Source organism: Myxocyprinus asiaticus, chromosome 23 (assembly GCF_019703515.2).
Source record: "Myxocyprinus asiaticus isolate MX2 ecotype Aquarium Trade chromosome 23, UBuf_Myxa_2, whole genome shotgun sequence".
Taxonomy (NCBI): Eukaryota; Metazoa; Chordata; class Actinopteri; order Cypriniformes; family Catostomidae; genus Myxocyprinus; species Myxocyprinus asiaticus.
The window spans coordinates 35,549,827-35,694,005 of record NC_059366.1 but is presented as its reverse complement, the minus strand read 5'-3'; the positions used below and the strand labels follow the sequence as shown (position 1 = coordinate 35,694,005).

The 144,179-nt window shown below is 39.0% G+C and overlaps 4 protein-coding genes across 16 annotated transcripts in view; all 4 read left to right on the top strand.

Moving 5' to 3' along the window:
• LOC127413891 (DDB1- and CUL4-associated factor 5-like) overlaps nucleotides 1–4,548 on the top strand; it is an 18,822-nt gene extending 14,274 nt beyond the window's left edge. Inside the window, exons 7-8 of the mRNA XM_051651452.1 lie at nucleotides 99–226; nucleotides 2,299–4,548. Of these exons, the coding sequence (XP_051507412.1) occupies nucleotides 99–226; nucleotides 2,299–3,630 (1,460 nt within the window). The 3' untranslated portion in view covers nucleotides 3,631–4,548. The remainder of the gene's footprint in view (nucleotides 1–98; nucleotides 227–2,298) is intronic.
• An 8,489-nt stretch (nucleotides 4,549–13,037) lies between these two features.
• actn1 (actinin, alpha 1) lies at nucleotides 13,038–53,480 on the top strand. Of its 5 annotated transcripts, XM_051651430.1 has the most exons (22): nucleotides 13,038–13,432; nucleotides 31,185–31,299; nucleotides 31,464–31,583; nucleotides 32,748–32,834; nucleotides 33,472–33,559; nucleotides 33,685–33,763; nucleotides 33,899–33,980; nucleotides 36,844–36,929; nucleotides 40,847–40,939; nucleotides 41,703–41,933; nucleotides 42,203–42,350; nucleotides 42,459–42,609; nucleotides 43,343–43,451; nucleotides 44,087–44,227; nucleotides 44,440–44,622; nucleotides 47,874–48,008; nucleotides 48,119–48,298; nucleotides 48,392–48,538; nucleotides 49,528–49,608; nucleotides 49,866–49,931; nucleotides 51,904–52,062; nucleotides 52,615–53,480. In XM_051651430.1, the coding sequence occupies exons 1-22, from the start codon at nucleotides 13,310–13,312 to the stop codon at nucleotides 52,771–52,773; spliced, it is 2,763 nt and encodes a 920-aa protein (XP_051507390.1). In that variant the 5' UTR covers nucleotides 13,038–13,309; the 3' UTR covers nucleotides 52,774–53,480. The 5 variants fall into 5 exon arrangements, with proteins under 5 accessions (XP_051507390.1, XP_051507394.1, XP_051507392.1 ...); XM_051651434.1 differs by lacking the exons at nucleotides 36,844–36,929; nucleotides 49,528–49,608 and adding an exon at nucleotides 38,487–38,572; XM_051651432.1 differs by lacking the exon at nucleotides 49,528–49,608 and having other exon boundaries at nucleotides 13,039–13,432.
• A 587-nt stretch (nucleotides 53,481–54,067) lies between these two features.
• LOC127413914 (cytochrome c oxidase assembly protein COX16 homolog, mitochondrial) lies at nucleotides 54,068–60,917 on the top strand. The gene is made up of 4 exons (XM_051651485.1): nucleotides 54,068–54,245; nucleotides 55,703–55,780; nucleotides 56,100–56,168; nucleotides 58,659–60,917. The coding sequence occupies exons 1-4, from the start codon at nucleotides 54,183–54,185 to the stop codon at nucleotides 58,770–58,772; spliced, it is 324 nt and encodes a 107-aa protein (XP_051507445.1). The 5' UTR covers nucleotides 54,068–54,182; the 3' UTR covers nucleotides 58,773–60,917.
• An 11,441-nt stretch (nucleotides 60,918–72,358) lies between these two features.
• On the top strand, nucleotides 72,359–142,861 carry LOC127413886 (sodium/calcium exchanger 3-like). 9 transcript variants are annotated; one of them, XM_051651435.1, is made up of 8 exons: nucleotides 72,359–72,715; nucleotides 95,018–96,874; nucleotides 128,718–128,824; nucleotides 135,007–135,024; nucleotides 135,592–135,716; nucleotides 135,848–135,947; nucleotides 136,704–136,976; nucleotides 138,154–142,861. In XM_051651435.1, the coding sequence occupies exons 2-8, from the start codon at nucleotides 95,103–95,105 to the stop codon at nucleotides 138,528–138,530; spliced, it is 2,772 nt and encodes a 923-aa protein (XP_051507395.1). In that variant the 5' UTR covers nucleotides 72,359–72,715; nucleotides 95,018–95,102; the 3' UTR covers nucleotides 138,531–142,861. The 9 variants fall into 9 exon arrangements, with proteins under 9 accessions (XP_051507395.1, XP_051507404.1, XP_051507401.1 ...); XM_051651444.1 differs by lacking the exon at nucleotides 72,359–72,715 and adding an exon at nucleotides 133,776–133,794 and having other exon boundaries at nucleotides 95,280–96,874; nucleotides 128,718–128,802; nucleotides 135,601–135,716; XM_051651441.1 differs by lacking the exon at nucleotides 72,359–72,715 and adding an exon at nucleotides 133,776–133,794 and having other exon boundaries at nucleotides 95,280–96,874; nucleotides 128,718–128,802.
• Nucleotides 142,862–144,179: the final 1,318 nt, after the last annotated feature.

Sequence of the window (144,179 nt, the reverse complement as noted above, 5' to 3'; positions counted from 1 at the left end):
ACCATGTCTAATATTGTTTGCTCATTGATATTTTGTGTTCAAATGTTATGCCAGCAGTAGCTATCCATTATTATTCAAGGCACATTTTGTCTCTGCAGGAGGCCCGGGTCGAGTGGTGAACGGGGCCTTTATGGTTCTGAAAGGTCATCGATCCATCGTGAATCAAGTCCGCTTTAACCCTCACACGTACATGATCTGCTCCTCCGGGGTGGAGAAGGTCATTAAGGTTAGTCTGTGTTTTCATAAGAACGGCATTATAAAAATATTACAATTGACAGTGTTAAAATATATTGAAGCATTTCAGCAGGTACTTTAAAGGGATCGTTCACCCAAACATTCAGAAAATTATGTCATCAATTACTCGCCCTCATGTCGTTCTGAATCAGAATTACCAACGGAGAAACACTAACAGAGATGTTAGAATGTTTATGCTGCTTTTTTCTATACAAATAGCTGAGAAAACTTGGAATATAGTACATGAGTCGTACTGGACTACTTTTATTATACTTTCATGGTCATTCTTTTGGGCTTGACAGTGTCCGTCCCCATTCATTTTCATGATGTAAATAAAAATAAATGTGGTAAATTAAGTAAATAAATTAAATGGAACAATTTACATAAAATGTACAAATTACAGTAATTGCCCATCGTATGTAAAGCAGAGTGAACATTCCCCTTTTGTGTTCCATGGAAGAAAGTCATATGTGTTTGGAATGACATGAGGGTATTATGAAATAAATGTAATTTCTGGGTGATTTCTGGTATTCCTGTAGTACAGCCTGATACAGACCTGCCACGCACACACACACACACACACACACACTCTCAGAGAAAAAGATTCTGGAAAGAGCTCATGCCTGAACTTGTGTCTCCCCTCCGTTTCGTCTTAAATTAATTTTTGATGTCGCTCATTCAGCCCCTCCTAAATCCCTGAAGGCACACAATCTAAGCATGACTTTACCTGTCTCACCCTTTATCCGTCTCGCTGTTTTGGCTCTGGTTATTTACCAGCTCCTGACATATCATTACATAGAAGATCGTTACAGCTTCATGAAAGAATCACTCTTATGAGCCGGTTTAATTTAATAAATCAGTCAAAAGGCCTCTCGTGAGTTATTGGTTTGAATCGGTTTAACAAATCACTCACTGAATAGGTCAAAGTTGTTGTTCACTGAACTGTAAATCATTACTTGCGTTGTGTTCAAATCAAACCGAAAATTGGTACTGTCTTATAGTACATTTGCTCAGTATATTGTTAGGACAAATTATTGAATGGGGAATGCAGTACTTAAGAGTACTGAAAGAATCGTTTATGGAATAGTTAAAGAACTAAGAGGAATCTGAATCAAAACCAGAATCGTTATATTTCTAATGACTCCCATACCTATTCACAACTGCAATTTCCTGAAAAATATAACAAAGGAATCAGAGCAGATGACATGATGAGCACAGAACGACAATTTTTCCTCCCATGTGTGGTTGTCACAGCTGGCATGTTTAATGCAAGTTTGTGTTGCTTTTATGTCATCATTCTGTCCACGAATTGTGTATGTGGGTCTTTTGCTATCTTTTGCTGTGGTTCTTGTGAAATCTTGTTTGGCAGGGAGAGGAGATGTTGAGTAACCCTAGCACATTGTGCCAGTTCTCTTGCTAAAATATTGAGATTTTGTAAGAGATCAGAATGGCTTGTTTAACTTGTAGCACTCAAACAGACATACTTTTACTCTCTGCTGTTTGTACTGACATAAACTCCGGCAGCTCCCTAAACAAGACAGTGGATCCAAAAGTATGAGACCAATAGTGTAAATGCTTCTATTTTGCATTTATCTAATCCAATAAATCATTTTCATTAAACATTGTTATCAGTCTAACAATTTGATTGAAGGTTGAATTGAAAAATGTACATGAATTTGAGAATGGCTTTAATGACAGCGTGCACTCAAGCTGGAATGGTATCCACATGTTTGTGCAAAACCCGATGATCAATGTAATCCCAGCATGATATGAGAATGTTCCAACTGGTAGCATCTTCAATAGTGTGCTTCAATGGAAGCAAAGAAATCTGATCTTTTGTACACAGTAGTTAACATGATCAATGTCACAAATTTGCTTAGATTTGATTAGTGACCTTCTAACAGTGCATAGTCTTAAATATTTCTTAATTTGTGTCACAAATTTTCTGTTTTCCCTCAAACTTTATTTCCAGGTTTATTTCGATTTTGTATTCAGGATTTTCAATGACCCCACTGTATGAGGGGTAATTCTGACACGTCTCACTCTCTCTGTCTCTTTCTATAGGTCTGGAGTCCCTATCAGCAGCCAGATAGTGTTGGAGATCTTGAAGGTCTAGTGGAGGACAAGTCTCGCTCTCTCTACACTCATGAGGAATACATCAGCCTGGTCCTCAACAGCGGAAGTGGCCTGTCACATGATTACGTCAGCCAATCGGTGCAGGAGGACCCACGGATGATGGCTTTCTTTGACTCGCTGGTTCGTCGTGAGATCGAGGGATGGAGCTCGGATTCAGACAGCGATTTGAGCGAGGGCGCCATTCTGCAGCTGCACGCAAGAGCGCGACGCGCTACGCAATCCACAGCACGGTCTCCTGCCAGTGCATCCGCTGCTCATCACAGCGACTCAGACCACTCCGCTTCATCCTCACTGGCCGGGCCAGACGCATTGGGGAGTGTGCGGACTGATCAGGATAGGGGCGGGTCGCAGAGGAGGCGGACGGAGCCACGTGCATCTGCATTTCTGCTGGACCTTGTGAATGAGGACACCGATTCCAGTGGGTTCTGGCTAGACCCAATGCCCCGTCCCAGATCTCCTAGTCCACGTGATAACTCGAGCCTCTCGAGCCATGCCTCCTCAGGGAGTGTGGTCTCTAGTTCTAGCTCCTCCCCAAGCTCTTCTTCTAGCTCCTCCTCCAGCAGTGACGGCATTGATGAGGAGCTGCGTAGAAGCAGGATGCGACAGCGCAATGCTGCCAGATGGAGGCGCCATATGGGTCACTCTGACAGAGACTCCACCCACAATCTTCATTCCGCAACAGATTCCTGCACTTACCCGAACATATCCGTTAATGATCAGTCATCACCGTCTTCGACCTCGGGTGAGGAAGGTCGCACTTTTAGGAATCGTGGGAAAGAAAAGAGGAGCGAACACATCTCAAGTCCCACAACCTTATCCGACAGACATGCTCAATCACAGTCCAGATTTAGAAGGTGCATCATTTCCTCCCAGCCAGGTGGTGATGCCCCTGTTGAGAGAGAAAGATTGCGAGTTGGCTGGTGTGAGGAGTTCACGGGGGAACTAGAAAGGGGGAGAACAAGCGGGGAAGACTTAAGTGCGACACACAGTGCTGGGGAGGAAGTAATTGCAACACTCAATAGTCACACCACAGCAGGCTCTGGGGTTAACGGACGTCCACATACAGATGTGGAGAGTGAGAGCCGTGCAGTCTCAATTCACCCAGAATGCTCTATGACAGACACTGATTTCGGTAAGAACTCTAGGACCCAGGGGGAGCCCTCTGGAAGGGAGTCAGCCAGTGTTGCTGGGAAACGAACTTGTTCAGACTCTGGAGACGAGGAGGATTCTCCTTTGGAGAAGAAGGCGAAAATATTGTGATGTCACAGCACAAACTGACTGGCTCGGAGTGAAACTTATTTTGACTAGTGAATCTTTGTATTCTTTCAACATCTTTTGGTTTCTAAGTTCTAAACCAACATCCCTCATTCTCTTTCTCCAGTGTCATGCATTTTGGGGTCACACCACAGTCATAACACTAAAAAATTATTATTGATATTAATATGGGATGGGAAAAATAATAACTGCAGTGTTTTTTGTTTTATAATATTGTAGTTTCATAGAACCTGTAACCTTTATGTTGGGGGTTCTAGTTTGTTTTGGGGTGGTGAAAAGAAGGGTTTTAAGAGTATTTCTACAAGAATGCCTTTTGTTGGGGGGGGGGCAGTTTCCATGGTAACCTCATTGAGCAGAAGCTGTTTGAGTTGTGCATTAAAGTTCTGTTCCAGTGTTTCCATAGAAACTACCATGTCTTTTCTTCATCACCATACACCATTATAATCATCAACAGACAGGAAGTGGCTTACTGGGATTTTTGGATGAGTGTTCTAGAATTTTACAGTAAGATATTCCGATGTGAGAAAATCACCATGGTGATGCATCAGTATAAGCTCTCCATCAGTCCAATGGAGAGGCTTTAGCTGTTGATGAACACTTAATAAAAGCGTGAATGATATCAGTGTGTAGATCAGATCTTAATCTTTTACTGTTCTCATCTGGTATTTCAATCGTCTGATTGATAACACCTGGTAAATTGAACTACACAGTGTTTTCAGACATCTGAAGTGAGATTCCAAACCTTAGGGAGTGTAGATGGTCAGTTCAAAGGACATTGCAAACAGAATTGGGAAGTGTACATTGATTTTTCACTTCATAGGATGTGGACAGGGAAATTTACACATCAGTCGTCAGCCAAAGTTTGGCCCTCTGGTTTGATTAAACTAAATGCTGTGAAAAGGAGTTGAGGGTTTGGCATTTTTATTCAGTGTAATTCACCTCAACAGTGGTTACTAGGCAAATGTGTATGAACACAATACCTTAATCTTGACCTTTAGTTATACAATCATTAAAGGTATAGTTCACCCAAAAATGAAAATTCCCTCATGATTTATTCACTCTCATGGCATCCCAGTTGTGTATGACTTTCTTCTGAAGAACATAAATTAAGATTTTTAGAAGAATATTTCAGCTCTGCAGGTCCTCACAATGCAAGTGAATGGGTGCCAAAATTTTAAAGCTCTAAAATCCACATAAAAGTAACCCAAATGACTCCAGTAAAAAAATCCATGTGTTCAGACATGATATAATAGTGAGACACAGATCAATATTTAAATCATTTTTATCATAAATGTCCTCCCTGCCCAGTAGGGGGTGATATACATGAAGAATGTGAATCACCAAAAACACAGGAAGAATGAGAAAGTGAAAGTGGAGATTACCTGAGCAGGGAGGAGAATTTAGTTAAAGCACTTAATATTGATCTGATTTTCACCCACACCTATCATATTGCTTCAGAAGATATGGATTTAACAACCAGAGTCGTCTGGAGTACTTTTATGTTGCCCTTATGTGGATTTTGGAGCTAAAAAAATTTGGCACCCATTCACTTGCATTGTATGGACCTACAGAGCTGAGAAATTCTTCTAAAAATCTTTGTGTTCAGCAGATGAAAGAAAGTCATACACATGTGGGATGGCATGAGGGTAAGAATGTTAACTTTTGGGGGAACTGTCCTTTTAAGAAGACACTGATGTTTGTAAGTTTACCAGATCACATTTATTTTCTTATTGTTAAACACTGCAATAGTCGGGTTTCACTAAATATAAAGGTGTTTAAAGCAAGCCAGTTTGTATTTTAAATTTATAATTAAAAATATCAAGTTGGAGAGAAATATTTGAAATTATAATATTATAGTAATTTATATTTATTTAAACAAGTACATGAAGTTGTCATTCTCAAAACCCCTAATTTATGTGACTCAAGTGTGGTCTGTGTTTGACAACCATACAAATGTATGAATTGTGTCAAGTGAAGTAAACTTCCAGATATACCCTGATCAGTGAACACTGTAGGAACACTTTGAATCACAAGGCAGCCATTTATGAAACTTCTCACTGCTGATGTTGAGCAAATTAAATTCATAGCCTTTATGGAACTCACAATACCAATGTATTTGTGTAATCAAAGCTCATGGGTAAGGAACAGGTCTCCTCTCAGGAAATGAGGAAACTACACACACACACACACACACACACACACACACACACACAGTCAGATATGTGCTTACTCCTATGAGCAGTTCAAGGCAGCCATAAATGGAATTTATTGTCTTGATAAGGAAACTCCACCCAGCAGTAAGAACACACCCTTACACTGTTTCTGCTCACACACAGGTTCCCAAGGAAATGGTGTCACCTGATTTTATCCTGCACGATGAGCAGAATCCTTACTCATTTAGAGGTGTGAAATGATCTTACATGAAACCTGTTCAGTTTTTTGCAGTGAATCATCCGTAGAATTGTGTTCTTGCCCTCTAAATCGTCAACTGCCAGTACAGTTTTACCTGTGTAATCATGTTTTCATGCACACAAGACTTTTAGTTGAGGTATTCTGCTTGACCAAGGTCAGAAATTAACCAGGGACTGGATAAAAAAATGCCCCATATATTTAAAATGTGTGTGCAAAAAATACCCCTGTAATTATTAGTATTAGCAGTATTTTACTTTATTGTTTTTCATTTTTAACGTGAAATTTGATCAATTTCATTCTATTCTAGGTTTGCATCTAAGGGTTCCTTAAATTCAGACACCATAGTGAATTAGGTGTCAGATGCTGTATTCACTGTCTCAGCGGAGAGTGTTGTTGAATTTTTAGCTGATATGAATAATATCCAGTACTTAGCACATAAGATGTTTCACAAAAACATTTGTCTTAAGATGGTTATTTATATCTTCTGCTTAGTGTGTCAATAGGAAATATAAATTTTAGATTCCAAACATTCCTTTTGCAAGTAGAGTAGAATACAATACAATAGAATAGAAGAACAGGGAGCAACAGATGTTATGGCACACACAGAGCCTTGATCTCAACATCATAACATGAAGAAACAGAAGCAATTAAGACAGCCTAAATAGATAGAAGAACTGTGGCAAGTTCTCCAAGATGCTTGAAACAACCTATCTGCCAACAACCTTAAAAAACTGCCGAGTGTAACTAGGAGAATTGGTGCTGTTTTGATAACAAGGGTGTATAAGAGCTGTATAATCTAACATGAGGATCTGCCAGTTATTTCAAATGTAATTTGTATTATGATATCTTTTGCATTATCTACATCTTTTATTTGATGTTGATTTGAGCCATAATTGTGCCGAATGAAAATGTATTGTTAACACTTTACAATAAATTTACATTTGTTAACATTAGTTAATGCATTAGGTATCATGAACTAACAATGAACAATATATTTTAACAGCATTCATTAATCTTAATGTTTTAAAATACAATTGTTCATTGTTAGTTCATGAGATCATCATGCATTAACTTATGCTAATATATACAACTTTCAATTTAAAAATGTATATGTTGAAATTAACCAAGATTAATAAATGTGCAAAAAGTATTGTTCATTGTTAGTTAATGTTAACTAACTAATGTTAACAAAGTAAAGCATTAGCAATTTATTTAAAATAATGAATTCAAGTATTTGACATAATTGGGTGGAAAACCCAATTTTTATATGGTTGGGGGAAAAAATGCAGGGGCAATTTCCAGGGGGCAAATATGGGCTCTTAAAAGGTAGATTTATTTATTTATTTTATTTTTATGGAATTTATTATATAATTTCAAAATGTATTGGATTGATTCAACACATGGGTCATTCGAAAGAGCTGCTGAAGTGAAAACCTTTTCTGTGTGGGAGGGTTGAGCTGAAAGAAGAATGCTAATGTTTCTGTTCAGCTCTCAGCATCTGATTGTGTTGCTTAGTTTTACTTTTGTCTCTTTCTCTTTATATCTTTAATCTTTTCAGTCTGTCTGAATCAGATGTAACACATTGTTATCAACAGGAAATGGATGAATATTGTGTTTTCTCACGCCTCCTTAAAAGTCCTTGTGATGATGAGTGGGAGGGCTGTTCCTCTACTTTTAAATTAAATAGACTACTAAAAAAATCTGAGATAATATTTCACAGAATTTGCCTTCATTCAGACAGGCAACCTCTTATCAGGAACATTGTGACAACAGCTCTAGATTCTGTTGAGTTTCACACATTTGGGGCTGTTAGTGCTATTGGGCCAGAATACACCCAGACTGTTTTTAAACTGGTCCACAGACCCATTAGACTCTGTTACAGCAGTCCATATGAACAAAGACACCTGTCTTGCTTCATTAATGTCACATGGGAAGGCAATGAGAATAGAGAACTAGAATGCAAAAAACCATAAAGTTTGAATAATGTGTTCAGCTGTGTGAGAGTGAATGAGTGATAAAACCGGTGTGATGCATGTAAATTAGGCATTCTGTTGTAAAATATCATCCAATGTGCATTGTGTCTGGATGTAGTGGATTATATGAAGTTTGTTTTTTTTATTAGATTTATTTACAGATGTCTTTTTCGCTCTCTGACTGTGAAATGTTTTAGTAAAACGTGAAATTAACCTGCATCACCTGCCTGTTTACACTGACAGAGAGAGAGAACCTTACAAAGACTTGAGAACTGTTTGAAGTTTTTATTATTGTTGTTACTGATACTGTCTGAGGTTATTAAGATATTTAGATGACATGATTCATCTGAATAATTTCTCAGTGGATAAATAACTGACAGTTGAGCTTGGCACGAATCCACAGATTCACTATATCAAGTGCAAAGGAATTGCAAAATTATATTCTCGAAGTGACATTCATAAGTGATTCTTATAATAATCCATTTCCATTCTTAAGTGTGTCTTGTATTTGTTTTAAACATTTTGCATGGAATTAATGCTGCTCAGTGTCTTTTGGGAAATATTTATGGTAAGAGCAGGAGTGCAGCTGCCCTAAGGTAGTTGGGCTTCAGTTCTTACTAAAGCCAAAACCACCACATCCCTTGACCAGCATCCCTTTATGTCAGCCTTAACCACTGCACCACTGCCTCCCAATACCAAGCCAGGTCCAAAAATTGACAAAAGTGTGAATTTCTCTCAAAGCATATGACAGTTTCATTCCCAAAAAATTTGGACATTTTTGTACAGAGTTTGGAAAATGGAATTATACACTGAGGGTTATATTGTTGACACACAACTCAGTGCCTGCCAACTCAAAAAAATTATCAGATTATTGCTTTTCTTAATGATCTGCTCCTTTAAACAGCTTCAAGAAGGCATGTGGTTCCTGTTTACATAATCTTTGGCCAAAGGATCCCAAGTTTGGTGGTCTAGATTTTGCAAATTGAAGTAGCAAGACTGATGCCATTTCAAGTTGTCTTTGCAAGTTTAAAGTGATAATTCACCCAAAAATGAAAATGCTGTCATCATTCACTCACCCTCATTCCATCCCAGATGTGTGACTTACTTTCTTCTGCAGAACACAAATTAAGCTTTTTAGAAGAATGCTCTGTAGCTCCATACAATGCAAGTCAATGGTTGTCAGAACTTTGAAGCTCCGAAAAGCACATAAAAGTAATCCATATGACTCCAGTTGTTAAATCCATGTTTTAGAAGTGATACAATTGATATGGGTGAGAAACAGATCAATATTTAAGTCCTTTTTTACTATAAATGTCCACTTTCACCAGCCCTCATAAGTGCTGTCAACTCTCCTATAAGATCTTCTTCTTCTGTTTTTGGTGGTTCTCATTCTTCATGAATATTGCCACCTACTGAGCAAGGAAGAGAATTTATAGTAAAAAAAAAAAAAAAAAAAAAAAAAAAAGGACTTAAATATTGATCTTTTTTCACCCACACCCTATCATATCGCTTTTGAAGACATGGATTTAACAACTGGAGTTGAATGGATTACTTTTATGCTGCCTTTATGTGCTTTTTGGAGCTTCAAAGTTCTTGCCACCATTCACTTGCATTGTATGAACCTACAGATCTGAGATATGCTTCTAAAAAGAAAGTCATTCACATCTGGGATGGCATGATGGTGAATAAATGATGAGAGAATTTTTATTTTTTGGTGAACTATTTCTTTAAGGCATAGTCCTGGAGAATTATCTACTTTGCCTCTTTATATTCATAAGCCTTGTGTCCAATTACAACACAGACCGAAAGGAAAATTTAACGTGTGAACGAAATGCAACCCACTGCTTGCAAACACAAACAAACGTTGGTATAATAACTTAGTTGGACAAAAGTTCTCTATGTTGGCGAGAGTGTTTTATCCTTGTGATTAAGTTGTGTTAAGAGTGAAATCTTTCTCTCACTGTCTGTGCTCTTAACCTGTGACGTCACTTTCCCCAAACATTCACCGCTTGGAAGTTTGTCCATATAAGGAAGAGCACTCAATTTCCAGCAATCCAGTGTGCACAGTGCCCTTGCGCGTGTTTCTCACCGATTTCTGGAGATAAAATTGCTGTGGGGAAAAATGTCCCCAGAAGCTAGGTAAATCTCACAAAAAACTCACTTTGCACGTCCTCAAATAATTAAAAAGTATATTAGTATTATTCTATTTATCTTTTTCTTATTATTATTCTAATAATGCCAATTTTGTCTTTGTACTAGAAAATAATATGGTCCGACGTCATTTACAGAACGCTATCTCAGTGTTAGGCCGGTGTACAGCCCCTTTAGCATCTGTAGAGGGTGACTTCTAACCCGGACCACCTCTATACCCTACATGGCAGAGGCATTCGGTCCCAAACACAACACGCTGCGCTTCATCACACGCAAATGCCCTTCTTCGGAGTTGCAGAATGGAGGCAGGAGGCGACTTTGAACCTATGCCATGTACAGGGAATGTTAAGCAACGGTGTGAAGTTTGGTAGCTCTGACAAACGTGAAACGTGACACCCGGTTTAACAGAGTCATACTTCATTTCGTAAAAGTAGGCTACAATGGAATTCCACAGGGGCCGTTCAGACCGAATGCGTTCAGCGAAGACGGACGTAAAAACGTGTTCGATCATGTGAACCGCGCCTTTAATTGCATGTACTAAAACAGCTGACACCGATAATTGTACATTATACAATAACATTACAATACAATAAATAGCTATAGGCTATTATAAAGACGGTATCAAACAAAATTCATTGAACCCTTGTTCAGTCACTATAGGGGTTTTCAAACTTTTTCTTTTTTTTTTTTTTTTTTTTTTTTTTTAAGAAAAAAATAAAATAAAAAAAAGAAATTACCGATTATTACCATTTCATTCAGCTTTGTAAAGACTGGTCGGAACATAAGCAATGAATTATTATTATTTATATATATATATATATATATATATATATATATATATATATATATATATATATATATATTATATAGGTGCATTATATTTTTCACAAAAACATTTGTCTTAAAATGGTTATTTTTATTCTGCTTTTATTGTTTCAGTAGGAAATATCAATTTTAGATTTCAACATTCCCTTTGCAAATAGAATGAGAATTGAATAAGAAGAATAAGGAGCCAAACAGATGGTATGTCCCCACAGAGCCCGGAACTCAACATCATTATTGAGTCAGTCTGGGATTACATGAAGAGACAGAAGCAATTGAGACAGCCTAAATAGATAGAAGAACTGTGGCAAGTTCTCCAAGAAACTTGGAACATCCTATCTGCCAACAACCAAGAAAAACTGTGTCCAGGTGTAGCTCCCTAGGAAAATTGGTGCTGTTTTGAAGGCAAAGGTTTACTAGACTTTGTATGACATTAATTGACAAATAAAATCTATGTATGGCATTTATTTTATTCATTTCTTATGTTGATTGATTTCATGATATCTGACCAGTCTTTACATAGCAAAATGAAATAGCAATGTAAAATTCGGTAATGTCTTTTTTAATTTTTTTTACACTTATTTCTAAAATAAATACATAAATAGCACCATGCACCTTTTGGCTCCCTGGGTGTCCCCAGACCCCAGTTTGAAAACCCCTGCTCTAGTGACTAAACAAGAGTTCTTTTTAAAACCTTAAACTGTCTCCTTTAGCTTGCTTGGTTGGTTGCAAGGCCATATTCTTTGTACATGTTTATATAGTAAAACGAACTGTACAAATAGGCCTACATTTGAATTTAATTGAAAATGTTTCTCTCCAGGTTTATCCATGTAAAATTAAGAGTGAAAATAAGCTAATATCTTAATTTCTTTTGGCTTTAGTACAATTACAATTACAATATAAAAGTCAATTATTTAATTTAGCTAACATGTTTTCTTTATAGACTAATATCACTTAGGCTTTTATTTTTCTCACATAATAAAAATGGGTCTTGATGCATGAAAATATAACACTGCATTTATATTCTAGGAAAGGGGGTCCTTTTGGAGGGCAGCATCATATTTGGGGGTCCTTGGTGTCAAAAAGTTTGAAAACCCCTGGACTATAGCATTAAAAACTCACAGTAATCACACATAACTTTATAAGGCGAGCATGTTTTATGTGTGCGTCAGAGCGTGTAATAGCTGTACAAACATGCCCTGAATAAGCAAAACTAATTATTTCAATCCTGCTCCTTCAATGGAGGAAATCTCACCATCTTAAACTTCACAGTCTTTCTTCCCCACAGTAGGATGTGATGGATATGAGGGATATCCTCTGCCAAGTCTAGGCAGACATTTTTTTTGGATAAGGTCTGACCACAGGTTGCCTCGATCTGTGAAACAGCTGACCCAGTGGCATCTTCCACTTTCGCTCCGTATTCATTCCCATCATGAATACCAGTGTTTTGTCGAAGTCTGTTCCCCCTGTTTCCCCTTAGTTTAGTGTTCCACGTAACGCCGTTATACATTAAACATAGAACAGACTTCGACACAACACCGGCATGGATATTTCACAGGCACATTAGTAATGAGACTATACTAATGCATGACTTGTATAACTAATGTATGACCATAACTTTTAATTTGATTATTTATGGATGTGGTATATTTCCTATTAATTTCCTCCTCCCTAAAGAGGAGTGCTGTTACCTGAGACGGTGAGATAAAGCAAGCGGAAGGGTGTGGTCACCTGGAGGGCAGGGAGCAAACCATAGATGAATTCATAATAGCCATAATTAGTGTACCACCTGCGCCATTATTAACATATCATTAAACAACTGAACACTAAAGAGTAAATCATCCTGTTATCAACTTCAGTGCCACAGTCCTACCTCAAAGCTTTTCAACCTACGTCCATGCAGACAACCTACACCAAATCTATTAATGCACAGCGAGATTAGCCAATCATCACCGAGCTTTTGCGAGTGGGCGGGCTCTAGGTGCTTGCGCATCAGCCAATCAGGCGCCCTACAACGGCTTTCTTTTTCTTTTTTTCTACAGCGAAGTTTTTGCTGCCGATGCTCGTGCTGGAGGTTCTGCCTACTCGCCACTCTGGATAGCGGCGGTGAAAAAACAGACAGAACGAGAAAGTACAAGGAAGCACGGACTTTGAAGTGAGGTAGCGACAGGCAGTGTGTTTTCCGGGCAGTTAATTTGGTGCACATCGTCTTAAGCGCGCACGAGAGTGTACTGCGCCGCGGCAGCGCTCTTTGGGAGAGAGAGAGAGAGAGAGAGAGACCGGAGGGACGGGAACGGTAGTTCAGTATGGATCACCATAATCAGCAACATCATCATCACTATGATGGAGAAAACGACTACATGCAGCCCGAAGATGATTGGGACCGGGATATGCTACTCGACCCCGCCTGGGAGAAACAGCAGCGAAAGGTGTAGTATAATCTAATCTCTCAGCCTCCGGTTTAACGGGTTAAGGGACCTTCTGCAAACCAGCCGAAAAAAATAGCGTGTCGAAACGTGGATACCGTGGGGATTTAAACGGGCTGTTGATAAAGAAGCAGGCTTTGTATTGCAATGCATGAATTAATGTGTTTATTTTGTGTGTATCAGATTTGTTTGTTCATCACTGCGCCACATTTCTTAAAGTATGTTTTTATAGATAGAAGACAATCAGAAGGAATATTATAGTTCAGTATATTGTACTGAACTATAAATTTACCATGCATTAGTCTTCATTGTAAGAAACTTGAGGGACATCTGTTGTGAAATTGCGCATATTGATATTCTCCCCTGCGTCTGTCCATTCATTCGAGCGTTAGAACTGGCCCGCCCCTAGTCAAACGATCCGGACCCTGATCGCCGTACACCGCGCGCAACAGATGTCAGCTACAGCAGCCTCGCGCTCTGAATGAAGCTCATAAGATCTGCAGCACGCGCGGAGAGCACGAGCTCCCTTTATTAACGGTCACGGTGCGGAGACGCAGTCTGGCTGGCACTTTAACGAATGTGTGGCCCATGACAGTTCCTTTAACGTAACTAATTGTTGTGGGGAGGGGTGAAGAAAGTCTCTCTGATGTCGGATGTGAATTTTTACACAGAAGTCTTAAAAGTATGTGAAATATGAGTGAAACGTTTGTCGATCCCACCGTCCCCCCCTCCCCTTTGGAAAACAGGGCGAGGAAAAAAAGCGAACGAGTACTGGAATCTGCTGCGGTTTGGGCTGGGCTTGTCGGGGAGCGAGTCTGCCCAAAAATGGTAATAACAGACCCCGTACACTGCTGCTGGAAAACTTTCCCCGTTCCTTTTTTTCCTTCCTCGAGAGCTTGTAGACTCCTGAATGATGTCATCAGCTACCGGCGGGAAAGACTCATGCTCAGGTATGCAGTGGAAGAGTCCTTCATGTAAACTCATGACAAAATCATGTGGCAAGAGTTTTACACCAGACCAGACATGATTAAACCTACATAATTGAGTGTCAAAGGAATAGTTCACCCAAAAATGAAAATTCTCGCATCATTTACTCACCCTCTTGCCATCCCAGATGTGCATTACATTCTTTCTTCTGCAGAACACAAACAAAGATTTTTAAAGGAATATTTCAGCTCTGTAGGTCCTCACAATACAAGTGAATGGTGACCAAAACTTTGAAGCTCCAAAAAGCAAATAAAGGCAGCATAAAAGTAATCCATACAACTCCAGTGGTTAAATCCATTAGTTTGGGGTGAGAACAGAACAAAATGTAACTCCTTTCACTGTACATTTTGCAATTGCAGTCTCTAGGCACCATCATGATGTCAAGCTTGATTACACGTCCTTAAAGCATTCAGAGCACTAGATGGCGCTAGGAAGTGTAATTGAGCTTGAAATCATGATCGAGACTGCTGATGTCAAGATTTATAGAGAAAAATGAGTTATATTTTAGTCTGTTCTTACCCAAGACCGACTGGATTGCTTCAGAAGACATCTGGAGTCACATGGATTACTTTTATGCTGCCTTTATATGCTTTTTGGAGCTTCAAAGTTTTGGTCACTATTCACTTGCATTGTGAGGACCTACAGAGCTGAAATATTCCTTTAAAAATCTTCGTTTGTGTTAAGCAGAAGAAAGGAAGTCATACACATCTGGGATGGCATGAGGGTGAGTAAATGATGAGAGAATTTGCATTTTTGGGTGAAATGAGAGATTTAAACCTCTAAAGAAGTGATGCATCTGTAGTTCAGGACAATCATATTTAAAATTTTATGACACAATAGCTATTATGTACAGTATGTAGTGGTGTGTTTGTGTGGTTGGTCAAATGGAAATGAGAGAGACACACATACACAACCATAAAACAGCCCTGAGGTGTTTTTTCACTGTCTCATGATGATAGAAGTACTACATTGTGTTTGACATGAGCATTGTTCATTAAGGACAACCACACAATTCAGCTCCATACTGCTTTAAACACAGGGAATGTGCTACCCATTAAACAACCTCTGTGACTTCAATGATGCGTGTGTGTGTGTGCGTGTGTGTGTGTGTGTGTGTGTGTGTGTGTGTCAGATAAATTGTTTATTGTTCTGCATTCTGATAGGGCTGAAAGGTCAGTATTGAAATGAGAAAGGTCTGTTCTGCAAACACACACATACACAATTCACACATAAAGTACACTACTCTGGCCTACAAGTAACCCATCTGACTGACTGCAGTTTGTGTTTATGCATTCAAGTACTGTATTTCAGCAAGTTCAGACTGGACCAATAGAATCATTAACACACATTTTCCAGCGCATCAACCTTTGTGTTAGTTTGTGAAAGTCTGTGTGTGCACTTCTTGAGCTGTGAGGTGATTAACTTTAAAACAGGAAGACTAAACAGAAGCAAGACCTCTTCTGAACTGTCTTTCACTCTTTTTCCACTGTCCCTATCTGAGAGGTCAGGTGTTCATTGTTTTGTTTAGGTGTCCCTTGCCAGTTTACTTGGCCAGTCAGAGAGTACTGGTAGTTTCAAATTGTTGTTTACCTCCACTGAGTGATTAAATGCCACCAGACAAAGTCATAACAGGTCTCACTGACAGTTCTGTGTATTGTTTTGTGATTCTGTTTACATTTATTTTAACTTCTGTTCTCACTCATACTTAAAGGAATGTCCTGGATTCAATAAATTTGAGCTCAGTCAACAGCATTTGTGTCATAATGTTGATTACCACAAAAAAATAATTTAGACTTGTCCCTCGTTTATTGAAAAAAATATTTATTTTAAATATTTTAAATACATAAGGGGCCTGGGTAGTTCAGCGAGTAAAGACACTGACAACCACCCATGGAGTCGTGAGTTCGAATCCAGGGCGTGCTGAGTGACTCCAGCCAGGTCTCCTAAGCAACCAAATTGGCCTGGTTGCTAGGGAGGGTAGAGTCACATGGGGTTACCTCCTCGTGGTCGCTATAATGTGGTTCGCTCTCGGTGGGGCGTGTGGTGAGTTGTGCGTGGATGCCGCTGAAAATAGCGTGAAGCCTCCACACGCGCTATGTCTCCACGGTAACGCGCTCAACAAGCCACGTGATAAGATGCGCGGGTTGACGGTTTCAGATGTGGAGGCAACTGGGATTCATCCTCCGCCACCCAGATTGAGGTGAGTCACTACGCCACCACGAGGACTTAGAGGGCATTGGGAATTGGGCATTCCAAATTGAGGAGAAAAAGGGGAGAAAAATGCAGTTACATTAAGTCACTGATAATGGGAGTGAATGGTGCCAGTCCATAAACCTTAAAATACACACTGTCTCAAAAGTATAGCCACAAGATGTCAACGTTATACAGGTTAATATGATTTCAGTGTAATAAAATCACATACTAACCTTGTCTGTGTAAATTCTATCAAATATTACAACTTCGTTGCCATGATGACATAATGCCAGTAAACCCTGTAATCCCAGTAAGCCATTGTGATAAGTTACATTCGTGGGCAATGGAGGAGTCAGGAGACAACGAAGCAGGTTCAAGGTCTGTCTCTTTTAATCATATGTTTTCAGCACACAATCGACGGTAACCGTAGATAACATAAAATAAGTTGTAAATAAATGAAAGCACTCTCAATTTATGACTCTCTTAGTCCAGGCTGTCATGCTTTCCAGTCACTCTCTCTCCCACACTAATGCTCTGGCGTGCCTATTCAGGTCTCCCTCCGCCATCACTATAATTAGAGACAGGTATTAGAGTACTCACAACCCAGGTGATGAGCCTTACTGCTCTCCCTCTCCCGTAGACCGACACATGACCATGCCCCCCCATGCCACAGCGATGATATGTTATCATACTACAATCATGTAGCACAAAAAACGTATCACACCAAAATCATGTTAACATGTACGTATATTGGAAATGTATTGCTGCCATACATTCAAAATATTTAAAGAGTGTATTATGTTTATGGGCTGGCCCCTTTCACTTCCATTGTTAATGCCTTAGTGTAACTGTGATTTTTCTTTTGTTTTTAAATATACCAGGGACAAGTCATAATTATTTTGTGTGGTAAAAATAAATGTTAGGTTGTCGATTGAGCTTAACTTGTACTGAACCAAGAACATTCCTTTTATTGGGGTTTGCCACAAAGGTTGTGGCAAATTTGTGCCATGTTCACCAGATATTTGCCTACCATTTTTTAACTACTGTTATTTTTTTATCATCACTATTTTAATGCATTCAAATTGTATAAAATTTTAACATTTGAACTGAAGTATATTGAGATTCTAAATATTGGTGCTTGAAGGCTTGCTACGTTTGTTCTAAACAACTAACCGTAAGTATTAAACTTTGGCAACTCATAACTCGCCCTACACTATTTGTCATCATTATGGACATTAATGATACCTCAAATTATTTGGCTTATTGAGGAGAGGTGTGCCATTACTTTTCTAAGCAATGATCAGACTTAAGATTTTGTCTGGTAGTTGATAAAACAGACTAAAAATTCTATAGATTTATAATACTGTACATTAAAGAAGGACACAAGTCATATATAGAAAGCAGAATATCAGAGAGACTTAAGGCCCCGGCACAATCACAGTGAAGTGAGTTATTTTTTTCTTCGCTCAGAGCCAAAAATAATTTAGAAACAGATGAACAATGACTTACTGTTTGCAAACATTCAGACACTGGCCACACCGCTTTGGGAGGCTTTTAGAGGAGCATTTAAATATAAGGACGCAAAAGACTACATGTCAAACCTTAACTAATATGACATTAAAGGGATAGTTTACCCAAAAATGAAAATTCTCTCATGATTTACTCACCCTCCTGGCATCCCAGATGTGTATGACTTCTTTCTTCTGCAGAACACAAATTAAGATTTTTAGAAGAATATTTCAGCTCTGTATGTCCTTACAATTCAAGTGAATGGGTGCCAAAATTTTGAAGTTACAAAATTCACATAAAGGGAGCATAATGTAATCCATATGACTCCAGTGGGTAAATCCATGTGTTCAGACATGATATTATAGGTTTGGGTGAGAAACAGATCAATATTCAAGTCATTTTTTATCATAAATTCTCTTCCCTGCCCAGTAGGGGGCGATATGTATGAAGAATGTGAATCACCAAAAATAAAAGGAGAATGTTAAAGTGAAGTGGAGATTGACTGAGAAGGGAGGAGAATTTATAGTACAAAAGGACTTAAATATTGATCAGTTTCTCACCCACACCTGTCATATTACTTCAGAAGACATGGATTTACTTTTATGTACTTTTATGTTGCCCTTATGCTGATTTTGGGGCTTCAACATTTTGGCACCCATTCACTTGCATTGTATGGACCTACAGAGCTGAGAAAATCATGAAATGGACCAGTAAGCAACTACCCAGTACAACCTAGCATCATAGCGGCAAATTTGACACAGACAAGCACCACTAACATTTTCTTCAGAAAATGCAAAAATCAAAATATTGATATTGAAATCCATTCTGCAGTGCCATGCAGTGTGCAGACAGTTTTATTTTGTTACTGGATGTTTCACCCCTGTAGTAATTTAGTCTCCTGGCCAGCCTTTATAAATGGTTCTGTTGACTGCTCTGATAAGGAAGCTGTTGGTCTTCAAAAACAGGAAACAGTTAAGCTCTACTGAATGTGAATCTTAGCCCTTTTCCACCAAAATTGCGATGGTTCTCATGCCGAGCCTATGATCCGCTGGTTCATGGTACCGTAATCAGGCCGTGCTTTTCCAATGACCTGAGAGCTGAACGGTGAAGTAACAGGTTACTGTCTACGTGACTACCTCAAACATAAACAAACATGGCGCATCACAGTGTGTTTGTATACAGCTTTTACTCTTGTTTTTGAGGACATATTTAAACATATGGATTAATGCAATCTGTAATCATTACATTGCTCAACAAGATTGTCAGAGACGGCATCTATGCTAAAGACAACAAGTAATATAATTACATTGTATTGTATGAACTATGGCTTAACTCGCTAAGTTCTGTAAACTGTTACAATGGAATCATTATTAAATTGGTGTAGCAGATGGTTGTATTTGGATTTTTGCCATAGAATATAATATTGATTGAGAATCCCACCATTTTACTTAACAGATAGCCGCGATCTTCCAAACTTAGTGAGTAACTAGTCAAAAATCCCCTTACAGAACAAAACAATGCACAAAATAAGATGACAACATTGTAAGAAAAGCTAACAATTTGGCAAATATAACAACTTACTGAGATCAGCTGCAGAGGACACTGGCGATTGATTCACTGTTTATCATGAGCGTTACTGGCTGAATTCAATGCCCCGGTTAGTTAGCAGGCTGGTTGGTGTCTGAGTCCAAAACATCGTTGCTCCGTCCACTGTCCTTCTTATGGTCCCTGTACTCCCTTAAGTGTTTTTCAATTTGTTTATGATTTGGTCAATTGTCCAATTGAAGATAGCGTGCATCATTTCGTGCTGTATCTTCATTCTCATAGAGTATTTTTTTCCTTTGCGATCTCTCTAGTTTATATCGGATCTTCGTAAATACCATATCGCAAGTAGAGCACTCGTTTCGTCGTGTTACCTGGATGCTTTTTATGTCTGATAATTTTGTGGGTTTTTTATTGTTGTTATAAAGCAAAGAAGTGCTCCTTGCTGCAGACGGTAGCTACTGTTGTTGTTTGGGAAAACTTTACCGTGGTGACGAAGCATTATCCTGTCCTCTATCCCCTGACGTAATCAGTTCCTGTGTAGAGACCAGAAAGCTTTTGGGGCCAGTGCGAAACCAGGTTTTCGGCCCCGGAGCAGCCTTTTCTGCGGTGGAAATCGAACCGGGAACCCGCACCCAAACACTGTTGCGTGCTGAGGTCTAGAAGTCTTCCCATGAATCTGGAGTCTTACTTTTTATCTAATCTGTCTGTACATACACAGTTGACAGTTGTGTGGTTGTGCACAATGTATTTTTCCAGTGTATGTGTGTGTGTTTAGGGTATAAAGGGTTAATGTAGGAGGAGCTAAACCTTCTTTTGTTTTTTGTTTTGTTTGTTTTTTTCATTCTAAAGGACTAAACAAGGTCTGCTGGTCCCAATCAATTCTCTCTTTCTCACTTGTTCTCTTTCTCTCTACCTCTTTTAGAGACTAGGGTAAGTAGAGTGTCTCATGGGGATACTTTGGCTGTTTTTTAGCTGATCTGGGGTGATCTGTCGCAGATCTCAGAGTTAAGAAGGGTCTCTCTGTGGACATGCTGACATGTACAGTGTATCTTCTTTACACATAACACATCTATAACCAAAGCAGATGTCTTAGACATTGCTTCTGCCTTTTCCTGCCCTGGAGATGCAGGACGTGATGAGGTACTTTATCCCTTACTGTGCTCTTTCAGCCAATAAAAGCACAGTCTGAATACATCTACATTAGTGTAGAAAATGCTGCCGCCTCATTTACTGAGACTCTGTGCTCGAGCCAGACCGAGATGCTGGGGGATGCAGTTTGTTGATGTGTGTGCATCTGTTTGTATGTTTGCATTTGATCATGGCATGGAAGAAGCTTTTTTTTTTTTTTTTTTTTTTACTAAACTGCACAAATAACTACCTCTTCTTTGATGTATTAACAGTCTAGTTTACAAGTATCAGCTCTTAAGGTGGTCGCACACCAGACGAGAAGTGCCACGTCGCGGCTAGAACACGGCACAGGTATCAAACACGGGTCGATGCGATTCAGGTTGCAGACAGTACACACAAAAGTTACCAAGGTTTTTCCCTTCTTCAGGAATGAAGAACACTCAAGTAAATAATCTGTGCCCTTTGATAATGATTTGGGTTGAATTTAATGTAAAATAAATATGCAAGTTGCGCTCCGTGGCACGGCAGAAATTTGAGCAACCTCCGGAGTCGTAGCTGGGTGCCGCCGTCAGACGCTGAGTGGCGGTGGCGGTGTGCGTACCTTCATTGAAAACAGTTGTTTTGAATTTTAGAACGTGCCATGTCGTCCGCCAGACGCATCTGGTGTGCGACCCCATTTAGTCTTAATTTTTGGGAGATTATGCCTCCTGTGTCCAGCAAGATTTCCATAACATGTATTAATTCTGTCCATTTCCAAGTGTTTTGTATGAGTGGATATAAATAAATATTTAAAATGTGGAGGATGTATTCTTAAAAGGTTTTGACGGTATATGATCCTCCTTTGTCTGTGCAGTTTGAAGAGTCAAATATGTCAATTCAGGATCTTTTTATCTTAGTGAAAGTCAAGCTCTTCATGCAAATAATTCAACACATGCTGTCCTACTATAATAATGTGCTCCAAACATGGACTTTTGTTCCTTGTGTTTGACTGACAGAGTTACCCAGAAACAGGTATTAGTTTCACTCTGATAAAAAAAAAAAAACCTTGCCCAGACAGTGCTTAATTGTGCTGCAGTACTGACTTACCAAAGCCAAGAGGTTGTATACAGCACATATACAGTGTGTCTTTTCACTTCAGTTAATGAGAAAGCAGTGATGATGTAACGGTAGCCAGCTGGTAGTTAGCTGTGCAGTGTGTAAACCTCACTCCCTTGGCCTCAAGAGGCGCACTAGCGACTAACGCTAGAGGCTGTAGCCTTTAGCCTCCTCGTTAGCGTGCCCAACTCCCATGCCGGATGCCGGTTCAAATCCCGCTTGGAGTGGGTTGAGCAGGACCAGGTACAGTAAGACAGATTCAGCTTTTATCTTTAACTAAAGCTACTATTTGACAGAGAGTTGATAAGTATATTAATGAGCAATGAAACTGTGTGTCTGGGAATGTGAAAATAAGAGACAGGTTCAACTTAGGAGGGGGTGGTGTGTATTTGTGGGCTGGCAAATGTGGAATGTGTGTGAAGACAGTGGGCTGCATATCTCAGGGGTTGATCAGCATTTCCTGTCTGGAGGAGAGAGAGCTAACAGACACCAATAAACAGCTAGTGGTGCACTGATCAGGAAATTTGAGGCCAATACCGACCACTGCTTTTTTAACACTGAGATCGGCCGATACCTATAATGATACAAATTTTTTTTAAAGTGCCCTTAGTCACACTTTTGCAAGTTATATTCTGCAGTTGTTTATGCCCCACACAGTAAAATTACATTAATTGTGAATTGCTAACATTTATTTGTATTGAAAACAGTTGTGAATAGTTCTGTTGTCAATATTAAAGTCATTGTGACATACTGGCAACCAATAAAAACCACGAGGACATCACACACAGCAGAGATACATTCAAAAATAAGAAAGTTGTCTATTTCTAGCTCCAAAAATGCTCCTGTGTGGAATCATTAGTATTTATGATTTGTTTACCACCTTTGGCGTTTTGTTGCAATACAAGTCACTAATTATTAAGCAAATGCGTGAAGACGCGGTGCCGTTATTTAAGGTTAAACAGTTACATCTGTTATTAGTGGCATTGCGACCAACATTGGTCTGATTTAAATTGGAATCCTCAATTAAATTGGGAATAGCTCTGGGATGAGTGACATGAGATATTGAGAGCACCTGGAGAGCACGCATGTTTGATTGACACTGCGAGTTAGCATATTGAAGGGAGTGAAGCTGAAAGTGCTCATGATTGCTCAAACAGTCTATCACTCAACAGAACTTCTGATTGCCATGACTCACGTTACATCACGTATACTCAGATTTATATACGCATGTTTATTTGTTGTTTAATTCGTTTTTATACCCGTTTGCTGTCTCTTCATCCTTTTCGTGCTCACAGTGCAGCGAGTCAGAATTACTACTGTAATGACTCTAGAAAATGGGCAACTTAATATTCATACACGTGTAATTCTTTTACGTTTTTAAAAACAAACCTGCATATTCATCCGAATAACAGCATGTCTGAAAGTTTAAATTCATGAATATTTCTCCCATGTGAACCAGGAAGTAATCACGTTCACATAAACAATGGTAAGCGCGGGGCCTGGGTAGCTCAGCGAGTAAAGATGCTGACTACCACCCCTGGAGTCACGAGTTTGAATCCAGGGCGTGCTGAGTGACTCTCCTAAGCAACCAAATTTGCCCGGTTGCAATCACGTAGAGTAGCATGAGCCTCCACATGCTGTGAGTCTCCGCGGTGTCATGCACAGCGAGCCATGTGTTAAGATGCACGGATTGACGGTCTCAGAATCGAAGACAACTGAGACTTGTCCTCCGCCACCCGGATTGAGGTGAGTAACCGCGCCACCACGAGGACCTAGTAAGTAGTGGGAATTGGGCATTCCAAAATTGGAAATCTGGATTTCTGGAGGCGGAGGAGCCCGCTGCCATCTGCCAGGAGGTGGAAGAGCCTGCTGCCGTCCACCAGGAGGCAGTGTAGCTGGCTGAGGACCATTTGACAGCATGTTCGGGGGGCGGCGAATCGGAGTGTTTTTCATTTTTTTCTCTCCCCTCTCGGGCTCTCCCACTCTCTTCCTCTCTCCACTCTCCCTCGTTCTACTCAGGTTCCCAGGAGGCAGGGAAGACCAGCCGGTGGCGGAATGCTGAAGAGTAGATCAGGCCGGTTGGTTCCCCGGCCTGAATCGGGCGTTGGGGATATGTGACAAGGAGGAGGGTGTGGCCGGGCAGTGAGGTGTTGCCACAGTCAGCGGGAGAGAGAGATAAGGAGGAGCCAGGGACGCCAGAGAGAGAGAGAGAGACACGCAGCAGTGTGTGTGTCTGTGTGAAGCAGTGTCTTGTGTGTCACGGGAGAGTGCAGCAATAAATGTCTACGTGTATTGTTCAACCAGCTTCTTCCTTTCCACCCAACAACGAACCTTGTTACACTCTTCAACGTCACTTTCTTCATTCTTGATGAAGTACAAAAACCTTTGTAACTTTAGTGTGTATGGTGACTAGATTCACAACTTTGGACCGCCACCTGCACTACATCGTCGCGTCCGGTGTGTGATACCTGTGTCTTACCCGTGACGCTGCGTTTCTCGTCCGTTGTGTGAACGGCTGTAGTAAATGTTATATACATGTAATCCCGTTGTGGTCTCCCAAAGCTATTACACCAGATTACATTAAACAGAAGGCCAACTGACAGTGAATTAAAAAAGCACATAAGGGGGGGGGTTCTCCCCAATTTGGCATGCCCAATTCCCAATGTGCTCTAGGTCCTTGTGGTGACGTAGTGACTTGCCTCAATCCGGGTGGCGGAGGATGAATATCAGTTGCCTCCACGTCTGAGACCGTCAATCCGCAAATCATATCACGTGGATTGTTGAGTGCATTACCGCGGAGACCTAGCGCATGTGGAGGCTTCACGCTATTCTCCGCGGCATCCACGTACAACTCACCCACGCACCCCACCAAGAGCGAGAACCACATTATAGCGACCACGAGGAGGTTAAATCAAAATGACTCTACCCACCCTAGAAACCGGGCCAATTGGTTGCTTAGGGAAGCCTGACTGGAGAACTTCGAACTTGCGACTCCAGGTGTGGTAGTCAGCGTCTTTACTTGCTGAGCTACCCAGGCCCCCATTAGGCTTCTATTTTAAATGTCGGCTGATGTTAATATATTGATGCCTCAAAAACCTATTGAGAAAATAACGTATTGATCAGTAATCGATGTATAAATATTTTATGACAATCCTAGTTCTTGCCAATGCAAAACTCATCACCACAATTCTGTTGCTAAAGTGTTCTGGGTGGTTTTTAGAGCACTCCTAGGTGGTTGCTGTTGTATCCTGGCTGGTTACTTACTGGCCAAAGTCACCACCTCCACGGTTTGATGATATTCTGGTCCCTAGGTAAAGCTTGGGTGTCTCTTTCAATGTAAGTCTCTGGGATTTTTTCGTCCTTTTTATCATTAGCACAGAGGAATAACAGGTCTGTCATGCCCTTAGATGTTCGGGGCTGCACGCGCACCACAATGTGCAGAAAGGCACGGGTAACCCACTGAACCCCACTCGTGATTGGGACTGAGGATTGCAACTATTTCCCATAAACAAGGAATCCCAGTAAGTGCGGGTTAATGCAAAGTAATAGCACACCTATTTTCAACAAGGCATGTGATTTTTGTATCATTCATGTTCATAGCACAAACAGAGCGGGACCAATTATGTGCCAAAATGTAATACTCAGGGTTAGTTGTTTGTTTAAATCCTTTAACCGAAGTATGCGTAATAGTAATTGCAATGCTTGCCCAATAGCGATGGAGAGACAGAGACATTTCATCATTGTAAAGATATTTAAACACAGATAACATCACTGTACTGCAACTACATTACACTGGAATATTTTATTTTCTTCAGTGCAAATATGAGAATAATGGGGTCTATGTGCAGGAACTGATTTCATTGTGTGTGTATTTGTGTGTGTGCAGTCAGCATTTGCTTAGCTGTTAAACCTGTCACACAAACACAGTAGGCGGAGCTAATGTGAGGAGTAGCCTACTCAGGCCTTTGTGTGTTGTGATACAAGAGGCGTGTAGATGCTCCACTGTCTCTTCCATATCTAAAACTGGAATGCGTACAGTGACCCAGAAAAATATTTGGACGCCCAAGGAACACTTGTATGATGAAATGTATGATGAATGTGATGGGTAGCTCAGCGAGTAAAGACGCTGACTACCACCCCTGTAGTCGCGAGTTTGAATCCAGGGCGTGCAGTGTGACTCCAGCCAGGTCTCCTAAGCAACCAAATTGGCCCGGTTGCATCGCGGAGAGTAGCATGAGCCTGCACATGCTATGAGTCTCCGCGATGTCATGCACAGCGAGCCACGTGATAAGATGCGCTGATTGACGGTCTCAGAAGTGAAGGCAACTGAGACTTGTCCTCCGCCACCCGGATTGAGGTGAGTAACTGCGCCACCACGAGGACCTAGTAAGTAGTGGGAATTGGGCATTCCAAAATTGGGGAGAAAAGGGGATAAAAAAAATAAAAATAAAAAAAAGACAGCACAGGAACACCTTTCAAAAAAGTTGTTTGTAAGGTTTTAAATGATAAAACAATACAAGAAAGTAAAGGTATAGCATAATGTTTGTTGTAAATGCCACTTGGTTTGATATTTTATTTCTAATGCAATAAAATTAATACATTTTAGGGTGCCCAAGTACTTTTTGGAGCCACTTTATGTAGCATAGATTTTTCCCTATAGCAGTAAATACACAGGTCTTTTTCTTGGCATATGGCGGAGTTTGTTTGTGTATGTGTGTATCTCGGACCGGCTGATTGCTTGTAGGTTTTCTGGCATTTGTAGTTGCTATAGCAACCCCATGGTGAGGAGCAGAGCTGTGCTGTATTTCCCACCAGAGCGAGAAAGACAGAGAGAGCAGAAAAAAAGAAGTTATAGATGGAAATAAATAGTTATTTAAAAAAAATAGAGTTAGCCCCTTCCTCTGCTGTAATGAAGAATTGGTCATGTAGGTTTGCGATCTAGCAGCATTCCTGCTGAGTGTGCAGAGACATCTGCTGTCTGTATTTACATGCATTTGTATAGTTGTGTGTCCGTTTGCATGTCTATGCGTATTTGTATGTGTGTGTGTGTGAATGTGTCTTTATGTTTTGGTGTAATTTGTGTTTATTTTTGTGTGCATGTGTGCTTGTTATGTGCTTAGTGTGTTATTCTTACATGTACTGAATTCCTCTTGATACACATGCAACCCTCACACAAACCTTTTTACATTTTCACCCTCACACAAACACATTGGGTCTCTTTTTCCAAAGGATGGGAGTCGAAAGGAATTAAATGATTCCGATTCCATTTAATAATTTTGATTCCTTTAACCATTCAAATTTTTGAGGAAGAAATATTTGAATTAAGAAATGCATTTTTAAAAAAAAAAATTTCTTTTGCATTTACTGCCCTCAGCAGTCTGTTGCTAAAGGCCCATAAGAGTCATTTGTTTGGGAATCAGACCACACTGTTAGCGCTGTATTTCACGCTGTAGATTCAAAAGAACAGGCTCATAAGAGTCATTAATTCAGGAATCGGACTTCACTGGTAGCGTGTTTTTGTGGTATAGATTCAGTATAGAGGCAGCGCTGCTGCTGAGTAGCGAAGCATGAAACACTGTCATAGTTATTTAGCACTGTGTTCCATCCATATTGGCGGAAAACTGCACGTTCAAGAACAGTTTACTGAACCGAAAGTCATGAAAATCATATGATTCTGTAAAAATTAACTATTTCTGAAAAAGAACTGGTCATTGGTTCCCAACCCCAGTTTTTTCTCTTTTGCATTTTTATTCACACTACTGTGGTTGTAATGTTGACAGTCATGGCTGCTGTAGCCTATGTGTGTGCTAGCCGACCAGCATCAACTAAGTGCCTCTTACATAAATCCAAAACGCTGCTGCTTGATTAACATGTACCTCCAGACATTCCCATGTTACAGCGTTTCCTGTTAGTAGCTGCCAAATTCCACACTGTTTTTCACCTGTCCTGCCCCATTACTTATAATCCATCATTAAACCACACACCCCAGCCCACCCGCTGAGATTGGTTATATCCCGTCATGTAGGAGGCCCGTCTCGCTTTCTGATCTAGAACTTTCTAGTAGTTGGAACAAACATTTGGCCACAGTTCTAGAGATCTTACCTGGCTGCCTTTACTGATTGCTATTAGTGTGTATGTGTTTAGCTAAAATCTTTCTAGCAAGTCAGTCCACTGTTGGCCATCTTAGGAAGGCTCTCGTGAGGCTATTTCCAGTTATGACAGCTCCTATCTACTGGAGAAAGACCAAAATCACAAAAACGGTTGGTCAAGATTACGATCAAATAACATTTTTCAAATCAGCAATAAAATCTGACAATACTGGTATCATAAATTGTGATTCTTTACCTCATATTACACTAAAAAAATATATATTTTCCCAGCTTGTATAGCTAATGCACACGTGCATTCTAGAGTTGATTGACAAGTGATGTCTGTATATAAAAGGAGAGAGGCTCTTTTAACTGTAAGGCAGGACTTCCTTTCTACATCCGTTGACCATTGGGTGCTCAGAGCTCCTTGGTTGAATGTTCCAATTTCTCCCATTCATTTGAATAGAAGTGGCCCATCTCTGCTAAATAATCTCTGGTTTAGCTTCTGTTCTTCTCCACAGCTGTTTCTCATCAGCTCGCTAACATACCGAAGAATCCTGAAGCCACGGATACTTAGCGCTGCCATGACAACCCCTGGAGAACACTTACGCTCCCGTACACTCACACACTGTCACAGTCAGGCATGATTGTAAAGGATTACAGTATTACCAAAAGCATTCAAGTACTTCTATAGTACAGGAGTATAAAATAAATAAAACAGTTAAAAAATGGGGAGTTCTGAAGAATAACTAGTAAAACTTACAAATTTCAAAACTTCCTCCCATTTATTTAAAGTAAGCCCGGCTTGCCCAGTCACGTTGAGGTAATACGGAGGAAGTATTACAGATATTGTTCTTCCTAAACATGAGAAGATCTCAAAATAAGAGTAAAACATGGGAAAGTCTGTTTTCTTGGCTATGTGTAGCACCTGCTGCTTTGTATATCCTTTTGAAACACCCAAACGTTTTAAATGAGTGGCTTAACTGTATCTTTAATCATTTCGGTATGACCGCTACAGTTTATGCAGCTCATTTTACCATGGATTGTTTTGTGAACAAGTACAGTGTAATGCAGGCTTTGAAAAGAGGATATTATTAAAGGATGGGGCAGTTAAAACATTTTTGAAGCTGTCAGCAAACCTGCAGCTTGCTACAAAGCACTTTTGCTCATTTCATATGGAAGGTGTTTACACAGAAGATTTAAAGGCACAGTAGCAAAATGACTAATGTAACTGTAAGGGTCAGAGAGAGGGTGGAAAATGGTAATGTAAAACTAAATTTTGTTTTTGAAGAAAAAAAAAAGTGTAACGTTATAAGTAGGGCTGAAAACAATTTCATTGTTGAATAGTCGTTTGATCTCATTTAACGTAACATGAGATCACATTAAACTCTAATGATGACGAACGAGAGCAGCAGTGCAGTTCGCGCCAGACTGAGGGGAGGAAGAATTACACAGCTCACAGTCCAGATGCACTCTAAACTTTCCAAACAGCTTCAGGTGATGTAGATCGCAAAGTATGAGGGAATTATAATGCAAAAATACAAAATAAGTAAGTACAGAAGCACTCCCGTTGTGGAATAAGTGGAGCTGGAGCTGCCGCTCCGCTTAAGCAAAACTTGCGTGTCGAGCATCTTTAAAGGAAGCACACCGGCGTTACATCTTAAATGCAGTTATATTTAATGCGTTATAGCTTTATTAAAGTTCAAATAATACAGAAGCAGATCATGTAAATAACTACAAACTCCAAAACTGGCATTTCTCTGTGCGGTCAGCGCCTCTTCTATGAGTTGTGCAAATGTCCCAATCTAAGGGGGAGAGATTGAAACTGCACCTGGCTGATATACACTCTGTCGCTGGGACGCTCATCCCTCGAGCGTGCACACTTAATGCAGCTAGATTATAACGTGATGGCTCGCGACTTATTGAATCATAATATATGTCACTATGCATTTCTTATCGTGAAGAAAATTGGCAATATGTAACTTTCTCAATAAGAGAGAGTTGTTTTTTTTTTGTGAGTTAAAGATGGATTGAAGTGAACAGAAAGATAGTCTTCACCCCATTATGCACTGCAACAAAATACGTTTTTGATTTGTTTTTGTTTTGGCTTTTTTTCCAAAACTCCTTTAAAACAATGTTTTAATGTTCTTTAGCAGCTATACTGCAGAAGAAAAAAAAATGTATCTGAGAATGTTGAATATAATATTAAAATACAAATATTTTAAAATATTTACAAATCCTTTAAAAAAGATGCATTTACATGACAAGCAGCATATAAGATATTTAAACTGTGCTTTTAGAGAATAGATCTTGAATATAAGTATATTTTGTCTTTACTGCACTTGCAGAAATACAACCAAGTAAAAAGTAAACTTGTATACAAAATACACTTATATTTAAGATACTTTCTCTTAAAGCAAGTCTAAATATCTTATATGTTGCTTCTCAAGTAAATGTATCTTGTTTTAAGTATTTTTAGACAATTTTAAATGGAAAACAAAACAAAAACTCTTGATAACAATAGGATTTTTTGCAGTAAATTTCTTTACTGAATTAAACGTAAAAAAAGTATTTTTCCCTTTAATTCAGTGAATGTCATTTAGAGGTATTTTTAAAAGATGATTTTGTCCTCTTTATTGTTAGTAAGCACGTTTAATACAACCTTTTAAGTCAGGGCACAATCTGAATAATTGGTTAAGGGCTAATGATTAATCGTTGCAGTAATCGCAGAATAGTCTAATAGTTGTAGATTAATCGAATTATCAAAATAATCATTAGATTAATCGATTATCAAAATAATCATTAGATTAATTGATTATCAAAATAATCATTAGTTGCAGCCCTAGTTATAAGTGGACCCGAGGAAAGAGGAATAAATAATGTATGATATGAACCATTTAAAAGAATTAATATAAACTGTCCATCAGGCCATGACGTGCAAACACACAATTAGCTGATTTGTGGCCAGTATGACTGTCCAGTAATACGTTTTATTTTTTCATTATCATTATCTATTTTTATGAGGTTTGTAATAGATTTTATAATGTAGGTATTGTATTTTTGTTGTGGTAACTGGATATTTTCACTGGGCTGAAAGATTGTGTTTCAATCTTACTCTGGTTGACAGAATTACCACATAATTTGTTGCATTTAAATTTGCATTGTGTTTAGTTTCATTTCTCATCTCATGTTCTAAATCTCTCTTCCAGACATTTACTGCATGGTGTAATTCTCATCTACGGAAGGCAGGAACACAGATCGAAAACATAGATGAGGATTTTAGAGATGGACTCAAACTCATGCTGCTCCTAGAGGTCATCTCAGGTGGTCATCCTGGTCATCTTGATATTCCATGCATATAGAAAATGTGGATACTATGCACAGTATACTATACTGCATAAATAGTAAGAGTAGTATGGTAGTATGCTCTTGTGAATATAGCCACAGGTTTGAATCTGGCATGCATTGTGATTTGCCTCTTTCTGTAGGAGAACGATTGGCCAAACCGGAGAGAGGGAAAATGAGAGTCCATAAGATCTCCAATGTGAATAAAGCTCTGGACTTCATCGCCAGCAAAGGAGTCAAATTGGTTTCTATTGGAGCAGAGGGTAGGTCCCCCCCACCCAATCAGTGACCTATATCCTGCAGGCTTCCAGGGTCATGAGTTCAGTGTTCCAGCATGTGGGATCAATGGCTCATGTGGGATCAATGGCTCATGTGGGATCAATGTCTCATGTGGGATCAATGGCTATCAGATGCTCTTACTGTGTGTGATATGTGCTTTTGTCTCTGGCTCATGTCACATTAACTCCCTCACCCTTCCATTAGCATAAGAGTTAATTAGGTTAGGCATACAGTATATATCTGACATACTGTATATTAGACCTGATTGACAGTGTGTGTACTTTTCCATTTACCTGCTCCCTCTCTCTCCCTCTTCTTTCTCACTCTGTAATCCAGAGCGCCATTCCAGACAGATTAGCCTTCTACAAAACCCTTTGCCTTCGTCACATACTGTTACCAGTTTGTGTGTGTGTCCAGCAGGGTGTGTGTAGAGTGTATTATGGGATTAGTGTAATAGAAAGAGGGAGGGTGACACACACAGACATATGTTTACCTAGATATCTATAGTTGTTCATATCTACAGCATAATTAATATTTTTAGGACTTTTGCATTGTGACTTTATTTTCATATTATGTAAAGTAAAACTGCCAAACGCAATACAGTAAGGAGAATTTGGGGTGAAATTTGTAGTCATGAAACTAATGTCATAATGCAAAAAATGTTAATGGCCCTTATTAAAAATGTTTTTTTATTAAAAGTAATAGAATCATATTTTATTTATTTTTATTTTTGGTGGTAAAATGTGACATGGACATGTTTCCCTGAGATTTAAACTTTTATAGTTATATATAAGAACTTTTATAAAAAGGGAAAGGAAATACTGTACATTAAAATCAAAATACAGGGGAAATAGCATTGCAGATATAGAATCGTGTAAAACTGTGTGTGTTTTGGACGGCGAATTTTGGTTTGGGAGGAATATGTAGTATCTTTTGGTATATATGGAATGCAGTATCTGTTGTGGGAGAGAGTGAGAGAAAGAGGGAGAGAAAGGGAAAAATAAAATAGATAAAAGGTATATTTTATAATATATAATATATAAATATCTATAATTTATAAATATTGCTCTGTCTGGATCACTAACCTGATGATCTTAATGTTAAGTTGTCAAATTTACGGCTTGTGTGTGTGTGTTTTTTCTGCTCAGAGATTGTTGATGGAAATGCAAAAATGACTCTGGGAATGATCTGGACCATCATCCTCCGCTTTGCCATCCAAGACATCTCAGTGGAGGGTATACATCACACACAAACACATTTTTTTGTATATAAGTGGTGTATAAAATCTTGATGAAAAGTCAGCTGGTTATTAATATGTAAAAAAATAATAATACCAGCAACAGAATGTCAAATGACTAGAATGAGCATAATTTTAGAAATAAAATATATACGTATATACATTTGATATTTTAGCAACCTATTTAAAAAAAAAATAATTATAATGCTTTTAATTAGCAATAGTAGCTGGAAATGTAACATGTAATGTATAATGTAGCCTAAATGTGATGGAATACTGTGCAAAACATTACTGATTTGTTTAGAATGTTCAGTCCATTCTTACTGATTATCACAAGTCACTCTTGCGATTTTTTTCAACGAAACCTCATCTGTATTGGCCAGCTGTATAACTTTACCTTTGCGACATTATTCAATTAACAGAATTCCAAAAACAACATTCGAAACTGAAAAGCAAATTTTAAATGTACAAGGCAAAAAACACATGTGCATGATTAACAGATTTAAAGTCCGATAGGGCAAGTGACTGTTCCATCAACTGGCCAGAACTGGCTCTTTTACACTGAAGTCTCACATCCTTATTTTTGAACCCTAGTGTGTATGTTTAACACACTGTGTGTGTGTGTGTGTATTCAGAGACCTCAGCTAAAGAAGGCCTGTTACTGTGGTGCCAGAGGAAAACAGCTCCCTACAAAAACGTCAACATTCAGAATTTCCATATCAGGTGAGAAGACAGGAAATGAGATAAGAGAACAGACCGTGAGTGACAGAAATAATGCAAATGAATGCTGAGTGGCACAGTCATACTAAACTGTTCTCTCTGTTTTGCTCTCTCTCTCTCTCTGTCAGTTGGAAGGATGGATTGGGGTTTTGTGCACTCATTCACAGACATCGTCCAGAGCTCATTGATTACGGTAAACTACGCAAGGTGAGGCATTACCACAACCTCCAACAATGTACAGTATCTATCTATCTATCTATCTATCTATCTATCTGTCTGTCTGTCTGTCTGTCTGTCTCTAAAATATTATGTCACATGCTTTGATCTTTGCTTCCCCCTCAGGATGACCCAATGACTAATCTGAACACTGCCTTTGATGTTGCTGAGAAATACCTAGACATCCCAAAGATGCTGGACGCAGAAGGTAAGACATGTAGAGAAGGACGGTTGTCCTCTCTGTTCTGCTTACCCGTGAAACTAGGTTACAACTATCCAAATATAGAGCTGTAGGAGGCATGCAGGTAAATGTGTGTTGGTTGAATTACATCCCATTTCTGCAGGCATGATTGTGGAAGTTTCCTGTACATACACTATATTGCCAAAAGTATTCGCTCACCTGCCTTTAGACGCATATGAACTTAAGTGACATCCCATTCTTAATCCATAGGGTTTAATATGACGTCGGCCCACCCTTTGCAGCTATAACAGCTTCAACTATTCTGGGAAGGATTTCCACAAGGTTTAGGAGTGTGTTTATGGGAATTTTTAACCATTCTTCCAGAAGCGCATTTGTGAGGTCAGACACTGATGTTGGACGAGAAGGCCTGGCTCACAGTCTTCGCTCAAATTCATCCCAAAGGTGCTCTGTCGGGTTGAGGTCAGGACTCTGTGAAGGCCAGTCAAGTTCTTCCACACCAAACTCGCTCATCCATGTCTTTATGGACCTTGCTTTGTGCACTGGTGCGCAGTCATGTTGGAACAGGAAGGGGCCATCCCCAAACTGTTCCCACAAAGTTGGGAGCATGGAATTGTCCAAAATCTCTTGGTATGCTGAAGCATTCAGAGTTCCTTTCACTGGAACTAAGGGGCCAAGCCCAGCTCCTGAAAAACAACCCCACACCATAATCCCTCCTCCACCAAACTTCACAGTTGGCACAATGCAGTCAGACAAGTACCGTTCTCCTGGCAACCGCCAAACCCAGACTCGTCCATCAGATTGCCAGATGGAGAAGCGTGATTTGTCACTCCAGAGAACGCGTCTCCACTGCTCTAGAATCCAGTGGCGGCGTGCTTTACACCACTGCATCCAACGCTTTGCATTGCACTTTGTGATGTATGGCTTGGATGCAGCTGCTCGGCCATGGAAACCCATTCCATGAAGCTCTCTACGCACTGTTCTTGAGCTAATCTGAAGGCCACATGAACTTTGGAGGTCTGCAGAAATTTGGCGACCTCTGCGCACTATGCGCCTCAGCATCCGCTGACCCCGATCTGTCATTTTACGTGGTCTACCACTTCGTGGCTGAGTTGCTATCATTCCCAATCGCTTCCACTTTGTTATAATACCACTGACAGTTGACTGTGGAATATTTAGTAGCGAGGAAATTTCACGACTGGACTTGTTGCACAGGTGGCATCCTATCACAGTACCACGCTGGAATTCACTGAGACCCTGAGAGCGGCCCATTCTTTCACAAATGTTTGTAGAAGCAGTCTGCATGCCTAGGTGCTTCATTTTATACACCTGTGGCCATGGAAGTGATTGGAACACTTGAATTCAATTATTTGGATGGGTGAGCGAATACTTTTGGCAATATAGTGTATGTCATGCTTGGAGGGATTTTTAGAATCATGGTCTGTCATGTTTCATGTTGAGTTTGTTACAGTGCTTTCAAAGCTGCACTGCATTGACATTTCTCAAACATACTGGTTATGGCTTTGTTCTAAACCCCCAACCTGTAATTTATAAACATCTGTAATTTATTCAGCACTGAACCACTTAACATACAGATTTAATACTTTGTTTTGTAGCTAATCGTAGTCATAGGTCTATTTATTTTCTGCTTTTGTAAACTTTATACTGTCTAAAAAATGTAAGATTAAAATTTGAAAAGTCTCCTTTTGTCCCAGAGTGTCCTCTTTTTGGACAACCACAGTATGCTCACCCTACCTTTCGGCTTACCTTGATAGAGTGTTCACCTTTCTAACTGACAGGCTGTCTTACAGCTGTTTGCATACTAAATTGTGATATTTTCTTTCTTGCATGCATTGAACCATATAGCTGCCATAACACTGCAAAGACATTGTCTCATTTTGTGTTGATTCTCTTGCCTAACGGACAGAAAACAAGATTCGTACTAAATGTCATGAAAATGTCAAGTGGCAATGATGCAACATGCTATATGCAGAGCCAAAGCCTAAAACCTAAGCCTACCTTGAACTTAAAAAATATACTATACTCACTGGGAGTTTTGACTCAGAAATGCAGTGAAGCTTTGCAGGTAAAACATCTATTAAAAAATACACCCCAGGGGGCCTGGGTAGCTCAGCGAGTAAAGATGCTGCCTACCACCCCTGGAGTCGTGAGTTTGAATTCAGGACGTGCTGAGTGACTTCAGCCAGGTCTCCTAAGTAACCAAATTGGCCTGGTTGCTAGGGAGGGTAGAGTCACATGGGGTAACCTCCTCATGGTCGTTATAATGTGGATTGCTCTCGGTGGGACGCGGGGTGAGTTGTGTCTGGATGCCGTGGAGAATAGCGTGAAGCCTCCACACGTACTATGTCTCCACGGTAACGCGCTCAACAAGCCACATGATAAAATGCACGGATTGATGGTCTCAGATGCGGAGGCAACATTTGTCCTCTGCAACCCGGTTTGAGGCGAGTCACTATGCCACCACAAGGATTTAGAGCGCATTGGGAATTGGGCATTCCAAATTGGGGAGAAATAAAAAAATAAAAAAATAAATAAACATATAATATATATATATATATATATATATATATATATATATATATATATATATATATATATATATATATTCTTCTCCTGTGTTGCAAGCACTGGTATTTCACAGGAAATGCAAATCTGGTATAAACTGCTGTTATAGACAGTTTGATGATGGTTTCATTTCAGCTTTGTGTCGTTTGTACATTATATTTTGATTATGATGGATTCATGCCTCCATTCACATTAATAACTGTTTCTTTACACAGGACATAACGTCAGATGGGCCTCTGAATTGTGTGACTGTATGTAATGTGCTCACCCCCTTCTTTCTCTGCAGATATTGTTGGGACAGCCCGTCCCGATGAGAAGGCCATCATGACCTACGTTTCTAGCTTCTACCATGCCTTCTCTGGGGCGCAGAAGGTATCGCAGGGCACCCTCTCCTCCCAATGTCCTAAACCTCTACACTTACCCTACAAGCCCCTCCCTTTCTGTTTCTGTTCACTGGTTTTTGTGATTACTGGTAGCAGTGACTGGTTGTCGTGGTTTCCCGTTACCGTGACTGCTCTCTTAACAATTTTGGCTCTCTGTGTCTCTTTACAGTGCTAAGCTCCGCCCCTCACAGCTCATGCTCCTCTTACAGTTGCATGAGTCTTTCCACCTGTTTCATGATGGACAATAGGTCTGATGATGAAATCATGAGTGTGTCTCCAGTCTTCTAAAAGTACTTTCAGAGACACCCAGATGTTCATGTAAGGCTGGGTGATATATCAAATATTCACAATATATGATTAAAGGTATAATTCTGTTATTTACTCACCCTCAGGTTGTTTGAGACCAGTATGACTTTCTTGAATGACTCCGTAGAACACAAAAGGAGATGTTAGGCAGAATGTTAGCCTTAGTCACCATTAACTTTCATTGTATGAATTAAAGATACATAAAGAAAGCGAATGGTAACTGAGGCTAACATTCTGCCTAACTTCTCCTTTTGTGTTCCACATATGGAAAGAAAGTCAAGTCATTTTTATTTGTATAGCGCTTTTTACTACACACATCGTTTCAAAGCAGCTTTACAGGAAATCATGCATTAACAAAAAAAAAAAAAAAATGAAACTGTATCTATATCTATAAAGTCTTAGAGTGAACATTGTGTAGTTTGATTAAATATGATTGTAAGTTGTGTATAAAAATTAAATAATAAATGTAATTAAATAATAGTTGTGAAGGAAAGTCACTAAATTCACCATCCTTCCTTGTCTCACGACTTGGGAGCTTGAGAGTGTTACGACAGAGATGTTTAAATAGTATCTCGGATTTAAACTTTTAAAAAAATGGCACTAGAGTTGATAAGTGCAATACATTTTTGTGAATCAGTTCAAACTGTGTCAATGAATCCATTCAATACTCTGATTCAACAATTCATCAAAAAGTCATCACTTAAAAAAAGATTCTGTGTCATTATGATTCATATATTAAAATGTAATATGTAGGTTACCTATATGTAGGTAAATATTGCTGTTTATTACTACATTGTGCATATAAATGAAAATGATTACATATTTTTATTTGTGCTCATTTAGTGAAAAACTTGCCTTGATTATTTTTTAACTTGATTTGTACTCTTTCTTAGTTCTTGCATTAAACATGTTGAATCTACTTTCCAAAAATGGCCTTTTGGTTGAAATGAAAAAAAAGAAAGAAAAAACCCCAGAACAAATCACCCTTTTAAGCCATTTCAGAGCAAATGAATATTGTCAAAAGGCTGGCAAATATTGAGATAAGTTTTAGTTACTATAGTGCCCAGCCCTATGTTCAAGGTATCAATGAGACATTCTGGAGACCTCTTCATGCCTTTTATCATTTCTGTGGAACAGTACCCCATTCACCTTTGTGTCTATGCAGTCTTTTACTCTGTGCTTATTTTCTCTCCCTTCCCCTTCTGTTCTCTCTTCTCCTGCTCCCTCTTTCCCTGGGCAGATATCATTAGTACGTTGCGTCCTGATGAAAAGGCCATCATGACGTATGTGTCATGTTACTACCATGCCTTCTCAGGCAAACAAAAGGTGAGCACAGACCAACATCAGCCAATCAGAATAGAGCTTCCACATCACAAGCCAAGTCAGATTTGTGCTATTATGTCCCAGACTCGAGTACCTGTTCCAGAGAAAGTGTAAGAGCAGACAAATAGTTGTGATGTCACAGAATATCATGTAGACATGACATTTCTTCTGAACCTTGATGGTGGGGTCAGTCATCTGATGATGCCACATATGCGTCGGAAGAACCATTTCTCTGTCATATCTGTTCTATTCTATGGCAGCCCTGCTGTAGTATTACATGACACATTCAGTTTTCTTTACACATATACACACACACACTGTACATACACGGCTCCTCTACAGAAACAGTTAAATTGCTTTACTTCAGTTTAAAGGCTCTCAATTTTTGTCAGCACAGCTGTCAATCGATTCAAATGTTTCATCCAATGAATTACATTATATGCAGATTAATTCTTTGCTATTAATCACAAATAATAAATATTTACTGAGAAAGCCCCTCAAATAGCAATAATTCAATAATGATTAATAATTATAATTAGTTATATTTAAATAATTATAAATATAATATGTAGAATAAAAACGATAATTCAGATAACTAAAATGCATGATATTATTATTACATTATGTGCTAGTGTCAAGCAAGCAGGCAGTGTTTGGTGTGTTCTCTGTACAGCTGTGTGTTGCCTATACAGCTGGAGTTTTGCTTACTGCCCCCTGCTGAAAACAGGTGGTACTTCAAGCTTGAATTGCTCTAATGGTAAAAATATTCTATATTACGGTCCAGAGACATACTTAATTTTTTATTGCGTTAACTTTTTTATAATTAATTGTACTGAATTAACACATTAAATCAACAGCCCTAATAAATTCTACTTATAGTATTTACCTATTAACACAGCAATGAATCAGTTGTGTAATAGTTCTTTCAGGGACAGAATGTTTCTCACTGGCAGAATGAAAGTTACTACTTCATTGTGCAGAATCATCATATCCAGATGGGTTTCCTCAACAATGTGTGAGTGTTTCTGAGCTGATGACCAACATCCTGCTATAAACAGTTTCTACATGCTTTGTTTTCCAATAGAATCTCTACACACTCAGATATTGTCTGCCCTTTTAAGACTGTAATGAGTCTGTGGGAGGTCTATAAACTCACTAGGTAGTTGCTGCATTCAGGAAAAACTCCCTCTAACACACACGCACATTTTTTAGAATCTATATGATCTTTGAAGCACAACCCTAAAGATCTCAGAGCCATCATGATCTAGTTTCAAAGTGTGGAATGAAGGGGTATTGTAAGGGGGGGTGCCAGTTTCATTCACTAAATCATATTCAAACTTGTTGCTTTGACGATACATGCAAGAATCAATTAAGATTGTGTTACGTTTTCATGTGTATCATTAATGTGCTAGACTTATGACTGCTCATCACACAAAGTTATTGTATGGCTTCAGGTGGGACATTTGGATTACTTTTATAGTATTTTTTTCTTGAAAATCACACCCTTCTTTTGTGTTCCACAGAAGATAAAACATCAAATCAACAATCGATTAAAATGTTTTGGCAAACTGTCACTGAAATATTGCTTGTGTAAAGCAGTAACTCATAAGCAGAATTTTCTATAATGAATGTATTTTTGCAGAACAGACAGTCTACAGAACAATATAAGCCTTATGACAAAAATTCATTCAGTTTAATGCTCTTCAATGAGGATTGTAACTTGTCTGTTCATGTTTTCGTTGATGATTATTCAATAAAAGTTTTTTTATATATAAAATACTATTCAGCAGAAATGGTGACATTAAGCATAAAGAAAATTCAGTTGATGTTTTCACTTTTTTTTTTTTCTTTAAATAAAAACTTTTAACAATTTTTAATCTATTATTCATCAGTATTATATACCAACATAAGCAACAGTACCAATAAGCATTCCTAAAACAATTATAGTGGTGGGGCTTTTTTCTTATTTTAAATAACTTTTCATAAATAATCCCTTGTGCACAGTGCAGAACTCTGTCTGTCACTGACAATGCTAAACTGAGCTTATCCTTGTTTTTTCCTCTTCCTTTCTGGCTTTTATACTTGCAACTCACTTCCCTATCCCCCGCCCCCCACTGCCCTCCAAAAATACACACATTTATATGATGTGTACAGTACAGTTGCAGTTGAGCACCTCAATGCACTTAAACACACATAGAACCTTATCAGCGTTGCCATGGCACTGATGTGGTTTCCACAGAAACGGAAGCAGATTCACTCTGTCCTTTCCCCCCTCAGGCTGAGACAGCAGCCAATCGGATCTGCAAAGTGTTGGCTGTCAATCAAGAGAATGAGCAGCTGATGGAAGACTATGAGAAACTAGCCAGTGATGTGAGCACACTCGTTCATGTTCTCTCCTCTACACTCCTGTCCTCCTCTCCTCATGTCTCCTTGCCTCTGCTCTTATGTTGTCTCACCCTGTGCTCATTCAGGGCCAGTGAGATCTTTTGATTATTAGATAAACTCAACAGAAATGTCTCGCACATTTACTATACAGAGAAATATTTTGGAACTGTAAAAAATTTTGATTTCCTGGCCTGAAAAGTAATTGAAATTAATCAAATCCACAAAAAATATCTGTTCTAGTCTATATTCTAGTTATGCTTAGTGCTGAAATGTTGCACCTGCCTCAAATTACTTATTGTGACTGCAATCTCTATATTTTTTATAGATGTTTTCAAACTAGAAAAAGTCATAGAAATTAAAACAAATTTAAATAGTCATGAAATTTCTGTAGTTAATATAAATTTTTCTAGCTATGCCCAGCTCTAAACTATTTCATCTGCTACCATTTGTGCTTTGTGAGTGCAAGCTTTATAAAATGATTTTCAAAAGACCTTATCCAGTATTGAGGAAAGACTGGAAAAGTAATGGAAATGTATTAGTCAAAACAATTTGTGAACCCTGTGTGTAATTCAGAATGAAAACATCAATATATATATACCATATTAACAAATTCAATCTCATTTTCTTTTTCTCTCTACCACCTCCCATTGTGTTCCTTATTCTTTCTGCCAATTTTTTCCCAATTGTGCATTTTATCCTCTTTTTTTCCTCTGCTTTTGTGGTGTGTTCTCTTACCTGCTCTATTCAGCTCTTGGAGTGGATTCGCAGAACCATCCCGTGGTTGGAAAACCGTGTTCCTGAGAACACTATGCAGGCAATGCAGCAGAAGTTGGAGGATTTTCGGGACTACCGGCGACTTCACAAACCACCCAAAGTTCAGGAGAAATGTCAGCTGGAGATCAACTTTAACACGCTGCAGACTAAACTCCGCCTCAGCAACCGACCTGCATTCATGCCCTCAGAGGGGAAGATGGTCTCGGTGAGGACCTAAAACACAAACTCTTGAATCAGCCTAAGATGGTGTGCTGCTTTTAGCTGGTCTCACAGCCTGGTGAGGCTGGTTTGTTTGCAGGTTTTAAAGGGATTTTGGGCACTTACCAGCTGGACAGCCTGAGAGACCAGTTAAAACAGCTGAGCACCAGCTTGGCCAGGCTGGAAAACCAGTTTAAACCAACTAAGACCAGCACACCAGCTCATATTATTAATATTTTATATTCAGTATTGGGCAGCATTTAATTGTGCATGTAGGATATCTCTAATGCTTGGGGAGCTCTGGAGGGAGCAGAAAAGGGTTATGAAGAGTGGCTACTCAATGAGATCCGCAGACTAGAGAGACTCGACCATCTCGCAGAGAAATTCCGCCAAAAAGCTGCCATCCACGAGGCCTGGACTGAAGGTATCATAACATAAACACACATCTTCATGAATACATGTAAAAACATTGTTTTTCTTTGTTTATAAGATATGAGTTTCTTATTGTCTATCTTTGGTGTGCTCCCTATAGGTAAGGAGGAGATGTTGAAGCACAGTGACTACGAGACAGCATCCTTGTCTGAAATCAAAGCTCTGCTGAAGAAGCACGAGGCATTTGAGAGTGACCTCGCAGCTCATCAGGACAGGGTGGAGCAGATCGCTGCCATCGCACAGGAGCTCAAGTCAGTTAACATACTGGAAACCTGATCCAGACACTATTTCATGCTTTAGAGGAATATCTGTCATCATTAACTCACCCTTATGTCGTTCTAAACCCCTATTACTTTCTGTCTTCCAAGAAAATGCAGAAAATTTAAAGACTATCCTGGCCGCTCTTTTTCATATAATTAAAGTGAATGAGCACTGATGGCATCTAGCTTTAAAATGACAAAAAAAAGTAGCATAAAATTATCATAAAAGAGAACCAATGGTACACACGAGAACCAATGGTGTTTGTTGTCATTGATCTTAAACCTGACTCAATGCATCTCTAGGCACCATAATTCAATTTGCCATATCATATGGACCACTTTTATGAAAATGTTATAGTGCTTTTTTGGTGTGGTGATTTTTTGAGTTTCCACTTTCACTTTATTTAAAAGTGTGGCTAAGATATTCTTCAGAATTTCACCTTTTGTGTTCCTTGGAAGAAGGATAGTCTCAGGAGTTTGGAATGACATGAGGGTGAGTAAATGATGACATTCATTCTTGGGTGAACTATCCCTTTAAATCATGAAGTAGTGTCAATTTCAAATGTTTTAAAAAGAACACACTGAAGATCTGAACCGATAGATTCCTGTAGATTACAGCAATGGTAATCTCTTCAAAATAAATTTAGGAACTAAAGTAGTTTAATACTTTCACTCAAGAATCTTCACACACATAAGGCAGACTTGTTATTCTCTCTTTCTGTAGTGAGTTGGAGTACTACGACTCGCCCAGCGTAAATGCTCGCTGTCAGCAGATCTGTGATCAATGGGACTCACTGGGAGTTTTGACTCAGAAACGCAGTGAGGCCTTGCAGGTAAAACATCTATTAAAAAATACACCCCAGGGGGCCTGGGTAGCTCAGTGGTAAAAGACGCTGGCTACCACCCCTGGAGTTCGCTTGTTCAAATCCCAGGGCGTGCTGAGTGACTCCAGCCAGGTCTCCTAAGCAACCAAATTGGCCCGGTTGCTAGGGAGGGTAGAGTCACATGGGGTAACCTCCTCGTGGTCGCTATAATGTGGTTCGTTCTCAGTGGGGCGCATGGTGAGTTGAGCGCAGATGCCGCGGCGGATGGCGTGAAGCCTCCACACGTGCTATGTTTCTGTGGCAACGCGCTCAACAAGCCACGTGAAAAGATGCACGGGTTGATGGTCTCAGACGCGGAGGCAACTGGGATTCGTCCTCCACCACCCGGATTGAGGCAAATCACTACGTCATCACGAGGACTTAAAAGCACACTGGGAAATGGGCATTCCAAATTGGGTGAAAAAGGGAAAAAAAAAAAAAAATAAAAATACACCCCATTAACACACACAAACACCTTTCATATACATGCCTGAAATGTATCCTTTTCCATGCATGGCATTCTTGCCTGCTGCAACTTGTCCCGCCTCTGTGGTGACATGCTGTGTCTGTGTGTGTGCATTAGCTCACTCTGTCTCTTTCCTCAGAGGACTGAAAAACTGTTGGAAACGATTGATCAGCTGTACCTGGAGTTTGCCAAAAGGGCGGCACCCTTTAACAACTGGATGGAGGGAGCCATGGAGGATCTGCAGGACACTTTTATCGTCCACACCATTGAGGAGATACAGGTATTGTACATTCATCTCTCATGCATCTCATTGTATCAGTTCATCTATCCTCCTACCCACTGATTTATTCATCCATCTACTCATCAACTTATTTATTCATTCATTCGTTCTGGGGCCTTTTATGCAAAAGTTTAAAAGGAGTTTAAAATTTTCAGAGAGGAAATGTTTCGGAAAGTTTTAACGCAACTTCTGTGTTTGTGTGTGTATATCAGGGTCTCAGCACAGCCCATGAGCAGTTTAAAGCCACACTGCCTGAGGCAGATAAGGAACGACAGGCCATCCTGGGCATCCATAATGAAATTGCTAAAATTGTGCAGACATACCACGTCAACATGGCTGGTACCAACCCCTACACCACCATCAACCCACAGGAAATCAATGGCAAATGGGATAAGGTTTGAGCTCAGTTCCACTCAAAACATACAGCTGTGTAGGGAAAAGCAGCAATTAATCAGAGAAAGGAAGAAAATAAACATTTATTCGGTCGACCTTAAACGTGTAAATATGTTTTACTATATTATATATATATATATATATATATATATATATATATATATATATATATATATATATATATATTATAGTTGTCATATTTAACATGTTGATGTATATGATCAATAAAATATGCATTTATTGATTTTGAGATATAACTGTTTCATTCTGTTCTGTGTGATCAGAACTGCTGAATATGTTTCATAAATTAACTATGAAAAAATATGTAATTCTTTGTGAAATATATTAAAATAAATATTTTAATCTACTGACAGCCCTAATATGCAGTACTATATATATATATATATATATATATATATATATATATATATATATATATATATATAAAACTAAATATATACTGTGTATATATACTGTATATACAGTATATGTATATATATACACTAGCAAAAGGCCATAGATAGATAGATAAGTAGGCAGGCAGACAGACAGACATATAGATAGATAGGTAGATAGACAGATATACACTTAGGTTGAAGTCATTAAAACTTATTTTTTAACAGATTTCATATTAGCAAACTATCGTTTTGGCAAGTCGTGTATGACACAAGTAATTTTTCCAACAATTGTTTACAGACAGATTGTTTCACTTTTAATTGACTATATCACAATTCAGGTGGGTCAGAAGTTTACATACATTAAGTTAACTGTGCCTTTAAGCAGCTTGGAAAATTCCAGAAAATGATGTCAAACCTTTAGGCAAGTATCCAATTGGTTTCTGATAGGCTAAATGGAGTCAGTTGGAGGTGGACCTGTTGATGTATTTTAAGGCCTATACCTTCAAACTCAGTGCCTCTTTGCTTGACATCTTGGGAAAAAAATCAAAAGAAATCAGCTAAGACCTAAAAAAAAAACAACAAAAAAAAACACACAAGTCTGGTTCATCCTTGGGAGCAATTTCCAAATGCCTGAAGGTACCACGTTTATCTGTACAAACAATAGTACGCAAGTATAAACACCATGGGACCACACAGCCATCATACCGCTCAGGAAGGAGACACATTCTGTCTCCTACAGATGAACGTAGTTTGGTGCGAAAAGTGCAAATCAATCCCAGAACAACAGCAAAGGACCTTGTGAAGATGCTGGAGGAAACCAGTAGACAAGTATCTATATCCACAGTAAAACGAGTCCTATATCAACATAACCTGAAACGACCTAAGGGGTTGTGTACTTGGGCAGAGACTCAGAGACGACCTCTGTGGTCGTGAACATGGGCAGAGACTTGGAAACGGAGGCTTTTCTCCTCCTCCGGGAGGCCGAAGTTGGCAGTGCAGGCTCTGGGACAGGCGAGGCTGCAAACGCTGGCTCTGGGACGGGTGAGGCTGGCATCGCTGGCTCTGGGACGGACGAGGCTGGCAACACTGGCTCTGGGATGGATGAAGCTTCCTGCTTGTTGGCTGTGGCAGGCGTGGGCGTTGGCTCATAGGCCGTGGCAGGCATGGGCGTTGGCTCATTGGACGTGGCAGGCGTGGGCGTTGGCTGTGGCAGGCAGGAGTACTGACAAGCTGTGAGGAAGGGTCTTCGTGACCCTATGCACCAACATCAGTGGTGGATAATTCAACTTGGAGACAAGGGCAGAGAAGGGCTTCAAGCAGGGAGTCACGGAAGGCAAGGTTATGACATAGCGTGGAACCAACTCAGACTTGATTGGGACATAGTGTGGAGCAGACTCAGATTTGACTGGAACATAGCGTGGAGCAGGCTGAGGCGTGGCTGTGACATGGCATGGAGCAGACTCAGGCGTGGCTGTGACATGGCATGTAGCAGGCTGAGGCATGGCTGTGACATGGCATGGAGCAGACTCAGGCATGGCTGTGACATGGCATGGAGCAGGCTGAGGCATGGCTGTGACATGGCATGGAGCAGACTCAGGTGTGGAAGACTCGGAAACCGGAACCGGGATAGATTGAGGAGGATCCGCTAAAGCGAATGTCTCTAATACCAGCTCAAAATATTCCTCCCACGTGTAATCTCCAGTCGCCTCAGTGTTCCCCTCCACTGGTGTGCAATGAGTCCGATTTAATACATGGATTTTAGGGTGGAATCAGAAAACTCAGTGTATCTGGCAAGGATACTAAACAGATGGGAATATTCCTGGACGGGTAAGTTCGCTCAGGTCAGCTGAATGAAAGGAGCTGCTAGATCCATTTCGGTGGGTCAGTTGTTCTGTTACAATGAGGGAGGTCACAGGAGCAGGATCTAAACACATCTTAGCAGTATTTAATAAAATAAATAAAGTACAGATTAACAGGGTAAACACAGGAACAAAAGAAACATCCATGATGGGAAATACACAAGAACAGAGAAAACATGAACGATGGAAACGGGTCGAGAACAGGGGGTCAAAACACATAACAACTGACAAGGACAAAGCAAACAACAGGGCATTAAATACACAATGGGTAACAATGGGGAACAGCTGGAGGTGATCAGAGCAGGGAATTATGGAAAGTGTAGTCCAGGGGGAAACAGATGACAGAGGCTAAACACGGGGCAAACAACAGAGAATCGTAACACAAGCATACCTCCAGCGTTGTGGCAAATGGCTTAGGACAACAAAGTCAAGGTAATGGAGTGGCCATCACAAAGACTTGACCTCAATCCAGTAGAAAATTTGTGGGCAGAACTGAAAAGGCTTGTGCAAGCAAGGAGGCCTACAAACCTCACTCTGTAACACCAGTTCTGTCTGAAGGAATGGGCCAAAATTCCAGCAGCTTATTGTGAGAAACTTGTGGAAGGCTACCCAAAATGTTTGACTCAAGTTAAACAATTTAAAGGCAATGCTACCAAATACTAACAATGTGTATGTAAACATGTGACCCACTGGGAATGTGATGAAAGAAATAAAAGCTGAAATAAATAATTTTCTCTACTATTATTCTGATATTTCACATTCTTAAGATAAAGTAGTGATCCTAACTGACCTAAGACAGGGAATGTTTTCTACGATTAAATGTTAGGATTTGTGAAAAACTGTGTTAAAATGTATTTGGCTAAATTATATATATATTAGAAAATGGAGACAGGAGGAGACTCTTAATTCACATCTACACTGCTTTCTTTTTTCTTTTTCTTTTTTTTTTCTTTTTTTTTTTTTTTTTTGCTTCTCTGTCTCTCTTTCTCCTCTTAGGTGAGGCAGTTAGTACCCCAGAGAGATCAGGCCCTGATAGAGGAACACGCCCGTCAGCAAAACAACGAGAGACTGCGCAGACAGTTTGCTAATCAGGCGAACGTCATTGGGCCCTGGATCCAGACCAAGATGGAGGTGGGACATGAGAACTAACAGAAAAAATAAACTAACTGAAAAGCAGAGATTCAAGAAGAACTGTGGTTGTCCTATTATCTTACAGTGCTCTTTTAATCATCTGTGTTTAGGAAATTGGCAGAATCTCTATCGAGATGCACGGGACCCTGGAGGATCAGCTGACCCATCTGCGTCAGTATGAGAAGAGCATCGTAAACTACAAACCAAAGATTGACCAACTCGAGGGAGACCACCAACTAATACAGGAAGCACTTATATTCGACAACAAACACACCAACTACACCATGGAGGTACACACACAAACTCTCAGTTGGTTGCTTGCATAATGATCAAAGAACATTATTGCATTGGTTTGTTCCTGACGTCTCTTTTTTTCTCTCTAGCACATCCGTGTGGGTTGGGAGCAGCTTCTCACCACCATCGCTCGTACCATTAATGAAATTGAGAACCAGATTCTGACCCGTGACGCCAAAGGCATCAGCCAGGACCAAATGAATGAATTTAGAGCCTCATTCAATCACTTCGATCGAGTCAGTATCACACTACACAGTCAAGCACCACACAGCAGTTTAACATCATTCAGAACAGTAGGACTTCTGAAACTGTAACTCTGAGACCGTAACTCAGTCACATCATGTGGGTTGGAACCGTATTACTGCGCATCACATAGAGTACAAGACAGAGGAGTACTACTGAGTGTGGTACTCCTGCTCAGAGCCTTCAAAAACAGCTTGGTGGAGAACAACAAATATATGGAATACAACACGGGTCTCGAAATGCATTTTTTAAAGTTTAACTATTCCTAACTCGACTTGCTCTCTTAAATTAATGTGATGCAAAAAGCATTGCAAAAACAGTTAGACAATGCAAGAGCAAAGGCATTTGTCTGACACATTTGTACATTGACCACCAATTAAAAATAGCACAGACACAACTCACTCAATCATCCTCCAACCCACGGCTGATTTATTGAGAACTCGAGCAGTCAAAACTAACAAAAGTCATCCCTAGTGTGTGATTTTTAAGTTTCTGAGTTTTTACTTTCATAGTAATGGGTTTGTTTAATTGACCTTATGTGATTGGAATGGAATTCTGCGATATTTCTCCCACACAAGCCCCAGATTCCAGGCTGCCGTGCTGAAACATAATGCTGCACTAAAAGCCCACACAATATCGCACAAGACACTGAAGCACCTTAACATTATTAAAACAACACAACAGAGTTAACAGAGCCCTGCAAGACAGCACTGCACAGCCCAGATTTGAACAGCACATGTCAGATCTATTCTCAATGTCACTCTCCCCCTCACCCCCACTCACAGCACAATACTGCACAGTTTGTCCTAATGTTTGTGCACTGTTTTTTTCTTTTGTCTTCTTGTTTTTCACTTCTGCATGGATCAACACTCTCTTCTACCCTTCCACACGTCTGCATGACATTCCCCCACCAATCCCCCCATGTGTGTGCTGCATGTCCACGCTGCTGACCTTTGACCCTGCCCACGGCTCTGATGCCCAGGACCACTCAGGCAAGCTGGGCGCTGAGGAGTTCAAAGCCTGCCTTATCAGTCTGGGCTACGATATCGGGAACGACACACAGGTACATACACACCAACACAAGTCAGTGAGTCTTGTCATTAACCACAGTCTTTTTGTTTTGTTTTTTCCACTCTTTCTCCTTTTTTTCCTCTTGTGTTTTCTATATTTCTGTTTCTCTCTTTCTTTCATTCTTTCCACTTTCCAAACACTTTCTCTCAACATTTACTCTAAAATTATTTGCCTACACCTCCTCTATTCTCCTCCCAAATTTCTTTCCACTATTACCTGGTTCTGTGTGTCCCTCGTGGCTTCCTGTAGAAGAGAACAGGCATGATGGATGCAGAGGACTTCCGAGCCTGCCTCATCTCCATGGGTTATAATATGGTAAAAAGAGAGTTAAAATCTCCATGGGTTGAAATCAGGTTGAATTATAATCTCCATGGATCATGAACTGGTAAAATGGAGAGTTGTATTCTCCATGGATTATTACCTGGTAAACCAGAAAGCTAAATTATTCAAGGATTATAATATGGTAAAGCAGCCGGTGATAATCTACATGGGGTATATTCTGGTAAAGTATAAAGTTTTAATTTACCTGAGGAATAATCTGGTAAAACACAGAGTTTTAATCTACATGGGGTATAATACGGTAAATCAGATGGTTTTAATCTACATGGGGTATAACTGCTAAAGCACAGAGTTTTAATCTACATGGGGTATAATCTGTTAAAGTATAAAGTTGTAAACTACCTGGGGTATAATCTGGTGAAACACAGGATTTTAATCAACATAATATGTATAATAAACTTATAATATGGTTAAACAAAGGGTTTTAATATACATGGGGTATAATCTGGTAAAACAGTGAGTTTTAATCTACATGGGTTATAATATGGTAAAGCACAGAGTTTGAATCTACATGGGGTATAATCTGGTAAATAACAGTGTTTTAATATACATGGGATATAATCTGGTAAAGTAGCGAGTGCTAATCTACATGGGGTATAATATGGTAAAGCACATAGTTTTAATCTGTATGGGGTATAATCTTGTAAAGCACAGAGTTTTAATCTACATGGGGTATAATATGGTAAAGCAGCATAGTTTTAATCTACATGGGGTATAATCTGGTAAAAGAGAGCTTGAGTCTACATGGGGTATAATATGATAAAGCACAGAGTTTGAATCTACATGGGGTATAATCTGGTAAAGAACAGAATTTTAATCTACATGGGGTATAATCTGGTAAAGCACAGAGTTTGAATCTACATGGGGTGTAATCTGGTAAGGCACAGAGTTTTAATCTACATGGGGTATAATCTGGTAAGGCACAGAGTTTGAATCTACATGGGGTATAATCTGGTAAATAACAGTGTTTTAATCTACATGGGATATAATCTGGTAAAGTAGCGAGTTTTAATCTACATGGGGTATAATATGGTAAAGCACATAGTTTTAATCTGTATGGGGTATAATCTTGTAAAGCACAGGGTTTTAATATACATGGGATATAATCTGATAAAGTAGCAAGTTTTAATCTACATGGGGTATAATCTGGTATAGTAGAGAGTTTGAGTCTACATGGGGTATTATCTGGTAAAGCACAGAGTTTTAATCTACATGGGGTATAATATGGTAAAGCACAGGTTTTTAATATACATGGGATTTAATCTGGTAAAGTAGCAAGTTTTAATCTACATGGGGTATAATCTGGTAAAAGAGAGAGTTTGAGTCTACATGGGGTATAATATGATAAAGCACAGAGTTTGAATCTACAGGGGGTATAATCTGGTATAGTAGAGAGTTTGAATCTACATGGGGTATAATCTGGTAAAGCAGAGGGTTTTAATATACATTGGATATAATTTGGTAAAGTAGCAAGTTTTAATCTACATGAGGTATAATCTAATAAAGCACAGAGTTTTAATCTACATGGGGTATAATATGGTAAAAGAGAGAGAGATTGAGTCTACATGGGGTATAATCTGGTAAAGCACATGGTTTTAATAAACATAAGATTTAATCTGGTAAAGTAGCAAATTTTAATCTACATGGGGTATAATCTGGTAAAAGAGAGAGTTTGAGTCTACATGGGGTATTATCTGGTAAAGCACAGAGTTTTAATCTACATGTGGTATAATATGGGTAAAGCACAGAGTTTGAATCTACCTGGGGTATAATCTGGTAAGGCACATGGTTTTAATAAACATAAAATTTAATCTGGTAAAGTAGCAAATTGTAATCTACATGGGGTATAATTTGGTAAAGCACAGGGTTTTAATATACATGGGGTAAATCTGGCAAAGCAGACAATGGCAAATTGTCAATTTCTGAGACACATTCCACTATTTTGTAGGGAGAGGCGGAGTTTGCTCGCATCATGAGCATTGTGGATCCTAACAGAATGGGAGTGGTCACATTCCAGGCCTTCATTGACTTTATGTCTCGTGAGACGGCCGACACAGACACTGCTGATCAGGTCATGGCCTCCTTTAAAGTCCTTGCTGGAGACAAGGTACAACACCTTTACAACATCCAGAGTGATTTTACTTGGTCTTTTCTGAGTGAATAACAAATATGTGGATAGTTTATCCAAAATAAAAACTCAGTCATCATTTACACACCCTTATGTTTTTCCATACCCGTATGACTTTCTACCTTTCATGGAACACATAAAAGAGATGTTAAGCAGAATGATAGTCACAGTCCACTCCACTTTCACTGTGTGGAAAAAGAAATGGAAAAAAATTTAAGTGGTGACTGAGACTAACCTGCTGCCTAATGTCTTCTTTTGTGTTCCTTTTTTTTTTTTTTTTTTTTCTTTTTTTTTATAAAACTTGTTAGTTTTGTAATGAAATAAATTAATATGTTGGCACAATTAGATTTTTGTCTACAAAACTAATTTCAAACATTTAAGCATAAGCCTTCAGATCAAAAGATTTTTAAGATCATGAAAAACATTTCAGGCAAGTGACCCCAAACTTTTGAATAGTAGTGTATATATATATATATATATATATATTAATTGCAATTTATGTATCTAAATTTTAACTCTTTCTCTGCGTAGAACTATATCCTGGCAGATGAGTTGAGACGTGAGCTTCCCCCTGATCAGGCAGAATATTGCATCGCCCGCATGACGCCTTACACCGGTCCTGATGGCGTCCCAGGAGCTCTCGACTACATGTCCTTCTCCACCGCCCTGTACGGGGAGAGTGACCTCTGAACCATAACCCCTCAATGTGGGGTTAACTTGCCTTCTGATACAAACACAAACAAATTCTCATATTCATTCACACACATTACACGCACACTATGAGCGTACAAATGGCTCTTCTGTGCTGATCTAGCACCAACAAGCAGAGCAGCAGAACTGGTCCCAGATCAGCCAATCAGAGCAGCTTCCATCAGCAACACTCAATGGCGTTAATTATTTTTGTATCCACCTGTCAGCCAAGGCCCTGCCTGTGTCATATACAACTTCCTGCTTTTTCTCTAGCCATTTTCATAAAGTCTGTTTAGCCTATCTTGGAGATTATCGATCCAGAGAGGGTAAATCTCTCACCCATCTTTGCTCAAGTCACAGAAATGCAGTTTAAGAGCTTCACTTCACCACATGTGAAACAGCATGATTATGTGGTTCCAATTGTTTAACCTTTTTACATAAATGCCTGTCATTTTTTAACTTCCTATTGCGATGGTGAGTCAGACTTCATGAACAAATATTCCCCTTTCTGCTTCCAGGCACAACAGTGCAAAACTCCCCCTGGGAGAAATGTTTTCTGTATTTTTACATCTTATTTTGTTTGTTTCCTCGTCATAAAGGAATACAATTAACATATTTTATTATACAGAACAGAAAAGGTATTTTTCTTCACCTGATTAAAAAATTTAACAAATTATGAAAGTTTAAATAAAGAAACATTCACAGTTGTGTGTGTTTGTGTTTTTAATTGCTTGGCTTAATGTACGGATGAATGTTTAGTGATTGAATATCACTATTTTAAATAATGTGCTCGATTAATCATGAAAATAATTTATTTTATATGAAAAAAGGAAGTTGAAAAAATTACGTTATTTTCATTCTTTTCTTTTTTTTTTTGTTTTACAATTTGAAGAAAATATTTGATATATTTGTCATGTGATGTGGATTTTACGGTGTTATATAATTAAAACGAACAACAACAAAAAATACTTAAATTAATTTTTTTTATGGGATAATGACATATATTATCTGGTCCAAAGATCCTTTTAATATTTATGTCGCAATATTTTGTTATTAAAATCAATTCAACAGATTCTAGAGTCAGTTTCTGCTAAAACAGTTAAAACACGTGTTCATTTACCATTTAAAGAGGAAATAAAATTGAGAAGGTGCTTTTAACTGGGCTGAAGGCACCGCCATCTCTCAGTAATTAATGACCATCTTACTGGCGGAACCCATAATATATTATGAAATGATTGAACTAGCTACATTTTCGTTTGTTTCACACGGAAGAAATATAAAGCTGCACGACGCCGCCGCTGGGGATTATGGGTTTACATGGCGGCGCCCTGCGGAGTCATGTTGGATTCTTCCTTACAGACTTTATTCTAATTAATATGAAATTGTAAGATGCTGTACATGCGCTAAACATGTGGAATCAAATTCGTAAACTGCAAAAGAACAGGACTGTGAGATATGGCATTCCGATGCTGGTGAGTGCTTTAAAATCTGTGGTGTGTCTTGAATGAGTTGTCAATATCATCTACTAATGGAGTGAATCTCTGATAGTGTTTACATAAAAAATATGTGCTTCAGTAGTTCTTAATTTGAAACCATGCATTTAATAGAAGCTTCAGCCGGTTTTTAAATGTCCTGTCTGTTGATAGATATGAATCTTCACAGAGAGGTATTCTGTATATAAAGTTTCTACATAATGTCATGCTTGTATAATGTTAGCGCTATGTTGTTTGGTTAATATATATATATATATATATATATATATATATATATATATATATATATATATATATATATATATATTTTTTTTTTTTTTTACTTTTTTTGTTTGTTTATTTACCCAAAAATGAAGATTCTATCATCATTTACTCACTCTCATTCCATCCCTGATGTGCATGACTTACTTTCTTCTGCTGACAAACACAAACTAAGAATTTTAGAAGAATATTTCAGCTCTGTAGGTCCTCACAATGCAAGTGAATGGTAGCCAGAACTTTGAAGGTTAAAAAGCAGCATAAAAGTTATCCATAAGACTCCAGAGTTTACATCCATATCTTCAGAAGCGATATGATTGGTGTGGGTGAGAATCAGATCAATATTTAAGTTATTTTTTTACTGTAAATTCTCCTCCCTGACAAGTAGGTGACGATATGCATGAAGAAAGAGAATAGCCAAAAACAAAAGAAGAATGTGAATGTGGAGATTTAGCCTATAGTAAAAAAAATAGTTAAATATTGATCTTTTTCTCACCCAAACCTATCATATCACTTCTGACGATATGCATTTAACCACTGGAGTCATACTTTTATTCTGCCTTTATGTGCTTTTGGAGCTTCAACATTTGGTTCCCATTCACTTGCATTGAGAGGACAAGCAGAGCTGAAATATTCTTCTAAAGTTCTTCGTTTGTGTTCAGCAGAAGAAAGACAGTCATACACATCTGGGATGGAATAAGGGCGAGTAAATGATGAGAGAATTTTCATTTTTGGGTGAAGTACTCCTTTAAGGTCTTAAAATATACTGCAAGGTCCATAAATAAATGCACTAGAACAATTCAGTTTAAAAAAATAAAAATACATAGTGCAAATCAAGTCATTGATGCATAATGAAGGAAAAAAAATAAATAAATAATAATAATTTAAAATAGCAGAGAGTCACACTCACAGTATATGGATAATTGAATATAGTAATTTTTTTATATAAATGAATGCTAGTCTGTTACAATGTCAGGTAATTAAGCACTGAGGTACAGATTTTTTGTTTTATTTATTTTTTAGCAAATCACAATTTTTGTGCAAAGTTTCTAAAATGTTGGAGTTACGGTTTCCACCAAAAATAAAACAAAATAGTTTCAATAGTAACATGCAAAATGAGACAGGCTAATGTTATTTGCATAATGTTTATGTTCTGTTTGTGTAACGTTTGTCTGAAGCTGCTGATCGTGGGAGGGTCGTTTGGATTGAGAGAATTCACACAGATTCGATATGATGCACAGAAGATAAGAAAGAAGGTAAGTAAAGCATCACAGACTTGCTCTTGTATCTTTAAAAACATAATAGATTCCATTATCCATAATAACAGAGCTGATTCCCTGCAAGCATGATGAAGTTCTGCAATTGTCTCCCATTTACTGTTCGAGATGCATTTATTGTCAACCGGTTGTGTAAGAGAGAAAATGTCAGAACTCTGGAAGAATATGAAGGTGGATGTTGTGAAAGTGTCTGAAAAGTAATCTTTCTGTTGTTCTGTTCTCTTGAGCGAACAATTGAATACACACATCTCGTGCTTCTCCTGTTTATTACCTTATGTTTTTGTTGTGTGTGCTCTAGCTGGATCCTGCACTGGAAGCCAGAGTGAATTCTCAAAAACAGTCTGTCATCCTTGAAGAAGAGTATGAGGTAATGAAAAAGAGAGTAATGCTGAATAGTTGGGCAAAAGATTCTATCTATAATAGCCATCTGACCTCCGCTTCTGAATGGAAGCTGTGTATGCTCAGAAGTGAGTTTGTGAAAGCCTGATGGTTAGATATCTGGTTTGCTACATTCAATTAATGTGCTCCACATCATTTTAAATGGAAAGTGTCTATTTAGCTGTTTAGTCCCAGCTAAGTGCACTTGATGGCACTCAGTTCATCAATCTGTGGGTGGTTGAATCCATCCACAGCACTGCAAAAACAGACACTATCAGGCTGTCATTATACTGCACTGGTGACTCGCTCTGTCCTTAAAAGCTATATTTTTATGCCCGTAGCCATTTTCAGGGAATGCAGAGCCTGAGCTTCCACTGTAAATGATTGTGCATTACATTTATCTGTCAGTACCAGACAATTAGTAGAAGAGTGCCCTCTAGTGGAACCAGAGAAGTTCAGTCATTAAAAATGACATGTCATTTTCAAGCTGAATTGTGACATTTTTTCAGATGTTAAAATATTTGATCTTATCCCAGCTCAAAATTAAGGTTCTCACATCATTTACTCACCCTCATGCCATCCCAGATGTGTATGACTTTCTGTCTTCTGCAGAACATAAACAAAGATTTTTAGAAGAAAATCTCTGCTCTGTTGGTCCATACAATACAAGTGAATGGTGACCAAAACTTTGAAGCGCCAAAAAACACAAAGGCAACATAAAAGTAATCCATATGACTCTAGTGTTTAAATAATGTTTTGTGTTCTGAAGCAATCTAATTGGTTTAGGTGAGAACAAACTAATATTGTTTGTATCTCCTTTTTCACTATTCATCTTGCCATTGCATTCTCAAGGCACGATCATGATTTCAAGCTCAGTTACACTTCCTAGTGCTTGACGCATTCGCAGAGCACGAGATGGTGCTAGGAAGTGTAATCAAGCTTGAAATCACGTTCGCCAAGGAGACTACTGATGTCAAGATTTATAGTAAAAAAGGAGTTTCATTTTGGTCTGTTTTCACCCAAAATCAATTATATCACTTTAGAAGACATAGATTAAATCACTGGAGTCTTATGGATTACTTTTAAGTTGCCTTATGTGCTTTTTGGAGCTTCAAAGTTCTGATCACCATTCACTTGCATTGTGAAGACCAGCAGAGCTGAAATATTCTTTTAAAATCTTAGTTTGAGTTCAGCAGAAGGAAAAAAGTCATACACATCTGGGATGGCATGAGGGTGAGTAAATAATGACAATTTTAATTTTTTGGGGAAACTATTCCTTTAAAATGCAGAAACGATTATATGTAAGCCTTTCATTGATTGATTTCCTCTAAAAGAGCAATAACTGTGGCTCTGTGGTGCTATCAAAACATTGCTCTGTTTGAACATAATGACCAGCCCCACATAGCAACATTAGCTCAACCAATAGCATTAATTTGGGGGCGGGACTATATGTTTGGTCGAATTCAAATCAACCTAATATGAATAAGACACCTGCACTTCAACTGACCTGCTTTATTTGTATGACACTTTAGGGACTCATCTGAAGCATCTACAAGTTGTACCATATCATCCAAGCCATTTGATAGTTTAGCATTGACATTATTAGAAATTAATGAATTTGCTGTTGCAACGGATTTACTATTAGCTGTTGTGGCCAAACTTGGCAAGTGTTTTGTATTCTCAGCTGACTGATTTTGTTGTTAGCATTAAAAGAATGGTTCACCCAAAAAATAAATGTATATTTATTTTTTTTAACTTGCCCTCATGTTGTTCCAAAACCATTTGTTGTTATTTTGTTTGAAACATAAAAAGAGAAATTCTGTAGAATCTTTATGCAGCTCTTCTTTTTTTTATCCAAACAAAGACTGTTCATAGTGAAAAAAAAACGCCACAAAGCATAATTCAAGTTGTTGAAACAATTTATAAGCTATTTTATGCCTTCTGAAACCATATAATCTCTTTGAATTTTATACATGTTTTAATAGAACGTGACACGCCAGTTTGATATGCGGAATAGAGAATAAAATATGAGTTGCATGCAGAAAGGAAGGTTTTCAGGAAGTAACAACATAATTTATTTTCCCTCACACAAAGAAATCTTATGACGTAGACTCAGAAAACAGTGCAAGTCATTAGATAAACTAATTTTATCGTACATTTATGTTGCGTGCATGCGCATGCATCTACTTGTGCGTGCGTGCGTGCGTGTTTTTTTTTTTTTTTTTTTTTTTGGAGCTTGAAAGCCAATGTCACTATAAACTGTCGTTGAATGGCAAAGAGCTGTGAGAAGATTATTCTGTTGATAAAAGTTCTCCTGTTGTGTTCCATTGAAAAAATAACAGTATTCAGGTTTGGAATGACATGGAGGTGAGTGAATAATTAAAAATATTTTTGGGGGGGGGTAACTATTTCTTTAACATGAGTCATTTGGCATCTGGTCAGAAAACATAATGTATTGCAATTTCCTGTGCTGTTACAGAAACTGAAGGATCTGAAATTGGAGGGATGGAAGAACATTCGTGGCCCGCGTCCCTGGGAGGATTCCAAAGAGTACCAGGAGCAACAGCGAGCTCGGTTTAATAAAGGCACATAGAACTATAAAAATGGTCTCCCCCCACTGGCATAGAGGTGCAAGATATTCATAAAATTTGTCGAGTGTGCCTACGTTATGTTAAAAGGTGAAGTGTGTAATATGCTTTCTCTCTTCCTGGCATAAAATGAATATATGAAAACTATAAATAAGCCATTTGTAGATTGACTATCAAAAACTGTAAAAAAATATGCCTCGTAGATTAGTTTAGATTATAAACTAATGTTCAGAAATGAATGAGGTTTTATGAATGAGATTTAACCATAAGTCTGGTCTTTCACTCTTGTGTATTGTGCAGTGTGCCAAGTAGCTATGTTTGGAATAGCATTCTACCCATATAGACTGCAGTAAGAGTAGTATGGAAGTATTCCAAATATAGCTAATGTGTGGATGAGCTGCTTTTAAAGGGATAGGTCACCCCAAAATGAAATGAATCCCCACTTTAACTCAGATGGGAAAGTGAAACTAAACAGGCACCAAATGTGACTTTTAGATGTAAAAGTGAAAGTGGAGATTTAGAGTAAAAAATGACTTAAATATTAGGGATGCACCGATCCGATACCTGGATCAGTATCGGCTCCGATACTGAAGCTTTTAGACGGATCGGGTATCGGTCCAACGAGCCCGATCCAAATCTGATACTGTGTGTTAGTCATGTTCGTTACTGTCAAGCTCCAAAAATGACATAAAAGAACCATAAAAACACCATTAAAGCAGTTCATATGACTCGTGCATTTTATTCGAAGCCACTTGAAGATGTGCGATTAGCTCTGTGAATCACAAAAGGCTGTGTTTAATAAGTAAATATATAGTATGTGCAGCGTCAGCGCATTAGTGAATGGTGCTGCTCTGTTGACACAAACTCACGCACAGGCTGGTGATGCACTCGTGGTTATTTTTAGCCTTCACAGCAGTGTGCAATATTTGAACGCTACTCAAGAACAGCATCTCAGATGTAGAAGCTCAATAGTTCGATTCACTTATAATATGCATTTAGAACGGCACCAGAGGTGCATTTTACCAGAATTTGAATAAGAAGCGAATTAAACTACTGTGAACTTGCCTACAAATAGACACATACAAGACTTCATGGAGAGTTTAGAATGTCAAAATAAAAGCATGAGGGTTTAAAAAGTGCACAATTGAAATATTACTGTTGTATTTAAAATTAAAAGTCAATAATAATAATAATATAATTTATTATTATTATTATTATTATTATTGTTATCATTAGTATTTGTTTACAGTTTATAACAATATTTAAGTTGAATGTGTTCCAAAAAATAACTGTGTGAATGAAAATTGGACTGATATCTTACAACTAAATTGAACAAAAAAGAGATCTGAATCCTTTAAAGTCCAGATACAAGTTGAAACATTTTGGGAAATATATATAAAAAAAAGGCAAAAATAAAACACTGGGTTCTTTTCTACTGAAGACTTGAAGACTGGAATTACTGTTAATTTTGCTGCTACACTATCCAGTATACTCGTTAATAGTAAAGTGTTTTTTAATAAGCTATACATTTATATTGAAATAATGTGTAGTTAGAGTTTTATGTTTCTTTACATATAAGAGTACTCCTAATTAGTTCCACACAATAATGTAAAGATATTCTAAACTGATTAAAACTGATGCAAAAAAACAACACTGGTATCGGCTTGGGATCGGTATCGGCCGATACTGAGATTTCCGATATCGGAATCGGATTAGAAGCGGAAAATTGGTGTCGGTGCATCCTTATTAAATATTTATCTGTTTCTCACCCACACATATCATATCGCTTCTGAAGATTTGGATTTAACCACTGAAGACTTATGGATTTCTTTTATGCTGCGTTTATGCGATTTTTGGATCTTAAAAGGTTTGGTCACCATTCACTTGCATTGTATGGATCTACAGAGTTGAGATATTCTTCTAAAAATCTGTGAAAGTGTTCTGCTGAAGAAAGAAAGTCATACACCTCTGGGATGGCTTGAGGATGAGTAAATTATGAGAATTTTCATTTTTGGGTGAACTATCCCTTTAATGCTAGTTAGCGTTGATACTTTTTATGTGAGCTGTTTGTCATGACACAAACACACATCCTTCTTCCTAAATTGAAATAAAATAAAATTAATTAAATGCTGCAATACACCACACTGAAACACTAATGCTTACTCATTGGCTGTGTGTAAAAATGTCACCTACCACTGCTTTAATCAATGCTACACCCATGGCTGTGTGATTTAAAGGATTTGATCTCTAGGATACACTGTGTCCAACTGTGAAGCTCCAGACTGCCTCGATTCAGTCCTGGAGTGCACGTGCATTACCGACAGGAAGAGGGCACAGACCGCCACTCTCAGGCTAATGTTAACACCAGCACTGACTCATCTGTGTGATGTGAAGCTTTTGTTCCGAGGCACATTTTAACAAGCCCCTGCTGACTCTCACTCCCTCGTCTCTCTCCTGCTGGAAATTCCAGCACTGTCATATCAAGAGTTCTGTCACTTAAATTGCTCAAGTGGGAATGACCCTGCAGGGCTGAAAGGGGACATGTCAACAAAACTGGCTTCAGGAGTCCAGATATCATCAGGGGCATCATTCACATCCACTACTGTGTCCAGTTCAAATAAAGCCGATTGGACAGGGAAAGCCTTGTTAATTTGTCACAAGTAAAAAGTGCTTTAATTCCCATGAAAGTTGCCGTATTAGTGTTGGTTGAATGTGTTCAGTTTATTATTAATTTTCCATTAGTTAATTATTCATTTGAGTTCTTAATTTAGTAGTATAATGAGGTGTTTGTTCTGTAATTTGCACAGTAACCAAGTGTTTTCCATGTTATAGGCTTTGTACAAGGCACAATACCACAACTGAACAATATTACTGGACAGATTTCATTGAAATGGGTATCCTGAGAAATCACACTGTCTTTTTGACAGCTGAAGACTCTATAAACAGCAAACTAAATAGTCAAGGGAACAGCTTACACTTTTATAGCCAACAGCTAAAATACAGTACCCTGGTAAAGGTAAAGTGTACTAATGTGGACAGGGAGGGAATTTATTTTCTCAAATTGTTTTGTGTTCCCTTGCAATACCTTTATCCATCCCATATGAACATTAACCATGATTTTACTCTAATATCCACATTTTAACCATTCTATTCATGATGAAATCTTAGAAATAAAACAGGCAAACAAAAAATATGATAAAAATCAATCATTCTGCAATAAATAAAAACGCTATAGTAACATAATAGTTTATTTATGTTACATGTATCTTACCACAAAAAATTGTAACATAGTCACTGCAGGTTTATTATATTAAAACCATGGTTCATTTTTGTAAGGGTATAGCTTTTTGGAAGAAAAACCACACTTTTACCACAAATTATTACCATAACCATGGTGTCAGTCTTACTTTAGTAAAACTGTAGTAACAATGTTTTTGGCAGAATGATTATTTGGCAGAATTATTTTTATTACCATAGTTTTGGATTTCCATTAATATGACTATTGTTTTACTATGAATACCATAGTTCAAGAATGGTTGCTGTAGGGGGCCTGGGTAGCTCAGCAAGTAAAGAAGCTGACTACCACACATGGAGTCACAGGTTCGAATCCAGGGCGTGCTGAGTGACTCCAGTCAGGCTTCCTAAGCAACCAATTGGCCAATTGAGTCACATTGGGTTAACCTCATTGTGGTCGCTATAATGTGGATCTCGCTCTCGGTGGGGTGCATGGTGAGTTGCATGTGGATGCCGTGGAGTATAGCATGAAGCCTCCACACACGCTCCACGGTAACACACTCAACAAGCCACGTGATAAGATGCACAGATTGGCAATCTCAGATGCATAGGCGACTGAGATTTGTCCTCCGTCACCCACTACACCACCATGAGGATTGGGAATTGGGCATGCCAAATTGGGGAGAAAAAAAAGAATGGTTGCTGTAGTAAAACTATGGTTAAAGGAATATTTCAGGTTCATTAGAAGCTCAATCAACAGCATTTGTGCATAATTTCAACTCATCCCTCCTTTTCTTAAAAAAAAAATAAAAGCAAAAATCGAGGTTACAGTGTGGCACTTACAATGGAAGTGAATGGGGGCCAATTTTTGGAGAGTTTAAAGGCAGAAATGTGAATTTTAGGAGACCAGATTTTTTCTTTTCTTTTTTTTTTTTTTTAAGTAGGGACAAGTAATCGAGTAATCAATATTATGCCACAAATGCTGTCGATTGAGCTTAACTGGTATTGAACCCAGAATATTTGTTTAATTTTCATAAGGGATGGAACCCAGTTGTGAGGGAATTTAAATTATTGCAAGGGAAAGCAAAACTATATATATATATATAAATTCCCTCCATGTCCTGTAAGGGGCTCTGTAGTAGTGCTTGATTTCTGCACCATTAAACAGAATTGCACAAATAAGCATGTTGCCTGAACACTCCCCCGTCTCCCATAGGTCGAAAAACAGATAGTTCTCCTGCCCCAAAATCATGCCAATGATTGAGCCAGCGTTGCTTCAAATAAAGGGCAATGTTTTGATTAATAGTGCCATAGAGCCTGAGTTTTCAGTTTTAGGGGGAATCAGCCTATGAATTGCTTAATTTTTATTGTGTCTGCATATTAAGCAGGTATAGAAGAAAGTATCTTAACACTGGAAAAACAAATTACACTACAATTTTTTTTCTGTTCTAATAGTTGCTTTCTAAACCAAATGAAAGAATCTGTCTTTACTGTGTCATGGGGCATAAAAGCATCTGGATTTCAGGAACTCATTCATCACCTTAACTTGACAAGTAGTAACAATTTGAACCTGTAACCTCTTCAGACGAGATCCTTAATCATAAGGTTAACAACCCATCAACAGATTTATGTGGACAACTTTCTTTACTGCAGTGTGAGGAAGCCTATTCTGACTGAAACACTGAGCAGTTTATCTGATACAAAGGGTTACACTTGGATTTGAATGAAGGGTTATACCCTGTTTGGTGTTAGTAAATATTTCTTTTTTTTAGTTTTCATTGCAGAGATCAGATGAACATTAGAGACTAATTCATTCCACTGTCACTACCGCAGAGCAACATGAAAGTCTTGTATTTTTTTATGTATAATGTTGCCTGCTGGGCTTGTGTATGTACGAGTGTTTGTGCTTTTAAGATTAGATTTGCAGATTAAATCTTTAAAACAAAGGTTTTAGAAATCTGACTTATGCATGTTGCATTATCATGCTTCTCTCACAAATGCAAAGTGGAAAACCCAGCAGGACTGGACAGACTCTCCTGCCCCCAATTCTGACGAAAAATTTTGTCACCTTATTTCACCTCTTAAAGTTCACTAGAATAATAGTAACTTGATTTACAATTTCCAAAGAAAATGTGTGGTGATTGCCCATGCAAAACTTACAGCAACAATGCAAGGGTGTTCTGGGTGATTGCTCAGTGGTTGCTTAATGACCATTGTACTGATCCAAGTCAAAAGAATCCATCCCCAAGTTCTGATAGATAGATGGATGGATGGATGAATGTATGTATGGACGGACGGATAGATAGGTAGATAGATAGATAGACAGACAGACTTAAAGTAGATTAAAGGCCTTGAGTGGGTTTGTTTACATTTGAATTTTTTTTTACAGTAGGAGTTTGAATAGTCTTGGCCTGTTTGAACATTCCATCAATGGGATTCCAATCAAGGGATTTTTGATCATCCGCTGTGCAATAACAGTAATTTTGATCAGTTAGAGAAGTCATAGCAACCTGAGTCATTACAGTCTGAAGGTCTGTGCCAAGTTTGGTGGATATTGAAAGTTGAAAGTTGTTGGAGTTGTTACAATTGGAAATTTTGGTCTTGGATTAGGAATTTTGGAAACACCATATCTGTGCAGCATAACATTAACTCACAAACTGCCTCCTGCAAGTAAACATGCCTAAATGTGGCATTTAAGTGAAGGTTAATGTATAGTCTGCCGGTCAATATCACACAATAAAAACTTTGTTAAAGGTTAAAACTAAGTGATCGGCTGACAGTACATTATCCCACTTTTTACATCCCACTACTTACCAAATAAAAAAAAAAATGGACATTCAATATTAATTTGTGTTATTTTGAGTAGAATTATTTAATTTTGTGAAAAAAGAGACTATGGTATAGTTTCTATAGTACACGAAAGACATAAATCTAGAACAGCTATGAAAAATTGGGTGACTGTCTGGGTTAATTGCTAAGTGATAATTATACAGAAATATATGACCGCAGATCACGATTGACCAATCAGAATCAAGGATTCCAGGGAGTCATGTACTTGGCATGTACAGTGTGTTTGCAATGGAGTGTGTTTAAAAGCATTTCATATTTGTGAGTGTGGTGGTTTGGGACTCCCTCACATGTGTGCTTCAATTTTTCATCATAAACTGCGAGAAAACTGCATCAATTATATATCACAGCACTAAGAAAAGAAGAAATCAAATTCAATATTTACCGCGTACTTCCTGAGCTGGCAAATCACAGGGTAGAGAGGAGAGAAAGGTGTGTGTGTGTGTGTAGGTTACACAAGGGGTCCTACTGTGAAAGACAACATTTAGAGAAACCCTTAAAGAACACACCCCACATGAACTAAGTCTTGTAATGATATTTTAGAAATTGTACCATGAAATTAACGTGACATGCACACCTCCATGCTGGAACTCCAAACTGTTTTGCGAGACTTCGGCATGATACCATCAACACACACACACAAACTGTTATATTCCACAAAATTATGCTCACACTGCACCATTAGTGACTTCTAACCCTTTTTGTGTGTGTGTATTGCCATATATGCTTTGCTTTTTGTTTTTCTTTGTCATAATTCTCTGTTCTATAAATATCCTGATGCTCTGCAGCAGAAGGACTGTTCAGGCAGAAAATACACACACACACACCCTCTGTCAGAACTACTACACAGTACACACACAAATGCATGATCTCATGGACACAATTTCATATTCATTCATACTTCAGCACTCTCTCTCTCTCTCTCACACACACACACACACACAGAGAGAGAGCTGCCAATCATGTCTGCACACACAAATATGCAGGCACTAACAAGCCAGCTGGGCATCCACACACACTGACCACAGACACTCCATCCCTTTACTCTCTGACATCACTACACAGATACATAATATTGTGGTGGTTACAGCACAAATGCACAGGGATGTTGTGTATGCATTGTGCTCTTCTGAGAGTTTCTTTAAGGTATAGTTCACCCCAAAATTCTGTCATCATTTACTCACCTCATGTCATTCCAAACCTGTATGACTTTCTTTCCTCTGTGGAACACAAAAGGAGAATTTGAGAGTGACAAATGACTTAAAGCTGAAGTATGTATTTTTTTTCTGCTTTAAAAGACTTTCTCTTATCCCAGCATGATATGCAGAGGCAACTATAAATAAGCCATTCATATAATTATTTTCTCAAAAACTGTAAGCACTGTCTTTCTGTGGTGCTTTGAAAATTTGAGAGATACGCTTAGACCCACCCCAGCAACATTACTCAACCAATGGCGTGAGTTGGGGGCGAGACTATCTCTTTGTTTGACCAATGGCAGACGAGGGTCATATTCAGAAAACTGTTTTGAAAACAAAGCATTTCCCTTTGGTGGCGTTAGTGTCACAGAAATTACATACTTCAGCTTTAAATGACAGTCTGTTCATTGTACAAAATGACCGTAAGCCTCCAGAAGACTTGGTATATGACGTATGGGTTGCATGGACTACTTTTATGACACTTTTAGGTGTCGCTTTATTAAGCAAGCCACTATGTACTGCCATTGTATTAAATTCAGCTGAAAATTCATTAAATTATATATTTTTGTGTTCCGCAGAAGAAAGAAAAGCCACTTTTCCACCATTGGGCCGAGTGGCTCTGAGCACAGTATGGAACGGTTACAATAGCATTTTGCCATGCCAACAGATTGGCATGGCAACCGTTCTCAATCGTGCTGATTGAATGGATTATGTAGCGACTCACGAATGTCAATTTGCTAACGCCAAGGTAGCTTATAGCGCTTTTAGTTGTTTCTAGCTTGTCAAGTTTGCTAAATTTAGGTGAAGTTAACAAGAATTATTAAGAAAAGTTATTAAGAAATAGTGTAAGTTTAGTGTATATCCATGAAATTATGATGATGGTTTAACTAGTGTTGTAGCCTACATTTATTTTTCTACATACCTTTTTTGTCAGGGAAGTAGATTACTAGCTTATTATAACTCAAAATATATCTATATATTCTCATATACCATTTTTATATAATACTATAAAATATTTTGTCAATTGATATTCTTTTTAGCTAGTTTGGGAACTTTTACCTTTCTACATGTTCACGTCAGTTGGTATACACAAGCACTCAGCAAATAAACCACTTGCCTTTTTCTCTTTGCTTTCCTTTTTGCAGCATGGGACGTGTCTTTCCTGTGCATTAGCAGCGTAAAAACAGAAAAACAGTTCTAAAAACTGGAATATGCATTCATTTAACAGTCAACAACATGAGGATGAGTACTGTAAGGATGACAGAATTTTCATGTTTGGGTGAACTATTCCTTTTAAGAACAATCTTAGCTATCTTACACCCATCTGTTGATGCTGGTATGAATTTAGGCTCCCTTTTGTTAACACTGTAGGGCTAGTAGATGATCTCAGATCTTCTGTTTACAAGTGAAAATCTAAAAGGCCTTTTACTGACAAACCTGTAAAATATCAGTCATGTAATTTTTAATCATTGACTGTGTTTACATGTACAGTACAACAAAATGCTCATAACCCATATCGGTGTAATCTGAAAACACATGAATTAGTTACTCTAATATTATTACTTTTAAAGGAAGAAAATAATATCAGTGTAACAGATTACGTTTTGAATTATTGTAATTAGATTACAGTTACATATATTTCAAAAATTATTTTATGTTGAATACATTCAAAACATGAATTATGTCATTATGTATCTGAATATGTTTGCATTTCTGTGACAGCTGAAGAGTGTGTGTGCCCCCTAATGAGTCAATGAACAAGGAGGAAATAGACATTATTTTGAATTAATTGAACAGAAAGAGTAATTAGTAATGTGGGTAGCACTTTATTTTACAGTACTGTTCTACATTTACGTACTATCTAATTACAACAACTACAGTAATTACTAGGTACTAACCCTAAACCTAACCCCAACCCTAACCTTAACCCATATTAAGTACATGTAGTTACCTAGTATTACTCTGTACTTTCTCAGGTAAGTACACTGTAAGCAGGGTTGGGAGGGTTACTTCTGAAATGTATTCCACTACAGATTACAGAATACATGCTGTAAAATGTAATTTGTAACGTATTCTGTTAGATTACTCAAAGTCAGTAACGTATTCTAAATACTTTGGATTACTTCTTCAGCACTGGTAGATTTTTTCACTTGTTTTGACTATAAAAACTCTGCCAGTACAGTAAGACAAAATACATGTTAAAAATACATTCTCTGAAAAACCTAAATATCTTATGCAGTGTTGTTTCTAAAACAAGATAAATCAAATTGGTCTTGTTTTAAGGATTTTTAGATATTTTTACAGGAAAAGAATAAAAAAAAATATTATCAAGAATAAGATTTTTGCCCTAATATCAAAGGTCTTACTAGAAAAAAAGAAATTATGATCCAACGTGAATTTTCTTGATAAATAAATATGATTGTGCCTGGTAACGTGCATGTAAAATGGCTAGAAATAGCATTTTATCTTAGCATAAAGCTGACAATTTACACAAGGTTTATTTCTATTTCTTCTGCTCCAAACTTACTTCAAACTTACTTCTCTGTCTGCTCGTATGAATGTAACACATCATAACAAAGTGTTTCACCGCTGTTCAAATGCACTTTGGATCGCATCATTTATATGTATAAATGTTTTCCATCTGAAAGGACTAAATATTTAATGAAACAAATGACAATAAAATGCAAAGTAATCTCTTCAGTAATCAAAATACTTTTTGAATGTAACTGTATTCTAATTACCAATGATTTAAACTGTAACTGTAGTGGAATACAGTTACTTATATTTTGTATTTTAAATACGTAATCCCGTTACATGTATTTTGTTACTCCCCAACCCTGACTGTAAGTATACACATACTTTAAAATAAAGTGCAACTGTAATGTGATTAAATATGAAGTAATCAGTAAAGAAATCCGGTTACAATTTTCAAAGAAATGATTAGTAATTTGTAGTGATTTACTTTGAGTGACTTACCCAACATTTTAACTCATTATGTATAAAAACCCAACAAGGCAAGAAATATTTATATGAGATTCTGAAATTGTCAAAATGTAAACAGACGTGCATATTGAATAACCTCCATTACAAGTGTTTACATGCAGAGCATAATCAAGGTAATAGACAAAAATCTAATTGTGCAGATCAGGTGTTGCTTAAATTGGGTATGACCTTTACTTGATAAAGGTACACTGTTTAAGGCATTTAAATGACGTTGTCGTGTGTAAGATTGTGCATATAAATGCACTCTTTAATGCTGATATTATCAGGCTTGGCTCCAGTCAAGAAAGGTGTGAGTGTGTGTGCACAAAAGAGAAATATTGAGTGTGGTGTGTGAGCAGCCCAGTGTAATCAGCCCACTGTACCAACCTCTTCTAATTATGGCTGCCCTTCACATGACCAAATCATTTATCACACATATAACAAAGCTAAAATAAATTACCACAGACACGCATACACATAATGACCTGTTAACACACACAGCAGCTGTTCTGTTGGGGAGGATTGTGTGTATTTACAGTGAAGGACACATCAGCTAAGGAGTGAAAAATAAATCGCCCATCACCTCAGTTGTGAGCTGAGAGCCAGCCATCTCCCTGGTGTGTGGCAATACAGCGGGCAGACTCTGTGCCCATGGCAGTGGAGGAGTGGCTGATGCAGTGAGAGTCAGGGAACAACAGATATAAACATCAGCTGTCTGTCTTCTTTTGCAGTGAGACAGGCGTGTGGCAGGCGAAAGGTCCATCAGCTGAATCAGCGTGTCTGTCCACCCTCACCCGCCTTACCTACCAGGGCCGACACCTTAGTGTTCAGCTCTAAAGCATATTGATGGAAAATTACTGTAATAATTACCACACAACAGATGAAGGCACATTTACCTCTTCTATCATCTTTAACAGAGGTCAAACTGTGTGTGTATTCTCGCCCTCTCCCCTGACCTTTCAAAACCACAGCTGCTCCAAAGCTCCAAAGAACAGCAGTCATGGAGCAGCCTTCAATGAAGCACACAATGAACCACATGCACAAACACTGTTTAAAGGAATATTCCAGGCTCAATAATAGTTACGTTTACCACAAAAAAATCATTTTAATTTGTCCCTCCTTTTCTTTAAAAAAAAAAGTACAAATCTGTGTTACAGTGAGGCACTTACAATGGAAGTGAATGGGACAAATCTTGACACGTTAAAATACTGTTTAAAAAATATAGCCACAAGACGTAAACTATGTTTGTTAACATGATTTTAGCGTGATAAAATTTCTTACTAACCTATTCTGTGTAAACTTAAGTCCAATTTTACAATTTTGTTGCCATGACGACATAACATTGTAAACCCTAAAACCTTAAAACAACGATTAAAACAACTTTACAGCTTAATTAATACACCAGTTTTAACAGAATAATTAAAGTTAGTGTGTTACTAAAGGAAGTAGCTTCACATTTCTGTCTTTAAACCATCCAAAATTTGGTCCTATTCACTTCCATTTTAAGTACCTCACTGTTACCTTGATTTTTGCTTTTCTTTTTTTAAAAGAAAAGGAGGGACAAGTGGAAATAAAAAAAAATAAAAAAAACATTTGGTAATCAACATTATGCCACAAATGCTGTCAATTGAGCATAACTTGTATTGAACACAGAATATTCTTTTAAAAGTTTGTACATAATTAAGGTATAGTTTAGGGACATTCGGGACTTCCTCAATTTGTCTTTTTAAGTTGAAGTTTTCTAGATGGAAGTTTAGGGTTAGTCTAGAAAAATTATAATTAGCTTTATGTAAAAAACATTAAAAGTCTATGGCATCCAGAGTTTTTGGCTTTAGATATAGCTAGTAAGTGTGTGTATGTTTGAGGATGGTAAACACAATTGCAATGAGAGATGAAAATGAAACTTTGCTTCCGTAATGTGACATACAGTATTTCCGAGTGAAACAGGATATTCAATGAGAGAGAAAAAAGAAGAGCGGGAATTTATTCATCAGAATTGATTAGATTTTGAAATGGTGTTTGGGTGCGTTCCATTCTGAAGTTATCATCCCTAAGCCTTATTCCCTTCGAAGACTTTACCATTCACAGTGAGAGCTTTTGAGGGCAGAAAGGTGTGTGGCTCAAAAATAACATTCATTAGGAACTCACTTTTTAAATCCTTTTTATTGGAAATTCTGTTGTAAACGATCTTACAGTATCACTATCACTATCAAAGTGCCCTCCAAAGGCATAATTTGTGCCATTTGGAATGCAAGGGAGAAAATGAGTGCTTGGTGATTTTTCGTAAAGATTACTAATGCACTAATGAATCGTTTACACTAAGTTTAGGAATGTCTAAATAGGGTCAATTCTAAATCCATGATGATTTTAAAGTTGCAGCTTTTCACCAGTTAAAAGAAAATTCTGTTCAATTTTCTTTGAACTGGTGAAAAGCTGTGACATTGAAGAAGGAGAGAGAATGCAGCCAGGATTCTCTCAGAAACACCATGTTTAACAGGTGCACCCCACCACGGCTTGAACCTCGAAGGTTTTTTATGTCTCTCTTGACAAATATGTAATATCTGTGCATGCAGAATGTGCTATTAAATGAGATTAGGATTATGCTACTCCTCGAAATGTGTATGATTTATGTGAACAGTTATAGGCTGAAGGACAACACTATTCAGTCCTTCACAGCATGTATGCAGCACTGTATAGTCGTTATGCTTTCTATGGTCCATAAAGAGATATTTTTTGACCTCCTGATTCAAACAATCAAACCATATATGGTCATACGTGGTATTTAAACAGCATCGCGCATCATCCGGATTCCACGCGCGCAGATGTGATATTACATGCACATGAATTATGGTGTATCTTCTCGGTCCCAGCTGATGCGATGACGTAGACGCTTGTGTCCGCGTGTGTTCGGAGGAGGGTGTGTTTCCAAGGCGAAATCTGGAGAAGGGAGGCGGTGATAGAGAGGGGAGAATAGCGAATTTGCGAGACGACTTTAATTCTCAATATTTGGACATCTCAAAATCCCCCTTTCATGATGCCATCCTTGCGCGCGGAGAGTCTCTACTATATAATCAAGAAAGCGGGTTTGCTCGCGCTGTGTGATGCGCGCGGATGAAATCTGCAGATGCTGGAAACACAGAGGATTCCGTAACGGTTTCTGCTAAATCGGGATGCTTGGTCATGAAATGAAACGAGGCCCATTCGGTTGTGAGAACTCCAACTTCTTTCCTCCTGCGCTATAAGACGGTTGGAGTGATAGAGAGAGAGAGAGCGCGAGAGGAGGGGGCGCGAGCGTTCGCCGCTGTTGCTCGGGGCTCGCGGAAAAAAACGCTCACATGGATTCCGGTATTCCATTTTTCAACGGCGCTTCGATCTGAGCGCGCGCTGACAGCCCCCGGTGACCGGCGCATCCATCAGACCCGGCGAGGGAAAGAGGCATCACTTCGCCGGTTCCATCGATCTGCCGGAACTGGCCAGGCACCGTTTCGCGTGTGTGTGTGTGTGCGAGCGAGGAGGGCGAAAGCGGCCCTGAGGTATTTCTGCGACCGAAGAGCAGCCTGCTGCACGCTTAACGGAGAGCCAGTGAGACGCTCAGGAAATAAAATCCTCAAAGACATCCGAGGGAACCTGCCTGGCTGGAATATTTCATCGCTTAGGAGGAAAGCGGTCCTCTCTTGCTCAGATCACAGGTACGTACCTTCCGTTCAATGCGTTTGTGCGTCTCTATTGGTTAGTCAGCGATAATTAGTGCAGTTTGAGGCGCCACCGGCTTTATTTAGGGATAGTTGGAATCGGTAAATGTTTGACGCTGCTCTGAGTGGAATGGATGTGACCAGCACTTTGAAATTACCGTGGATGTCTCCAAATTTGCGTCACAGGTCTCCGATCATTTCCACAATAATACGGAGAATAATCACTGCCAGTGCTGAATTCATCATTATAATGATTACAAAAATGACGATAATGATGCAAAGCGATGTCTTAATTTTTATGTATTTATTTATTTATTTTTTATGTCAAACAATTTGATCTGAATTTAGTTGATGCTGATGTCGTGTGAGACTGATGTATGATTCATTTATCAAGAGAAGTGACAGTCGGGGCGGGGGTGAGATCATTTATGATCAGAGGCTGCGATTAGCGCGATTAGGTTTTTTTTTTTTTTTTTTTTTGCTGTTTAACGGAGGATGTGTGTTTCTCTTGATCCTGCCTATCACTTGCGTTTCTATACATACGTATCTGAACGACCCTTTGGCCCTGCCGAAACACTGGACGCTCGGGCATAGATGGAAATTGACGCCAATGCATGGTTCCCATTTGGTTATTTTTTAGGAACCAGCTTGTAACATTCTAGAAACGTTTATTTTTTTGGGGTCTTATAACCACAAACTAACATTCTCATAACGTTGCAGAGATGTTTCTGTGTGACAACCTAAAAAAGAACTTATAAAGAACATATACTAGAATTAAAGCAAGACATGGCTTGTAGACTGATTATCAATGTAATGTTGCGGTTTGGTTGCAGAAAGGTCCCCAGAATTTGGAGGGATAGTTCACCTAAAATTGAAAATTCTCTCATCATTTACTCACCCTCATGCCATCCCAGATGTGTATGACTTTCTATCTTCTACAGAATATCTCGGCCCTGTAGGTCCATACAATACCAGTGAATGGTTACCAGAACCTTGAAGCTCCAAAATGCATATAAAGGCAGCATAAAAGTAATCCATACGACTCCATTGGTTAAATCCATGTCTTCTGAAGCGATATGATTGTTGTGGGTGAGAAACAGATCAATATTTAAGTCCCTATTTTACTATAAGTTCTTCTTCCTGCCTAGTAGGTGGTGATATGCACAAAGAGTGTGAATTGCTAACAAAACAAAAGGATTTAAAAGTGAAAGTGGAGATTTATAGTAAAACATGACTTAAATATTGATCTGTTTTGCAGCCACTCCTATCATGTCACTTCTGAAGACATGGATTTAACCACTGGAGTCTTATGAATTACTTTTATGCAGCCTTTATGTGCTTTTTGGAGCTTCAAAGTTCTGGCCACCATTCACCTGCATTGTAAACCAACATAGCTGAAATATTCTTCTAAAAATCTTAATTTGTGTTCAGCAGAAAAAAGAAAGTCATACACATCTGGGATGGCATGAGGGTGTGAGTAAATGATTAGAGAATTTTAATTTTTGGGTGAACTATCCCTCTAAGGGAATGTCAGGGGAACTGTTATACACAACCTAAAGGAAACAGTGCTAACCAAAAAAAAGAAAAAAAAAAAGAACCTTAAAACTCTTTTCTGGGAAGCAAAACATTTTAGTTGGGTTGACACAATATCAGTATCCTTTACTTGGTAGATTTGGTATTTTCTGTCTAACAGTCTTATGATGGTAAATGTGTGTGTTTTTTGTTTTAGTTTTTTGTTTTTTGTAAAGATGGTCAGATGGGATTTGGGCAAGTTATTTTGATTTAGTTATATGTTGCTTGTTTCTGATGTTCTTGTGGTTCCTCTCTGAACAGGTAAAGGAGCCTTTGCTGAGATAGGTGATTAATTTAGGACAGCTGACACCTGCCACACTCTCCTACACACTGTTTATAACACTGTCTGGTGTCGCCCCACTGGGCATTTCTTAAAATAGGATGGGGGCGGCAGGAGCTCATCTCGTGTTTGTGGGTGTCTTTAGTTTGCCCTGTCTCCTGTTACCCCTGAAAGACTTCTAACACCTCTTTTTCAGCAGGCCAGAGAGCTTCAGGACTCTGGGAAACAGATATTGCTGCTGGCGGCAAACTTGCTGGCTCTGGAGTTGTCTGGAGTTTTTGTGCTTTCGTCTGGTATTCAGCTTGATTTTGTTTTACAGTGGCGTGATATTTGTGCTCCCTCTAACTCGTCTCCTTTTGTGCATGTGTACAACAAAATGTGTTAGTACAACAAATACATAAATATGCATAGACACTCACAGAGCTGATTGGCTGACTCCAATTTCTTTCTCTAATGAATACACGCAATTCATTAGCTCGAAGTCCTCATTAGTATGTTAATTAACCTGTGTTTTCATGGGCCTTGTGTGTAAATGTGTGTAGTCTGTTCAATAGTCTGATGTTCAATAGTCCTCTCAGCAGCAGTTGTCAACAGTTGCGTATGAACGGATTCGCTGAGGATTCTGGTATGCTAGCTGAGGTGTGATATATGAGAGGGGAAAGAGAGGAAGTGCGATGAGGAAAGTTTCCATAACTTGCTTTTCCCCACATTTTACATCCAACTTGTTACTCGTATACAACTACCGGTATGTTCTTGAGGGGTTACAGTTAAAGGGGTAGTGCACCAAAGAAAATAAAAAAACAATTCTGTCAATGATCGTGTTGACATGCACAGTCTTGCACCAATTATGCTTAAAAAGCTTGACAACATGTAAGGTCATGTAAAAACCTTAAACGTGTTTCTATTATCGGGTACGGTCATAAGCGGTTTAAGCAAAAAGCGATAGAATCTGGTAGATTTTTCCCCATTACCACGATTTTGCATAAAAGGCAGTAAACATAAAAGAGGTAAACACCTCTTACCAGCTTATCCAGTGTGGACAATTATTGTGCCTTTTTACATTCAAGTCTCATGTAAACACCTTTTTCTTGCGTTATCAGATTTGTAAATAAGCTGATTTTTGGTAGTTATCAGCGTATTGTTGTGCGATTACTCACCCAGATGTGAGTGTTCCAAACCTGTATGACTTTCTTTCTTCCATGAAACACAAAAGGCGATGTTAGACAGAATGTTACTATGTCAGTCCCCATTTACTTTCATTGTATGGAAAAAAATAAGAGCAGCGTTCCTTGAAAATTCTTTCAAAATTTCTCCTCTTTCGTTCCAAGGAACAACGGAATAAGAGTGAGTAAATGACAAATTGTCATTTTTGTGTGAACTATCCATGTAAAAAGTTCTGAGTAAATTTAAGACAGCTATTTGCTTCGCTTACAGGTGCCAAAAAGGGACTTTAATGCTTGCTGAGATCAACATGATCGTATGAGCCTGCAACCCACAGGCATCTCATTGCCATGGGAACACCTCTGAGGCGGTGGAAAGGAGGTTACCCATGATTGGCTCACCACCCTGAAACACTGCAAGTTAAGTTTCATGAGAGGTCTGACCTGATCATATTATGACTGAGATTCAAACCCACCATCTGTGTGATGGGATCCACTATGCTTCCAAATGGCTCTGACATACTGATTTGAGTTTAATAGGAATCCTCCACCCACTCAATACATTAATTCAGCCCCAAATAACCAAGAGTTAATCTTATGTGAACAACAGAGAAATCACGTACTCACCTGGCCTAGGAGTTCTCTTTCCATAAGATTATGCAAGATCATTTTTTTGACAGATATTGAGATCTGACACCCGACAAACAGTTAATGTCTGGGAAAAACACCATATATTTTTTAAAGGTGCACTCAGTAGGTTTTTACTCTTTAAAAAAGTTTTACCCCTAAAAAAATAAATACTAGTTTTGAAAAATATGTTTAAATAATTTACACTCAACTGAGATGATGAATATAGTCATATCAGTAGCATAAAAGCTTTTCTATTTTACATGGAACTGGGCTGCCTCATGGGGGCCGCCAGGTTTAGGTCACATGACCAACTGAATACCACTCATTTTATCCCTTTAACCACCATATTATCAGTTGCATTTGCTCAGAATTAAATTAATCATGGCTGACTGCGAATAGCACATTTCTACAATGGCATTGGTAGCCAAAAAATATATATTAAACAACAACAACAACAACAACAAAAAAACAATATTGTTTTTGTGTGATGTTGCATCCAGTGACCAGTAACCGCCGCCCCAAAAGACATATGGCACACTGATAGTCTTTGATAAGCAGTGCTGAATGAGGATCAACCAGTCAAATCATTTTAAACCTATGAATCTGCATTTGACTTTTCAAACACTCAGCTGAGAATCTGATCTGATGTTTCATAGCTGAAAAGAGAAAGTAAGAGCAAGAAGAGAATGAAAGAAGAAATGTGTAATTGAAGGAATGGAAGCATTCCTCATTCTCCAGCCTTCCTCTGTGTGGGTTTTCTGAGGAACACAGGCTGTGTAAGAGAGTGTTTTTCTCCTATCATCTCTGTTCTACTGTATTTTTTAGTACATACTTTTTCATGCTGGCATTGACTCCATGCTGAGAGTGTGAGTGAAAGAGACTGTGTGTGTGTGTTGTCCTCTCAGTCAGCACTCCACCATCTCAAGGGTGTATTTGGAATAATGTATAAAATCTTTTTCATGTTCTGAAGTGTGTTTACTTTCCTCCAGGAATGCATCACACACACACACACACACACACACACACACACACACACACACACACAGGAGACCTGCTACACAGTCCCGGAGAATGAAATTGTTGCTTTATACACAGTGCTTCTGGAGGGTCATATTGGGATTACGCTGTTACACACACACACACACACACACACACACACACACACACACACTGCGTGCCGGGCCTCTGACCACAGAGCAGAAGATCTCCTGAGGTCTCCTGTGCGGGTGTGTGGCAGTGAGATCTTTCTCTATATTGCTCTGAGCAGTTAATCACTCCTAACACACTATACGACACCATGATTTGAGGATTATCAGTGGATTACTCTTTACTAATAAAGATGCTGTTTAATTCTACTGTAACTTCACTGTTCACTGTTGTTTGAATCTTATTGGTCCACTTTATCGTCAGTAGAAACAAAGAAGATAATTTGAAGAAACAGAGAAAATAATCTGTAAAATTGTCAATGTTTTAATTGCCACATAGTGGCCTGACCAACAGTTTTAACTGTCGGCGAGAAAACAAAAATTTCACAGAATAGTTCACCCCAAATTTAAAATAATGGCATCATTTGCTCACCCATAAATTATGAAATGATGTCATGCTTTGGCACTTCTGTTTTGAACAAATATTAAAATGTTGAACCTTCTATTTTCCATACTGCTTCACTTCTTAATTTAATTATTTTAAATATAGGTGTGAAACTGCCAAATTAAGAGTTTCCTCTATGTTTAATTTTCAGTCAAGAGGTTAATCTGTAAAGTTTAGATCCTTTATTTTTCAAACGTCTCTTCGCTTCTGTCACATATTCCCTGTTTTTGTGTTGACTTTTATGTTGAAATTCTTGTTTAGTTACTTTGTTTATTTTTGGTTTCCATTAAAAGCTGCATTTAGATCCTCATTCCTCGTTACAGAAAGTCTGACCATCCGAAATGGATCTAGCAGCGTGCTTTGTCCAGTTGAGCCGAGCAAACTTTCCAGTTAGAGAATACTCTCGTCTGTTTAGCACCGTTGCCAGATACACGGGATTTACCGATTCCCACTTGAAGTCCTTGTATCAGATCGGTCTCCTAGGTCACAAGTGGAGGGAATTGCCGGAGACCGGTGATTACACGTGGAAGGAATATGTGGAGTTAATTTTAGAGACATTCGCTTCAGAGGAACCTCCTCTCTCAACCCCGGTTCCAATTTCCGAGTCTTCCACACCTCAGCCTGTTCCATGTCATGTCACAGCAATGCCTCAGCCTGCTCCATACCATGTCTCAGCCAAACCTCAGCCTGCTCCATGCCATATCACCACCAAGTTTAAGTATATTCCACGCCATACCACAACCCAGCCTCCCACGGCTCTTGTTTCCAAGTTAAATTATCCACCACTTATGTCGTTCCCAAGTCTCCGCCCGTGTTCCTGACCCCGGAGGTCGTTCCCGAGTCTCCGCCCATGTTCCCGACCCCGGAGGTCGTTCCCGAGTCTCCGCCCGTGTTCCCGACCCCGGAGGTGGTTCCCGAGTCTCCGCCCGTGTTCCTGACCCCTGATCTGCTCTGGTCTCCCTGGCCTCCTGGCTGCCCGCCTGATCTGCTCTGGTCTCCTGGCCGTCCACCTGATCTGCTCTGGTCTCCCTGGCCTCCTGGCCGCCCGCCTGATCCGCTCTGGTCTACTTGGTCCTCCAAGCCTGCAGTGTCGCTCTGGCTCTCCATCCCTCCTGCTCCGCCTTGGTTTCAAACCTCCCAGACTCTGCCTTGTTCCTCTGCTCCCCTTGCCCCTTGTGCCCCCCTGAACTGCCTGTTTACCCCTTGTGCCCCCCTGAACTATCTGTTTTCCCCCACACTCCATGGACAATTTGTTTTTTTGGAGTGTCTGGAATCCGCTCCTTAAAAAGGGGGCGCTGTCACATATTCCCTGTTTTTGTGTTGACTTATGTTGAAATTCATGTTTAGTTCCTGTTTCCTGTTAATTTGTAGTCCCTTTGTAGTTTCATTTTATGATTCGTTTTTCCCTGATTGTTTTCCCCAGGTGTTCCTCATTTCCTTGTTTGCCCATATGTATTTAAGCCCTTGTTTCCCCTGGTTTCTTTGTCAATCTTTACATGTGTTGTCATGTTCTGTGCTTTGTTTCCCGTGTTTTTGTTTCATTCTATTCTGAGTTACTTTATTTTTGGTTTCCATTAAAAGCTGCATTTAGATCTTCATTCCACGTCTGCCTCATTACAGCTTCACAAATGTGCACATCAGAATTCACAGAACTTGAGCTTGGTATCTGTATGCTTGCATATTCTCATGCTCTTGAATGAAAGAGAGTGGAAGTTTAGTATGACTATTCCATAATATCATCACTGTCCGCCTGAATCTGTGTGATAGAGCATTGGGCCATAAAGCTTAAGTGTGTAATTTCTGCGGCACTAGTGTCACCAAGAGGAATCGCAAAAATAATTACTGTTTTCAAAGAGATTCCAGTAAACTCCCCTGTCGTCCATTGGTTGTACAGTCAGATAGTCCCACGACTCCCACCCCAAACTCGTGCCATTGGTTGAGCCAATGATGATGTTTGGGGCTTTACAGGCTGCTCAAACAAACGGATGAATGTTTTCATAGCGTCACAGAGCCACAGTGTTACACTTTTAGATGAAATCATTCTACAAATGGCTTACTTATACAGCTGAAGTCAGAAGTTTAAATACACTTAGGTGGAAGTCATTAAAACTCATTTTTTAACCAATCCACAGATTTCATATTAGCAAACTATAGTTTTGGCAAGTCATTTAGCATATCTACTTTGTGCATGACATAAGTAATTTTTCCAGCAATTGTTTACAGACAGATTGTTTCACTTTCAATCTATATCACAATTCCAGTGGGTCAGAAGTTTACATACACTAAGTTAACTGTGCCTTTAAGCAGCTTGGAAAATTCCAGAAAATTATGTCAAGCATTTAGGCAGGATAGTTGGAGTCAGTTGGAGGTGTACCTGTGGATTTTAAGGCCTACCTTCAAACTCAGTGTCTCTTTGCTTGACATCATGTAAAAAAAAAAAATCAAAAGAAATCAGCCAAGACCTCAGAAAACAAATTGTGGACCTCCACAAGTCTGGTTCATCCTTAGGAGCAATTTCCAAACACCTAAATGTACCACGTTCATCTGTACAAACAATAGTTCGCAAGTGTAAACACCATGGGACCACGCAGCCATCATACTGCTCAGGAAGGAGACGCATTCTGTCTCCTAGAGATGAACGTAGTTTGGTGTGAAAAGTGCAAATCAATCCCAGAACAACAGCAAAGGACCTTGTGAAGATGCTGGAGGAAACAGGTAGACAAGTATCTAGATCCACAGTAAAACGAGTCCTATATCAACATAACCTGAAAGGCTGCTCAGCAAGGAAGAAGCCACTGCTCCAAAACTGCCATACAAAAGCCAGACTACAGTTTGCAAGTGCACATTGGGACAAAGATCTTACTTTTTGGAGAAATGTCCTCTGGTCTGATGAAACAAAAATTTAACTGTTTGGCCATAATGACCATCGTTATGTTTGGAGGAAAAAGAGTGAAGCTTGCAAGCCGAAGAACACCATCCCAACTGTGAAGCATGGGGGTGGCAGCATCATGTTGTGGGGATGCTTTGCTGCAGGAGGGAATGATATATTTCACAAAATAGATGGCATCATGAGGAAGGAAAATTATGTGGATATTTTGAAGTAAAATCTCAAGACATCAGCCAGGAAGTTAAAGCTTAGTCACAAATGGGTCTTCCAAATGGACAATGACCCCAAGCATACCTCCAAAGTTGTGGAAAAATGGCTTAAGGACGACAAAGTCAAGGTATTGGAGTGGCCATCACAAAACCCTGACCTCAGTCTGATAGTAAATATGTGGGCAGATTTGAAAAGCGTGTGCGAGCAAGGAAGTCTACAAACCTGACTCAGTTACATCAGTTCTGTCTTGAGGAATGGGCCAAAATTCCAGCAACTTATTGTGAGAAGCTTGTGGACGGCTACCCAAAACGTTTGACACAAGTTAAACAATTTAAAGGCAATGCAGCCAAATAATAACAAAGTGTATGTAAACTTCTGACCCACTGGGAATGTGATGAAAGAAATAAAAGCTGAAATAAATCATTCTCTTTACTATTATTCTGACATTACACATTATTAAAATAAAGTAGTGATCCTAACTGACCTAAGACAGGGAATGTTTTCTATGATTAAATGTCAGGAATTGTGAAAAACTGAGTTTAAATGTATTTGGCTAAGGTGTATGTAAACTTCTGACTTCAACTGTAGTTAACTGCATATTAAGATAGGATATGAGAAATAATTTTATCATGGAAAAAAATTACACATTACATCTTTAATCCAGCAGTCCTGGTGAAACAGCAATAGATTTACATCCATGTGGCGGTGAACTGCATGTGACTCTCACCATGCTGTGATGTTAATGTTGTGTGATGCTTTGGCTCTTTGGCAGTAAATAAACTGTCTGGTCGCTATGGTCCAGTGGATCAGATTGAATTTCTCATACAAACCTGCTCTGATCCCAAACCACACATACACATCCTCATCCAAGCTCTGTTTGATTTTTATGTGCCTGATTTCAGCGACTCTGAAAATATTCCTATCCCACGCGTTCCAGTGTGTTGCTATGGTAACAAGTGCTGATTCCATGTGCAGGGATAAGACAGATCTTTAGCTTCAGACACTCAGTGGCTATTCAGATATAATTCTACCCAGTGTCACCTCATAACACACACACTAATGTTCATTTGTTTTTCTATCATGATTGGACTTCCCATCAACTTCTATTGTGTGTACGTGAAAGTGTGTTGGCTGTAAATTAGAGTTATGCCAAGCTATCACCCACATCACCCACACGTCCTGCTGCTGTGAGTAATTTTCCCCACAGCCTCAAACTTATCATATCAATAGTGGATTTCACAGAGACAAAACAAGACGGCAACAAAACATCAATTTAGTAGTGGCTATGGACAATTTGTAAACAGATGACATCTAAAATCAATCAACTTGCAACTTACATGACTTCTACTCAGTGAAGCTGGTGTGCTGTGTTCTGCCTCCTTACAGACACACACACACACACACATGTTGGTGTAGCTATCCTTATGAGGACTCTCCACAGACATAATGATTTTTATACTGTACGATCTATAGATTCTATCCTCTAATCCTAACTCTACCCCTAAACCTAACCCTCACAAAAAACTTTCTGCATTTTTACATTAAAAAAAACAAAACATTGTTTAGTAGGTTTTTTAAGCGATTTGAATTATGGAGGCACTAGAATTGTCCTCATAAACCACATTTATAGTATAATACCCTTGTAATTACCAGTTTGTAACCTAAAAAATGTCCTCGAAAACCACCCAAACCGACTCTCTCTCTCACACACACACACGCACACACACACACACAGCAGAGAGGATATCCTGCTCAGCTTTATAGCTTACCACTGCAGGCCAGTGTGGTAAAGCAACTCTGTACCCTAGTACCCAAATTTAAATATTTCAGATTAAAGAATTATTCTGGGTTTAATACAAATTAAGCTCAATCGACAGCATTTGTGGCATCATTTTGATTACCACAAAAATTCATTTTGACTTGCTCCTCCTTTTCTTTAAAAAAAACTAAATTCTGAGGCAGTCACGTGATGCCATGCGAGGATCGGACGTGTGAACGGTGAGCTCTGCGCACTTTGCTAGTTTTAATACCTTTTATGACATAAACCGGTGAGATTCGATACACTCTGTTCCATAACTGTTCTAGGAGGACAACATGTCAAAGAACTTAATATCCTTGGGCTCTGGAGACATTAAAAGACACTTACATGCTCAAGCTGACACCCACGAGCAGGCCGCAAGCGTGGGAGTTGATTTAGTCGGGGAAGTGCGGGAAATGCGGCGAGAGATACTGAACATGTCGGCAATGCTTATGAAGGTCATTGCTGACTTGGAGGATCTTGCTGTGATACGTCGATCGATCACTGCCATGGAGGCGAAGTTTACTGATGTGGTTACAAGAGTGGGGAATGTTGAGAAACATATAGATTATCTGGAGTCATCAGAGAGGGAATTATCTGTTAATCTGCTAGTGACCAAGGTGGATTTGGAGTGTGTCTGGGAGAAGTTGGAGGACATGGAAAACCGTAGCTGGCAGAATAACGTAATAACATATTGTGGGAGTCCTGGAGGGACTGGAGGGACAGGATATGGTGGAATTCCTGGAGGGGCTCTCTCTGAGTCTGCTCAACATAGCAGGCCATAAGCTGGAAATCGAGTGAGCTCACAGGGTTCCGGCTCGGCGATCCACGGAAGGAGACAGGCCCCGATCAATTCTGGGTAAATTTCTGAGATCATCCGATAAAGATCTTGTGTTACGCGAGGCAAGGATTAAAGGAAGGCTTTCTTGGAAGAACCACAGCATTTTCTTGTTCCAAGACTTTGCGAACTCGACAAGAGAGAAACATGATCGATTCAAGGAATGCAAGAAACTTTTACATCAACAGAAGGTCGCTTTTGCACTGATATTTCCGGCCAAATTGAGAATAGATGCTAAGGATGGCCGTAAAACATTCACATGCCCACAGCAAGCGATGTCCTTCATAAAGTCAATGGAGTGAGTAAGTCATCTTGTTGTACTCACATTGTAGCCGTGTGGACCGGCTCACCGAACATTCGCTTGACTCTTTGAAGATTCTGCACGCTCTTTTTGTGCTGGTTCTGCCTAGTGGCTGGAGTTTATTTTGTAGAGCAACACATCTTCGGGAAGGTTTTGTGGATGAATCTACACACTCTTTGTGCTTATTCCGCCTATCGGCTGGAGTTTATTTTGTGGAGTATTTCTTGCAAAGTCATTGGAGTGAGTAAGTCATTTGCTTGCACTCATGTTGCAGCCGAGTGGACCGGCTCACTGAACATTCGCTTGACTGTTTGAAGAATCTGCGCGTTCTTTTTGTGCTGGTTCTGCCTAGTGGCTGGAGTTTATTTTGTAGAGTATCACACCTTTAGGACAGTTTTATGGATGAAGCTACACACTCTTTGTGTTTATTCTGCTGTGGCAGCAGGGGCGTGTTCAAGCATCTCTCCGGAGAGAGAGAAAGCGGTAAGGGCGCTTACACATGAGCTAAATTATGTCTAACACCTGTCTCTAATTTCAGTGAGCACAGGGAGAGCGGCATAAATAGGGCCACGCAGCACTCAGACGAGAGAGAGAGACTGGACACGACAGAGCCGAGCCAGAGCAAGGATTGTTAGTTTATTTGTGAAATCAGTGTGATAGGATTTAGCTTAGTGCTTAAAAGGAAAACTGGAAAGTGGTGTGGTGAAGAGGAAAAATAAAGCCTCACCTTAAGAAGGGAAACTGCTTCTCGCCTCATCTTTTACATCTGCCTATTGGCTGGAGTTTGTTTTGTAGATTATCTTTTGCTGTGTAATTCTGTCTCACAAAATGTGTATAGAAACACCAGACTTGAGTAATCCAATGGCAAGTTTGTCGCGGGGGCTGTCATAGGCATGCATGGACTGTTTGAATTTAGAGGGATGGACGCCAGTTGGAGCTGTCGTGTGCGGGGTTAATGCGCACGTTTTTCTTTTTTCTGTTTTTTTTTCCTATGGGATGTTCGGGGTTTGACTGTTGCACTAATGTTGGAATGTGGTCTTTATAATCTCGTCTTTGACACACTATCTATTTATTCTTATTTGTCAAAATGTCCAATGTTAATATGAGTGGATTGGTTGGGGCACCCCATAAAAAGAAGGAAGGTTATTTCTCTTCCTAAGCATAATAAATACGATATAGTGTTTCTTCAAGAAACGCACCTTTCTCCACAGGAAACTGAAAAATTTGGAAAAATATGGGGTGGGCATTTTTTTTATAGTGCTGGTTCAAGTAAGAGCAGGGGAGTCATTACACTGATAAGTAAACATCTACAATTCAAATGTCTCAAACAGAGTAAAGATAAATTAGAAAGAGTCATTATTGTTTTAGCTGAAATTCAGGGACAAAGTCTTATTTTGGCTAATATTTATGCACCTAACGTTGATGATCAGGGCTGTTTATAGATCTTGAAGGGATGTTGCAAACCACTGGCACCCCTCATGATATAATATTGGGAGGAGACTTTAATCTTTTGTTGGACTCAGTCCTTGATCATAGTGAAGCAAAAATGTGCAAGCCCCCTAGAGCAACGTTGATGCTTCACAGGATATGTAAAAATCTTTGTCTTACAGATATTTGGAGACTTTTGAACCCATCTGGGAGGGACTATTCATTTGTTTCATCAGTCCATCAGATTTACTGTAGAATAGATTCCAACAAATGTTAAAGGCTGAAATCAGTGTCTATATGGAGACCAACTGGGCCTCAGTATCCTCTGTGTGCGTGGCTTGGGAGGCACTTAAGGTGGTTCTCAGGGGCCGGATCATACAGTATGCCGCATTCACCAAAAAATCCAAAGCACAAGAACTCATGGAATTGGAAGGAAATATTAAAAGTGCCGAGGTAGAGCTGAAGCGTTGAATGTCGTCTAATGGCCTCAGGCAGTTGACCCGATTGAAATACAGATATGATACTATTTTGTTACGGAAGGTGGAGTTTTGACTATTCAGGGCAAGACAGTCATACTTTGAGTCGGGGGACAAGGCAAGGAAACTTGGATCAGTCTGATTTATAAAAAGGACAAAGATCCAAGTGAGTGCAAGAGTTACCGTCCAATTTCCCTTATCCAGCTAGACGTTAAAATATAGTGAAGCAGGCAGGTAATTCTTAGGGGATGGAAGTCGGCTGGTTGGGCAGAGTGGCGGCTTTTGAAGAGTTTGGGTGCTTATGGGAAGAAGTGGGGCACTTATTTGGCCTTCCTAGAAGGTTGCCATGGAGGAGCAGTGGAGAGGGACAATTTTGATTAAAATTAATACATGGAACCCCTTTTCTTTTTCTTTTATGTTGGTTAATTTTATATGTTTTTTGTTATATCATCGAGTATTTTCTTTGGACTGTCTGTTTATATGTGTGTCTTTTGTTATTCAATGTTTGACCAATGGGATGTATGTTGGGTGACAGGTGGGTGGCTGGGGGTGCACATAATTAATAAAAGTTGATTTCATGTATTTTTGTGCTGTTTGTTTAAATATGAATATGGAATCAATTAAAAAAGTTTAATGACAAAATAAAAAAAAGTTAAATTCTGGGTTACAATGAGGCACTTACAACGTAAGTGAATGGGAGCCAATTTTTGAACATTAAAATACTTACTGTTTCAAAAGTATAGCCACAAGACATAAACAGTATGCGTGTAAACATGATTTTAGCGTGATAACATCGCTTACTAACCATTTCTGTGTAAAGTTATAGCAAATTTTACAACTTCATTGACGATGGTATGTCAACAAACCCTAAAACCCTAAAATGACTAAAAATTACAATTTAAACAACTTTACAGCTCAAATAATACATGGGTTTTAACAGAAGAATTGATGTTAGTGTTTTTATACAATTATAAGATTCACATTTCTGCCTTTGATGTCTAAATAACCAACATAATTCATTATTCTTTTAGCTGAAGCAAGTTTGCTGATGATTATCAATAATTAAGGGAAAATGTACAGTCAGCCAGTCATTATCTTAAAATGAACCTCATTCAGTGTGATAATAAAAGACCGTTTCATATTGGGGCCCTGATCACCTTGGTTTATTTTAATTATTTAAAATTAATTATTATTTTATCCCTTAATTATTGATCATCATTAGCAAACTTGCTTCAGCTAAAAGAATAATGAATGTTAGTTATTTAGACATTACACTAATGGACAATTACCTGTACAATACTTGGATACCTGGTAAAACTTTACATTGTTGAGTGGAAAGTATTCTTCATCATATACGTTAGTATATCAGTGAAGGAAAGCATATTGATAAGTGTGGGAGTTTTACAAAACGTTTTTTTAATACTATTTAATTAGTTATTAAAAAAATAATTAATAATTTTTTGTTTATTGAAGAAAAAAGATTACAATGAAAAAGTGCAATAAAGGAGTATCAATGTAGACTTGCGTATTTGTAGCAAAATAATTTAGATCACTTGTACACCTGCATCACTTAAAGTAAAAGAAAAAAGGGAAATAAAAAGGAGAAGAAAAATAATTCACATCACTCAGGAGGTAGGAAAGTTCTCATCATAACAAGCAAGAAAATAAATAATTTTTTATCGCTAATATATCTCTTAACATTTATTAAGCACTTGATTTCCAGCATGAGTTCTGCAAATATAGGTAGTTTTTTTTTAAAGAAATGTCTGTTTGTGTATATAAATAAATAAAAAATCGACAGTGTTTTCCAGAGATCTGTTTTAGTTTTCAAAATAAAATGTAATGTCTTTGACACAAAAATCATATTTTAACTTTAACTTAAACAGTGGAGACTCAGATCATGCCAAAAAGCAGATACAAGATCACAAAAGAAAAACATATGATCAAGACTTTCACTATTGTTCCCACAAAAGGTACATGAGTTATTTACATCAGAATACTTAGATACAAGTAGGTTACAAGGGTCGATTTTGTGCAAGATTTTAAAATGCACTGCTTTGATCTTATTAGTCATGCAATATTTATAAGGTAACAACCATGCTTTCCTCCAATTTATGTTATTAATGATAGAGTTCCAGAAGAATTTTACTCATGGGGAAATAGAAATTTGTGAGTGTAGTAGTTCACGAATACATTTTTTATTGCGGGTTTTACTCAGTAAAGAAACTCCTTCACTTTGCCATTACAAACAGGCGTGGGCTGGCGCTGTGGCTAGACGTCATCGTGTACAACAACGTCCCATTTCATTGGCTAGGCATCAACCAATAAATCGACTTCATTGCCCTGTCCCCTGCCAAATACTGGTCTTGCTCTCTCACATCAGTATTTACAAGTGCACAAGTGAGTTTTACTACAGGTTTTTCACAAAAGTAGTTGCAAAAGTCAAGGCGTGAAGATTTTAAGTTGCAGTGCCAGATTTGAGAGGTTGCAAGTGCCAATTTGTAGTTGTACTGCGAAAATGAATTAAAGTACAAAAGTTAATGTGTAATACATGTTTGTGTCTGTAGTTTCATTTATTTGAATGTCATTTTACACATTTGTGACTATATGTCTACAATTGTGAATTCAGAACACAGCTTTGAATTATTGTCTGTGAGTGCAGATTGCAACATTCAACTTCAAATTTTTATTTTACAAGTTTTCACATCGGTGTGAGTACAAATATTTATTGTACAAGTTCTCAAATCCAAATATGCAAGATCTCGAGTTTTGCTACTGATTTACTATCATACATAGACTTACGTTGTAATTACATTTTTGCACAAAAATTTGTTTAAACAAACTGATGAATGAGTCAAAACAATTTTCTGTGGTAATTGACATCATGTTACAAATCTGTTGTTTTTAACTTTTCCAAAAATTAACTGAACCATTATTTTTACAATTTGATCATGATCTCACTTACATTTTAAATCATTTGATCTGTTATAGAATAAATGCATGACTAGTAGCTATTACTCATGCTATGTGGCAAGATAATATTTGGAATAAGGACATTTTTTAAATGTGTGCCTGAAAACTATGTTCACATAGACTTTTTTGACCAATCTGACTCAAATCTGTTTAGGTTATTGTAGTCTGAACAGGACAAAAACACAAAAAAATATGTTTCTGAAATCAGATTTAATGTGTTTTCTTCATCATTCGTTGTGAGTAATGGGTTGTTTCACCAGGTTTTGCGTCTAGAAGACATATACTGCATTCCAAATGGCATAAATGATGCCTTCACAGAGCTCTTCAAAGGGAAAACAGTAATGATGGCCACACTCTAGGATCATTACAATAGAATTTTCAATACAAAATAACTTAAAAAGTGAGTTTAGAATGAACATTTTATTACATCTTTCAGTCCTCCGACAGTGGAAGGTAAAGTCTATGAGGGGAATAGGGATTATCACTTCAGAAAGGAACGCGCCCATGTGCCATGTATATGTTACAGGGCAGACAAAGCAGTGAAAACATCTTTTAAAATAATACAGACATTGGCTTTACTCACCCAAAGAGATGTGCTAAGTTGCTGTAACACACACCGGCTGCGAGCCACCACAACATGATAATGTTGAAAGTTTCACGCAAATACGGGCGCTTGAGCATTTTGAGGGCTTCAATACAGGACAAGTTCCCTTCAAGAGTCTTGCTGTATGCTTCAATACCGGACACAAAGCCTTCAATATGGGACGTTTCGCTACCCGCTAAATTACAGAACAGTAGGCGTCCCATATGGGATAAAATATGGGGTGTCTGGAAAAAACGGGACAGTTGTGAACATTAGCAGCAATAAATATTGCATATGTCACCTCCCCTGTTTTTTAAAGACATTTTCTGTTAAGAATGTTAATATTTGGATACTGCCCTGATGAAAAACGTCCATTGATAAACTCTCATGCATGGTGAACATACGCAAATTTGCATCATTACTATGACAACTAATGTGGACATGCTAGCAAAAGTGACTGCAGCCTGAACAGAGAAAATTTGATCTGTCCACAAATAACCTGCAGTTTGAACAGTAGCAATTGTCACCTTTGGCTTTCTCACTATGCTTGTATACTAAGAGTAATACATCAATATTCTGTAAAGCTGCTTTGAAACGATATGTATTTTGGGTAAGCACTATTCAATAAAACTGATTTGACTTGACTTGAGCACCTCCAATCAGAGCAAGAATACAAAATAGCACAGTGGAGCAGAGACCATCTGACCCCAGGCCACACTGTGTTTCCTCCTCTTTCTCTTTCTCTTTCACTTTCTCTTTTTTCATTTGTTTTAGTGTATGTGGTAGTGGAGACAGAGATTAGGGGGAAGGTTTGAGAGAGAGAGAGAGAGAGAGAGAGAGAGAGTTGGGGGCAGCTCAAAGCTTCAGGCTGGGCTCTTTTGCTTTACAAAACAATTTTTCCCTCATTAAGCCTTCTGTTTCTACACTGTGCCATTTACTTACAGCCCAGTGCATGTGTGTGTTTGTCTGCGTGTGAGAGTGTTTACTACAATCAGGCCTGGTCTGATAGCTCTTGTAAAGTCGTCTCCTGTTCTTCTGTATCTCTTTCTCCATCTCTCTCTCAATTTTTCTCTCTCTTTTCTAGGGGAGTTTGATCATGATACAAAGTAAAATTGGTCCTCCAAATTCTAAGGCAGCATTGCATATCCTTCGCAGAGAGACAACTGTGATGGAAAAAATTAAATCCAAGCAGTGGTGTAGTAGTGACCGAACAGGTGGGCATACTGAATTTTTAGGGTTAGGGTTACCCCCCACCAAAAAAAAAAAAAAATATATATATATATATATATATATATATATATATATATATATATATATATATATAAATGAAAAAAAAATGCAAATACCCCAATTGTGTATTGTATCATTTTCATTAAAAAATAAAAACTTTTATGGTCTGTTGTAATCATAGTCTCATATAAACTAACAACTTGTATGTCTGGGTTTCTTGCTGGCATGATGTACAGTACACTACTGGTATGGTAACTTGATAAGTTTCAATAATAGGTTTGATTAATGTTCCTTTTATTACTAGTAAAAATACTTTAATTATTTTTAATTAAAAAACACACATAAAACATTATAAACTGTTAAGCGTTGTTTAGCTAATATACAGTAAGTATAGTAATGTTCACTAATTAAAAAACACACACAGACAATTCACTCAATGGTGCTGCAGCATCACCTCAATAGATCGAAAAGTAACGGGTCAAAAGCCAAAAGTTATTGATAAAAAAAAAAAAAAAACATTTATCCACCCAATATTTGTGTATGACATATTGTTATGTCTGTAGACCAACACAATATTAGCAACATGATAAACCCAAACTCTATTGTTGTAGAAAGTTGTTAGGAGGACTATTTGTGTGATGCATGGAACAGAGCATTTCAAATTTGTCATTTATGAGGTACCCATTTCAATTAGGAACTTTGTTAGCTTTCCTTACACGCTTCTCATCTTATTTTGTGCATTGTTTTGTTCAGTACGGGGACTACCCACTTATTTACAGAGATCGCGGCTATCTATTAAGATAAGGTATTCTCAATCAAGTCCTAAATATAATATTATATGCTTTGGCAAAGCACCAAATATAACCATCTGCTACACCAATGTTAATAATGATTCCACTGTTACAGTTTAAAGTACTTAGCAAGTTAAGCCGCATTAAAAAGTTCATACAAAGTAATGTAATAATGTTACCTGTCGGCTTGAGCTTAGACGTCGTCTCTGGCAATCTAGCTAAGCAGTGTAAAAACATTGGATTGCATTTCTCTGTATATTTAAATATGTCCCTAAAAACAGGAGTAAGTTGTATACACAAACATTACAACAACCATTGTTTTGGCTAGGTGAGGTAGTCACCTAAAACTACCATGTAGCCACGTAACCCATTACGTCACTGTTCGGTTCTCATGCAGATCTCAGGTCAGGGGAAAAGCATGAGAGCATGCGTTTGTGAGAGGATCTAGATTGTCCCGGGTGTGAACCAGCCCAGCTCAGGCATTTCAGTGGAAAAGGACTATGGGAGAACCCTGTAGACTAGTGAGTATCAAACTGGTTGCCTGGGTAGCTCAGCGAGTATTGACGCTGACTGCCACCCCTGGAGTCGCGAGTTCAAATCCAGGGTGTGCTGAGTGACTCCAGCCAGGTCTCCTAAGCAACCAAATTGGCGTGGTTGATAGGGAGGGTAGAGTCACATGGGGTAACCTCCTCGTGGTCACGATTAAGTGGTTCTCACTCTCAGTGGGGCACTTGGTAAGTTGTGCATGGATCGCAGAGAGTAGCATGAGCCTCCACATGCTGAGTCTCCGTGGTGTCATTCACAACGAGCCACGTGATAAAATATGCAGATTGACTTTTTCAGAAGCAGAGGCAACTGAGACTTGTCCTCGGCCACCCGGATTGAGGTGAGTAACCACGCCACCATGAGGACCTACTAAGTAGTGGGAATTGGGCATTCCAAAAATTGGGGAGAAAAGGGGATAAAATGTAAAAAAACTTTTCATTACAAGAACAGACAGACAGACAGACAGACAGACACACACACACACACACTGACCTTGCTCTGTTGTTGATGTTTTTCAGTGCGTCATTTTGGACATTGCTTATTCTGGCAACATTCACACCTGCTGAGTGAGGCCTTTTGGCTTTCTGCCGTGTGGACCTTCAGTTTCACCATATTAAACCACACACACACTACTCACAAAAATTATAATGGCTTTATTTGCAGAATTCTTAGATAAGATTGCTTGCGTTACCTTTGCACTGCTCATAGCCCTAGAGACTGTAAAGACAGAGATGACTCAGTTTCCCATGCCCATGTCTCAAATGTTTCTCCTAGACAGCAATGAGATAAAATGAAGAGCAAATGGATTAGATTAAGTTTTCTGCTTCTCTAAAAAAAAAAATTATTGAGAAAAAAAAGTCCTCATGTCTCTCATAAGAGATCACAGTATTGTCTCAAACTTTGTGCTCAGATTTTCTGAGCAGGTCTCGACAGTGCGACCGATTCAGTCACATATGCGTGTGAAATTTACTGCGTGCGACCGTGGAAAATTATTTGGGTGCACCGGTGCGACTGACATTTGACACCTTAATTTATGAACCTGTATAGTACCATCAGAATAAATACTCATGTATGCATATACCATTATATACAAAATACTTTTAAAAAGTGTTTTTTTATACTAGTTATTTTGCAACAAAAGTGCTGTTTTCTCTTAATTTAGCTGAGAGAGATGAGGCTGAATCCAGTTCCTTATTTGCCAGCTCCTGGCGCGCTCTCTATTCCTCCGTCTATTTCTCCCTCTCTTCTCCCTCACCACGCACGCATGGACTAAGGGGTCGTTTACATGACAACGTTTTCAACAAAAAATGGAAAACTGTTTATGCGTTTTGGCTGTTCATTTACACGACAACAGCGTTTTAGGGCCTGAAAATGCAAACTTTTGAAAATGGGTTTCAAAGTGCAAGTTTTTGAAAACGATGCCGTTATAGTCTCCGTGTAAACATACAAAAACGCGAATTTATGAAAACGATGACGTCATGCGCACGCGTATTACGTGTTCAGTCTATAGGCGTACTCGCGAGTACTTCAAAACAACGCGCGAGACATTCAAAACTACAATGGTGGACTACAGGACTGTGTTTGTGCTGTTCAAGATTTTGAGTTTATTGACGCTTCTCCAGCAAAATAATTGTAGTAAAAAAGCAACCTTATCGTCCGTCCAGACAAAATTGCTCTATGCTTTCGCCATCTTCATTGTTTGTATTCACCGTTCTGTGGAAGAATGCTTATGTGCGCAGGCGCGTAGTGTTTCTTTACAAAGTGACATCGCCAACTACTGGCCTGGCATGCATAATACAGCATTTTTAGTCGTTTTCGCAGATCAGTGTGCATGGGGATCGTTTTGACAACATTGTCGTCTGTACACGAAACTTTTCAAAAACGCAAAGGAAAAACTTTTCCATTTTTAGTACAACGTTGTCGTGTAAACGTACCCTGAGAGAAAGGCACATAGGCAGATATACCACATAAAGATGGTTTAAGCTGAGTTTCTCGCTTGTTTTATCTGTCAAAATGATGGACAGCCAGCATATGAATTATCCGTCGATGTTTTTAAATTCGGTAAATGATGGTTACTTAAAACATGGCGCTTGTGCATGAGATTCTGAAAACATATCAATACCCGGTGCAATGATCAAAGACGGCCAACAACCGCATGTTTTACATAGAAAAATAAGTACACAACAGCATGTACGAATGCAAAAACAGGCATTTTGAATTAAGAGTGTGAGGTATTTTATGTGTGCTTCATAAGGTGAAAACATTATGTCCAGCCCCGAACAAAATGTTAGCATCGAGCCCTGCTGAGATACCAAAGTTTATTCAAAAGCCAGAGATTTTAATAAGAACTCTTCAAATTTTCCCTATCTGGACCAAATTATCTATCCACATTATTTTATAAATCTTTACTCTTACTGTATGTCAACAATACTCTTATTTGTCTTTTTTTGTCCATTTGTCAATGTCTTTTTTAATTCTCCTGAAGTATCATTGGAGAAACATCTTATAGAAAGTTGACACTTACACCCTGTCTACACCGGACGCGAGCAGTGCATTGCGTCAAAAACAATAACCCCATTATAATCAGTGATGCTGTCTACACCGGAAGTGTCCGTTGCGCAGACAATAAACGGGTGTCACATTCCATTTTGCGCTGCACGTGCTGCCGCTACTACACAAATTAAACTGTTTAGAACGTTTGGGTCGACGCTTCCAGTATAGATAGCCTCAAGCCATTTCGGCACATCGCGTTGCATCAACAAATTACAATTCTGTCATCATTACCTGTATTCCCAATCTGTATGACTTTCTTTGTGGAGCACAAAATGAAAGCAAATGATGACAGATTTGTCATTTTTGGATGAACTATCCCTTTAAATGAGACATAACTGAGAACTCCATGAAGTCTCATGAGGTATGAAAGAGCAACAAATGAGCAAAAAATTTCCTCTGGGTAAGGCAGTAATTTCCTCTTCTCCAATTCATTCCGTTTTTCTTTTTTCACAGGTGGCAAGTAGAACCAAAAACAGCCCAGTGCTGGATTCCAGAGGGACAGCTAGAGTGCGCAGACCCTTGAGGTGAAGGAGGGTGCATGGATCACTCAAGGACAAAAACTTCTGCCTACCTCTGGTTGGGCGTGGTCTCCGTGGCAACAACCTTCCTCTGTGCAGAGGCGCGAGTTACACCAAGCCCACCCCTCCCTGACAACAACACATGTGTTGAGGAGACGGGTCGATGCCAACCTGGCATCATCTTACCCATTTGGTACCCTGAGGACCCCTCGATGGGCGACAAGATCGCCAGGGTCATCGTGTACTTTGTGGCAATGATTTATATGTTCCTGGGGGTGTCAATTATTGCGGACCGCTTCATGGCCGCCATCGAGGTCATCACGTCCCAGGAAAAGGAAATCATTATTAAACGGCCAAATGGCGAGACAACAACCACAACGATCCGCGTGTGGAACGAGACTGTGTCTAACCTCACGCTCATGGCGTTGGGCTCCTCTGCGCCTGAAATTCTCCTCTCCGTCATCGAGGTATGTGGACACGAGTTCCATGCAGGTGAACTCGGCCCATCCACCATTGTTGGCAGCGCTGCCTTCAACATGTTTGTGATCATCGGCCTGTGCGTGTCTGTGATCCCTGAAGGGGAGGTACGAAAGGTGAAGCACCTACGTGTGTTTTTTGTGACGGCGGCATGGAGCGTGTTTGCCTACATCTGGCTCTACATGATCCTGGCAGTGTTCTCACCCAATGTTGTGCAAGTGTGGGAAGGGCTTCTCACGCTGGCGTTCTTCCCCATCTGCGTTCTTCTGGCCTGGGTGGCTGACCGTCGGCTGCTCTTCTACAAGTTCATGCATAAGAAATATCGCACGGACAAGCACCGGGGCGTCATCATTGAGACTGAGGGTGACCGCTCTAAAGGCATCGAAATGGACGGAAAGATGATGAATTCTCATTTTGTAGATGGTGGAGCTGCAAGAAACTTAATGGGCCTGATTGAAGGCAAGGAGGTGGACGAGTCTCGCAGAGATATGATCCGGATCCTGAAGGACCTGAAGCAGAAACACCCGGAGAAGGAGCTGGACCACCTGGTGGAGATGGCCAACTACTATGCACTGTCACACCAACAGAAAAGCAGAGCGTTTTACCGTATCCAGGCTACGAGGATGATGACCGGAGCTGGGAACATTCTCAAGAAGCATGTGGCGGAACAGACCAAACGTAGCGCTAGCGTTCAAGAAGTGCATGTAGAAGAACCAGAGGAATTTGTGTCCCGGATTGTGTTTGAACCTGCCATTTATCAGTGTCTGGAAAACTGCGGGGCCGTATTGTTGACGATAGAGCGTAAGGGTGGCGACATCAGCAAGACAATTTATGTGGATTATAAAACGGAGGACGGATCAGCGAACGCCGGTGCGGATTATGAGTTTACAGAGGGCACTGTGGTGTTCAAGCCTAGTGAGGTTGTCAAGGAGATCACCGTTGGCATCATTGACGATGACATCTTTGAAGAGGACGAGCATTTCTTTGTGCGTCTCAGTAACGTGCGCGTTCTCGAGACGGAGGATGAGGTGTTGTCGCCCAGTAGCTTGCCATACCCAAAAGCTTTGATAGGATTCCCTGCTGTTGCCACGGTTACCATCCTCGATGATGACCATGCAGGCATCTTCACTTTTGAAAGCGCGTCGATGCACATGAGTGAGAGTGTGGGCATCATGGAAGTGAAAGTGCTGCGGACATCAGGAGCACGAGGGACCGTCATTATTCCATTCCGCACAGTGGAGGGACTCGCTAAGGGGGGAGGAGAGGACTTTGAGGATGCGTATGGAGAACTGGAGTTCAAAAACGACGAGACCTGGTAAAGTTGATTTGCTTTAATTCATGTTCTTCCTTTTTTTCTGGGCCATTGGGGTAGGGGGCAGAGTGGGTGGTATTTATAGTATGGAAGTTTATGAAAGTTATGGGGGTTTTTTACACTCTGCACTGATTTGTAATAAATTAAAGGCAGTACAACAAATACTACCATGATGTTTAAATACTTTATGATTGAAATAATATATCATAATGTTTTTGCATTTAAGTAATGACATTTTACAGATATTTTGGGGGAAATCTAATTGTTCCTAAAGTAGTTTTAATTTTCTTTAAGCAAACTAGATTTCAAATTTTTTCTTTTTGATTTTGGGGTGAAATAAGAGTCAGACATGTTCTTGACAGGTTTTGTGAGATGCACTCATAACGATGTATGTACTTTATATTCTTAGTCCCTTGAGATGAGGTTTTAGATTCATGAATGTTAAGTTGAAACTGGTCATGTGATGCAGTGACTGTAGTGTAGGGCGCATGCACAGGGAATAACTTAAATATGTGAAGGGTTTTTTCTTGTTGTTTGCTGTCTGCTTTGTTTTTCTGAGGTGACAGACAGCAGTCAGGGTGACTTATCAGTGCTTGTTTAGATATAGAGCAATAAGATTTCATTGTGACAAAGAAAATACTCATAAACGCAGAGTAAGAGGATCCAGGGCTGCATAAGCACAATCCTTGTGTTGTGGTGTGTGGATGGTGAGTTTCAATTAAATGGGTAGTACTAGTTCAACCTAAGTGGTATTTCACCCTGTTCTGTTGTTGTTAGTGAAGAGTCAAATGTACTTGCAATGAAAGACTCTATATAACATGCAATTTAATCACTCTTACATGCAAAGTCTCTCCACTGAGGTTTGGGGAGGGGACGAGTCTGAGATTTCTCTCCGGAATGTTGGAGTTTAATTAATCCAGTGCATTCATGTGAGATTTGGGAAGAGATCCAGTAATACAGTAACACAGACCAAAGAGAGAAAGAGAGAGATATGTGGTGCATAGGTCCAGACATGCTGCTGGATATTAATAGTGCAGGAAGAATATTCACACAGCATATTCCACATGACACCATGGAGTCCATATGGAAGAGTATGTGGTGTACGAGGATTTTAAAGTCAGACCCGCATTTAACTGTATTAAACAGTTGTTTTAAAAGCATTGCAAATTTTTTGTAATTTAGTTTCACTAAAAAAACGTATTCTTCTTCATTCATATAGCACCTGTTTTTGTCTTCAACTCTTGATACAGAGGGAATTAAAAAAGTAGGTGTTAGGGTTGTCACGATACCATAATCATATCTTATGATACTATACCAGCTGAAGTATCACAATACCAAGTAGTATCACGATAAAAGACTACAGTGTGTTGATAAAACTTTACAATGAGTTTCCATTTGTGAACATTAGTTAATGCATTAGGTATCATGAACAAACAATTAACAACACATTTTTACAGCATTTATTAATCTTATTAAATGTTAGTTAATTAAATTACAATTGTTCAATGTTAGTTCATAGTGCATTAACTAATGTTAACTAATGCAACTTTTGATTAATTATTTTTTATTAGTTTATGTTTTAATTAGCATTAACTAAGATTAATAAATGCGGTAAAAGTATTGTTCATTGTTAGTTCATATTAACTAATGTTGTTAACTAATGTTAACAAATGGATCCTTATTTTAAAGTGTTACCGAGTGTGTTAATTCTTTTTTTTTTTTTTTCACAATTTGGAATGCCCAATTCCCAATGCGCTCTAAGTCCTCATGGTGGCGTAGTGACTCGCCTCAATCTGGGTGGCGGAGGACGAATCTCAATTGCCTCTGTGTCTGAGACCATCAATCCACACATCTTATCACGTGGCTTGTTGAGCGTGTTACCGCGGAGACGTAGCGCTTGCAGAGGCTTTAAGCTATTCTCCGCGGCATCCACGCACAACTCACCACGCGCCCCACTGAGAGCTATAATCACATATTATAGTGACCACGAGGAGTTTACCCCATGTGACTCTACCCTCCCTAGCAACCGGGCCAATTTGGTTGCTTAGGAGACCTGGCTGGAGTCACTCAGCACACCCTGGATTAGAACTCGCGACTTTAGGGGTGGTAGTCAGCGTCAGTACTCGCTGAGCTACCCAGGCCCGAGTGTGTTAATGGTTAACAATTTATACAAATTCAATGTAATACTTTTCAAATCAACCAAATCTACAAAAAGCTGTATGCAAATCTAGTTGCAATGCTGAATGGGATTCTGAGTTTGTCGTAGCAAAGGTGGTTTTAGAAACTAGCCATTCCTCTTGTTGCTCCAGAATTAGTGAAAATAACTGATGGATAAACTGGGAGAAGGGTCAAATTTATTAGCTTTTTACCTAATACATTCTTAGTTTGATGTAAATTATAAAAACATGCCACATCAAAACAGCCAGTTCAAACAACAAACGGCTTTTAACTTTTATTCCATTATTTCTGTGATTATTTGAATGTTGGTAAAATAAAAATAAGACATTGTGACATTGAAAAGACTGTTTTGATCAGCTTTTATTATTATTACAAACGCTTCAGCCCCTCTCTCCTGGTAAACAGCAGCGCAAATGCAGATTACACACACACACCGGTTTGATCGAAAGCCTCAGGGATGTGATCAAAATTATCTGATCATAAGTGCGTAGTTACCGCCATAATGGCACGCATTTGTAATTGGGAAAACATTAAACAAGTGCAACGTTCCACTTTTCAGAGAAATTATATATCTGTAAAGGTTAAGATAAAGCATTTAGGTTAAATGAGGTGGCATCTAACCCATGTGTATTCTGCAAAATCAGTGGGATGTGTCCAAAGGTGTTTATAAGGTTGCTGGTGTTTCCCATTTTGGCTTGAAATTTTTTTAGACATTCATGGCAGATGGGTTTTCCCGGTCTCATCAGGCAAAACCCAAAAATTATTCCAAATCTCGCTACATGAATTGTGTTTTTTAAAAAGCTTCTTACACTTACTCTTCTTTAAATTCATGACACGATCGCCAAATTAACACGCTGGGATTCAGACGTGTGTGTGTAAAGCACGGGAAAACCACACATTAAAAAATAAACAATACCAAATAAGGAGGGGGCCTGGGTAGCTCAGTGGTAAAATACACTGGCTACCACCCCTGGAGTTTGCTAGTTTGGAATCCCAGGGCATGCTGAGTGACTCCAGCCAGGTCTCCTAAGCAACCAAATAGAATCACATGGGGTAACCTCCTCGTGGTCGCTATAATGTGGTTCGTTCTCAGTGGGGCACGTGGTGAGTTGAGTGTGGATGCCATGGTGGATGGCATGAAGCCTCCGCACACGCTATGTCTCCGTGGCAACACGCTCAACAAGCCACGTGATAAGATGCGCGGGTTGATGGTCTCAGACGCAGAGGCAACTGGGATTCATCCTCCGCCACCCGGATTGAGGTGAATCACTACACAACCACGAGGACTTGTGCACTGGGAATTGGGCATTCCAAATTGGGTGAAAAAAAAAAACAATACCAAATAAGGGGCAAATTTAAACAGCATTTTACACTCTTAAAGGCCACTTCGTGAATGTTATGCAGACATAGGTCTATTTCAAATGAATGTTTAGTGAAAATAATATTTACTGCCGCACGTACAACATAACTTACAATACTACCGTTTAAAAAAAATACTGTGGCACCGGCAGTAGTTTTAGTAAACCGTAGCACCGGTATACCTTGCAACACTAGTAGGTGTGAATCTTTGAGTTGACTGCAAATTGATACGTTTCACTGGTTTTCGAATTAAGAGCGATTCAAATTGATTCCATACACAATTTGATTCGATTAACCCAATGAAGTCATATACTGTATATTATCTTTTATTATATAAAAATAGGCCTATATTTTTCTTCACTTTCTCTTTTATTAGATTGTTATAATAGTAATAATAATAATTACTATTACTATTATTATTATTATTATTATTATTAATAGATTATTTTTCTAAAAATCTATGTAAAATCAAATAATATCTTTGTGTAACTTGTAAAGATTTAATACTAATGCACAGCATATTTTAGCGTTGCTTTAAGGAACAACACATCCAAAAACAACATGAGTGGTATCGTGATACAGCTTGGGATCATAAAAATGTAGCTGGTATCGTACCGTAAAATGTGATTAAGCTATCGTGACAGCCGTAGTACACGAATAGCCAACATCATTCCTCATTTATGGCTGAGCCAATGGCTGGCTCACAGAGAGAAAGTTGAGTCAAGACATCTGTATCTCTCATAATAACCAAACAGCTGCCATCACCACCAGCTGGGTTTAGATCACAGCCATCCTGACCAATGCACTAACTAGATTATATGGATCTCTCTTGCCTTCTGTTTTGCTTTAATAAAGGTTGGCAGTCTGCAGATAAACAGAATCTCTCTCTCTCTCTTTCTCTCTCTCTCTCACACACACACATATACACACACACAAACATGGTCAAAGGAGTTTCCTTCTCACTTCCTTCTCTTGGTCAGAGGCAGATTCAGCAGTGTCACTGTGACCCCTCTTCACTGACCTTTGACCCTCTGGAGAAAGAGATGCAAAATGAAAGATAGAAGACATCTACACTGTACAAAATGTACTGTTAATTTACAGTAAATTACTGGCAGCACAGACGCCAGGACATTACTGTAAAAAAATGGTAATGTCACCAGGACACTACCGTAAAAAAATGGTAAATATGGTACCATAATTCTAATTTACAGCAGTTGGTATTAAGATGCATCTCGGGGGATCCGATCACATGGTCAGGTGAGACACATCGCTGTTTACACCTGGTTGCTTAAATACATCTCCTGTAACCACTTGTATTCAGATTTTGAGGGGAGGGTCTCCGTTTCATGTTGACATACATCAGTCACAATTTCAGTGTGTTACTGCATGACATTAAAGTGCAACAATGACATAAAAGACAAAGAAAGCATGAAAAATATTGCAGGCTGTTTCTCCCAGATGCATCTGAAATGTAATCTAAGCAAAAACTCTAAGTAATAAGGATATAGAGTTAATTGGTCTAAATCCGAAGCTCTGGCTCTGACAGCGTACTGCCCAGTAATGGCTTTCCAGCCAGGTGCCTTCCAGTGGCCAAAACAGGGCATTAAGTATTTAGGCATTTTATTCCCAGCAAATTTGTCTGATTTAGTTAGAGTTAATTTTGATCCCTTAATAAAAAGGCTTTCGAGCGATGTGGGCAGGTGGGCTTCATTACATTTATCTATGATTGGGAAGGTTAATGTAATTAAATTAATTGTATTCCAAAATTTAACTACCTGTTACAATCTCTCCCTATAGATGTTCCCCTCTCTTACTTTAAGCAATTTGATAGCATAGTGAAGTCCTTCATTTGGAATGGTAAGCATCCTAGATTACATTTTAATAAGTTACACAGACCTATTGACATAGGTGGCCTAGGCCTACACAAGATTTTGTTTTATTATTATGCATTCGGTCTTAGACATTTGGCTTATTGGTTGCATCCACCTGAGAGAGCCCCTCCCTGGTTTTGTATTGAACATGAAGTTTTTGCCCCTATTTCGCCATTGCAAAGCCTTTCTATAAAACTAACCAGAGAAGTTAAGTTACACCCCGTTATCTCACATTTGCACTCAGTATGGACAAAAGTGTTCAGAGTGTTTCATTCAGACATTTATTTTAATGTTGCCTCAAGCATATGGCTGAACCCAAAATTATGTATTGATAAGTCCCCTTTCTGCTGGTCAGAGTGGATTGTGAGGTGGGGTTACTACACTCGGTGACTTATATGAGAGTGGAGTGTTGAGATCATTTGAAAATTTGGTTCAACATTTTGGGATTCCCAGATCTATAGGTATTTACAGCTGCACCACCTGCTCTGTATTGTTTTTGGGAGTAGCATACACCACCCTAAAGCGGCAGATACTGTGGGAGAGGTGATTACTGCTTTTGGAAAAGGTCATGAGTGTGTTATCAGTGTATTACTCCCTGTTAATTCAGTGTCTGGGGGATGGAGCTCTAACTTCTATCAAGAGATTATGGGAGAAAGATTTAAACTTGGTATTGGAGAAGGGAGTGTGGGCTAGGATCCTAAAAAATGTCAAGTCTGTATCTAGAAATGCAAGGGTTCACCTTATGCAATTCAAGATTTTACATAGATTCTTTTGGACCCCCTCTAGATTGTATAGGTTTGGTCTTAAAGACACACCCACCTGCTGACGATGCTAGTCGGAGGATGGAGACACAACCCGTGTTTTTTGGGGGTGCGTTAAGATCCAAGGGTTTTGGTTGAGGGTTCAGAATTTTGTATGTGATGTCTTGTGCACTCGGGTTTTGTTTTGCCCCAGACTCTGTGTTCTGGGAGATGGGGTGGTCATCAGTGTGGGGAATAAACATGTGGAAGATTGGCTCCTAACCAGGGTTATGGTCGCCAGACAGGTGATTTGGGGGGTTGGAAGTCGGTTGGAGCACCCCCATTTCAGGAGTGATGCTTGGATATGGGGAGAGTGGCGGCCTTAGAAGAAGGGTCTTATAGAAGATTAGGGAATTTGGATTTGTTTGATGGGAAATGGGGTGGATACTTAGCGTTCTTGGAGGGTTCTCGGGTGGAATAGTGGAGAGAGAGGAGTAATTGTCAATGTGTGTGATTTATATATATATATATATATATATATATATATATATATATATATATATATATATATGTATTTTTTATTTTTTATTCTTTATTAGTTGTTTGGTTTTTGTTTTTGTTTTCATTTGTATGTGTTCATGTATGACCACAGGGGTGTTTGTTGAGGTTTGGGGTGGGGTTGGGGTTGGGGATGGGGAGGAGGAGGGGTGGGGTTATGTTTTGTATTTCTGTGTTTAAATAAAAATGTTAATACATTTTATTTTTTTTTAAATCTAAGCAAAAACTCAACATTTTGAGTAGGAGTAACCATTATTTTAGTTATTTTATAACAGCTACAGATGTTTGTGCTTAAAATCTGTTTTGATATCAGACACACTGAAGAAGGTCCGTGAAGTTCTCGTCCTTGTGGATGTATCTACTTTTTAAAATGTACTGATCGGACTGTTATTTCCCTTTAAAGCAGCTCGTAACTGGCAAAGTTTACACTCTTGTTTTAGCACAATGGTTGATTAACAGGTGAGGGGTGGTGCTTTGCTTCTGTTTGGGATGCATACAGGACGAATTGGTGTTTACACCTCAAATGCGATATGGTCACATGCATTTTTGACTACCATCGTATGTGTTTTTTGTGATCAGATCACAAAAGTTTTAGACCTGTATTTAGTGCTGACCATGTGATCGCATCAGCAAAAACGCATCTTAATACCAGGTGTAAATGGGGTCCTAGAAAGTGAAATCTAGGCTAGTTATTAGGGGACACTTACAACCTGACTGAAGTGAAAGAATGAGTTGTATACCTCTCGCTGTCCTTATATCTGTTTTTCCATCCATTTTTTCCTCTCTTTGTTCTTTCCTGTGTACACTGTTATGCCTGTTTCACATCGCTTTCACAACCTCAGTCTGACAGTTCTGTCCTTACTAATATCTGTTAATGTGTTGGTCTCTGTTTTGTGTTGGAGCGCATGGCTTTGTTGTGTTTCTTGTCTGCCATGCGCTCTTCTGACCCCTACCCTCTTGTTTCCTCTTGCCGCACCTTCTTGTTTAGTCCTTGTCATGATGATTGTCTGCACCTGTCCCTGATGTGTCTTTCTCTATATATTGTGCCCTCTTTCCTCTTGTGTTTGTTGAATCGTTTTGTTATATTTGTTAGTTTGTTTCTGTTTTGTTTCTGTTCCCGGTCGGTCCTAGTCATTGTCTTTTCCCCATGAATGGACCCAACAGGAATTAGTTTTTTTTCTGATTCTCCGGTTCACCAAAGAGCTGCCATAACCGAAAAGCTCTATGGTCTCTGTCAGGGGAACCAGCCGGTAAGGGAGTATTGACTGGATTTTCTAGCGTTGGCCTCGGGTTTGGGCTTCAACCAGGAATGCCTCATCAACCTCTTTGTGGCAGGCCTGGTTGAGCCCATCAAGTCCTGTATTCCTGTTGGGGTTGAAGAGGGGAGTCTTAACGAGACCATAAAACTGGCTTTAAAGTGGGATTATTTCATATCAGCCTGTGTCTCAGAGGGCTCTCTCTCTTCATCCCAGCCTGAGGACAGTGATGCCCCCTCACCGACAATGGATGCTCCAGCCCCTCTTCCCATCTCTCATAGGAGGAGGAGGAAGAGACAGAGCTCCACCCCTAAGTCCGCTGCTGACCAAGAGGAAGAGAAGGAAGCCGAGTAAGGTGCCCGTTCCCCATTCACTGCCAGCGCTCCCGGCCACGGAGGCTATTTCCCAGTCACTGCTAGTACTCCCGGCCACAGAGGCCATTCCTCAGTTGCTGTCAGTGCTCATAGGCATGAGGGCCGTTTCCCAGGTGCTGCCAGCGCTCCCGGCCAGGGAGGCCATTTCCCAGTCACTGCCAGCGCTCCTGACCATGGCAGTCGCCACACAGCCTGTCCAGTTCCCCATGGTCAATGAGTCTGTCCAGTTTCCTAAGGCTATCGACAAACCTGTCGTGTTCTCTGTGGCCATCGACAAGCCTGTCGTGTTCTCTGTGGCCATCGACAAGCCTGTCGTGTTCTCTGTGGCCGTCGACAAGCCTGTCGTGTTTTCTGTGGCCTTTGACAAGCCTGTCGTGTTCTCTGTGGTTGTCGACGAGCCTGTCATGTTCCCTGTGCCCGTCGTCGAGCCTGTCCAGTTCCTTGTGGTCATTGAGTCTGTCCAGTTCCCTGAGGCTGTTGACAAGCATGTCCTGTTCCCTGTGGCCACCGACGAACCTGTCCAGCTCCCTGTAGTCATTGAGCCTGTCCAGTTCCCTAAGGCTGTCTATGAGCCTGTCCAGTTCCCCGTGGTCATCGACAAGTCCGTCTAGTTCCCTGAGGCTGTTGACGAGCCTGCCCAGTACACCGTGGCTGTCGACAAGTCTGTCCAGTTCCCTGAGGCTGTCGAAGAGCCTGTCCAGTTCCCCATAACTGTCAACAAGTCTGTCCAGTCCCCTGTGACCGTCAATGATCATGTCCAGCCCCCGGTGACCTTCGACGAGCCTGTTCAGTCCCCTATGAGCATTGACTATCCTGCTCAGTCCAGTGGCCAGTGCCCATTAGACACCAGGTACCAGTCTGTTGCACAGCCCAGTAATCAGCACCTGCCAGACACCAGCTACCAGTTTGTTACTCAGCCCAGTAACCAGCACCCGTCAGACACCAGCCAACAGTCTGTTGCTCAACCCAGTAACCAGCACCCGTAAGACACAAGCCACCAGTCTGTTGCTCAGCCTGGTAACCAGCACCCGTCAGACACCAGCCACCAGTCTGTTGCTCAGCCCGGTAACCAGCAACCGTCAGACATCAGCCACCAGTCTGTTACTTGGCCCAGTAGCCAGCACCTGTCAGACACCAGTCACCAGTCTGTTGCTCAGCCCAGTAACCAACACCCATCAGACACCTGCTACCAGTCTGTTGCTCAGTCTATTCAGTCCCCAGTGGGTTCCACTGACTCAGTTCTGTCCCCAGCGGTCATCGACCAGTCTGACCCAGTCCTGTCCCCTCTTAATACCGACCAGTCCAGACAATTTTTATGTAACTATGTTGAGTATTTCCTTTATTAATGATCATCTCTTATCAAATATTTATCAGGAGTGGGCAATTGATAAGTATTATAAACTTGATCATCATGATATCTTATTTACATTAAGCTGGTGTAACCTAATTTCATTTAGTGGCAGCCAACAAATAAGCTCTGATCCTTACAAACATCATCATTCAGTGGAGAAACTCGGTTTGGACCTGAGGGGGAGGGGGAGAGCGATGAGCCTTTGAATGTAGTTTTGCACAACATTGGACAAGATTACTTGGTTTGGATCAATCACTCAGCTTTATTGTCAGAAATACGTCATTAAATACAACCATTGAATAGCGATATCTCTAAAGCGATATCCAAAACGTTTAAGTGTTGAATACTTTCTCCTTATAATGATGCTTTTCCAAAGAAAAAGTGTTAACTCACCATCTGCACCTTCAGCCGAGGTAAATGCATCCCACGCTTTTTTGTTTATTAAGGTCCATAACTTGTATTATACTGTAATTTTAAATGATAAAACCATATTTCTGCCTAAGCTACATAATTAAAAGAATTTCATTTTTTTGTTTAATTTGACATCTGACAATAGTGTTTTCATTTTTGTCTTTTTTCTATGTGTTCTAATTCATATAACCCCCCCCCTACAAATATATGCTTATTCTGTGCAATGTGTATTTTTTCATGTCAAATTACATTAATTTTGTCCATCGACAGTGCACTGTCACTTTAACTGAGCGTATGCAGCGCTGCAAAAATAGACTTGGTGCCTAAACACCCACTGCACAGCAGCTCACACAACGCTCAAGCTACGCTCTGAAGCACTGCTGAAGCTTCCGATGTGAATGCTGTAACCTGTTATAATGGACGCCAGAAAAAATAAGCTCTGCTTACGCATTGCTCATGCTTGTAATGTGAAAAGGTCCTTACTGTGTTAGACACAGTGTGCCTTTTTCATTACACCTAAGCAGAACACATTTTTATGTAAATCGTATATTGCTTTTTTTTCTCCCCCTAAATTGTGTGAGACAATTTACATGAAATTGGGATTTATGAATAATTTACACAGTACTGTTTTCTGCTCATCTTTCATGAATAAGGACCAGAGTCTGTAAGGGTCAAATTGGTCTCCACAAGAAAAAATTGCATAACATACCAAATAATGTTGTAATTAAAATCTAAAAAGGAAAAGGTCTGTATGAGGGTTAGTTTTTAGGGTTAGGGGATAGAAAATATAATTATCTCAGTATAAAACAAGTGAATGTAAAGTCCCCACCATGATAGAAAAATAAACGTGTGAATGTACGCATAGCAAGAGTGTTGACATAGTGTTTATGTTTGAATATGGAGTAAGTGTGTGTATGTGTGGGTCGGGGATCTCCTTCCAAGGCTGTTGCTTGTTAAATTCCCATGATGCTGCAGCACGATGCACCAGAATGCACCAGGAACTAACTCTCTCTCTCTCTCTCTCTCTCTCTCTCTCTCACTCTCTCACTCTCTCTTTCCCAAGTATTTTCATTTCAGAGCTTCATGACATTCTTTCTGTCCCAGTTTATAAGATGCTATCGGCATTAATTTATAATACAGCTTATGTTGTTTGTTAATTATGCTGTTTTTGAGTGAACAGCTTTGCTTGAGTTATTCTAGTTCATTAATTCGGTAGGGGTACTGTAGTTTATGAGTGAGTATGTATAATTTGAGACACTGTAGTCTACAAGTAGCTGAAATGTTAGATACTGTAGTTTATGACTGAGTAAATAGTTGTTATATTAGTCACTGTAGTCTCTGAGTTTGTGGTTGTAATTACAGTCATAGAGGTTATTTATATTTATTCATTTGGTAGATGCTTTTATCCAAATCAACTTAAAGTCAACTGAAGGTAAACGTTTTATAAGCATATGTGTTTTGCATTGAACCCATGACTTTGCTGTTGTTAACGCCATGCTTTAACAGTCACACACAGGAATGAGAGTTAGCTGTGATTATTGTAATTATACTGTAGTTTATGTGTGCATTTTTTTTGGTCTCATATCCCAGCATGATATGCAGAGTCAACTATAAGCCATTTGTAGGTTTATTTCACCTAAAAGTGTAACATTGTAACTTTGTTTGAACGGCCTGTCCAGCTTGACACAGCAACATTGGCTCCACCTATGGTAAGAGCTGGGGGCGGGGCTATCATGTTGTACAAGTAATGGACGATTGTGGGAGTTTTCTGTAGTTTGTATGACAACAGTGATTATTTTTGCAATTTCTTTTGTTGACGCTAGTGGCGTAGAAATTACACCCTTAAGCTTAAAGTCAGCAGTTAGTAGAGTGATGACAGGAAAGAAACAGTAGAAAGAGAATCTTCCAAATTACCCCCTCTTCTGGTTCTTCTCTGCCCTGTTTCCTTTCTCTCACCTCCCTTTGGAGCAGAGCTCCACAGTCTAATGAATCATTTAGATACCTAAACATTAGTAATTAATTGTGATTAATTAGTAGTCGCTTCCAGAGTATAGGTTTTAATGTGTTTTGATTTCAGCATAGAACACAAATTTTTAAACACATCAAAAGCAATTAAGTAAATATAAAATCTAATAAGCATTGAGTCGTTCCATGGGCTCCTGAACTTCAGAGAGTTATTTGCAGGGGTGTGGCTGATTGCTGATCGTGTAAAGTTTGGAAAATGTTCAGAGAAACTCATGTTTACTTAAATGGTTAGTTATGCAAATTTTCACTGAATATCGTAAACTTACCTTACCTGAAACTGATGTAGTTAAAGGTGGTTAATGATTCATTTAGAGGTGAACCTTTATGAAGAGGGTACTACTGTACTGCGAAAACTACTAAGAGCACACTACAGCACATTAAATCCCATCTCAGAGAGGTAGTGTCAATAAATTCATACCCTTTAAAATACCACCAACTAAAACATTAAAGCTAAGAACAAACAAAATGTATAAAATAATCTAGGTAAACTAGTCGACCTCGATCATCGTTTGTTTGAGCGGCCCATCCAGTCCAACATAGGAACATTGGCTTGGCTAACAGTGTGACTTTGGGGCAGGACTATCTGTTTGTTCAACCAATGGAAGAAAGGGGGAGTTTTCTGGAATCTGTTTGAAAACAGTGATAATTTGTGCAATTCCATTTGGTGATTCTAGGGGTGCAGAAATTACACACTTCGGCTTTAATACAGGCAAAACATTGTGTTGGATTCATTGAGCTCTTTTTCAGCATTAGAGGAAGAGTACTGCTGTCTTTGTGAATTTGAGTTCATTTCACTCTTGTTTTACAACATTCACTGCACACATCAGCTCAAACATCTTAGCAACTCCTGTGAAGGGAAAAATCTGTCACAACAGAGAGCGAGAAAGGAGGAGCAGATGAGAAGAGACGCATAAATAATGGATTGAGCAGCAAAGAGCATGAATACATGTCCCAAACCATAAATAAATTTGGATGATTTAAGATCAAATGGAATAATGAAAAGGGGAGGAAAAAGGAGCAATGAGTGGAAAACAGACCTGCTTAATGAGTCCTGACTATGAAGAAATGGAAGAAAGAACACACTAGGGCTTATTTCTCGATATTTTTCAGTCTATTGACGATATTTGAAATATATATCGATAATTACGTATTTGCTCTGAAATGGCTCAAAAGTGTTTTTTTGTTTTGTTTTTTTTAAATCAAAGGAACCATCATTTTATCCAAACAGCCATTGTAGCCAAGTCGGCTTAATGAACACAAGGGAAAATTACATTTTCATTGGCATGAACGTTTATACAGTATTTATATTTGATATACAATGATACATAGTAGCTTGATAAAAACCCATTATTTACTTCTCCACTATATAATACAATAATATCCAGGACTCGACATAAACGCTTGTCCGCTTGTGCGGGACAAGTGGATTTTTAAAGGGGGAAGTGAAAGAGAATTTTACATCAATAACAAAAAATTAACCCACTATATTTGGGATATACTGTCCACATTTTGATAGCCTAGGCCTGTGTCACTTATTAGAAAGTTAATATTCTTATTCTGCTGTTGAAAATAATCCAGAGTGCATAATTTTATAATTCGCTAGCAATCTAGTAACAGCTGCACCCTGTTTGATTGATAGCCGTTGTATGTGTGTATGCTGAACATGCGCGTATTCCGAAAATGCTTGCGCTAATGCGCACCTGAACAGTAAAATACATTTCAAAATTCCACCAAAATGCCCGTTTTGGTGAGGTATTCACGTAAACACAGAGAGTGATGTCTAAAGTGAACGTAAACAGCAGAGACAAAAAAGCAGATTTGTATTAAAATGTCAGACTTGTAAGTGTAAATGTAAGCTAATAGACCTACTGCCGTCTAGTGTGTCATTATAAAAATCAAACAACCATAACAAGAAAACGAGAAAAACACTCACTGCTCTTGACTGGGTAACTTTAGTAGCTTTAAAAAGTATTAATATATTATAATCATACAGTGAAGTCCAGTAGCAGTTTTTTGTTGCATTTCATTCTGAATGTTTACTTGAATACTTGATACTGCTGTTAAAAACTTTTAAAGCTCTTTAAAAAAGCACTGAATTTTCTTAATTTGTATTTTTTGTTCTATTATTTTCATCTATTTCTATTCATTGCTGTTTTTTTATTGTTATTTTATTACTGAGTATTGCTAATTGTATTTATTACTAGTCTTGAATAATTACTTAAGAACTTGAAACCATTCTTCCATAATTAACATATTAGTTAGTGCTATTATTTGTTGTGGTTTTGAAGCTGGTATTGAGAATCGTCAAATTTCACTACCGACTACTGAAATTTTGGTATTGTGATAATGTATAGACTTAATTGTACATGGTAGATCTTGCTGCAATACCATGATGAAAAAGTAGATCTCATTCCATAGAAGTGTGAGCACCCCTGCTGTAATTGATGGCAATGGAGGCTTTTCTTTATTTGACTACCATACATTACATAAAATAATTATCATATGACAATAGCCTCCTCCCCTACCCAGTGCAGTTTGCATTTCTGTCGCAGAGAATTCAGTTGATTGCATAGGTACACTATTAGGTTGGGCATCAGTCATAATTTTAGAAAAACATACAACATAAACTTTGACATGTTACTTGAGCATGTAACTTAAATGTCCTTTTTTCTCTCCGGACAAGTAACTTTTTTATGTGGACAAGTGAATGACCAATTTATATATAGAAGTAATATACTTTATTTCTGTCCTATTTACTTCACCTTCACCTGGAGCTTTTATTTTGACACTCGACCTTCACCTGGAGCTTTTATTTTGACACTCGACCTTCACCTGGAGCTTTTATATTGACACCCGACCTTCACCTGGAGCTTTCTTATTATGACAGTGAAAGTGCAGTGTGTAGTTTACAATGTTCAGCATCTGGTGAAACACTGTCATTTCTTCTTTCTCTGTCATACTGTGCCACATAACATTTAGTGGTTACTAATGTTTGGAATTGCGTAAATGCTTGAACATGCTGTATTATTTCTCTTTGTTTTGGACGAGATTTCTTCCATGAGCATATTCTATTCCATTCCATTCCATTCCATGATGCTACAGGTTTTAGAAGAGATTAGAAGTTAGAAGTTTTCCATGGAAAGTTGTTTTGCCTTGGAGTCATATTGTCAGTCAGTCAATCCGAAAACCTATTTCTAACCGTAACATCCTTGGTAACACCCTTATTGATCCTTTGAATTGAGCCAAGAGGTCAGTGTGTGACATTTCAATCTTTTATTGGTCACATGTCTTCTCGTCATCCAGATTCACAAGTCCAGAGTACAGCAAACTTAAACTTTCCTTCGCAGCATAGTGTGAATTTTCTTCGCATGAGTTTGTATTTCAGGTCGCTTGCATTCGAATGCATTTGAATAGAAGTGAATTATGCATGAAGTGTTGTTTGATCGCCTCATTAGGGCTGAAGTTAAGAGCTTGAATGACATTCTTATCAATCATTCATTCTATCTGATTTTAGGGGTAGGTTGTGCTCAGGGTGAGTAAATGATGACAACATTTTCAATTTTGGTTGAACTATTCCTTTAAGTCCATGGCACTATGTGTTCATTTCTGTTTGAGACATTTTTGACTGTAAAAGTATTCATTTTAGGGATTTTGCTGAGCTCAAATTTCATTTATATAAGTCATATAGCGTTTTAGAGAAGCCATGTTATCCTCCTCCTATGCCGTTTACAGCTGTTGTTCAATTTAACTTGGGTCACAGTCAGAAGATCGTGGCACACATTCATCAGTGAGTTTCATTGACTTTCTGACCACTGAGCTGTTATTATTAACATATACAGAGAAAGAGACAATGCAGCCCTGTGGAGTTCCTTTTGTGCTCTCAAGACAGTTCGACTGAACGCTAGCAGTTACATTACAAACATGGATCGATCAATAAAATAATTACAGCACCATCCGACCGTGAAACACAATCCCACCCGTGAGTCCCTCTACTGCCATTTTCCACAGAGGAATTGCTGATTAAGGACATGCATGATACAACTTGCTGCAGCTATGAAGCATTGCGCGGATCATACTAGTGGTGTACTGGAATGATTCTCTGGGCTCCAGTGATCCAATCTCAGTAGTACAAGGCTCAGTTCTACTGTAACACTTGTACTAACATAGCTAGACATGTGTCAAGTCACCCTGTCCATCCCATAAGCAGTTCCCATGGTGATGGGGTCTGTAGGTTGCAGGTTAATCAGAGGGTAATAGTGCAGCCCTCACTGTTAAGTACATAAGTGGGCCCCATCAGAGAATCAGATGCATATAGCTCCCAAAACAAGAAAGTAATTTCTCGATTTGACAAGTGCTAATTTGATTGTCTGGCTTTAGACAATTTCCAGGAGGAAGGGCACACATGCAGGGTGTTTTTGCTTTTCACTCCATCTGGTAACAGTCAAATTTACAAGGTACAGGGTTGATGCACTGAACACTTTTGAGAAAGAACTAATAACTGGATTTGCCAAAGTTTGTCATGTTAGTGGCATCAAGTATTTGGAAGTTATTCAGAGTTTTGTTGGAGGCACAAGTAGCAAGTAAACTAGATATCCACACGTAGAACTGTGTATTCCACTTTATGTCTTTGATATAGTCTGTACCTACTTTTGTTAAAACAGCCATTTTGCTTACATATTTTCCTCTATTTTTCTGGCGTTTTTGTCTGTACAACTGTTTGTCAGTGGCACTGCAACACCAAAATCAGGCTGATTCCCAAACAAATTACTCTTACAAGTCTGTTCTTTTGAATTTGTACCGCAAAACATAGGCTACAGCGCTTTTTACTAGGGATGCAAATTTTGGCAAATTATTTTAAACGAGTAACCGTGAGTATTAACCGGTTATTAACCGGTTAACCAATATAAGCCATGAATCAAATAAGTGGCCAAACAGGCATGATGAAGACTGGTGATCTATAGATGATCTATACTGGCTGAAAAAAGCAGGCTCACATGACAGATGTGCATATTTAGCAATTATTATTACGTCAACATTTGAATGAACAACCGTACATTTCCATTTAATATTTCGTAACAAACAATTATTGAATGGATCGCTTGCACGCCTTATTAACCTGTGAGGTGGTAACTTTTGGCAGTTTAACAATGGAAGAATATAAATCAGCCTACAATTTGTGCTGCTGGGCAATCCTAAAAAAAAATTCTAGAAAAAAATCAACATATAATATATTGTATATACATGGGCAGCTGTCAATGTGGTACACAGATGGTTGACAGTAAGCCCAGAGACTGAAACCTGCTCCAAAAACACTAAAGTCCCGTTTTGCTCCTTTTCAGCTGAAGGAAGCTGTGTCTCCTTGGAAACCACAGTAAACAAGAGCTTTCAGGCATATGTGTGTGTGTGTGTGTGTTGAGTCAAATTAGTCTATGAACGTGTATCTCTGGTTGTGTGTGTATTTGCCCATCAGTGCAGACATGCATGCAGTCACACAAACTAACATTCATACACACATGCACACACACTTTTTTACTGCAGGGTTTATTTTTAGCACGTGTCTCTTATATAATCAGAGTGACACTGGGGAGAACACAGACTTTCCCTCCCTCTCTCTCTCTCTCTTTCCCCCTCTCCTTCATTTCCTCCTCACTCTTGATTTGGGTGTGTGTGTTGTACGCAGATGAGACAGAGGTTTTCTTAGTTGCATATTTCTGTGCAGTAATGATGCTCTGGAGTATCTCTAGTGTCACCTGCAGCTCTGAATTACTGATTATAAACTGCACAAACACAACCAATACACACAGAACAACTCATAAACACACAGCAGTGTGTTTTAAGTGGTAGGGATTGTGTAGGGAAGTGTACATAGTTAAAAATTGAAATTGGCGTCTGTCACCTGTCCAGGGATTGATGATAATACAGTTCATTCATAGTATTGTATTATATAGTATGTAAATCGATGTGAATTAATGTTCAGAATAGCATACTACTTATTATTTTTTAGTATGCATGGAATACTCAAATTACCTTGTGTATTTTACAAAATATGTGAAATAATTTATCTAACAATGCTGTACTGTTTGAAACATTTATCGTCACATTCTGTATACTGTTTCACACAAGGGTGTAGAAACCATTATAACTGAGGGGGACGGTTTTCGAAATAAATAAATTGCCCCCCCAACACACTTTTTGAGAAATAATAATTACATTTTAATATATATATTTTTTTTGCTTAATTTTAGTGCAAGGGAAGAAAGTGCAGCTGTTCGCCTAAGCCCGAAGCCTTAAAGACCCAGCAGAAGCCTCTGCCAGCTGGTTGCTTCGGCAGTGGGTGGAACTAACTCAAAAGTGGCAATCCCATTGGCTAGCGCTCACTGTCCACATTTTAATTCAGCAAATCAGTTTGAGTGAACACAGACAATGTGATTAATATTAATTAGCCCAGCAACCTGTCGGACGCTGAGCTGCAAGACCTGTGCAAACAGTGAAGTTATCTTTGACTATTGTAAGTTAAGTCTTTTTCACTGAAACACTGAATGACCAGTAATTTCTTATATACAACCACCAACCAAAAAAACTGATGGGGACAAACATTTGTCTGTCTAATATAGTATATCTAATATACAGTTGAAGTCAGAAGTTTATGTACACCTTAGCCAAATACATTTAAACTCAGTTTTTCAAAAGTCCTGACATTTAATTGTAGAAAACATTGCCTGTCTTAGATCAGTTAGGATCACTACTTTATTTTAAGAATGTGAAATGTCAGAATAATAGTAGAGATAATTATTTATTTCAGTTTTAATTTCTTTCATCACATTTTATATTTTTACAGTGCCACAGAGACACAGTGTTTACAGTTTTCAAGAAAATTTACCTATGAATGGCTTATAGTTTTCTTTGCATATTAAGCTTGGATAGGAGGAAGTATTTTAACACCAAAAATGTTACATACTTCAGCTTTAAGGGTAGAGTGTATTCTATTTGGTTTCCGAGGGTGTCCAGATCAATCATGAGTTTTGCTAAAATAGTACAACACTTGCATTTGATTTTTTGATTTATTTTTTTTGTGATAATTTTTTTTTTATTGATTCATACAATAAACAAAGAAAAGCAAAACATATATACACAGAATCAACATTTAACCCCCACCACTACCCCTCCCAATCCTCGACCCCACCCTGACCCCCAACAAACATTCCTGTGGTCACACATGTGTATATACACACAAAAATAAATATATACAGTGCATCCGGAAAGTATTCACAGCGCTTCACTTTTTCCACATTTTGTTATGTTACAGCCTTAGTCCAAAATGGATTAAATTCATTATTTTCCTCAAAATTCTACAAACAATACCCCATAATGACAACGTGAAAAAAGTTTGTTTGAAATCTTTGCAAATTTATAAAAAAAAATAATTAAAAAAAAAACACAAATGTACATAAGTATTCACAGCCTTTGCTCAATACTTAGTTGAAACACCTTTGGCACCAATTACAGCCTCAAGTCTTTTTGAGTATGATGCTACAATCTTGGCACACCTATTTTTGGGCAGTTTCTCCCATTCTTCTTTGCAGGACCTCTCAAGCTCCACAAGGTTGGATGTACAGTCATTTTCAGATGTCTCCAGAGATGTTCAATCGGGTTCAAGTCTGGGCTCTGGCTGGGCCACTCAAGGACATTCACAGAGTTGTCCCGTAGCCACTCCTTTTTTATCTTGGCTGTGTGCTTAGGGTCGTTGTCCTGTTGGAAGATGAACCTTCACCCCAGTCTGAGGTCCAGAGCGCTCTGGAGCAGGTTTTCATCAAGGATGTCTCTGTACATTGCTGCATTCATCTTTCCCTCGATCCTGACTAGTCTCCCAGTTCCTGCCGCTGAAAAACATCCCCACAGCATGATGCTGCCACCACCATGCTTCACTGTAGGGATGGTATTGGCCAGGTGATGAGCGGTGCCTGGTTTCCTCCAGACATGACGCTTGCCATTCAGGCCAAAGAGTTCAATCTTTGTTTCTCATGGTCTGAGAGTCCTTCAGGTGCCTTTTGCTGAGGAGTGGCTTCCGTCTGGCCACTCTACCATACAGGCCTGATTGGTGGAGTGCTGCAGAGATGGTTGTTCTTCTGGAAGGTTCTCCTCTCTCCACAGAGAAATGCTGGAGCTCTGTCAGAGTGACCATCGGGTTCTTGGTCACCTCCCTGACTAAGGCCCTTCTGCCCCGATCACTCAGTTTGGCAAGGCGGCCAGCTCTAGGAAGAGTCCTGGTGGTTCCAAACTTCTTCCATTTATGTATGATGGAGGCCACTGTGCTCATTGGGACCTTCAATGCTGCAGAAATTTTTCTGTACCCTTCCCCAGATCTGTGCCTCGATACAATCCTGTCTCGGAGGTCTACAGACAATTCCTTGGACTTCTTGGCTTGGTTTGTGCTCTGACATGCACTGTTAACTATGGGACCTTATATAGACAGGTGTGTGCCTTTCCAAATCATGTCCAATCAACTGAATTTACAACAGGTGGGCTCCAATCAAGTTGTAGAAACATCTCAAGGATGATCAGTGGAAACAGGATGCCCCTGAGCTCAATTTTGAGTGTCATGGCAAAGGCTGTGAATACTTTTGTACATGTGATTTTTTTTGTTTTTTATTTTTAATACATTTGCAAAGATTTCAAACAAACTTATTTCACGTTGTCATTATGGGGTATTGTTTGTAGAATTTTGAGGAAAATAATGAATTTAATCCATTTTGGAATAAGGCTGTAACGTAACAAAATGTGGAAAAAGTGAAGCGCTGTGAATACTTTCCGGATGCACTGTATATATATATATATATATATATATATATATATATATATATATATATATATATATATATACACACTATATTGCCAAAAGTATTCGCTCATCTGCCTTTAGACGCATATGAATTTAAGTGACATCCCATTCTTAATCCATAGGGTTTAATATGACGTCGGCCCACCCTCTGCAGCTATAACAGCTTCAACTCTTCTGGAAAGGCTTTCCACAAGGTTTAGGAGTGTGTTTATGGGAATTTTTGACCATTCTTCCAGAAGCGCATTTGTGAGGTCAGACACTGATGTTGGACGAGAAGGCCTGGCTCGCAGTCTTCACTCTAATTCATCCCAAAGGTGCTCTATCGGGTTGAGGTCAGGACTCTATGCAGGCCAGTCAAGTTCTTCCACACCAAACTCGCTCATCCATGTCTTTATGGACCTTGCTTTGTGCACTGGTGCGCAGTCATGTTGGAACAGGAAGGGGCCATCCCCAAACTGTTCCCACAAAGTTGGGAGCATGGAATTGTCCAAAATCTCTTTGTATGCTGAAGCATTCAGAGTTCCTTTCACTGGAACTAAGGGGCCAAGCCCAGCTCCTGAAAAACAACCCCACACCATAATCCCCCCTCCACCAAACTTCACAGTTGGCACAATGCAGTCAGACAAGTACTGTTCTCCTGGCAACCACCAAACCCAGACTCGTCCATCAGATTGCCAGATGGAGAAGCATGATTCGTCACTCCAGAGAACGCGTCTCCACTGCTCTAGAGTCCAGTGGCGGCGTGCTTTACACCACTGCATCCGACACTTTGCATTGCACTTGGTGATGTATGGCTTGGATGCAGCTGCTCGGCCATGGAAACCCATTCCATGAAGCTCTCTACGCACTGTTCTTGAGCTAATCTGAAGGCCACATGAACTTTGGAGGTCTGTAGCGATTGACTCTGCAGAAAGTTGGCGACCTCTGCGCACTATGCGCCTCAGCATCTGCTGACCCCGCTCTGTCATTTTACATGGCCTACCACTTCGTGGCTGAGTTGCTGTCATTCCCAGTCACTTCCACTTTGTTATAATACCACTGACAGTTGACTGTGAAATATTTAGTAGCGAGGAAATTTCACGACTGGACTTGTTGCACAGGTGGCATCCTATCACAGTAGCACGCTGGAATTCACTGAGCTCCTGAGAGCGGCCCGTTCTTTCACAAATGTTTGTAGAAGCAGTCTGCATGCCTAGGTGCTTCATTTTATACACCTGTTGCCATGGAAGTGATTGGAATGCCTGAATTCAATTATTTGGATGGGTGAGCAAATACTTTTGGCAATATAGTGTATATATATATATATATATATATATATATATATATATATATATATATATATATATATATATATATATATATATTTTTTTTTTTTTATGTGTTTATTCCCAATATTGATGACCGCCCCACCTCCTAAAATACAGAGTCTGGGGCAAAATTAAATTCACACACAAAACTCTGAACCTTCAACCAAAATTCTTGGATCTTAACACACCACCAAAAACATAGGTTTTGTCTCCATCTTCTGATTGTCATCGCCAGCAGGTGGGTGTGTCTTTTTTAAAAAAAACAATTTTTTATTTTTTTATTAACATTTTTTATTGATTCTTACAATAAATAAAGAAAAGCAAAGCATACATGCATAGAATCAACATTTAAACCCCAAAACCACCCTTCCCCCTCCCAATCACTGACCCCACCCTGACCCCCAACAAACATTCCTGTGGCCACTCATGAGTATATACACACAAATATATATATATATATATATATATATATATATATATATATATATATATATATATATATATATATATATAAAATCACACACATTTATAACTATACCTCTCTCTCCACTGCCCCCCCTCCCCCAAGAACCCTCCAAGAACTCCAAATAGTTGCCCCATTTCCCAACAAATCCAAGTTACCCCGTCTTCCAAATGACACCTCCTCAAATGCAGCCACCCTCCCCATCTCCGTGCACCACTCCCGAAATGGGGGCGCTCCAGCCGACCTCCAACCCCTCAAAATAATCTGCCTGGCGATCATCACACTGGTCAGAACCCAACTCTCTATGTGTCTGTTCTCAACATTGATGACCTCCCCATCGCCCAAAACACAGAGTCTGGGGCAAAACGAAACCCGAGTGCCCAGCACGTCACACACAGAACTCTGAACCTTCAACCAGAATTCCTGGATCTCACCATCAAAAAACATGGGCTGTGTCTCCATCCTCCGATTGGCATCGCCAGTAGGTGGATGTGTCTTTAAGACCAAGCCTATACAATCTAGCGGGGGTCCAATACAATCTATGTAAAATCTTGAATTGCACAAGGTGCACCCTTGCATCTCTAGATGCAGACTTGATGTTTTTTAGAATCCTAGCCCACACTCCCTCCTCCAATACCAAGTTTAAATCTTTCTCCCATAATCTCTTGATAGAATTTAAAGCTCCGTCCCCCAGACTCTGAATTAGAAGGGAGTAATACACTGATGCCTCATGACCTTTTCCAAACAAGTAATCACCATTCCCAGAGTATCTGCCGCTTTAGTGGGGGTGTATGCTACTCCCAAAAATAGTACAAAGCAGGTGGCGCAGCTGTAAATACCTATAAAACTGAGATCTGGAAATCCCAAAATGTTGAACAAAATTTTCAAAAGATCTCAACACTCCACTCTCATATAGGTCACCGAGCATATTAACCTCCCTCACAATCCACTCTGACCAGCAGAAAGGGGACTTATTAATACATACATTTTGGATTCTGCCATATGCTCAAGGCAACATTTAAATACATTTCCGAATTAAACACTCTGGACACTTTTGTCCATACCGAGTGCAAATGCGAGATAACGGGGCGTAACTTAACTTCTCTGATTAGTTTGATAGAAAGGCTTTGCAATGGCGAAATAGGGGCAAGAACTTCCTGTTCAGTACAGAACCAGTGAGGGGCTCTCTCAGGTGGAAGCGACAGATGAGCCAAATGTCTGAGACCGAATGCATAATTATAAAACAAAATCTTGGGTAGGCCTAGCCCACATTTGCCAATCGGCCTATGTAATTTATTGAAATGCAATCTGGGACGCTTACCATTCCAAATGAAGACTTTGCTATGCTATCAAATTGCTTGAAATAAGAGAGGGGGAAATCACAGGGAGAGATTGTAGCAGGTAGTTGAATTTTGGAATACAATTCATTTTAATAACATTAACCTTCCCAATCATAGATAAATGTAATGAAGCCCACCTGCCCACATCACTCGAAAACCTTTTTATTAAGGGGTCAAAATTAACCCAAATTTGCTGGGAATAAAATGCCCAAATATTAATGCCCTGTTTGGGCCACTGGAAGGCACCCTGCTGAAAAGCCGTTACTGGGCGGTACGCTGTCAGAGCCAAAGCTTCAGATTTAGACCAAATTACTCTGTATCCTGAGAATTTAGAAAAGGAATTAATAATTCTGTGGAGCAAGGCATAGATCTAACGGGGTCAGAGACGAATAATAAAATATCATCAGCGTAAAGCAAAAGCTTATGCGCCATACCTCCCGCCACCACCCCTGGAAAATCATCTTCCTTTCTTATCGCGGCTGCTAATGGTTCCAGGGCAAGACAGAACAATAATGGGGAAAGAGGGCAACCCTGACGGGTTCTGTTATCAAGAGTAAAATAATCTGAAATTATTCTATTTGTTTGTACTGCCGCTACCGGGTATCTATAAAGTAACTTAATCCATCCAATAAAAGTATTCCCGAACCCATATATTTCCAAAATCTTAAAAAGATAATCCCATTCTACCATAACAAACGCTTTTTCGGCATCAAGTGATATGGCAGCAACCGGAGTCTGATCGTTCGCCACTGACCACATGATATTGATGAAACTCCTAATGTTATCAGAAGAGCTACGGCCCGAATAAACCCCACCTGATCTGTATGTATAAGAGGTGTCATAACTTTGCTTAATTGGTTAGCCAGAATTTTGACAATATTTTAATGTCTAGCTGGATCAGGGAAATTGGATGGTAACTCTTAAACTCGCTTGGATCTTTGTTCTTTTTAAGAATCAGCGGAAGCTTTCAATTCTTTAATGATTTCGTATAAACTTCTAACAAAAGTGGAGCCAGTTCTGTAGCATAAGATCGAAAAAAATTCAGCAGCAAAGCCATCTGGCCCCGGAGCCTTGCCTGTAGGCAAGGCCTTAATTACCTCGCCAAGCTCCTCCAAGGTTATCTCAGAATCAAGAGAATTGTTTTGCTCAGTCGTCAGTTTAGGGAGTTCTAATGGTTCCACAAAGTTTCTAATATCTTCATCAGTAGATGAAGATGTGGAACTATAGAGCTCAAGATAGAATTCTTTAAAAGCATTATTAATATCAATGGCTGAGGTATATATTTCACCACCAGCAGATTTCACTGAGGGAATGGTAGAAAAAGACTCTCTCTGCTTTATATATCTAGCCAAAAGCTTCCCTGCTTTGTCCCCCCATACAAAGTATAAGTCTTTCCCTGAATAGCCAAAACTCCACCTGTATTTCAATCGGGTCAATTCTCTGAAGCCATCAGACGACATTTGGTGCTTTAGCTCTGCCTCGGTACTTTTAATATTCCCTTCCAACTCCACAAGTTCTCGTGCTTTGGATTTTTTGATGAATGAGGCATGCTGTATGATCCAACCCCTAAGAAGCCTTAAGTGCCTCCCAAGCCATGCCTACAAATCAAACACTGATTTCAGCCTTTAACATTTGTTGGAATTCAGGATTTTGCAAAAGGGATACATTAAAGTGGCAACTACATGATTTCTTTTTCTCTGAATGAGGCAACACCTCTAAACTCACCAGGGTGTGATCTGAGAATAAGATGTTTCCAATTGAGCAATCCACAACAGATGAAATGAGGGACTTAGATATATACAGTGGTGTGAAAAAGTGTTTGCCCCCTTCCTGATTTCTTATTTTTTTGCATGTTTGTCACACTTAAATGTTTCAGATCATCAAACAAGTTTAAATATTAGTCAAAGATAACACAAGTAAACACAAAATGCAGTTTTTAAATGAAGGTTGTTATTATTAAGGGAAAACAAAATCCAAACCTACATGGCCCTGTGTGAAAAAGTGATTGCCCCCTAAACCTAATAACTGGTTGGGCCACCCTTAGCAGCAACAACTGCAATCATGTGTTTGTGATAACTTGCAATGAGTCTTTTACAGCACTGTGGAGGAATTTTGCAGAATTGTTGTAATTCAGCCACATTGGAGGGTTTTCGAGCATGAACTGCCTTTTTAAGGTCATGCCACAGCATCTCAATAGGATTCAGGTCAGGACTTTGACTAGGCCACTCCAAAGTCTTCACATTGTTTTTCTTCAGCCATTCAGAGGTGGACTTGCTGGTGTGTTTTGGATCATTGTCCTGCTGCAGAACCCAAGTTTGCTTCAGCTTGAGGTCACGAACAGATGGCCGGACATTCTCCTTCAGGATTTTTTGGTAGACAGCAGAATTCATGGTTCCATTTATCACAGCAAGTCTTCCAGGTCCTGAAGCAGCAAAACAGCCCCAGACCATCACACTACCACCACCATATTTTACTGTTGGTATGATGTTCTTTTTCTGAAATGCGGTGTTACTTTTACGCCAGATGTAATGGGACACACACCTTCCAAAAAGTTCAACTTTTGTCTCGTCAGTCCACAGAGTATTTTCCCAAAAGTCTTGGGGATCATCAAGATGTTTTCTGGCAAAAATGAGACGAGCCTTAATGTTCTTTTTGCTCAGGAGTGGTTTTCGTCTTGGAACTCTGCCATGCAGGCCAGGAGTCATGAACACTGACCTTAACTGAGGCAAGTGAGGCCTGCAGTTCTTTGGATATTGTTTTGGGGTCTTTTGTGACCTCTTGGATGAGTCGTCACTGCGCTCTTGGGGTAATTTTGGTCGGCCGGCCACTCCTGGGAAGGTTCACCACTGTTCCATGTTTTCGCCATTTGTGGATAATGGCCCTCACTGTGGTTCTCTGGAGTCCCAAAGCTTTAGAAATGGCTTTATAACCTTTTCCAGACTGATAGATCTCAATTACTTTCTTTCTCATTTGTTCCTGAATTTCTTTGGATCTCAGCATGATGTCTAGCTTTTGAAGATCTTTTGGTCTACTTCACTTTGTCAGGCAGGTCCTATTTAAGTGATTTCTTGATTGAGAACAGGTGTGGCGGTAATCAGGCCTGGGTGTGGCTAGAGAAATTGAACTCAGGAGTGATAAACCACAGTTAAGTTATGTTTTAACAGGTGGGGCAAACACTTTTTCACACAGGGCCATGTAGGTTTGGATTTTGTTTTCCCTTAATAATAACAACCTTCATTTAAAAACTGCATTTTGTGTTTACTTGTGTTATCTTTGACTAATATTTAAACTTGTTTGATGATCTGAAACATTTAAGTGTGACAAACATGCAAAAAAATAAGAAATCAGGAAGGGGGCAAACACATTTTCACACCACTGTATATATATAAAAAAAAAAGATTTCTAGAATAAATCTTATGGACTGATGAAAAAAATGTATAGTCCCTACCAGATGGGTTCAAAAGTCTCCAAATACCTGTATGACCAAGATTTTTACACATCCTATGAAGTGTCAATGTTGCTCTAGGGGGCTTACACAATTTGCTTCACTATGATCAAGGACTGAATCCATCAAATGATTAAAGTCTCCTCCCAGTATTATATCATGAGGGGTGCCAGCGGCTTGCAACATCCCTTCAAGATCTATAAAAAAGCCCTGATCATCAACATTAGGTGCGTAAATAATAGCTAAAATCAACCTTTGCCCCTGAATTTCTGATAAAACAATAATGACTCTTCCTAATTTATCTTTAATCTGTTTGAGACATTTGAATTGTAGATGTTTACTTGTCAGTGTAATGACTCCCCTGCTCTTACTTGAGCCAGCACTATAAAAAAACATGTCCACCCCATATCTTCCCAAATTTTTCAGCTTCCTGCGGTGAAAGATGCGTTTCTTGAAGAAACACTATATCAAATTTCTTATGTTTAAGAAAAGAAATAACCTTCCTTCTTTTTATGGGGTGCCCCAACCCATTCACATTCCATGTGGAGAGAGACAATCCGCTCATATTAACATTTGACATTTTGACATATGAGAAAAAATAGGTTGTGTGTCAGAAATAAAATTATAAAGACCACATTCCAACATTAGTGCAACAATCAACCCCCGAACATCCCCCAGAGCAAAAAAAAAACAGAAAAAAGTAAAACGTGCACATTAACCCCACGCATGACGGCGCCAATCTGCGCCCATCCCTCTGAACTCAAACAGTCCATGTATGCCATGTATGTCCCCGTGACAACTTTGCCGTCGGATTGCTCAAGCCCGGTGCTTCTATACAAATTTTGTGGGACAGAATTACATTACAGAAAATAATCTATAAAACAAACTCCAGCCAATAGGCGGAATAAGCACAATGAACATGTAGATTCATCCACATAACTGTCCCGAAGGTGTGTTCTTCCACAAAACAAGCTCCAGCTGCTAGCGGAACCAGCACAAAAAAACAAACAAAAAAACATACAGTTTCCTCGGGCAGTCGAACGAATGTTTGGTGAGCCTGCCCATTCGGCTGTTACATGAGTGTAACAAATGCCCTAATCACTCTAATGATTTGCAAGTAATATTCCACAAAACAAACTCTATCCAGTAAGAGGCATAAGCACAAAGAACGTGCAGATTCAGCCACAAACTGTCCCGAAGGAGTGTTATTCCACAAAACAAACTCCAGCCATAGGCGGAACCAACACAAAAAGAAACAAAAAAGGTGCTCAGTTTCCTCGGACAGTCAAATTAATGTTCAGTGAGTCAGTCCATTCAGCTACAACATGAGTACAACAAAATAACTTACTCATTGACTTTATGAAGGACATCACTTGCTGGGGACATGTGAATGTTTTATGGCCATTCTTAGCATCTATTCTCATTTTGGCCAGGAACATCAGTACAAAAGCGGCCTTCTGTTGATGTAAGAGTTTCTTGCATTCCTTGAATCTATCACATTTCTCTCTTGTCGAATTCACAATGTCTGGGAACAAGAAAATGCTGTGGTTCTTCCAAGAAAGCCTTCCTTTATTCCTCGCCTCGCATAACAAGAGATCTTTATTGGATGATCTCAGAAATTTGGCCAGAATTGATTGGGGCCTGTCTCCCTTAGCGGATCGCCGAGCCGGAACCCTGTGAGCTCGCTCGATTTCCAGATTATGGCCTGTTATGTTGAGCAGACTCGGAAAGAGCCTGTCCAGGAATTTCACCATATCCTGACCCTCTTCGGCCTCAGGAATTCCAACAATTCGGACTTTATTCCACAGGCTATGGTTCTCCAAGTCCTCCAACTTCTCCCAGACATGCTCCAATTCCACCTTGGTGCTAGCGGATTAGCAGCTAATTCCCTCTCCGATGACTCCAGATAATCGATCTGTTTCTCAACATCCCCCACTCTTGTGACCACCTCAGTGAATTTCATCTCCATGGCAGTGATCAATCGACGTATTACAGCAAGATCCTCCAAGTCAGCAACGACCTTCGTCAGCATTGCCGACATGTTCAACATTTCTCACCGAATTTCCCGCACTTCTCTGACCAAATCGGCTCCCTGGCTCGGGGCCTCCTTGGGGGTGTCAGCTTCAGCATGTAAGTGTCTTTTAATGTCTCCAGAGCTAGAGGATTTTGAATTCTTTGACATATTGTCCTCCTAGAACAGTTATGAAACAGAGTGTATTGAATCTCACCGGTTTATGACATTAATAGTTTTTAAACTAGCAAAGTGCGCAGTGCTCGCCGTTCACACGTCCGAACCTCGCATGTCCTTTTGTTTTGTTTTTGATTGATAATTATTACCTCATTTTAATAGCCAAAAACATAATATTACTGAAAAACATTTCACATTTCTTAAAATTGTAGAAGTAACATTTTGAACCTTCCAACAGAATGATGAGAAGACAACTAAATAATCTTCCATTTTCAAATGTTTTTTTTTAAATTTGTATTTTTTAACAATCAACAATTTCTGAAGGTTACGCACCTCCTTTCACTTGAGTGTTTAGTCCTTGGCCATTTGTTGGAAAAGACAAAAAAATACTTGAAGAGTTTCAGGCCCTATTTTGTACCTTATTTTTGGAAAGGGCCTTGTATCTCTCTGCCGTGTGATAGTGAGTGAGTAAGAGGACATTTGGGTTTAATGTGTCCGCTGATGGAGGAAAAGCAGGGCAGAGCAGAAGGGAATGAGAACATGAGTATGTTACACTGAAAGACATATTAGAGAGAGTTGAAGAGGTGTGGGTCTGAGGACAGCTGTTCTGTGAGAAACTGCTCTGAATGAAGGGAGGGTGATGTTAACAGGTCAAACACACATACACACACACACACACAGATCGTCTAATTGAAACGCAGATGAAACAGGTTTTACTCACAGTCACAGAGAAACCAGGTCAACATCAATCACATGCTGAGTTATTAATACACACACACACATGCTGAGAATTCACCATTGAATGTGTGACAGTGAGAGAGTGGGAAAAGTATGTTACAAATAAAAGATGAGACAGATTCTGTATAGCAGTGTTCCTCAACTCGTTTTGCTTCAGGTCTTTACATTGGAAGTCAAGTGTCAACCCAATATATTACCATAATTGTTAGCTAAAAGGGTCTTTAAAAATCTAAAGAAATGTTTTCTCCCCTTTTTTCTCCCAAATTTGGAATGCCCAGTGCGCTCTAAGTCCTTGTGGTGGTGTAGTGACTTGCCTCAAATCTGGGTGGTGGAGGATGAATCTCAGTTGCCTCTGCATCTGAGTCCATCAATCCACACATCTTATCATGTGGCTTGTTGAGCATGTTACTGCAAAGACATAGCGTGTGTGGAGGTTTCATGCTATTCTCCATGACATTCATGCACAACTCACCACGCACCCCACCGAGAGCGAACCACATTATAGCAACCACGAGGAGGTTACCCCATGTGACTCTACCCACCCTAGCAGCTGGGTCAGTTTGGTTGCTTAGGAGACCTGGCTGGAGTCACTCAGCATGCCCTGGATTTGAACTCGCAACTCCAGGGGTGGTAGTCAGTGTCTTTACTTGCTGAGCTATCCAGGTCCCTTTTAAAATCTAACACTGAAATGTTTTAATATTACCATGAACTGTATATGTAGATCCAACAATATGCACAATTCTTAACATGACATACCGATTGGGAACATTTTGGAAATGCATAAACAACAGCAAAAGTGTGATCTAATAAAAAGAAACACTGGGCCAAATATTGGTTTTGTATTACCCATATTACTACATGACATGTGAATTTGAGCCAAAACGAATAAGAGTTTGATTGAACATATGGCCTTTGACAGCAACAACAAAAGAAATGGAAGCATGTTCTTCTGTCTTTTAAAATTTGTTTAGCTGATGTATTTTTCCACCCAATGCACTTTTGCATTTATATGGTAAGTAGCATTTTAGTATTTGCATTTAGAATTTTCTCCCCCTGCTGTCCGCAATCAGAACAGACCAGTCTGCAGTCAGGACCCACCAATTGAGAACCACAAACACATACACACACACACACACATGCACACACATACACACACATATGCACACACACGGTTCTGATTTACCAGAAACCCTTTTAATACTGTTTTACTTTGGATATACCTCTTCTATTAGCCCTATGATTGATGGTACATGACAACTGGGGAATAAATCCTTAAAAGATGATATAGCTTGTTTGCATGACCTATTTGACCTCTGACCTCGGGACAATTTGTTGACTCCTAGCTTCTGACATTGTTTCTCACTCTCTCTTTCTCTCTCTCTCTCTCTCTCTTTCCTGCTCAGTAAAACCATACAGGTTAAGATTATTGACGATGAGGAGTATGAAAAAAACAAAAACTTCTACCTGGAGCTGGCGGAACCACGCATGGTGGATATGAGTCTTCAGAAAGGTACAGCAAACACACTATAGTCACACAGAGCAAATTCTGATGTCTTTCTCTGCCATTCATTCATTCATTCATTCATCCCTTAATTTACATTCATTCAGTGGCTCCCTATCAGATTTTGAGAGCATATAACTATCACTTTGAGTTTTTCTGTTATTTTTCTGTCTTTAGGTTTTGTAAAGACATTTTTGAGTTTTTCATGGGTACCAGAGAACGTGATATGAGATCATACAGTATATAATCTCAGATTATATATAATAGATTGGATAATACAGATTATATACACTAAATAGTGCTTTTACACACAAATAGACACAAATAAATGAACATTTCACCCACTTCTGCTGGATTTTGACTGCATTTACACAATTTGTTTTTTATGTTGGCTGTATTCATGGATGCATCCAGTAGAGAACACCCTAGAGAACATCACAAACTCAAACAGAGACATCTAAGAAAGTGGAAATGGACCACAGAACAATGAATGTGAGAAATCGCAATGGTCAATATGGCAGCTGTAAGAAAATAACAATTTTATTTGTGATTTAATGTATGTTATTGAAACAAGCTTAGTCAAAAATTTTGGAGATTTTGATGCAAAAGTGTACAATAAGTCCCCATTCATTTAGGAGCTGTACTTGCATGCCTATTACCAAGATAGCTGCCTGGGGGTGGTTCCAATATGGCCACTGAGTGGACTGACTTGTCTTAAAGGGACATTGACTCAAAGCACATCCAATCCAACAAAAACCCACAAGGCACAGCTTTAAAACTGACTCATCTCCGACTCACACTAGAAATGCTGTGATGACGTTTTTGTAATGCTTTAAAAATGGCAACATTCCAGTCTTTGTCTTCCAGGTTTTACACACACTTTCCTAAATGACTATTTGAAAAATTATGTGAAGGATTAGCTGTTGCTTTTTTCTGGCTCCTTTAGAATTTAACATTGACCTACATTAAAACATCAACATGGAATCTTAAAGTGTGAGAAATGAATACAGACACACACACAAACACTAGCAAGTAGTTGAGTCTGTCTCTCAATATCTCCCCATAAATCAGGCAAGCGTGGTCAATACTACCAACACCCACTCTGCAGCGCTGCGGTACAGTGTGTGTGTGTGTGTGTGTGTGTGTGTGTGTGTGTGTGTGTGTGTGTGTGTGTGTTTGCATGTATGCATGTGTCCTTGTCCCAGTATTGTACCCTTCAGAAAGAATGAAAAATAAAGAACAGCTGGTCCTCTCTGTCTGAGCACTCCCATTTGCTTGGACACTGCTACAAACCTAGTTATTAATGTACCCAAGCCATAGAACAACATGTTAGCACTTGTGCACTTGTAAACAAGCAGTTTATTAATTATTGGTTGTTGTTTTTGTTTTTTTTTATGCAGACAAAAGTTAAGAATTAATTCTAATATTCATTGAAGTATTTATATAACACACATTAGAGATACAGTTGCAATCAAGACAGTAAGGATTTACAAAGGTAAGCTTTTCTGATGACCCAGAATTTTTAAACTTTACATCTATATCAGTTGAGTGACACATTCAAAGTCATAGTGTGAAAATATAAACTAATATTTCTAAATAGCAGGATTATTTTTTAAATACAGCCGTGTCATAATAATTCAACCCCCATTGCATGTAGCTGTTTCTTAAATATGTAAGGCTACACAAGTAATTGTTTTAAAATAAAATTAAGTCATCAATCTGCAATGGCACTTATATAAGTTTTACAATTTAAGTTAGCGTTGTAAGCAAAAATGTATTTCTATGCAAAAAATTCAATTACAATAAGCTGTCTCAAAAGTTAATAGAGGAGATTATTTCATTACACAAGAAAGGTCATGGCTAAAAGTGCATTTCCAAGGCACTTCAATTTCCAATAGACAAAGTTGGCAGCACCATTCATAATTTTTTTAATATGGTACAACAGCAACCTTCTTGGGGTGTGGAAGAAAGCAAAACTTCACCAAGGGAAATGTTGACTTGAATATTCAAGAAGTAATTAGGAAAGACCTGTAGAGTCCTGGAAGAAGGTTTTATAGATGTATGACACTAAACTGAAAATGAGTTTTAGACCCATGGGTCAGCAGTACGTCTGGAGTAAGATGACAAGGTGATGACAAGAATGACACCATCCCCACAGTTAAGCATGGAGGTGGGTCAGTCCTGTTATGGGGTGTTTTGCGGCTGCAGGAAACGGCTATCCTGACTATGTGACTGACACCATGGATTCTTTCAGGTATCAGGCCATTTTGGCATGAAAAATATGATGCCTTCAGTGTGTAAATTGAAGCTCGGTGATCACTGGACTTTCCTGCAAGACAATAACACTAAGGATACATCCAAGTTGTCCAAAATCTGGTTCAGGGAAAGGTCGTGGAATGTCCTTGAATGGTCCTTTCAGTCCATCATTAAAATCCCATTGCAAACCTTTGTTGGGATTTCAAGGAAGCAGTGGCAGCACAGAAACCAAAGAATGTCAATGAGCTGGAAGCTTTTGCTCATGAGAAATGTGTAAAAATTCTAATAGAGAGGTGTCTGAAGCATGAAAACACCTACCTGAAACATTTATTTGCTGTTGTTAAGGATAAAGGATGCTCCACAAATGATTGAATTTGGGGGTTGAATATTTTTGACATGACATTTGTGGAGAGAATTAGTTATTTTTTATTTTTTAATTTGGGTAAACTGAACTCTTTGTTCTCAAAATCACTCAAATGTGTATTAAAAACTTACTTTGACTGTTTACTGAGGTTTTAGTTGATGTGTTTTAATTCACATCACCAGAATGTATTGCTGGTCAGGGGGGTTGAATAATTTTGATTGCAACTGTAAGTTAAATATAATACACATTCATAACAAAAATGTTATTTAACAACCAGTAAATCGCAATAAGAATTATCACAAAAAATATTTTACGTTTGGGCATTTTAAGTCTATTTCTCAAGGAAACAAAACTCTGAAATATAAAAATGACATTTTAAAAAACACTAAAATTTTAAACAGGGACCATTACTTTAAAATCTGGAAACAGAAACAAAAAAAGCATTGTTTATGTTGAACATTAAAGTCCACATCACCAGAAGGGAAGTGATCGCTCTCTTGGTCATTAGTGCTTTCATAAAGAGTGTTTTCCAGTGCTCTGTTATTGTGTTTTATGTCATAGCCGTTATTGTCAATCTCCAGTATTCTCTTTACAATAAGCCATACAATCGTTTTTTTAATCGCAGAGGATGCCAAAATAAAAGCGAGAGTTTTAAAGTTAAGAAATAACAACTGAAATTGTATTATTGTATAAAATACAATATTTATAATAATTAACAATAATAAAAATAATAATACAGTATATTATTACAAATTACTATAACATTTAAATCGAGTAATGTGATATCCTATCACAAATAAAGATAGCCTAATAGATTAGAAGATTATCACTAGGAGTACTGTTAATTTTGCTGCTGCATTATCCAGTAAAGTAGTTAACAATAAAGGTTTTCTTAATAGGCCACACATGTTTTATGTAATTCTTTTCTGTCTACTCTATTTTATAATGAAATGTGTAGTTATAGAAAAAGTGGTTTTGGTGCATCCTTAATAAAAACATTTAGAATTGAATTATTCCGAACACAAGACAAAAGTCTAATTTAAGGTTTTCGGCCCAGTGTGTCCACAGCTTTCGATTTTGGTTTCGGCCAAGAATTTTCATTTCGGTGTATCACTTGATATAGCGGTTCACAAATGTGTTATTTAATAATTGCTCAGGGCTGCATTTCCCAAAAGCATTGCAAACTTAAGCTGATCGTAGAGACCATTGGCGCCAATGGTGTCTTCTCTCTGTGTCTCTCTCCCTGCGTGCTGTGTGTGTGCTCTTGTGCGTGAGAGAGAGCCCTGTCATCCAAGGCCGTGAGAAATGGAAAAATGACGCAAAAGTATAATGACTGATAAAAATAATATGATTATATTTTTTAAACTTTTTTAAACATTGTCCACCACGATGCAGAGCACTGCAGCTGCTTGATGGTCTCATTATAAAGCTTGAACATGTCAACACTGTATGCAGTTTTAAGAGGTTTTTGCAGTCTTGCAGTGTATGGTTTGGATGTTGCAAAAATTCCATGAATTTTTAAGATCCAAGAAAAAGAAACTCACAAGCACTTGGCCAAGCTACAGCTAGCACACCTCTTTTTAAAGCAGGATATTTTTGGTGCACTTCATGCTCATGCAGTTGTGCAAAGAGGCTCTGGTTGGTAGTGCAGCATTTCATAAAGTTTTGCTACAGTTGCCAGGGTGCCAGTGTCTTTGGGCAGTTTTGTAATTTTTATGTTATGTTTGAATATGACACGTCGGGTTAGACAAAGATTCTGACATGCTATCTTACTGGTATCGCTCATTTTATAGATCTTTTACTGCCTCAAAGCATATGAGGTGGCAGCGTGGAGCCCAGGTTGGGAACCACTGTTCTAGTTAATGTAATTTTCAGGGGAGGGAGCAAAAATTACGTGCCTCATTGTCTCTCTGTATCCATTGTTGGAGCGAATAAAGTCCAGTCCCTTAAATCCGCACATTTAGGAAAACTATTCACTCTGGGCTAATTCAGAAGCTGTCCCCTCTGAATACTGATGACACAGTTACTACTTACTTCTTGTAATATGTTTGGAGAGTTTCCAAAGCAGAGCATTGTCATGCTGAGAACAGCCCCACAATAGCAGTGGAGATTCCATGAACTTCAAACTATTTCCCAGAAGGCTGTGTAATAGGAGCCACTTTCTGTCCTCAGGAGTCAGGAATTTACCAGAAAAAAAGACATGTTAATTTGTTGAAGTGCATGCATAAATGATGTCAGCCATGTTCAGTCATAGAGTAAACATGAATTTTTGTTACATTGAAATGTTATTAGTCTGTCGATACATTTTAAAGGAATATTCCGGTTGCAATATAGGTTAAGCTAAAGCGAGGCATTTGTGGCATTATGTTGATAACCACCAAAAAGTATATTTTAGAACGGCAACAGTAACTGTTGCCAGGGCGCCATCAGAGCTGTTGCTAACGCTGATGTGCAATAGATTAACAATGAACTGTTGAATTTGGAGAGAAAATATGACAGCATGAAGCGAATAGATGTTGTTCAGATTCAATAAATTGCTTTGTGTGTTTGACACATCTTGAATATGTGTTATCATGATTGAAGCTGGTGGCGCTACACAAATTACAGGTTAATAATGTGCATCAAGACCCCCACCCTTACAGACACGCACACATTCAAGAATGAATTATGTGCTTATTTACAAATCCAGCTTCTCATTACAGGTCAATATATTTTTCCAGCTCACACACACACTCACACATTTAATCAAAGCCGGTTTGTTCGCCGTCTCATTCATCCTCAGCATCAGAAAATTACAGCACTGATTACAGAACTATTAAAGTCATTATGCGCGCACACACACACAGAAACACACACAGAGTTAAAAAAAAATACAATGACATCTTGATATACACTAAGTTGCTGTTCACACTGCAAATAAATAAATAAACAAATAATGATTTTCTTGTCTTCTTTTCCATTCAAAATATTTAAACATCCTTAAAAGAAGATACATTTACTTGAGAAGCAAAATTGCATAAGATAAAGCGACTTGTCTCCAGATCATTTTTCTTTGAACTAGTTTATTTCTCTTACCCCACTGGCAATTGCTTGTTTTTACTGGAAAACAAAGCAAGACAAAATATACTGATTTAAAAAAGGTCCTTGCAGTACATTTATAAGAGATTGTTTCTACAGCAATCAAACTTCTCAGGACAACAGTCACATACGTAGTTCAAATAATCTGCCTTGTTTTTAGGGTATTAGCACCTTTTTGTTACATCGCTACATCTCAAATGCTACCACGACACTCCTGTTGCCAAGGACAACCACCTGCTCTGGCGCTCTGGATCGGCCCACACTATCACATTTGATCACATCTGCATGGTCACACCTGTCGCACCTGTCTGGCTCAGGGACTCTAGTCAGGGTGATGAAACGCCAGAGGCTGAGAATATTTTTATTAATGTTAATCTGAGTAAAAAAAATCCTGTTCAACATCTCACTGCCTCATAAACTTCTCCTTTATCTGTCTAATGCTTTCTTCATGTCACTCCACCCCTCTCTCTCTCTCTCTCTTCTCCACACACAGCTCTGTTGTTAGCTGATGGTAAGTCTGAGTGAGTGTGTGTGTGTGTCTCTGGATGAACACACATAACTGTGTCTCCAGGATTGTGTGTGTTATAACACATGCACAAGAGTTCATGCTTTGAGTCACAAGGTTTTTTTGAAATTCATCTCAACCGTCAGGATTTGTGTGCGTGTGTATGTGTGTGTGTGAGTGTGTGTTGTTCTGTTATCATTTTGAATCTCTCAACAACTCACACTTAGCTATTCAGTCAAATAATATTGTGTATGTTGCATAATTGAGGCCCATTGACCCAAAATATTGACATGAATATTCAGAAATGTTATGAACAGTCTATAGATATTCCAAAGAATTATTACAATTATAAATCACTCTTTAAAAGGACAATTCCTTTCATTTTGCATTACAAAATGAGTGTACAGTGTAGATACTGATTACAGAGTGCATGTGGGTGATTTTGCACACACTCTGGCTGAAATGAATTGAAATTCTTTACATTTGTGTGTGTGTTTGAATTGATACACTAATACAAAACAATCAGTCAAACACAGGTTTCTCACTGTTTATTTGTATCTCTCTGTCGTGCAGATATTCCAGACAGGAAGTTGTCATCAGAGGAAGAGGAAGCAAGAAGAATAGCAGAGATGGGGAAGCCTGTATTAGGCGAGCATGCAAAAATAGAGATCATCATAGAGGAGTCGTATGAGTTTAAGGTAAACGCACACAGGAGACCATCTGATCTCACAGCAGTCTGTTGCCTTTTGAAAGGACTTTTATCCTTATAAGTTTCTTTATAATTATTCTAATAATAACACTTTTGTCCTGTGTAAATTCTTTGTTGTAGAGTACAGTAGATAAGCTGATTAAGAAGACTAACTTGGCTCTGGTTGTGGGCACAAATTCCTGGAAAGAACAATTCATGGAGGCCATAACTGTCAGTGCAGGTGATTACCAACACTGAACTATACAACACAGCACTGTACAACCCAAACACAACCCTGTACATACAACACTCTGTGCGCTTGGGCATTTTGAAACAAGTAAGATTTTAATAATATATTGTTTTATTAAAACTATGTAGATTCTGTCTGGGCCTGCATATTACTCTTTTATGAGCCTGGACTGAAATATAAATGCTGCTCTCACAGTGCATATCCTTCACTTATCATGACTACCAAACAGCTTGTGTTACCCAGGCAACAAGATCCCAAAATCTCCACGGGGTCAAGATCACAAATGGCTTTGGTCAGGTAGGGGAGTTGTGTATTGTGGGTGACAACAATACTAACATTAATATTATTTTTCTTTTTCCTACCCCATCTTTCTTTCTTTCTTTCTTTTTTCTTGCTTTCTTTCCTTTCCTTTCCTTCCCTTCCCTTCCCTTCCCTTCCCTTCCCTTCCTTCCTTCTTTCTTTCTTTCTTTCTTTCTTCTTTCCTTCCTTACTTGTTCTCTTTCCTTTTTTACCTGTTTTTCTCTTTTCTTAATTTTTTCCTTGCTTCCTTCTTACTTTTCTTTCATCCTTCTTTCCATTCCGTTCCTTTCCTTCCTTCCTTCTTTGCATTCCTTCCTTACTTGCTCCCTTTCCTTTCTTACCTCCTTTTTTCTTCATTTCTTTCTTTCCTTGCTTCCTTCCTTTCCTTCCTTCTTACCTTTCTTTCTTTCTTTTTCCTTCCTTTCCTTTATTTCTCCTTCACCTCAGGAGATGAGGATGAAGATGAGGGGGGAGAAGAACGTCTGCCATCTTGTTTTGATTATGTCATGCACTTCTTGACTGTGTTCTGGAAAGTTCTGTTCGCCTGTGTACCGCCCACGGACTACTGGAACGGTTGGGCATGTTTTGTTGTTTCTATAGTGATCATCGGTCTATTGACGGCTGTGATTGGTGACCTGGCCAGTCACTTTGGCTGCACCATTGGCCTGAAGGACTCTGTCACTGCTGTGGTGTTTGTAGCTCTGGGAACGTCTGTCCCTGGTGAGTGTATGCTTTTGTTTTCCTGCTAAATGTAAATAATAAAACACAACTAAGCAAAAAAATAAATAAAGGAAAAATTGGTTTATCATCTTTTAAAAGGGAGGAGAAAACGCTTCCCATATCATATGTTGTTGATGTCAAAGGTCATACATTCAGGCAAAAGTCTATGGCAGTGGTTCCCAACCCTGTTCCTGGAGGCCCCCCAACACTACACATTTTGGATATCTCCCTAATCAAACACACCTGATTCAACTCATCAGCTCATTAGTGGAGACTCCAAGACCTGAATTGGGTGTGTCAGAAAAGGGAGATACAGGAATGGCCTGGGTAGCTCAGCAAGTAAAGACGCTGACTACCACACCGTTTGAATGTAGGGCGTGCTGAGTGACTCCAGTCAGGCTTCCTAAGCAGTCAGTTGGCCCGATTGCTAGGGTGGGTTGAGTCACGTTGGGTTAACCTCCTCGTGGTCGCTATAATGTGGTTCTCACTCTTGGTGTGGCGCGTGGTGAGTTGTGCATGGATGCCGCGGAGGATAGGGTGAAGCCTCCACACGCGCTAGGTCTCCGCAGTAATGCGCTCAACAAGCCACGTGATAAGATGTGTGGACTGAAGGTCTCAGACGCAGAAGCAACTGAGATTCGTCCTCCGTTACCTGGGTTGAGGCAAGTCACTATGCCACCACAAGGACTTAGAGCGCATTGGGAATTGGGCACTCCAAATTGTGGAGAAAAGGGGAGAAAAATCCCCCCCCCCCAAAAAAAAGAAAAGAAAATGGAGATACAAAATGTGCAGTGTTTGCAAGGCCTCCTGGAACAGGGCTGGGAACCACTGGTCTATGATATTTTGGTGCAAATACATCCGTCACCTGGTAGAAGCTAACCAAATTAGGCAGATATCAACCTTTGCCAAACAGTTGTGTATGCTGTCTAAAATGTTATTTGGACAGTGAATTATTCAGTTCATAGTAATATTAATAAATTTAAATATTTGATTTTAAGGACATTTTTGTTTAATTTTGTACAATAAACTATTTTAGTACTGTGTTGGCTTGCCACTTGATACCCAATGATAAATATGGGTCCTTTAGCAAAACTGTTTGTGAACCACTGTCATAAATTATATTATTATAGTATGCACATAAAGTGACATCTCTCTGTATCACTCTCACTCTCATTAGATACCTTTGCCAGTAAAGTTGCAGCGGTGCAGGACTCATACGCTGATGCATCTATCGGTAACGTGACCGGTAGCAACGCTGTGAATGTTTTCTTGGGAATTGGAGTGGCGTGGTCAGTGGCCGCCATCTACTGGCACATGCAAGGCCGTGCGTTTGAGGTGCAAGCGGGATCCCTCGCATTTTCTGTCACTCTTTTCACCATCTTTGCCTTCCTGGCGGTGAGCGTCCTGCTTTATCGACGCAGGCCTCATATTGGTGGAGAGTTGGGCGGCCCGCGTAGTCACCGTATCTTCACCTCACTCTTTTTCTTCAGTCTCTGGTTTCTCTACATACTTTTCTCCAGTCTGGAGGCTTACTGTCATATACAGGGCTTCTGAAGAGATGAGACAGGGACAGGATCTGGTGGGGTAAGGGGCTAGAGACGGGGAGAGAGAGAGATGGATTCAATCAACTTCTAGTCATAAACGAATGCGTAAGAGCTAAGGACTTATTCAAAAAGGTTTAAAAAGGCTGAGTCTCTTCAGTCTGAGGATGAAATGATGAAGTGTGTTAAGTATTTTACCTATCTCTCTGAAGGATGGGACAGTCTTAACCTGCATTCTGAGCTTTTCACAGTCTATATTTTTCTCAACACCTGCTGAGAACGACTTTTTTCTAATGAAGTATTTTGGGGAAAAAAAGACATAAAAATAACAAAAAGAATAAAAAGGATTCAAAGGACTATTTTCAAATCTGCTTCCAGGATTAGAAATAATATTTCAACAAAAAAATTAAATATATAACTACATGAAATCTGTTACTGAGTGACATTTGAAGGACCCATAAAGTTTATTTATTTTTTCGTCATTTAGTTTTGGAAGAACTCACAGAGCTTACAGCTTTTATCATCAGGCCAAAGTCCCGGCTAGAGAGAGTGGCTCAGAAACACAGAACGTGGAGAAGAGAGATGAACATGAACTATGGCTGAACAATGCATTTTCTCCCTGATATTCCTGTATGGATATAATCTGCTTCCATATTTTTTCTATACTTTGTGTTTTTCCTGCAAAGTGTTGTTATTTAGAGCATCACTGGGGCTTTGGAGGGTTTCTGCAGAACAGAACATAAGAAAACAGCATACAGAGAGAGAAAATGAGGCCTTTTTGATTTGAAAGCTCTACACTTTCATCGAAACAAACCACTAGTGTATTTTCTGAAAACACAGTGGAGGAGAGCGCACTGCATCTGCTATTACAGTTGTTGTTGTTTTAAATCTGTTTGTTTTTAAGTCTTTCAGTGTTGTTGAACAAACATAAACACCCCAAAGAGTCCCATATAGACCCACCTCACCCCAAATAGTCCTCCTATATAGAATCACATGACCAGGAGTCCCTTTAGTGTGCATCTAAACAGCGTCTGAAGTGTCAGTTATGTAGGTGGTGAATACAAAGGAGCCTTAAATGCCTACAGTCCAAAAGCGAGCATTACAAGTTCACAAACAGCTCCAGATTGTTCTGTGGTTTTGATTTAATCTGCCAAGGAGAGTTTTTAAAATTTTAAAGGAGTAGGATAGAGATATTCTGCCATACAAAGGCAAAACACTGTAACTATACTGTAAGGAGAGAAAAAGAAAAAAGTCTTGTTTAATTTACAGGAAAAAAACTGGCAACTGTAGTTGCTAGAAATTCACTACAAAACAATTTAGTAACCATGTTCAGGCATTACATGATGGATGTCATTTTTGTGCCTGTATATTTTACACATTACTACCATAAATATCATTAAATGATACAATGTTAATATACCAACCTACTGGAACTATAAAAATCTGCTTTGCACTTAAAATGTAATGTTAACAACCACAAGTGGTCAAACAAAAGGCCACATGATTAAATTAAATCAAGAGTGGCCCTTCCAGGAGCAGTGGCCAATAAATAGGTATATAAACACAAAACACCATCAGTAAATAACACGTTACACTTAAATTATGCGATAAACATTAGATTTAAAAAAAAATATAGTAACTGATATTAAAAATAGGAAGAAAAAAATATTTCAATAAACTAATCAAATATGATGGGTTATTGGTTTTTACCATAAGTTTAACAATAGTTCATCATAGAAATGCATGTATTGTCTAAATTTTCACTGTACATGGTAAGGTTAAAGGAATAGTTCACCCATAAATTAAAATTCCCTCATCATTTACTCACCCTTATGGCATCCCAGATGTGTATGACTTTCTTTCTTCTGCTGACAAACACAAGAAGAAGAATATCTCAGCTCTGTAGGTCCATACAATACAAGTGAATGGTGACTAAAATTTTGAAGCTCCACAAAAAGGAAGGCACAAAACTCCAGTGGTTAAATCTTTATCTTCAATAGTGATATGTTAAGCGTGGGTGAGACAAAGATCAATAGTTGAGTCCTTTTTTACTATAAATTCCCTCCCTGTCCAGTAGGTGGCGATGTGCACGAAGAATGCGAATGGCCAAAAACTGAAGAATAAGAATGTGAAAGTGAAATATGAGATTTATAATTAAAAATGACTTAAATATTGTTGTTTCTCACCCACACTTATATCGCTTCTGGAGATATGGATTTAACCACTGGAGTCTTATGGATTACTCTTATGCTGCGTTTATGTGCTTTTGGAGCCTCCGAGATCAATTTGCATTGTATGGACCTACAGAGCTGAGATATTCTTCTACAAATCTTCGTTTGTTTTTGTCAGCAGAAGAAAGAAAGTCATACACACCTGGGATGCCATTAGGGTGAGTAAATGATGAGAGAATTTTCATTTTTGGGTGAAGTACTCCTTTTACAAATGACCAGTTTTTCAATTATTTTTTTAACTGTACCATTTTTATACAGTTTACCCCAACACTGGAACTGAGAAAACTATGAAATAAAGAAAGAAATTTGGATTTTGTAGTTACTGCAATTTTTACACTTAGTTGAGCAAAACCTATATGTCACAGGACAGATAATAGTCTAAGAGACTTTAAAAATGTGTGTGCTACTGCATTTTGCCTTTGTACGGCAGTATTGTCGAGGAGAAGTGATTTTTCGGCTAAGGGCCAGCGTGTCAGCTTATCATGGATCCGTTTAAAAAGAGGTCATTAATTTATCTGACTGACTAATTTTTGCTGTAAAGAGGGGGTTTCTGTATTATCTGGGGGATGTGATGTCAATAAAGAATTGTTTATGATGGCGAGTAAGATGCAGAGGCCAGAACCAAAGAACAGAACCTTTAGACTGCCACCCGGAAGCTGCAGTAGACCCCACTGGGGGGTCACAGTCCTATTCCACCATTATACTATAAGTTTTTACAACTCATGCAGTGTGTTTTGCATATTTATCTCTTGCCTCCTCATCACAAATAGAGGCCAAATTAGTTGTGTCCTGGCTACTAGTGTCAGGATAACAGCACCTGCAGCAAACATGGACTTATTTTTATATATATATATATATATATATATATGTTTACATTCATATACAACTATTGTGTAAGAGAGAGAGAATGAGAGAGTGAGATTCAAATTGCAAATGTACCTGCTGACATTGCTTTGGCCTTCTCTGTGCTTCCAGTGACTTTGTTCATATCTTTGTGCTTTAATTTAACGGTTTAAAAGAAATACATTTTAGAATAATTTGTTGAAATCACAACAAATCACACAGAAAAAAAAAAAAACATGCACATGCACTCTTTATGACTCATACAAGCTCATGTTCATGAGTTTTAGTGTTTTAAACTTTTTTTGTACAGAATGCACTGTCAGATCTAGACACAATGTGAGACCTTTCACCTCTACACTATCTCTGTACGGAGGCAGGAGTGTGTTTGTAAAAGAAACATTTTCTTTATACACACATTGGCTCTGTTCTAAACCCAGTGAGCAGCCTGCATAGACAGCATTTAAAGCAATTGGTGCCAGAATCGGCGCAAAAGCAATCCCAAAATGTATTGTGACAAGCAATCCAAGATGGCAGAAATCAGAGAAATGTTGATTATAAATATAATGAATCCAATACCAAAATGTATTGATAAAATGTTTTTCTATTTAATGTATAGTTTATTTAAATTGTGGATTATTTAATATATAATAGTTTTATTTATCCTTTAGTAAAGGACTTCTTTACTCCATATTTGTGTGTACAGTTTTTTTCTGCTTAGTAGAGTATCACATTGGTAGCTTAGCATTATGCAAACAACACACTCTATTGAAGTCAATTGTGGCTTGAGTCTCCAGTTGCATTTGTTGTGAGGAGCACTACAGAGTTGTTGCCAATGTAGAATCTTTCACTCGTGAGATTTTATTTTAAATACAGTAGAATGCTGCCTTAGAAGTGGGGTTTCCAAATGTCCTGTATTTTTGCCGAAATGACAACATCCTGTACAGGACACCCATTGTCCCATATTTCAGCAGGGAGATGCTTCCCTCCACCCCTGTCTCATATTCATGTGGCAAAATGTTGGTAACCCTACTTAGAAGGCAGATGCCTTTGTAGGCAGTACACAGCAAGGCAGCTCACTAGGTTTTGGAACAGAGCCACTCTCACACTCCTTAAATAGCCATGCAACCAGTTGTATGCAGGCAAAATAATATATTTAAAGGAATAGCTTACCCAAAATGAAAATTCTCTCATGATCTCACCCTCATGCCATCCCAGATGTGTATGACTTTCTTTCCTCTGCTGAACACAAACAAATAGTTTTGGAATAATATCTCAGCTCTGTAGTTCTTCACAATGCAAGTCAACAGGGTACAAAACTTTGAAGATCAAAAAAGTACATAAAGGCAGCATAAAAGTAATAAAAGTAATAAAAGTAGACTCCAGTGACTAAATCCATGTCTGCTGAAGTGATATGATAGGTGTGGCTGAGAAACAGATCAAATATTTAATTCTTTTTTTTAACAATAAATCTCCACTTTCAAACAGCCCTGCTAAGCACTCTTCTCTCTGAAGAATTCTTCTTTTGTTTTTGGTTAGTCACATTCTTCATGCACACTGCCATCTCCTGGGCAGGGAGGAGAATTTATATTAATAAAAGACTTAAATAATAATTTCTCACCCACACCTATCATATCGCTTCTGAAGACTTAGGTTTAGTCAGTAGAGTAGTATGGATTTATTTTATGCTACCTTTGTGTGCTTTTTTGAGCTTCAAAGTTTTGGAATCTGTTAACTAGCATTGACCTACAGAGCTGAGATATACTTGTAGATAGTCATACACATCTGAATGGCATGAGGGAGGGTGAATTAATGATGAGAAAACTAATTTTTGGATGAACTATTATTTTAATAGAAAAAATGTCAGTATATATTTACACAGTTTTCAGCTTGAACACTCAGTGACTTTCAGTGAGCTGTTGATTATGTTGTTAAATGTGCCTAGTGTGGCTAAACTATAGGAGATCTGCACCATATGTGAATATGAATTCAGTGGTACTTATACAGGATGTGCGTCTCTGTGACTGTGCATTGCAGAGAGTGCATGTATATCTCAGATAGGATTTGTGGAGGTGGCAGTCTAATAAACCTCATTATCCACTTGTAAAACAGAATTTAGGTTGGCTGACCCAGGCAGTACCACATTCAGCTTACGTGTCTTACATCTCAGCAGTGGGCTCAGTCTAAGAGCGTCTCAGAACCAGTAGTTTGACTTTGCATTGCTCTTCCTGTTTTTTGCTCAACTCACACACACACATATATATACAGGTGCATCTCAATAAATTAGAATGTCGTGGAAAAGTTCATTTATTTCAGTAATTCAATTCAAATTGTGAAACTCGTGTATTAAATAAATTCAGTGCACACAGACTGAAGTAGTTTAAGTCTTTGGTTCTTTTAATTGTGATGATTTTGGCTCACATTTAACAAAAACCCACCAATTCACTATCTCAAAAAATTAGAATACATCATAAGACCAATAAAAAAAACATTTTTAGTGAATTGTTGGCCTTCTGGAAAGTATGTTCATTTACTGTATATGTACTCGATACTTGGTAGGGGCTCCTTTTGCTTTAATTACTGCCTCAATT

What these genes read in the sequence shown, in the direction of transcription:
- LOC127413914 (XM_051651485.1), top strand. Translation starts at nt 54,183, where the DNA reads ATGTGGAATCAAATTCGTAAACTGCAAAAGAACAGGACTGTGAGATAT. An exon ending in GATATGGCATTCCGATGCTG is followed by an intron (nt 54,246 to 55,702) that starts GTGAGTGCTTTA and finishes GTTTGTCTGAAG; the next exon opens with CTGCTGATCGTGGGAGGGTC. An exon ending in TCCTTGAAGAAGAGTATGAG is followed by an intron (nt 56,169 to 58,658) that starts GTAATGAAAAAG and finishes GTGCTGTTACAG; the next exon opens with AAACTGAAGGATCTGAAATT.
- actn1 (XM_051651430.1), top strand. Translation starts at nt 13,310, where the DNA reads ATGGATCACCATAATCAGCAACATCATCATCACTATGATGGAGAAAAC. An exon ending in CCAAGACATCTCAGTGGAGG is followed by an intron (nt 32,835 to 33,471) that starts GTATACATCACA and finishes GTGTGTATTCAG; the next exon opens with AGACCTCAGCTAAAGAAGGC. An exon ending in CAGAGGGGAAGATGGTCTCG is followed by an intron (nt 41,934 to 42,202) that starts GTGAGGACCTAA and finishes TTGTGCATGTAG; the next exon opens with GATATCTCTAATGCTTGGGG.
- LOC127413886 (XM_051651435.1), top strand. Translation starts at nt 95,103, where the DNA reads ATGGATCACTCAAGGACAAAAACTTCTGCCTACCTCTGGTTGGGCGTG. An exon ending in AGGAGTCGTATGAGTTTAAG is followed by an intron (nt 135,717 to 135,847) that starts GTAAACGCACAC and finishes TCTTTGTTGTAG; the next exon opens with AGTACAGTAGATAAGCTGAT. An exon ending in GGCCATAACTGTCAGTGCAG is followed by an intron (nt 135,948 to 136,703) that starts GTGATTACCAAC and finishes CCTTCACCTCAG; the next exon opens with GAGATGAGGATGAAGATGAG.